This window comes from Erithacus rubecula, assembly GCF_903797595.1.
Source record: "Erithacus rubecula genome assembly, chromosome: 2".
In the NCBI taxonomy this organism is placed as follows: domain Eukaryota; kingdom Metazoa; phylum Chordata; class Aves; order Passeriformes; family Muscicapidae; genus Erithacus; species Erithacus rubecula.
In genome coordinates, this window is record NC_136685.1 from 46845810 (window position 1) to 46956954 (window position 111145).

Below are 111145 nucleotides of genomic sequence, written 5' to 3' on the forward strand. Positions count from 1 at the left end.
TCTGGTTGGAAGCCAGTCACTGGTGGTGCCCCCAAGAGTCAATTCTGGGCCCAGTATTGTTTAAATTGTCCATCACTTACTTGGATGAAGGGGAGATGCCTCCTCTGCAAGTTCTCTGAAGACACAAAACTGGAATAGATGAATGAATGCTGTGCAGCCCTTCAGCAGGACCTCAACAGGCTGGAGAGATGGGCAGAGAGGAACTGTCTGAAACTCAGCAAAGACAGATGCAGGGTCCTGCACTTGGGGAAAAATGACCCCATGATCTAGTAGAGGCTAGGAAGCAGCCTGAGGAGAAGGACCTGGTGGACCTGTCCATGAGCCAACAGTGTGTCCTTGTGGCCAAGAAGGCCAATGGCATCCTGGGCTGTATTATGAAAAACATTCCTAGCAGGTCAAAGGAGGAACCTGCTCCTCTACTCAGCCCTGGTGACACCACATCTGGATTGCTCTGTCCAGGTCTAGACTCCTTAGTATGAGAGAGACATACAGCTCCTGGGGCTGGTCCAGCAGAGACCTACAAAAGAGACTAGAACATCTCTCTTATGAGGAAAGGGTGGGAGAGTTGGGCCTACTGAACCTCAAGAAGAAATGACTAAGAGGGGACATCATCAATGTCTATCAGTGTCTGAAGGGGTTGCCAAGAGGATGGAGCCAGGCTCTACTGGGTGGTGCCAAGCAACAGAACAAGGGGCAATGGGAAGAAACTGATGCACAGAAAGTTCCACATTGATGTAAGAAAGAACTTCTTTACTGTGTAGGTAACTGTGAATAGAAACAAATTGCCCAAAGATGTTATGGAGTCTTTCTCATTTGACATATTCAAGAATCACCTGGACACAATCCTGTTCCATGTGCAATAGGATAACTCTGCTTTAGCAGGTAGGTTGGACTAGATGATTACTATGGTCCTTTCCAACCATACACATCTGTACACACTTTTTGAAACTCTATATTCTATTCTATTAAAATATTTTATATGACTTGACGGAAACATATGAAGCAAAATATTTAAATCTTAAGATTCAGTATCTCACCAATGAGGGTGTAATTATAATCACAAACCAGATCCAGCTCTGTCAGTCCTCTAACCACTGCTCCACTTGGTCACAGTCCCTTTGCCAACTGGACAGGTCACTTCTGCCTTGCCCGGAATTTTCTTGATCTTCTGTCTTGAGTGACAGCTGTTGGCACCCTGTAAGCATGGGAATTTGCTGGCATATTGTGGGACAGACAGAGAAGATGATGGAGAAGAGCAGAAAGGCCAGGTGAGACTGTTAACTGAGAGTGAAGACCACTGTAAAGAGAAAGAAAAGGCAGGAGGTTTTTCCACCAGACCTGAAGTTCTAACATTTTATTTTCTGTCCAAATAGTAACCAAACCATGAACCCTTTTCTGCTTGTACCACATTGATAAACCTGACTGCAGTGGCAAGGTGTTAAAGTACCTACACATGTGCTCACACTCAACAATAATTAAACTCAGGTGCCAACAGTCACAGCCACTCCTTCCTAGTGCCACGTAGAAGGAAGGAATATCCCAGATAATCAAAATGTCTAAATTACTTCCTTGGGGTTGTGGCTAGTGCTTAAGTCTCCAGATCCTTCCAACTGGCTGTGCCTGGGTTTAGCTAGCATGAGAACCACACTGGGTGCAGCTGATGTGGAGTCAGCTGCACATCACTGTGTCCTGAGCCCAAGACTGGGCTGGGAACACTGTGCTGAAGTGTCTGACATAGATCTGTGTTGGGATCCTCCCATCCAAAGGGTGGCACATATTGTCAGACCTGAGATGACATCTGGAGTATCTCTGCCCCTGCAGCATCACTTATACCCATAAAGAATAAGCAGATCATGAGTAACAGATGCCCTCCCTGTGGCTTCAAAGCTTTTATTGGACTGGAATAATTTAAAATGCTAGAATATCAATAGCAACAAAAACTTGCAAAAGCACATTTTGTTACTGCTCCATTGTTTAGTAAGTGTATTTTTTATTAATTTCAACTATCCTGCTTTGTGCTACAACTGAAGACCTCTTGGAAATTTCTGCTTGAGCAATGAGGAGAGGAGAGGAGAGGAGAGGAGAGGAGAGGAGAGGAGAGGAGAGGAGAGGAGAGGAGAGGAGAGGAGAGGAGAGGAGAGGAGAGGAGAGGAGAGGAGAGGAGAGGAGAGGAGAGGAGAGGAGAGGAGAGGAGAGGAGAGGAGAGGAGAGGAGAGGAGAGGAGAGGAGAGGAGAGGAGAGGAGAGGAGAGGAGAGGAGAGGAGAGGAGAGGAGAGGAGAGGAGAGGAGAGGAGAGGAGAGGAGAGGAGAGGAGAGGAGGAGAGGAGACAGAAGGGATCAGTTTGCAGGACATCACCATCAGACTCCTTGGTTCAGCGTTGTTATTGAGCAACACAGGATGATGAAGGAGGGCTACAGTGCCTAAAAATGCATGTTCATTTCTAAAGCTCTCTACAATTACCAGAACATCAACCACTGCCATAGTCTGCTCATCCACCCTAATATTCCCCGGCTGATTTCTTGGGTATACCTCAACATTTAGAAAATACTTCAGAAGGGATTTCAAGGACATCCAATGGTCTTCATGACTGGATTCAAGGAGGGTCTCTCAGGCTCTAGGAAAGTACAGTAAAGTCCAGAGAATTGTATGAGATCTTGACAGACCAACTGCCATGACCTGTGTCTTTGGACAAGCAAATAAAGGTAGGCATGATAACCAGCAGAAACAATTATAATGGCTGTAAGAGTACTACATTCAAGAAAGTCATCCAAATGTGCACAAATGTTCTGACTGACTTATTTTTGACAAATAGAAAATGCCTCCTTTTTAACCACCTAGTATATTGCTGTTTCAATTGGAAATAAACTTTCCCAACAAAAGTATAGCTCTGTGTAAACCAGATGTCCTGATTTGTTATTCTCAGAAATTTTCCATCATACAACTACATCATGACAGGGTGAGGAGCCAGGGCTATGGATTTGTACCATGAAAAAAATAAAGGCATAATCTTCTCTTTAGCAATCATTATAGGAAGTCTTTGGTCAGAAGTAGCCAGAAAATCCTGCTAAGTCTTCTCCATGAAGTAGATCAGCTGCTATCTGAATTATAGTAGCCCAAACTGATGAATTACACATGGCGCTGACATTAAATCTTGGTGTGTCTAGCTCTTTTCTGGCTTTTAAATATGTCTACCCTCTGTTGGAGAGTCAACATGTGTTGTCACAGGTCAGTTGCCTAATTTTAACCACTAGTGGGGCTTGCTTATCCTGGGCCAGAAATAGGAAGCCGAGTGATGGTCATATGTCTGACAAGGAGCCAGGCAGTGGGCCAAAACACATTTGAGCTGGATGGAATTTCTTGCCACTGTGAAAATGCAGTGCTAAATCTTCCTCCCCCACTCTCCTCTTTACACACAAGTGGATCCCTCTAGTACAGTGAACTGTCACCCGAAACTAACAAGGAGGATGTGTCTCCCAGCAATCTGAGCTTAGGTCAAAAGTTCACCACTTGCCAGCCCCCTATGCCAACTTGGACCAAGATTTCTGGAATGGTTAGAAAAATATTTTAATGTAATTCACCTTGCTATGCTATTTCATTAATAACCTCTAAAAATGCGAAGAGTGCGGCCTTAAAATTCCTTGACATCCTCAGCATATGACTAATAATAATGAAACTTTCATGCTGTCGACACAGCCACACTGTGAACGCTCAGTTTTCCCTGGAGTTTCATGGAGCCTTTAGCAAATGCAGTACATTTGCCATGTCCATTTTTTACAGCACAGTAACTGCTGTTCATCCAGGCTCTCCTGAGCTGGCTCTTTGTCCACCCCACCACACTGCACTCTCCTTTCTCCCTGCACTCTGCTGTTTTTCTCACCAGAATATCTTTTACAGGCATAATTTGGATGTGCGTGAAATACTCTTTTACATGTTACGTCTTTCTTGTTTTCTCTATATTAGTTCTGAGTCCAGCCTCTCACTCTCTTCCAAAGTATGTCATCCATGCAAAGCATGGAGCTGTTACCAGCCCGAGACTGTGTGCTGAGTGAAAAGAGTTCAGTCCTCAGACTGGGACAGACCGTGTCTGACATGCCATTATATAACATGAAACCAATGTATACAAGACTGTCTTTAAGAGTGCATTTTACAGAGATCCCCATCTCTATATCTTGCTTCAAACATTTCTTTCTAAAATAGCCTTTGGGGAGCCAGTGGATGAGCCTCTGCTCACTGGGGGTAAATCCAGGGCTACAGGATTGCTTTTCAAGTCATGTCTGCATCCAGGACTTAAAAAAACCCCAAAAAACGGGGTGGTATCAAGAAATAAAGTAAATCTAGATTAAATTTTTTCTCTTTGCTCCTGATTTTGCCCCAATGGCAAAAGCAGAGCAAAGAGTCAAAACGTTTCTATTCTTAACACCTTCAAACTAGTAATGAGAGAGAAATTCCCTCATCATAATATTTTTAAAAGCCTGTAGTGAGACACAGTTATGGCCCATACAGTATACTCCCTATCAGTCCTTGATAGGTCTGTCTCCACTGCATATCCAAATCTAACAGGATCGTGTTTCATGGCTTCCAGTTGACGCATGAGTATTTGGAGTTGCCATGCTAAATGACTGGGATAGATCCTTTACCCTACTGAAGCCTCCTTTGGACTCGGGAGGTTTGCAGAAATATTTTCTTTGGATCCAATGGTTTTCTCACTATGAGAAGCAGTTGAGATCAAATCAAGAGTGCTACCATAAACCATGAGAGGTTGTAATCCAGGCATATTCTCTCAGCAAGCTTAGCCAGAGGAACAGTTCCCTGAGGCTGTCCCATGCCGTGACCAATTGCCCAGCCACTCTATTTTGCGTCCAGAACCACACTCACACCACACCAGAGGCAAACAGGTGGGTTCAGAAAAGTGTAGAAAGGAGAAGAGACTAAAACCTAATTATATAGCTAGATGGCCTTCCACTGCATTAATTATAAATTATCCCTTTCCCAATGAATCTAATTTCTTTCCTAACCCATCTCTGTGCCTATCTCAAAAAACAATTTGTTTTTAGATTAAAGTTGTGCCATATGCACTGAGTTTATTTCCAAAAAAACTTCACACACTAACAGATGTAATCTTCTAGCACAGGTGAGACTGATCAGTGAAAGAGTTTTCCAGAGGTGAAATGAGAGTGGAATTTTTTTCCACAATATTTCCATATTTGCTCAGTATTTTCCTATTTGTTCAAAAATTTGGTCCAGGAAAAAAACTGAAGCATTCCAGCCTGCTCTAGAGGTAAGCAAAAACTAAAGAAAAATACACAAAATTTCATTATGACAAATTAACGACATTTTAAAGTTCAGAATATTCATGAACAGATGCAAATATTTCTAGTCCCAGTTGCCTTGGATTTTGTAATAACAAGAACTTAGATTTTGGGAGTGAATTTTTCATGGCATAGATATCTGATTTGATTCGTAGAAAGCAGACAGAGACTAGGTTTCCTCCAAAGTATGTGCCACTGTTACACTTCCACCACACATTTCCACATGAATATGAGCAGCAATTTTATTCCACACAGGTTTTGGCCAAAGTCTCCAATCATCCAGTTGTATGTGGTGCAGGAGCAGCTGCAGTCTGAGGGGATTGGAAATGTTCCCTTGCAGGGGCTTTCTGACAACACCTACTTTCCATGACCTCTAGGAGAGAAAGATCTGCTTCTGACATCTCTGATTTCAGAGAAGAGTCATCTGACAGCCTGGCCACACTCTTCAAATTGAGGCAGTTCTTCAACTAAATGTTTCATTTTACAATTTTTTAAGAAAAGCATCCCTTTCCTAGTTTTTAGTGAATAATTCCATAGTTTCTGAAAATCTTCATCTTCAGGCTCCCATTATGGTTGTCAAAGAAAGAAAAATAATATTTGTGCATATATGTACCTATCTATCTGTCATGTTTATATACACATGTATGTACATATATATTTGCATACATGAACATGCATGCACTTTTTAACCACTTTATTGCCTCCTTCACAATGAACTGTCCATTTGACACAGCATGTCAGAATATGTTTATCTGGGATTACATCCCATGTGACTGATACACCAGTGGTGGGCCATTCTGAGCAGCCACAAGCCCCATTTACCCAGAAAAACCAAATGTACATGTACTGTATGCAAGCTGATCAGTGGAAAGTAATCAATACATGTAAACTAACCAAAACAGTCTTTTGAAAGAGCTGTGCATATAACAAGAGTTTCTTTATGCTCATTCTTACTGCACTTGCTATTGGCCCACAGTGCCAACCCTCAATCAACATGCTTCTGGAAACTTCTGCTCTTCTGAAAAGCAGGCTATTCCTGCACTGATTCTCTTCTCCCTTCCCTGCCTATAGCAAAGCATTTCCTTGTTTCCAGCACTGGTGCTCACTGGGGGTCAGTGAGTCTGTGAAGCTGGAAACCTCAGTGCACACGGAGCAGGCTGTTAGAAGCATTTTTCACACATCAACAAGACCTGCCCTGTGTAGTTTTACATAGCATGGTGTGAAAAAAGGTTGTAACAGCCAGCTGGCCATCCACACCAGGAATGCTGCTTATGCAGGGCTGAGATGAGGGTGCAGCTTCCTAGGAAAATGTCCAAATCCAAACTGGGCCTGCAGAAGTGAAGGACACCTGCTGAAGGCACACACAGAGTGAAGTTTCACCACAGAAGCTGAAGGAACTACACTGAGATTGCCAGCTGGCTCCAGCAAAAAGGGTGGGAAGGAGTACTCTGGCAGAAGAGAGGCATAAGCTGAAAGTTCCCCCTGTGACAGAAGGATCATCACCAGAAAACAACAGCATCAGGGAAATCTCTGTCAACATTGTCAAATGCAACAGAACTAAATGGTGATCAGTTACAGCACTTAGAGTAATTAACATGTGAAAGGGATTTTTAAAGGTGTTCCAAAATTTCCAAATACAGGTAGATTTCCAGTTCTTCTTGAAAATGAATTTTTTAAAAAATTAGAGAAAAGTATTAACTCAGTAAGGCTGTGGGAAATTAGTGTTTTAGGATTTGATCAAGTGTTTCTACAAAAGACAACAGCAACCTGTAAACATTATGAGTCTCTCAAGGAGCCTGGAGGTGAATTTTGTCATGAAACTGCTGCATATTATCTTTCAGGCTACCCAATGCCCCCAAAAGACAAAGCGCTCTTTCCAGACCTTGGTTTAGAAATTCCCCCCATCATACCCCTTAGATCTGAAGGTTTGGCTTATAGATATTAGTTGCTCAGCCTTCTCTTTACATGATAACCCTCTCAAATAGTTTCTGCTTCGGTATTTGATGATTTTGAGAAATTTGTATAATAGGCTAGTAGGTAGATAGACACAAATTGGATAACTAATCTTGGTAGGAATAGTCTAGCAGACATGTAAACTACACGTTTCAAAACATTTGGAGCTCTCCAGTGTGAAAAACACTGTATCTATTTTAGGCATATTTTCCCACATGCTTTAAATATTTTTTATTCTTTCTTAAAAGCAAAAGAATTGATTCTTCGTTGATTAATAAACTTGTAACCAAATTGCATTTTAGGATAAATTGTGAATATAGAAGAACACAGTTGAAGAAACAAAAGTGTTGGTAAAGAGATAATTGCCTTTTTTCTAAGTCAGTGAGAATAGTAATTTTTTCTACTTAGTGTTTCATGTATAGTTTAGCATGTGCTCTCTGTGATGCAGAGGAAAATATAGTTCTTGCTAAAGTACATATAACTAATTGGATAAAAACATGCAGTGTCAGGATGCCCTGAACACCCTTTGGAAAATTCATTTTACCCTTGTGCCAGCTTTCTCTCATCTATGCAAAAGCTGTGAGGAAGCATTACTGATTTAGGAGATTAGCACATACAATTCATGGAGTAGGAGTCATCTTGCTTTTCTCAAATAAGAGGAGCATACAGAAGGGTGTCACAAGGCAGTTGCTTTTAGGATCCTGGTGGAAGGATCCCTGAGCACGGCAAACTGGAGAACACAGGACTAATGGACCCTATTTATTGGGGCCAACTGACTCTTGACATAGTGCCAGGGCAATGCACAAAAGTAACATGAGAGAGAACTTGCAACCCACTTCTGAAGTTCCAGTGAAGAGCAGGACGGACATCCCAATCTAGCTGCAAGAAGAGAAGCAGTGTAACCATAATTCTGCACATGCAGAATGCAGGGCAAGAGAGAACAAAGGAGCAAATATATATGACATCTTTTCTGACACTGGCTTCAAACACTGTAACTGTACTTGCAGGTTGTTGGAGTGTGGCACCTGGTGTATTTTGATGAATGATAAAATTTGTCCTCCACCATGAGAACACACTTACCTGGGAAAGAGCACAATACCTAATAATGGGGGTGTGGTTTCCCCCGGAGCAGGTCCCAGTCTATTCCCAGGCTGGAAGTAAAGAAACAAATCAAGACAAGAGACACACAGACTGGTAAAATTGTCCCTGTGATCAGCAATAGACAGTATAGACAAAAATTGGTGCCTTAATGGTGGGCAAGCCAGTTATTTAATGTAGCAGCTATATTATTTCAACAGACAGGGACACAGAAATACCTTTGAGTTACCTTCCTGTTGCCCTCTGCATTTGGCCAGCTCTTCAGTTTTCATGCTCTCCTTTACAATAAACCATACTCCCATCTCACCAGAGAACTGTCTGTATCAATTTCTGAAAAATGTCATAATTCAAAAATTATGCCAGATTCTGAGGCTAAATGAGTCCTGTCTATCAATTTCTTGTGAAGCAGCAACTCCAAGTGTGTGCCAAACCATGTGCTTGGCTCTTACCAGCTATATAGATAAACTCAACAAAAACTGAAAGGTAATTTTTAATGTTTTCCGCAGTTATTTCTGAAATTAATATTGTGTACTGTTACCTTGCTATAAAAACTGGATCTGCTTTTCAAAAACTTGATTTATTAGAGTAGTATCTCCATCAATTTAACTCAGTTGACAAGAAGTTCTTTAATGCACATAAGCCTTCTCTAGCAGAGGTGTGAGAATGGCTTACTTTCTCTAAGCTCCTGGCTCTTACCTCCTGTGCCAGCTCACTGACTGATTCCTAAGTATGTGTAAAACTCTTGCTGTTCAGGCTAATGCCCACCTTCTGCATGAGAAGAGATTTTTCTTTAAAATATGTGGCCATACTGAATGAAGATCCCAACACATGAGCCATGATATGAGCATTATGATTTGCCTTTGAGGATGTGCTTTTTGCATGGGATTTCATTTCATTAATCCTTATTCTAATGATTTTGTGTACAAGCAAGGGCATAGGCACAAACTGCATATCCTCAATAGAGTCTGGAGCATTGTTATTTATTACAAATAAGTTACCTGCATAGTAATATCTTATCTTTCCATATTAAAAAAGGTAAATTTACACAAATACCAATACAAAACTCAGAATTCCCATCTGAGCTACAATATGACTATGCATATACTGTTTTTCAGTGGACTGGACTGCAGTATATAGATACTATGAAATTCAAATTACTTATTCTTTTGCCCCTTCTTCTTTACCCAATGAATACCTGTAGCATCTGTATGTTTGTTCATTCTTTTCTTATTGTCTTCCTCTCTACTTCTTGTTTGCTTTTCCAGCCTCATTTCTGAAGATGGAGTTGGATTTTGCAGCTGTGAGGACTAAGTTCCCTATAAATACAACCATTAAAAAAAGTTAAATGCAGGCTGTGTTCAGTTTCATGAAGTCAGGATATTTTCCAGGCCCTGAAATCACCCCTATTTACACTTGATCCAGGAGCTACATTATTTGGGTAATTCCAGGCAATGAGAACACAATTCCCTGTAGCATGGCTCCACCTCCAGTATTTTGCTATGAATTTTCTTTTTATTTTATTTTTTAAATTTTGTTGCTTAAAATATTCTCTGTTGCCATTTTCCAGTGGCATTCTCTCCAAGTTTAGCCAAATGCACACTGAATAAAACAGAAGTGAAGCAGTGAGCCCTTTCTGTATGATATATAATATTGCCCACTCTGAGCAATTAAAGTTTCTGCTTGAGGAAGACTTAACCATGGGAGTAAATGAGAGCCTTTATTTTCCTCACCCCAGCTTCATATTGGTGGCAGTAAAGTCTGTACAGACATTAAAAGACTCAAACCTTACCTATTTGTGCTCTGCTGAAAACCTGATTTTCTTGTTGTTTCCTTGCATCGAGCTACTTACTCTCTCAAGCTGCAGTCTTCCTCTGCCACCTACCTTCCTCTGTCTGAAATATTATCTAAAAGAGTGGAAAGAAAGATGCTTCTAAAATGAAAGCATTTACAAGAATTAAAACCTTTGTGTAAAACCAATGTCTTTTTCAAAACAAAGTGTGCAAAGGTATGATTGTGAGATCAAAATCACTGAGACTGGACACTGTAGAGGATCTATATATCACAATTACATCAGGAGTTTAGTGCCTGCATTAAAAGGGCTGGTGCTTAAGAAACCCCGTAAGAGTGCAGACACAGCCTTTTTCTGCTTCCACATGAAAGCAATTTTTAAAAAAAACAAAAGCATAAAACATAAATCCACCCTTTTTTGTGCATGGAGGTTGTGCATGTTAAGGAAAATTTTCACTGAAATTACCTTTCTGCTCTTAACACAGAAAAAATATGTATGGTAGGTATTGCATACAAATACAAAAAATATATACCTTGGTGAATGAATCTCAGAACAAGCCAGGTTCATCTTCTGGTGGCTCAGTGCTGAGAGGGGGGAAGAGGTGCACGCTGATTCAGCTCAGATCTGAATGTGCCAAAACACCTGCACCAGAAAAGCTGCTGCCTCTGCCTCTGAGGGCAAGACTGAGTCTGTTCCTATGCTGACTTGGAAAAAAACTTCCACGAACTTTCCTATTGCAAAATCAAGCCCTGAAATCAATGCATTCAGTGTGTTCTCACGCGTGCGAATGTATTCCCTCATGACAGCTCTGGATTTCCCTTCCTGCCCTGCATAATGATCTCTTCATCTGCCACCATCAGTAGAGGAGAGACAGGTGATGCCTCCAGGACGGGTGAGTGACACGCGCCAGATGCTGCACCCTGAGCTGGGCTGCGGCTCCCCTGGAAATACATCATGGAGTAAAAATCACCACGTACATTCCAGCTGCTGCACAGCGTGTCACTGGAGCAGCCGTGCTGTCACATGTGCCCATGCACACCAAATAGTATCTGTGTGTGTGGTTAATTAGCAGCTAACAGTTACTTCTTTGAGGAGTAGGGGAAGAAAAGGAAAAGGGGAAAAAAAATCATACCTTCAAAGGAGGATCAAAATTAACCATACAAGCTTTCTGAGATTGAAACACAGGTTTTTTCAGGACAGCAAAGGAGACAATGAAGTCAGTGCTATGTGTCCCCTGATTTTTACTCTGTGTTTTACTATATTTATAATACTTATTTTTATCTTTAATGACAGTTAATTCAGTATCCACAAAAACTACCAAGCCAGAAGCTCTTGAGCCTACAGTCTTCTGCATTAATACAGACCCAGAGGCTGGACCTCAAAAACATCCCTGAGAACACCATGGAAACAGTTGCCAAGCCCTAAAAAAACAAAAAGCTTTTAGGGATGTAGTGTAAAAAGACTGACAAGATAAGAAAGAGGAGCAACATTATCTATCTTAATTAATTTCAGCCAAATTTGACCCATGTAAACTCACAAACAGTGCATTCAGCTATAAGTTAAGTATGTGCTGAGTCCTGCAGGCAGACTGAGGCATTAGAGAGTAAAGCAGAGAGCAGAAATAGGAAGACTAGTGAAACTGAATTTATCATCTCTTGGAGGAGGTACTGCACAATATAAGTGATACACACAGCAGATAGACAAAAAATATAAGAAACATTCAGCACACGATCTTCAGTATTTAGAAATACAACTACTGCCATGCAGGAGTATAGTATATGAACACTGTATAGGAATATTTGTACTAGTTCGTTTGTGGACTGTGCAAGATGATCATCAGTAACTTGAAAGCTGATATGAAATCACACCAATAAATTTAGCAGGTGACATAGTAACGAGAAGACTGGTGAGTAAAGTGAGAATTGGGACATTTGGCAATACCCGAGTCAATTGCTGAGTCTCTTGGCATTCTCAAGAACAAACACCACATGAATGGAGCTGTTTGAAGAGTTGCACATCTACAAACAAGGAAGACAAAGTGATGGAAAATGTCTTAGAAAGGATGACTGCACGAGGCATCATGAACAACTGTCATGGGCTCACATGGGATCATCACAGTTTGCAGACTAGTTAGTTGCAATCTTAGTCATATATGAAAGTTTAGAAGAAATTCCATTATGCTCCCAAGACCATCAGCTCCTCACCACCAAGCAGTCCATGTCTTCTATGTACTTGTAGTATCAAAACTGGAAATACAGTGGTCATCACAGTGGGAGAGAACGCATCACTATAATGTCTTCAAAACTGCGTTATGGCAAAAAAACCCAACAGTTATAAGCCATCAGTTGCAAAGAAGGTATTTTGCTTTGTATATCTTCAGCAAGAGAAATGTTAGAAAAATAACAAATTCTTGCCTCAATATTTTTAAAACAATGTTGAAAAATTGCATAAGTTGCAAATAAATGGTACAAAAACTATTAGGAAAATTGCAGTAGAAAGTAAAGGAGCTCCATCTATTTTGACAGGAAAAAAAAATATTATATGGACTAAAATCAATTTCATAAGAGAAAATGTTGCATACAAAAGGACTGTTTAGATAAGTGAACTAAGGCATTACATGAACCAACAGCTGGAGGCTGAAGCCAAGCCAACCCAAGCTGGAAGAGAAAAGCACGGAAGGCTGCTAAGCAGAGTGACAAATGGCTGCAGAGAGGGCTAGATTCTCCACCCACCTCATGCTATCTTGTATTTGGGAAAGCATGCCTTACTGGAAACAGGGAAAGTCTCCCTGAGATTCTAAAGAAGTATATTATGAACAGCAAGAATGATATATGGGGTATGATTGAAAAACCAGAAATGCCCCTCCTGAATGATAAATACTTAATCCTTTAATTGAATGTGATACTCAGTGCTCAAACCTTCACACACCAGGGGCTGGCAGGCTAGCACTGGATGTAGGATTTCCAAGGAAGGTAAGCAACAAATGTGGCCAGTGCTACCATGCTTTTGTCCCAGTCTTTCTGAATGTTTATGTTTTGTTTCATGATCTGTTGTCTGATCTGGTGAGCCATTCGCAGTAGTACCCAATTCTTGTTTTTGTAAAAAGTTTCAGCTTAGCTAGAGGATAACACTGACTTGCTTTATAGGAATGTTTTCTGAGGCAAATTGTAACTTTCTGCATCTTGCTGTTTATCAGAATCTATCATTCTTTATTCTTAACATTTTCCATATTCTTTTCATATTACTGCTGTGAAATATTTGCCAGTGTATGGCTTAGGATTAGGCCCATGCCAGTGCTATGATAGTACATAGTCAGTTCTTAACCCATGTCCCTTCTACAACTGTGCTTTCCTTTACTGCTCTCCTAATTTTCTCTCTGAGGTAACTCAGTTTTTTCTTTCCAAGTTTTTGTAATTCCTTATGTGGCTCAACCCACCCAGAATTCTTTAGTTAAGACCAAAGAAGGCTGTTTTTATATAGTTGTAAATACACAGTGAGAATCATTAATGAATATATTTTCTGAGCCTTGGTTTCCAGGATAATTTCCTATACCAGGACTAATTTCACAGATGCACCAAACAGGCAAAATACTGCCAGCATTTTTGCATGAATGTTTGTACTTCTCTGCATTAAGACACTGAAGTTCACTTGTGCCTTACACTGCACAGTGTTACAGTTGAATTATTGTAAATAAAAGAGACCTAATTCATACCAAGCCACATCAGACCTGATTCCCCTAGCATGTACTTGAGTGTGAGGTAAAACCCTGAACTCAGCCCTCAAGGAGAGATTCTCCAGGATACACAGGCTAGACCAGGTGCCACATCACAGCACCCAGTCACACCTGCTGCTGTTACACTTTGGGTTTTTCCACACAAGTGAATTGAGCCTTGGCCAGTGTCAGGTCCTGCCTTTGCAATGGCACAGAGTCCTGGTGAAGGGCTGGTCCAAAGAGCAGGATGGCATGCTGTGTCTTTGGAACAGGTGTTCATTTGGTTTACCCTCTGAGAAATGGGCTTTTCTTGCTACCTTGCCCAGCACACCATGACCTTTGAAACAGGCACAGGTCTGTGTGTGCTGAGAAAGCTCCTTACCTCTCACAAGCAGGGACACAGAGAAGTGAGATCCCATTGTCCCAAGTGAGATCCCTCAGTCGCTCACCGTGAGGAGGGAAGGGCTGTTCTTTAGCTGACTGCTTTAATTTGGACACCAGCCACAGAGTGAGTCCTCCCCCCTACTGTGATTATTTGCTTACTGTTCATGAGAAATAGAATTATAGAGTATAAGTTATGTTTCTTATTGTAAAGCCTAATACCCAGAGATCACTCCCTCATTTTTTTGACTACCAATGCAAAATTGGTTCTGGTAGGGGAAGGAGGAAACACTGAGGCAGAACCCACAGCCACAGTGTTTCAGGCTGCACTGCAATATGAAAAATGAATTTCCCAAACTAAAATAGGGAGAATGAATTTTGTTTAAATATGAGTTTTAAACCTTGCACCTGGTGCAGAAACATTGAAACATGCTCACCAGGCATTGAAATATGATTTTGGTGAATGACAGGCATTCAAAACAATTCTAGAACTTGCAATATAAGAATTGCATTATGAAGAAAACAAAATAGAGTCAATGTTTAGTTTTAAATATGAGGTTTTGCTGCTAATATTTCCAGGTCTTCAAAATTCAAAGTGTTCATTGTTTGCAGATTTTGTCCAATACTTTTGTAACCAATCAGCATTTGAAAAATTAGTAATATTATCTCTCTTGTATTTTGGAGATTTTTTCTGCTTTATTACAGGTGCTTAAAATAAAACAAAATGGGTCTTTTCTCACAGTAGTTGTGACCTGTACCATGAAACTGAACATTTTAAAGTGTTGATATTGAAATGAGAACTTACATCTCTGTTAAAAAATAATCTGCCTCCTATGCAACTCCTTTAAAATGAGCAGTGAAGATACATTTAACTATTTACAACTTTGCTTGTCGTACTCAGCAGAAAGCCAGGGAGTAAATCCAGTTTACTTTCACGATAATTTGTTGTTTTGCGTGACTTTCCTCTCGGCGTTGTTTTAGTTTCTATTAAATGCAAAACCAGCGTCGTTCCCGGGATTCGTAATGATTCAAAAGTTTCTGGGGAGATTCTTCCACGGGAGTAACTGGTTTTTCCTCCTTCGCTTTATCAGACCTCTCAATTCCTGTGGCTTCGGTGGTGGCATTTTCCGGCGGACGCCGGACTTGATGGGATTTGGATGGGGTCACCCAGATCGCCTCCTTTCCCGAAGCTCCACTTCGCCCGGGCCAGGAGCGGGGCCCGACGAGGTGTGGGGCGGCAGGGGCTTGCTCCCCGGGAGCAGCACCCAGCCCAGAAGGAACGTGGAATGTAATGAAATCAATGCAGTTAAATAAAAAGCAGCGGGAGATGGGTTGACTCGCTGGGTAAGCCCCCATCTTCCGTCGACCCCCGGTTCCCCCCGCAGCCCGCCAGCCTCCTGCGTGGCCGGAGCTCCCCCTGCGCCTCCCGCCCCGCTGCTCCCGGGCGGTCCCGGCTGCGGAAAGGGGGTCTGCTCCCTGATCCCTCCGCCTCTGCCAACCCAGGCCCGCGGCTGAAATTCCCCCGGCGGCCGGGGAGCCCCTCCAGTCCCGGCGCATTTGCGGGAGGGAGCCACGCAATAGGAAGGGCGGAAGGCAGGGAGGGGGTGCCAGCGCGGCCTCATCCCCACTCACTCCTCCCACCAGTGCGTGGTGCCTCTTAACCCCCGGCAACCTCCCTCCCCCAAAGCATTACTCCACTTTGCAGAACACGAGTTGATGAGAAAAAAAATACTTCTCGGCGGCGGCCAGCCATGAGCTGTTTGGATGTTATGTACCAAGTCTATGGTCCTCCTCAGCCCTACCTCGCAGCAGCCTACAGCCCCTACCACCAGGTACGAGTAGGGGACAGTGGTGAGGAGGCAGAAGGTGGGAGGGGTATCGTCTGGAGGATGGCCGTCTGGGGCCTCACCAAAGGGAAAAAGGGAAAAGGAGAAGGGGAGGGGAAAGGGGGGGCGGGAGGGGGGGAGATCTGGGAGCCTGCGATGGTGAGCGGAGCAGAACCGCATCCCACCTTGGCGCGGGGCTCGGCAGGGTACGTACCCCGGCGGCAAACGACGGGCTACGGGATGCCTTGGGAGTGAGGGAGCGATCTTAACCCTCAGAAGGATTTTTAGGAGGATTGTTTGCTTGGCAGTTTGTTTTAAAATGTTTGCTTGTTTGTTTTCTCTACCGGGACGGGCTACTTGGGAGCGCGGCGGGTCGGGGTAGCGATGTGTGTGGGGACCGTCGGGAGCTGCGGGACCGGGCTTCCCGGGACATCTCTCACCCCTGCGCGCCGGCATCTCGCTGCCAGGGGAGCCGCGGGGTGAAGGGATTTTGCAGCCGCCTCGGAGGGGTGCTCCGGAGTTACGCTCTGGAAGTGGGGCAGGCGAGGGGGACGGGAAGTTGCGGGGTTTCCCCGGTTTGGCGATAGCGGAGGAAACCGCGGCCGCGAAGCGGAGCAAGCGGCTACAGGATGCTCCCCTCTCCCGGGGCTCTCGGCGGCGGCGGGACCCTGGGACATCCCCCAGTTCCCCGGCTGCGGGACCCACGGGCTCTTCGTGAGCGGAGCCGCGTCCCGTCGCCTCACTGCGTGTAGCTCCGCCCGGGCGGTCGGGTATCAGCTAATCCCGAGGTTTCAAGACAAGGATCGCTCCGGCCGCGGGGATGTTGGGCACGCTCGGCCCGCGGTGCTCGGGGATCTGCTGGCGCCGGAACGCGCACGGTCCCGCGTGGGTCAGGCTCAGCTCCCCGGGCTGCACCTGCTGCACACCGCTTTTCCTTTTAACCCCTTTGCGTTCCCAGTTTTTCCCTAGCCCTTACCTCTTCCAGAAATTAATTCCTTCCTCCCCAACATAACGAGAAGGGGATGGATATAGAGAACAGCGTCCCGGGCCCGAGGCGGTGCAGCCCCTCCGTGCAGTGCTGGGCCAGCGGCGTGGCGGTCCCTGTGCCGCCCCCAGCGCCCGGCAGCGGGGCCCAGGACCCGTCACAAATAGCAGATGATGTCTCCCCCACCTTGCCTTGCCTCTCACCACCCCCTCAACCCCCGGCTTATGACATTATTAAGGGGGATGATCATTACCTCAATGGCCGAACAGGGAGCCAAGCGGAAAGGCCGTCGTCGCGACGAATGACATTATCAAATATATCGGGTGTCTTGGCCCAAGACTCTGCCCGGTCCCCTCGGTTCTTGCCCCGCCGGCCGCCTTAAGGCTCTGTCCGCAGCGGCCAAGCCCGGTCTCCGCGTCCCAGCGCTTACTGCTATGAAACTCCCAGCAGCTGCAGACACGCTAACGCGCATAAGGACGGGAAACATCCGGCAAACTTCACAACGCCCGCTGTTTTCCTACTCGACGGAGTCCTGTAAAAGGAGATTAATCGTGTAGTAAACACCTGGAGCTTCTTGGTGTCCAGGGAAATGCTGAGTTTTGCCCCAAGTGTGTTTGAGACTTTCAGCCTTTCCCCCCGCCTCTTTCCTTTTACCTCGCCGCGGTGGGTTACAGGACACTCTTTGCACCAGACAGATTTTCGGAGCCGGGGACCGAGAGACTCTCGCCTTCTCTCAGCAGCCGGCGCTGCTCCTTGGGTGCTCGGCCGCCGCCCGCCCGTGTCCCCGCATTGCAACCCCTTGGCGGCCGCCTTATGCTCCGGAGCCAGCTGCAAAGAGCCTTTTTTTGCGGGGTTTGGTGCGGGGGACCCGGCGGTGTGACCCTCGTCCCGCCGCGTCTTCCCCACCCGGCGGCTGTCTTGCTCCATCCCCTTGGGAACCTGTGGGTTTTGGTCCCCCAGCCCTATTTGCAGTCCCTTCGCTGACCCCGGACTACAGAGGGCGATATAGGGGTGTGGGGGTTGTGGTGTATGCTGAGGGAACGGTGGGCAGCCGAGGACCAGACTTTGGCATCCTCTCGGAAAGACAGAGGGAGAGCGCTCGGCACTGCGCGCCGGATGGCACAAGGGCGGGACAGCGCACCTTGGTGTGCTGCGTGACCGGCTCCGTTTTCTCTCCTTCCCTGCAGAAACTAGCCTTTTACTCCAAAATGCAGGAAGCCCCGGAGAGCGGCAGCAGCGCCAGCGCCGGCAGCTCCTTCACCAGCCACCCCGCGGCCAGCATCAAGGAGGAGGACTGCAGCCCCGAGAAGGAGCGACCCCCCGAGGCCGAGTACATCAGCTCCCGCTGCGTCCTCTTCACCTACTTTCAGGGGGACATCAGCGCCGTGGTGGATGAGCACTTCAGCCGGGCGCTCAGTCAGCCCAGCAGCTTCTCCCTCGGCAGCGCGAAGGCGGCGCGGAACGCGGGCTCCTGGCGGGGTGAGCGCCCGGTGGGGATGCGGGGGATGAGGGGGGATGCGAGGGATGCTGGGGGTGCCCTCTGGGCCGGCACCTCATCCTCGCCTCGGCCCTGCATCCCGGCTTCTTCCTCCCACCCACCAGCGGCTGGTGTCCGGCAGGCATCCCTTGGGATCCCAGCTAGGAGCTGCCAGCTTCTTGGCCCTTTTAGAGTAAAATAGGAAAGAGTAAAGCCCTTCAGATTATGCAGGGAGGGCATGGCCCAGGGGGAAAGCAGCCTGAGAGGCAGTGGGGGAAACAAATTGTCTTTTCACTGCAGATTCTTTACCTGGAGGGGGCTACCGCCATGGAATGACTCCCAAATTGTGACTGTGACCAGTGTATTTCCCGTTGACCCCAGCCTTCATTTTAGAGTGGTCATAGTGATGGGAGCAAAGCAAAAAGTAAATGTGGGACCTATCTAAACAGCTTCCCACCTCTAAAGAAAATGATTTTGTGTGTGCCTGTATCAAAACTCTGATTGCTGCTAGAGTGCTGACAAGGACTCTTAAATTTCCGAAAACAAGGGCTTCCAGACCTGCCCATGGCCATGTGCTATCAAGGCGAAGGCCATGGCTTATGCACAGCTCTCCATATCCATGCCTGATTCACACTGGACTGGCCCACGAGCGTAGTCAGGGCAGAGGGGAAAAAGTTTCTCCACACTCCATCTGCCAGAGAGTTAGGGCTGGCACTTCCTTGTGGGCAGTCTTAGTAACTCTCCCTCACAGGGCCACCTGCTCGGCCAGGGCTGGTTTCCCAGACCCTGCACAGATTGCTGTCTGTAGTGTCTAAGAATATTTCACGGGTGAGAGATATTCAGTCCTGGAATTGATGGCAGTAGAGGAGGTGTTTTTGCTCATCATTAACTGCTCTCCCTTCTCCCAAGCAATGCCAAGGCTCAGAGCTGACATACTTCTCTGGCAAAGAAGTATTAGGAATATGGTTTTATTTCTTCCAGGAACAGTGTGCATTCCCAATTAAACATGCATAACATCTTTAGTGCTATTAATAATCACCAGTCCATCTTGCATGTTGCTAACTGAGTTAAGAAAATGTAGGGTCCCTGTCCTTTGCCCTGCCAATTTCCACAGTTCTGCTAAGGGCTTCCCAAACATGTTGACAATATACCTAAGAAACAGACTACTAATAGATGGAGAATTGCCCCCTGATATTTGAGTGATTCAAACTTGCCTTTAGTCACATCTCTCACTGTTCCTGCCCACTTTCCAGAAAGCGTTGGGCATATATGCTTAGAAAAGGAGATTATTACAAAAACAAAAATGGAAAACCAAATCCTGAAAATTAGAGTGATGTATAGTAGCTCTCACACATTTTCCACTACTGAAGAAAAATTATGATTTTTGTGCCTTAGGTAATGACCATCTACATAGTAGGAGAAAGCTGGAGGGTATAGTTGCAGTTTCATGGATAAGCCATAGGCAAAGTGGTGCTTAGCTGGAGCAGAATCCGTATTGTTTGGAGCAAATTCTTATGTTTGCCAGTTTTTCATGGAATTAAAGGAATGAATCTACCACAGGTTTGGGTGGACCACGGAGGGACGGAGCCCTAGGGAAAGGAGATCCAGGCTTGACAGGTGTGCTCATTGCTGGCTTTCTTTCCCACTTCCTTCACCCAGATGGTTCCTTCCCGATGAGCCAGCGCATCTTCCCGCCCTCCTTCTGGAACAGCACGTACCAGCCCTCCTCGGTGCCGGCCAGCCTGAGCAGCCCCCTGGCAGCCGCCGGCCACAGCGAGCTGCCCTTTGCCGCCGCCGACCCCTACGCGCCCGCCGCTCTGCACGGCCACCTGCACCAGGGCGGCCCCGAGCCCTGGCACCACGCGCACCACCACCACCACCACCACCACCACCCCTACATCGGGACACAGAGCACGGCCTACCCCCGCCCCGCCGCCATGCACGAGGTCTACGGGCCCCACTTCGACCCCCGCTACGGCTCGCTGCTGGTGCCCACGGCCTCCGTCCGCCCGCACCGCCTCACCCCCGCCTCCGTGCCCACGCCCGTCAGCCCCCCCTGCGAGCTGGGCAAGAGCGAAGCGGGCCCTGCTGCAGCCTGGACCACGCCGGGCCCCTTCCCCAGCACGACGGGAGACATGGCGCAGAGCATTGGCCTCAACGTGGACACAGGTAACGAGCTGCCTCGGTCCCTCCAGGACCCCTGCTGCACCCCTGCTCCCTGGTTCCACGCTGTCCAGAGCAGGAGGGGAGGACTCATGGCGGGTGGATGAGGTTCTGCTGTGGGGGAATGAAGTGAGGGTGGAAGTCTCATGTGTGACACCTGAGCTCTACCCTGGGTGCTCTTCCTGGAGCTCTCAGGCCAGGCAAGCGAGGAAGGGAGAGGAAGGATGGGACAGGCCAACAAATCACATCTCCACAATACTACTTCAATTTCTGATGCCCTCAAACATGCTCTGAGGCTACAGGTTTCTTTGAGGTATTTTGTCCTGGCCCTGGCTTGCTCCTGCATTGAGCAGCAAGATCTGGGAGCAGAATGGAGCAGCCCCAAAAGTTATTGTTTGGCCCTATTCATGTCCTGTCCTGAGGGATCATTTCTAGACACCATGCAGGTTCATGAACTAGCTCCTGTCCTTATTTACCTTTTCCTTCCAGTTTTTGAGATGAAGGCACAATTGCATTTGCTGGACAAAAAAGCTCTTTCCCTGGCAAAAAGGCTTTCCCTGGCAGTGCCTGTTGGGGTGTCTGGAACCAAGACTTTGGCTTGGTGCTGACAAAAATGGGTACACAGGGTGGCAGATGCTGTCAGTGGTTATGAAGGGAAGTCTACTCCATGCTGGTTTCACTACTGCAGCCACTAATGTCTCTTTATGGTGTCCACACTTAAAGCAGGAGGGACACGTGACTTTCTCCAGTCTGGCTTGGGCTGCTCTCCTTGTTTCACAGCCTTCTGGGGCTCTGGAGATCCCATGCTTTAGACTGATCTCAACTGGCAAAAAATGCAATTTGTTTTCCTCTGTTCTTAAATGCCTGTACCTGTTTTTCTTCTTCCTTTTTTTTTTTTTTTTCTTCTCTCCATTCTCAGGTTTGCAACCTCAGGATAAAAGCAAGGATCTGTACTGGTTTTAGAGCTGTCCTTCACTCTTCTTCCCCTGGCTCTTCCCTGTAGCTCTCTACCCATTAGACATGGTGGCATTCAGAGCTGAAATCGGGTCAGTTTGTAACAGCTTCTGATCTTGGTTTGCAGCTCGCCGTTACTCCTTCTGTGGTGGATCCCTTCTGAGCTGATGTGCTGACTCAAAGACTCTCCCCTCTTGCCCTTTTCCAAGCCCACCGTGGCCCTGCTGCTCGGGGAAAGACAACGGGATTTAAAAGGACCTGGCATTGCAAGGCTGATACTTTAGACTTATTTCAGAAAGGAAAATCATTTTGTTGCAAGAGGAGAGCCAAAGACATTGAACTTCTATTTAAGCAGACCCCACACCCAGACCTGCAGCCAAACTACTCTGAAAGAGTCCAACGACATCATCGATGGTGATGCCAAACCACTGGCTTTCATGCAGGCAACAAAGGAAGTTGTGGGGGGATTTATAGTGGTGTGAATATTTTTTTATGGCAGTGAAAGTTATTTCTTGAATGCAACCAGGGAAAAGCTACTCAGCAATTTTGAACTGGATTTTTATTTTGCTTTATAGAAAAGTTAATGGAGAAGAGTTATGGACATTTTCAGACTATCAAGGAACTGGTTTTCAGCCTTGTGGTTGTGAGTGGCAAATGTCTGACTGGGGCCACCTGCCCTGGACTTATAGATATGCAGCTGTTCCCCTCACAACTGCTTAAATCCCAGAAAGACGAAAACCAAGGTGGCATTTCTCAGAGTTTGGCACATTTGTATTGGCTGTGTAACAGTTGTTTGGTTGGGGGTGGGTTGTTTGTTTGGTTTTGGTTGGTTTTTAGGTTTGAGGGGGGTTTTCCTTTTTTTTTTTTTTTTTTCTTTTTACAATAAAATTTTTTCTTGAAAGTTAAACCCTCTTAAAGCAGGGGAAGAAAGGAATCTGATGAAGAATGGCTCACCTCCAACCCAACAGCCTTTAAAGGGAGCACCAGAACAAAAAGCATGTGATGGACATTAGTTCTGAGTTGCCTCTAACACTTCCCTTTGTCTACTTGTTGCTGTCGTTTTGCCACTTTAGTAGTTGTTTTTTTGGGAGTTTTTTGAAAGGGGGAATTAGATATTTAACAGTAGTAAAGCTGTATTAAAGGTATCTCCTTCTTTCACCCTGTGTACTTTAATGAAGAATTAAAGCTAAATAAGAGAAATTAGGCAAACTGGAAAGTTCAGGATGAAGCCAAAAACATATCTCTCACGTGGATGAAGTGAGTTATTTTATTATTTTGCATGAAAGATAAATAGAAATCCTAACAGCTGAAAATATTTTCTTGGTGAGTAAAATACATAGAGATAAATACAAAAGATAAGAAAATATGGACCATCGCAGTGATACATTTTAGAATATGGTATGTCTGTAAAATTAATTAAGTAGGGGAGCTGCTCCATATTTCTTCTGCTGGAAGAGGGGACTGCAGAATATATAATTGCTATTGCAGTGGTAAGTTAAAATGTTACTACCAGGTGATGAATAATTAATGAAACAGGGCAGAAGTGGCACTTACCCTATACTTAAAAGCTGATGTTTTTATAGACAAAACATCTGATACAAATACTACTGTGTTTTGGGTTTTTTTCTGTTTTTGGGTTGTTGTTTTTTTTTTTTTTCTTAATGTATTTTCTTTGAAGCTGACAAATTTTAAAGCATATAGTAGGAAATTCCTAACATTAATCCCCAACACTGGGAGAAGCAGTGCTGCTATGAGCTATGCTATGAGAGTTTTAACTTCCAGACTCTCACATAATTTGTCATAATGCTCACCATGTGTCAGAAATGGAATTATGAATAACCCAAACTTGCTTCTCCTAGGTTTGGTGATAACTCAATTTCTGGGAAAGAATAAGAATTCTAACAGAAAGAGTTTGACAAACAGTGTGAGTACATACTGTGAGAAGCTGACCAGGAGCACCCCCTCCAGAGCAAAGGAAATGGCAGAGGGGACTTGCCGTGATTCCTTCAGCCAGACAAACCAATGGGCATTTTTCTCTCACCTTCCAAATAGCCAGAGCCCAGACAAGCTGCAAAGGGCAAGGGAGTGACTCCAGGATTTACATTATTTGTTAAACCAAAAACATTCTGAGGTGTTTTAGGCACCAGCTTTTTGCAGGAGAAAAGTAACTAAAAACAATGTTTAACATCAGAAGCTTAAGGTTAGCAGGGTCATTTTGTGAGCATTTTCCTGAGGGTTTTTTCAGGCTGTTTTTATATTTAAAAAAAAAAAAAAATCTGAATCTATGATTGGTCATGCCTCACCACAATGAATTATTTTTTCTTTCTTTTTTTCCTCCCCTCTTCTCTGCAATTCTTAACAAGGGGGGGCTGAGTGACGCAGCCCGAATACATTTGGAAATATTCATGTAAGCATTAATGAGGCATTTACTACAGTGGCATTTACAATTCATTTTGACTGTGAGTGTATTCAAGCACAAGGATTTATGCAATGAATCCATGAATATTGGTTTGGGCATTTGCTCTGTGAGTACATTTTTTACTGTTTTATCATGAAAGGATCTAAAACACAAAACCCAAGACAGTGGCTCAAGGTGTTAAAAGTACAAAAACCTTTTTTTTACAATGCTCCTACTCTGGATGGACTGCACTCTGAAAGCACACATGCCCTGTTTTGGCTAATCCTTGAAGTTTTGCTCACTCTGTCTTATTCTGACTCCTGAAGGATCACTCACAGCTCCAACCTTTAAGGCTTGGGCATTAGTCTTTGCAGGACTGGGGCCACAGCTCCTAATGCTGCAACAGTGCACATGACCTCTGTGCCATTTCTCAAGTCTGTTTTATTCCTCTTTACATCATAGGTTATTACTCTGTTAGTCATGAATGCTTGCAGAAAATTTGGAATTACAGAAGAAACCCTTCTTAGATGTTACGTAAATATTACCTGTCACATGCTTGTCATGCACTGAAAGGGATGTGAGTCCCCATCTCTGCAGCCTGAAGAGCAGATCCTCCTGCTGTCCCTTTCTGAATGTCATGCACCACACTGTACTCTCTAGCTGCTCACCTGACAAACAGACTAACCAAACTGGGACAGACAGACTGACACAAACAGCTTTAAACCCATTTGAGCAGAGTCCAGAGAAGGAGGCAGAGGGACAGCATCTGCTGCAGAGCACAGCAGTGCTGAACATAGCAAGGGTATCTGCTGCTGACCAACAGCAAGAGTATCCTCTCCACAAGGAGTTTCCAAAATGAGCTCTGGATGTATTCACCACAGGTATTTATTTCCCTTTCTCAAAATGGGTGAAAATTAAGCATGAAGGAGTACTGTTTTAATGATCTCTGAGGTTAAAAGCAATCTGTCAAGGGAAGAATGGAGGTGGGAATGGATAGGGCATGGTATTTGTGGATGCAGTCTCCACTTTATTTTAATTTTTTAATTTATTTTCTTTTTTTTTTTAATTTTCAGTATGGCTGCAGTCACAAGAATAAAATATAAAACTCTTAAATGTATTTATGTGCCCCTACACTTGCAGTCATGTTGGAGAGCTTTAGGGCAATGTTGCTTACTTCTTATCTCTTTTTCCAGTGTGTTTGCCATAGAAGCCCCCAGCCGAGGAGGAAGGGAGGGGACAGAGGGTGAAAGAGAGGTTGAATTGTCCCTTTTGAGTCCCCTAGACTGTGTGCTGCCGCCTCTGGGGAAATGTATCTGCCCTGTCTCCTCCTTGGGTCAGGAGCTGCCGACCCTTCTCGCCTTCCCTTTGAAGTCATATTTAGGTTCATAGGACAAGCTCTAGCTAGGGCTTAAATGCTGGGCCCTTCTTGGAAGGGAGGAGAATGCTGCTGGTGGCTTTGGATGCAGCAGCGTTCTCTAACTGACAGTTGCTGTGCATATTTTTCTGGGCAAGTGTTGTAATTAACGTGCCCTTTTGATTACAGAAGGATGAGCCAGCTCCTGGGGAGGATTGTAGTGTCCTGGCTGTCTTCCCGGGCCTGCCACCCAGAGGAGCAGTTGCAGCAGGGAAAGGAGAGAGTCCTATGGTTATTTTCAGGAGTGAGACATTGATTTTGTATGCTAGGCAATTTTGCACAGGGAAATGCAAGTGGGAGATCTTAAGCAAAAAAGAAAAAAAAAAGGAAAAGGAGAAAAAGAAAAAGAACAGAAACAATGGTTTTCCTTCAGTCAGTTCCCAAGCTTTGGGACTACAGTCTAGGGAACCATACTGTTACTTTAGTTTTCAGCATGGTAACACTATTATCTAATCTGAATGTAGTGACAAGCAACTCAGCCTGGGTTCTCCATGTCCATTTCTAACTGTAAAGGAAGAGTTTTGCAGTGCACCTTCTACTACCTTAGCCAGGTGTAACTGGGGAATAATGTGCATCAAAGCTGTAAGTGCAAATTGTACAGAGAGGCCTTGGGGTGCCATGTCCTCATCCTCCTGCCCCTGCCCTCTCTGCACCCGATCCCACAAGAGGTAGGGAAGGTGCTGGATGAGCCCATTCAGGAGTGCAGGGCTGCAGAGAGCACAAATGTAGACGTGCAGAAGAGCAGGTGTGCAGGGTGCAAGACAGTAGGAGAGTAAGAGTGCAGGATGCAGAGATGCTGGGTGCAGGGTGAAGGAGTGTAGGAGTGAGCAAGGGTGCAGGGGTGCAGGAGTATTGGGCTGTAGGATGCACGTCTGCACTCTCCTGGGCCCCAGTTTCATGCATGGGCACTTCCACTTGCCATTCTCAGCTGCAGCCCCCAAAAGCACAGGCTGGACAAGGACAGGAACATTTTTTTCTGTGTGCCAGTTGCTTATTCATTCATGATAAAGGCAGGATAAACACCTGGCAGGAGTGCTGTCCCATTAGGAGATAATACCACATTGGGTATTAGTGAGGGTACTCCACCTCCCTGTGGCATGGCACATTTCCTTCTGGCCTCTGTGGCCTGGCTACATCTGCCCCTCCTCCCTCATCATACCCACCCCAACTTCTCCTTTTCTTGACTTCTGTCCTCATCTTAGATCCTGCATCTCATTCCCTCTCTTTTCTCCTGCCTCACCCAGGCTCTTCCCTCCTGTACTTAGTGCTCTGGCCCCACACCACAGCAGCAAGAAGCAAAGAAGCAGTGTTAGGAGGGACACAAACTCTCTTGCTGATGTTGTTTGCATGGAGCCAGTATTTACATGATAAACAGAGTTGGGCAAACATGGGCCTTTTCAGGAAAAGCCAATGCATTGGCCTCAATCCTGCATCGAACCTCTGTGGCAGGAGCCAAGCCCTGACCCTGATTCTGATTCAGTGGAACAACTCCTTTTTTCCAGAAGCTGGGTCCTAAAGAACTGTGACTGTCCCAGTCGCACACAGACACAAATGATTATTCTCTCTTGACAGACCTACACAGCTCCCTCCTTGTATTTAACTGCAGTCCAAGTGAGCTGGATCAGGAAAGAGACACTTGATAGCTGCTGTTTCCGTGGTTGAAATATTTGTGAAGTTAGCGCATAATCTGAAAGCAGAAGCTAATAAATTATAGGGTGCTAATTGGGGCCGGAGTGGAGCCGTCAATCATATTATCCTAAACACACAGAGACCCTCATAACCTAAAAAGGCAAGAAAGCCTCCAGGAACAGCTCCCAGTTGTCACTAGCCATGACCTCCACTTCAGTGAGTGCACAGAGAGTCAAGGCAGAGAGTTTATTCTGCTAAGAAAATGCAAATCCTGTATTTAAGACAGACAGCACTTTTATTTGACTTTGCTTACACTCTGGGAGTGTATTTCCAACAGCATGTTATTGTTTTCCTTTGCCACTTACCTTGACATTTCTGCCATTTTTTTAAAAAAGTATAGATCAGGTAAGAATTTGCAATTTTTATATTTGCATAGTCCTTAGAGTAACAGTCATAAGACTTTCTTCACAGTCCAACTTCCTTGCACACAGACTTATTTTTTAAAAGGCATCCTATAACTCATATATCTTTTATTGCTTCTCATGCCCCCAGAAACATATATTCCACTTAGGACTTTGTGATCTGAGCCAAAGTACAACTGTGCAAACATGGTAGCTATAGGGCATTTGCAGCTATAGTCACTTTGTCAACACTTTTTCTTATATTGCTTCCATCAAGATTAAATATTTTACTCATAATGTAAAAGTTAATAAAAGAATTCTAAAGAGATTTTTAGTAACACTTTTCCCCAGAAATTTATTTCTATTTAGAAATAGGTAGGCATTCCAGAAAGCATTCCCTGAAGAAAGATCTGAATGGATCAGATCACCTTGAGGGCCATCACACAGCACATGCAGGACAATCAGGGGATCAGGCTCAGGCAGCATGGGCTTACAAAAGGCAGGTCTTGTTTGACTAAGCTGATCTCCTTCTATGGCAAGATGTCCCACTCAGTGGATGAGGAAAAGGCTCTGGATTGTCTGTCTGGACCTTTAGTAAAGCTTTTGACACCACTTCCCACAGCATTCTCCTGAAGAGTCTGGCTGCTCATAGCTTTTCTTCAAGCTGTGCCAGAGGAGGTTCAGGTTGGATATTAGGAAGAATTTCTTTATGGAAAGTGTTGTCAAGCACTGGTATGAATTGCTGAGGTGGCAGAATCACTGGAAGTTTTAAAGAAATTACCAGACATGGTACTTAGTGCTATGGTTTAGTTGACAAAGGGGTGATTGGTCAAAAGTTGGACTCCATGATCTTGGAGCCATTTCCAACTTTGATTCTGCAAATCTGTGAAGGACATCAGAGCTGGTGAAGGGTCTTGAGCACAAACCTTATGTGGAACAGCTCAGGAAACAGGTTGTTTAGCCTGGAGAAAAGGAGGCTCAAGAGTAACCTTATCACTTTCTGACTACCTGAAAGGAGGTTGTAAGAAGGTGGGGGTCGTTTCTTCTCCTAAGTAACCAGTAACAGAATGAGAGGAAACAGCCTCAAGTTGCACTAGGGAAGTTTAAGTTGGGTTTTATGGGACATTTCTCCCCAAAAAAGGCTGTCAAGCATTGGAACAGGCTGCAAGGGAAGTGGTAGAGTCGTCATCCCTGAAGTATTTAAAAGATGTGTAGATGTGGTGCTTAGGGACATGGTGTACTGGTGCACTTCGAAGTGCTGGGTTGATGGTTGAACTCAATGATCTTAGAAGACTTTTCCAACCTAAATGATTCTATTCTATTCCAGAAAGAAAATCCAGCTATGTCAACAGAAATACAAAACAGGAATTAATGTCCGAACAGGGAATAGTTATTTTACAACTCTGTTCTTACAGTAAAAGATAGAAGGCAGCAATAAACATCCTCCAAGTGGAAGATGTCACACAAAGAAGTTAACACATCATAAAAAATTATTTATACAGCAGTATCATTTATGTCAGTAGCAATAACCACAATATTTTGGCATCTTCACTTGGCTTTTGATACCCTGGGTTTCTGGCTAATTTTTAGAGTTAAAACATATTATCAATTAGAGTTGCTAAGTGTCATTATAAATAGAGCCGAGTTTGAAAAATCCAGCTGGTATGCAAGCGTCTGCAACTAGAAGTGTTTGTGCAACAAAAATTTTCAAGAATTAATTAAATGAAAGTAAGTTAAAATTTTTTGACCATTAACAGAACTGCCAGGGCTATTTTGCAGTCATTCTTTTCTGCAACATCCTTTTTCAGGTCTAACTGAATTAATATCAGCTTTGTGTAAAAAGAGGTAAATTTGAATCTAGAACAAAGCTTGCCTTCACAGTTACCATTAAAATGCACGGTCCTAAATCCAAATTACTGAGTATTAATTTCACCTGATTGTGCTCAGTAAAGCCACACCTGAGGACTCAAATCATCACAGACAGCATGCCACAGATATCAAAGAGAATTTAAAAATAAAGAGGAAATAACTCAGAGACATTAGTTCCTTCAAATAGATGGTAAAACTTTCTTTGCTAAAAACCATATTGTAAAGCAAGGGTGCAGTGACTCTGCTGTCAGGATCTTTGTGCCCTTCTATACAAGTGCTGAGAGAAGCAAATTTTGAGGGAAATTGAGGGTGTTACTAGGGCCTGTTTTCTAGGGTACCAGGAAAGCTGTCTCAGTGCTGGATCCTGGCTTGAGGTTCTCAGGTAAGTTGGGCTGACGTAAACTTAGTGCTTTCCTTTCTTGTCCTCACCACTTATGAGTTTCTGCAGGTAACAAAGACTAAAAGAAAAAAATTGTGTTAGCAGTGTAGCTATACAATCTTTTGCTTTTCTGGTGGTCATTTTTCTAAGTTTCCCAAATCTTGTGATGAGGTCATTAAATGAATAACAGTAAAGCCTCCCAGAGAAGATGAGACCTGAATGTTAAATATCAAAAAGGCAAAGAAATTGTCTTGACACCCCAAGTTTTTCTGTCCAATGCAATAAAACCAAAACAAATTTGCCTTTTATATGTCAAGAAATTATCTTTTCAAGCTGTATAAATTCTCCCTTCAGAGCTTTTGACAGCCACATTCCCATAGCTTATGTCACTGGGCACTTGCTCTCTAGCACATGGGGATTAGAGAATGATCCTGCTAGAGCTTGGCATATCTCTCAGCTACATGCACATTTTCATACTTTTACCTTTGATCTAATAAGAACTCAATATTCTTGTCATAAAACATTGTTTTTTCTTTCACAGTACCCTGATCTTAGGTCCCAAATAGAAAGCATGAGGTACACAGGTTTTGGATAGCTCTGATCATCAGCATGTGCCAGCTCAAAAGCTCTTGCAAGCAACCCTGAAAAACAGAAATGCTCTGATGGCTGGATGCTACCACTTGGTGTAGACCTGAAGATGGAAGACTTAGATATGATGCCGCTGAAAATGCTGCTTTAGTAAATCAGTAACATCTGCCATGGCCCTTCACATTTATAAAACTATTTACAAGCATTAATTAATCACCACAGCATTTGTGTTGGGTTGTAGGAAATTCTAATCATAGGCAGAAGTAGAATATTTTTTATCCATTCATATGAATGTCAAATATGTAGTTGAAGGACTAGACAAACCATTTACAGACCCACGATATATCCATACCTATCCAAACACAGCTCAGAGCTCAGCCATAGCTATTTGGGAGCCCAGCACTCATGGATTGTGTGTGCAGAGTGCTCACCATTGTTGCTCAGCATTTCTGCTGGCATCAAGGAACCCTGGAGAGCCTGAGACAGGAACTTGCTATGGCCCAGAGACCCACCTGGGGCATCTCATGATCAGTGCCTGGGAGCACGTCTCTTCTGCCCAGCAGTTTAGAGACTGTACTGGGTTGGAATTTATTCACAGCAGCTCATTTTGGATTAGATTAGATTAGATTAGATTAGATTAGATTAGATTAGATTAGATTAGCAACCAAAACAGTACTGTAATATTTTAGATATTGCAGAAATGTGCCTGCACAGAATCAAAGCCTTCTCTGCTTCTTACTCTGTGGCCCCTCCTCAGTGAATAGACTGAGGGTGCACATGACATTTGGAAGGGACACAACCGGGCAGATGACTTAAATTAACCAGAGATATTCCATGCCATGTAATGTCATGCTCAGCAATAAAATGGAGAAGAGGAGACTTAAAGAGATGAGTCCTTTTTTTTTTTTTTTTCCAGAAACTGGCTGGGCATGGGTCTACCAGTCTTAGGACAAATTTAAGCTAAACCCTTGGAGATAGTTTTTATACTGCTGGACATCAGCTTATCTTAACGTATCTAACCTCATTTACAGCAGCTGAAAATTGGGTCCACATGCCTTATATTACGCTTATCTCACATATAATTTTTCTGATAAACATCTATTTCCTTTAAATAACATTATCACTGTTAAATACATCTATACTTATTTAAAATTGGTAGCCATGGAAGTCAAGACATTTGAATTCAAGGGTTCCTTGACTCTTTCCCTTGATCTGTAACAGGAGGAAGTAAAAACAGAGGAAAACACAGGCCAGGTAGTACCCATTTTCCTGCCCAAGAGAGAATGTGCTTAAGAGTCCTTTCATTCTCATCACCTCTTATATGTGTCTTCCCTACTCTGTTGAAAAGTAGCATGAAAACTGCCATCAGGCCTGTCTGCTGGAAGGCAAGAGGAGGCTCCTGATAGTGAGTAAGTGTTGCTGAGAAAAATGTGAATCATCATGAAGAGTTTGAACAAAGAGAGGAAGCAACACTTCAATAAGACAGAGAAGGTGAAATCATGAAGATGTGTAAGGAGAAGGGTGATACAGAAATATGAGATTAAGAAACTCTCTTTAAGTCGAATCATGGGTGGATATAAGTGAGGCTAAGTTTGCCTGCATCAAATTCAGCTTTACCATAACTCAGTGGACTAGCTGCATTAGCATACTTACTTCTCAAAGGCAGGAAAATGAGGTAGGGACAATGGAGCTATGGTCAGTATAAGTAGGGCTCAGAGCTCACACTGTACCACTGAGTGTGACTCAGGTAACTGCAATTACTGGGAAGGGTAGGTATTGTGTCTTCCACTGAATTCAACGAGTTATAGATCAGGATCCTCAAATTTGGATCAATAAGTTAATTTTTTATCCTGTCCTATACATTTTTCATACTATCAGGTGCAAAAAGGCATAGATCACTGGTCAAAATCCTAAGGTATCATTTATTGGCAATGTATTAAACTGAACACTTTTCTCATCATGCTGCGCTAAATTTTTCATTGAAACTAGGCTTGTCTTGCAACATTTAGGAAATGTGAACACAACAAGAATTACCTTCCCCTTTTTCCTTCTGTGCTGCTTTGTGTATTTGTGACTGCTTCAAGACCTGAAGGGCATTACTCCTGACTGCTCTCTGTCATTAATGCTCACTAACCCAGTTTACATGTGTTGGTTAGGCTCTTCCATGATTCTTTTCTACTGCAGACTTACACAAAACTGAATTGGCTTGGGATATTACATCACAGGTGATCACCAGGCCTGTGAGTTTTTACAAAATTTTGGGAGGATTGAAGGTTTCTCCTGCTAAAGAAGAAGCTATCATATGGAACACTGTTGTTCACTGTTTGTCCATTGCTCACGGTCTGGTGAGCACAGTGAAGTGCTGCAATTGTATTTATTAGCAAATCTATCTTTTACACTGACTTGCAGATGAAGAAAAAAATATATATAATGCTTAAAAGGGCTTTTTCAGGGACTTCGAAGAATCCTAATTCAAAATATCTCAATTTCTATTTCATTTTAGTAAAATGTTCAGATTCCAAACTTTTTTCGTCTGTGTTGAATATCCACTTAAGAAATTTCTGAAGCTTGATTGCAGTGGAGTTGCTTCTTACAAATGTATACATTGTGACATAAGATAGAACCTTTACTACTCTCCAGTGTGCCCCATTATCAAATATTTGCATAAAATTGTAGCATGTTTCTAGCTTCCTGGAAGATGTCAGTGAATAGCTCTGTATAATTTGCAAACTACTGCTCATGATGAAAGGTTAGAAAAAATTTATTGCTGTCTTTTATTCAATAATTGTTTGTATAAATTTTTATTATATACTTTGAGTTGATCTCCAAACACACAAAGGAAGAGTACCTCCCTTCACCCAGTCTGATAATAAATAAACAAGGGTGATGAACATTCAAAAAGGAAAGGGGAATAAATGTAAGAAAACAGGACTGTCCAGACTCACAGATCAATTGCTGTGCAACTTAACATGCAAGACAATTGCAAACATTTGTTTAAATTAAGTAGTGAAACAGACCACCTGCAGAAGTGGACAACCTGGTCCCCCCTCTTCAATTGCTTTCTGATTTGAAGTTTGGTATTTATGTTGTCTTTTTCAGTTTGCAAAATCCTGTTTGTGCGCAGTGAAGCCAGACTTCAATTGTTTGGTTTCATTAATGAACGAGCTGGTCTGTTTTTTGAAGCAGCATACCAGTACTCCCTTTTTGGAAGGGCTGCCTTGTGCTGAGGCATATGTGATTGCATAAAATTAATCAATAACTCAGTAAAATCCCTTACTGTCTGACACCTGCTTTTTTGCTTTAAACTATCTCCTGTGAAGCACCCAAACCATAATATATAGAAAATCAAATCCCTGTCTTATCCTGATACACACCATTCAGTACCTTATGATGTTTTCTGGTAGTTTTATTAAGGAGTTGTTTTGGTTGTTTTTTTTTTTTTTTTTATTTTCAGACACCTCTGTAAGTATGATGGCATGCAGAATATTTTCCTTGGTTTATGTCTTCTTTGTAGAGTTTTTTCTCTTTGTCCACTCTCTTAAACAGTGGTAACCAGACTTAACTAATTTCAGCAGAATTGATGCTTTCTTCATCTGGGTTGTCTTCTTTGACTAGAACCAAATAATTTAAACCCTCTTGATTCCTTGTTTCCATTAATGTGGCTGAAAGAATGCTGTCTGAATCTGCACATGGGATATCATTATCTGCATTAAAAGAAAAAAAAAAGAGAAAAGAAAACAGAAGGGAAAAATAATTTTTAAAAATAATAAAAAAGAAGAAAATACAACAGCCAGTAATATACATCTAGTATATGTAGTATTAGAAAGCAAACAAAATCAGACAGCTGTTGGAGAAAGTTGGTCTAGTGACCTCATAAGAATGATGATTCAAATTTATTTTCTGGTATTGTCTCTATGGATCAGAACTTTAGGTAAATCACTTGGGGAACATTGCTTATCAGTGTTCATACCTCCAGAGGCAGCAATACTATCATGAATACATGACTTGCTTCTTTTTCTTGTAAAGAAGTATAAAGCTAAAGTGGTTTTAATCTGAACCTTTGTAGTAATCCTGCTAATATTGCAAAAGAGTCCTGTAACATCGGCAGTTTTCAATCTGTAAAATCATTATATACTGTTTCTCTAGAGGACTGGTCTAGATTTCCATCTCTCTAGTGTTCTGCACTTCTATAGGCTTAAACTTGGCAATCCACTGTGTTTTTCACATTTTTAAAAATTTACCATTTTTCCCTAATATGATGCAGTTCATATATACATAGTTGCTTGAAATTTATTTCAGGGGATAAAATTTTTTATGAATATAAAAATTGTTAACTAAACACTCAAGTTACAACCACTAATATTTTTTCATTTATTTTCTCAACATGTACCTTCTTTTATTACACTTCCTCCTTACTTTATTTCATAACTGAAAAATTAATCATGTGACATTCAGGGTTATCTGTTCAAAGGAATCACAAGCATTGTGCTATTCCACCAGGCAACACACAATTTATTATGTCACTATAATCACATATCTCCCCAAGCTATAAAGTCGGAAATTTATTCCACATGCTAGAGTCTATTAGCATAGGAAATATTATCAGGAAAAGTCCGAAAGAGAATTTTGATTTTAGAAACCTGTTAGCAAGATGAGGTATGGGACACAGAGCAAATTGTGGTCACATACCACAGTTACTGACAGCAATGAGAAATCATTTGATACTCATTTTGTCAGTTCAGGGCTATTATGGCCACATTTAGTAATTCAGCTTCAACCAAGCCTTTATCAACCAATTCAGCTCTTCTTTGTTGTTGCTATTGGGGTTTTGGGTTTGTGTTTTTTATTGTTTAATGTAATGGTAACCTTCAGGGACAAGTTGCTTTGGAAAATGCACATGGGCAAATGCCAAGGGGATGTTTGCAGCAAACTCTTAAGAGGGAAACCTTAAAATAAGGACCCGAGTAAAACTGGGTATTTACAGACCAGACATATGCCGGCTGACCTGCCTAAGTATAGAACACTAGAGGAGCATTCAGATTTGTTTCCTGTATAAGTATCTGGAACTGATGAGGTGATGTTTACACAAATGTGAGTATGAGGTCACTGAGATATTTTTACCAGATATATAGATACATTACTAATTCTTTCCCCAACAGGTCTGAAGAACTACAGAATATATAAAATTTTATAATCCTTTTTTAGCTTATGCGCCACTGTGTTTCTCATTACAGAAAAAAAGAGCTGAAAAATCAAACACATTGCCTTGGTTTTACTTTTTTGAGCTATGGGAATGCAATAAGGAAGAAAGACTATTTTTTCAGAATTTTCTTATCATACCAAATGATGAAGGAAGAATATAATATTGATGACCTTTCTCCTATGACATGACATGTGTAAGATACATTGCCACTTTCACTGTGACATTTTTGACTGTAAGTGCCCTTTCCTTCACTGTTGAGTCATCTCTTAGTGCAGTGTTCAGTGCTGATGAAAGCTTAGCACCATTCTGCTGTACAAGGCAAAGCTGCACAAAGATCTCAAGTTATAAAGTACAATACTTGAATGTTATGTAAGTCAGCAAACAAGCAAATTATTTTTGCTCTTTTAGTTGGAGCAGAAGAATGGATGGAGACAGAAAATACTAAAAATGAGTGATTAAAGGAAAAATTCATTATATGCCGCCAGAAATGTGAGGACTAGAAGCACCGCCAGCACCCTGGGAAGCAATAAGTCAATTCAGAGAATTCCGAAAAATCTTTGGAAGGCCCTCCCAAAAAATGTTAAGAAATTGAAGGAAAATAGAGAGAAACTGGAGTAGTGCGGCAGGTCGGTATATTTATGAGATATCATTATTTTCTTTTCAGTTTTAACATCGCTAAAATTAGTTGATTGATGTACAGTCATGCTGGGTTATACGTGAGTAAATGCAGGATAAACCATGTGATGTGATCCCCTCAGATTTCACAAGCAAAGCTGGGCTGAGTCAACAAAACAGCCCAAGAGGAGACGTCCAAGGAGCACCTTCATGCAATCTGAAGTCATGCCGGAGAGTCGGCTCCACAGGCTTAAATTCTCAGGGGTTGTCTGCACTGTGAGCTGCTGCATAGTGTAAAGTTACCCATGTTTGCTCTAAACAACCCACCTCAGGGCACGAGGGCAGGCTTGCTCTGTCAGTCCAGAGCTTTGTACAGGCTGAGGAATACCCCATACCCCACTGAGAAGCAGGATCCCACTGAGCTCTGTGCTGTCCCTAAAACAGCAAGGTCAAAGCTCAGCATTGTACTTGCACAGACACATCTCAGGTCCTAAATGCATGTGGCTTTGACTTTGCTGGACACTTTTCCTAGTAGAGCTGTGCTTAAAGTTTAAAGCTTGTGCTTAGAACTTGTGCATAAAGCACATCTGAGCCAAACTGCAGGTAAATTAATTACAGCACCTCTCTCTGGGGATAGGCAGAAGATTACTCTAGAGAGCCCCACAGTAATTGACACAAGAAACAATGATCCCCTGACTCACACTAATGAGGAATAGAGTTTGCTTGCTTAGCCTCCTCTGAGAAGACCAGCCCTGATCTGATAAAATCGGTGCTTTTCCCCTTCCTGATCCCAGCATCTCAGTCGGCTGCTTCCTGTCGCAGGGCAGCCGCAGCGCTGGGCCGGGCTGTGGATCCTGCCTCAGGATCACAGAGTGCCTTTCCTTGCCTGCTTGGTAAACTCTGGGGGCTCACAACATGTTCTGAAGTCCTGCCTGGAAGGGTGCAAATTTTTGTGATGTCTTGATAAATTCAAGAAGGTGACAACATTTAAGTAGAGAAAGAATGTCAGTAGAAAAGCTGGTTGGTTGAGACTGAATAAACTGATGTAGAGATGCTGATCTTATATTACAGCTATTTCAGGGCCAGACCCTCAGCTAGCACAAATTAATAAAGTTCCACAGAAACCAGTGGGGTGCCACCAATTTACACCAGCTGAGTAGCCAGCCTGAGACGTTACTAATTCCGGGTGACATAATCCTGTATGATGCTTAGCACCTTCAGTATGGTAAGGTATTTAGAAGTCCAGCCACATTTGCTGTTTCTCAGTAATACCCTCCTCTTCTTCTCCTACATGCTCTGCCCTTTGTCACTGCTACACAATGTATGTGGCAGTAAACGAGACTGGCTGACTTACTGGCATGGATGAAACATATACCCTACAGCAAACACATTCAAGAGAAACACCTGGTGGCATATCTTTGTTAAGGGTGAAAAAGGTGGCTATTGAACCTTGACTTCTTTACCTCAGCCACATTGGGCAGCTCAAGGAGACAGCTCCCATGTAGAGTATTTTTCAGATACCTGATGGCCACCTGGAGCTGGAGGGGCTGTGCTTCAGTTTCTGCACATAGCCAGTAAGAATATAAATAGAACAAATATATATCCGTTTTAATACTCCACTCTGTATTATGTATCAGTGGAGATATATCTGTGTTTCCTGCCTAATGAAACATATGATCTTGCATGGTTTGAGGGTGACTCATTGAGCTTTGCTATTCTGCCAGGCACTAAAGGTGCTAAAAGTGAGAATTTTGTTCACCCCACATTTTCCCTGCACTAATCTTCTTGAAGCAGTGCCTTTCTTTTCATTTTAATATCTTTTAAGAGAACTGTGCATTGAAATCTCTGTGTGCAAGAGTTACTGTCCTAGCAATTACAGATATAAACCTGCTTCTTACCTAGTTTATTATAATTTACAATATAAAGGCACGAAAAAAAAAAAAAACAAACAGTTCCACATTTTATGCAACGCAGTAAGGCTACACAAATAGGAAAGCACTCCCTTTCTCCAGGTTAAAAAACAGGATTCATTTTACCAAGTTTTAACCACCCAGGTCTTATGTGTCCAATTTAAGCTCCTTGCCTAGGCTTTCTTTACAGTCAACAGAGAAAGGAGGAATGAATCACTTTGTGGAGATGCTTAATCCACTTCCTTGCCCTTACACATTAACATCCCCAGAATATGTCTACAAGTCTCAGATGACTGTCAAATAGCCTAGACACCCAGTGTAAATGCAGTTTTTATGTTTTAGTTGCCTGTATCTATCCATCCACATCTATCTACACAAATGTCAGCTCTTACAGTCTCATCTGATTTTTTTCCTTCAGTCTATTGCGCAGTATTGGCGTAACTTCACTTACAGCATCTTATGGCTCATGTGCACTCTCTGGAACCAAACACCATTTATCTGGAATACAAATAAGAAATTATTGCACCACCAAGTTCCCCTTTACTTGCAGTGTTGTCTCTTTTGGAAGCAGCCTTTTCTCTGACCTCTGCAGGCTTTGGGTCAGCCACTCACTAAGCTAAGTGGGGAGGCGGATTACTGAATTTCAGAAAAATACAAAGGAGACTAGATACAATGTTCTAAAATTGCCTCTTATCAACACATCTGCTTTAGAGAAGCTTCCGTTTGTCCAAGTGATTACTTTACATTGAGAGGTGTGTGGAGTAGTTTGCAAAAGGCAGTTTGATTTAGGAAAATAAACTGATGACTCTTACATGGGGAACAGAAAACAGGTACTCAGCCAGTACAGATTGCAAACATGCAATTAATGATGAAGTCACTGATTCTAGCTTTAATATAAAGTTCTCTCAGTGCAAAATTTTGCACAGAGATTAAAAAAAAAATACAAATGACAGTTATAGCAAGTACCTGAACAACTGAAGAAATAAATACACTGGCTTTGGAAAGAAAAATGTAAAAAAAATTATACTAAATTTGAGCCCTTGTGTCTTCCGTTTAGGAATTTAAAAATCGTGTTTGAGGCCAAATATATTTCCTTCCAGTCTTTAGTCTTTTATCCTGGATTTTCTCCAACTGCCTGACATCTCCTCTTGCTGGAGGAGCCTCTTTTTCTGAGCAATTAGACATCTTTTCCATATAGGTCCAAAAGGCATTATGAGGAGCAGCCCTGATAAGAATAGTCCTTCTAGGTCATAAAGGCAAGAAGTCTGTCCAGCTGCTGAATGCCCAGTTGTCTGATGTCAGGAGAGGCGTTTGCCAAATCAAACAGGTGTTTCCATCTGCAAAGGGGCACTCACGGGACCCGAAAAGCTATCGTGCTGTCTTGTATCTGCAAATGTAAAAACTGATGTCTGAAAATAGATGGTCCAGTTATTTTTACAGCAATGCAGGCTGTCCTTCAAGCCTGTTGTGCTTCTTGGAACTGGGGGAAGAACTGGGGGAAGATTTCAGCAATGAATGGGAACTCTAGCAACAGGGCCTGTGCTCAGTAAATTCCCACTGAATTCACGACCCACTGGTGTCTGTCCTCCAGCTGGACAGTGCTGCCCTCACTCAAATAAATATTGTTACTGCTACTTTAAGCCCACAATCAATACCTTGGGAAAGCCTGTCAGGGTAAGAGGGATAAAGTCTCAACCCTGGTCCTGAGTTTGCTCCCCTCCCTTCCAATGCAGCAGTGCCAGGAGGTGCTGGTATTGCTCAGGTGTGTTTATTGACACCTGATGCCTGCTTTAGAAGGGTAACTCTTGCAATAACACAGCATATGCCACTTTTGCCATCCCCATGCCATCCTGTTAGCATGCTGTCCACTAGCAGACTGTATTGGTTTACCCACACTTGCCATTTCTGCGTCATGCTCACTGGCATTAAGCTTATTGATAAAATCTAATGTTTTTCAGCTCTCCCACCTACAAAAGTCACCAACAGCATGTATGGACTTGCAAGAAGTTGGCCACCCATGGGTAGGTAGGGCTCAACAGAAACTGGAAGTTGTATGATTCCCTGTAAGGTTAAGTATCTTAGCTATTTTGAGGCATGCAATTTCTCTTTGCTTGACATTTCTCTCTTTCTTTTGGATCTAGGTCACCTGGTGAGAGCAAGCATTTCTTGGCTAGAGGCTCATGACTGGAGTTTCATTACACACAAAGGCCAAGGACCGTGTAGCATTTTTCAAAAATGTTGTTGAGGACAATCCATCATGGAACAAATTTTTGGATTATTTGTTTTGGCTGTCATCTTTCTACTACTACTATGGACACAAACTTCACTTAGTCCAGCTAGAAATGAATACAAATTTTAAAAAACACTAACTTATTATACAATGTGTTACAAATTACAGTCCAAGACATATTTCATGCTCCAAATTGTTTTCAACAGTGTCATGGGGAGCACACACTTTAGTCTGGAAACTCAAGTAGAACCTGAACAACCTTTTCATGCTTAAATCAATCTCACTTCTGGAGCCCACATCTTACTGAATTCCACTGCATGAGATTTACATGGCAGGCAGAAAAATTGTCAAACTAATTCAAGGCTGGAGAGCTACAGAAAATTGACATGCATGTCCTTGATCAGAAAACCCAGTAACAATAAGACAACATGAGGACTCTAGAGCTTCAGTTGAGTAAACAGCATAACATTTTAATGGGCTTTTTAGGACTGTGCTTAGGGAAAGAGGGAGGTAACCTACAGGTGAATTATAAATATACAGGAAAATAAGTACAGCATTATAGAGACATATAAAGAGTTGGTCAAGTGTTTATTTTAAAATAGATTTAAATGGAAGGATGATGTGTAGATTAATAAAATCCAAGCAACCCTGTTTCCTGAAGGGAATTTCCTATACAAAAATCACCAAATGAACCTGAGGAGAAGTTAAGAAGGACTTTTGAGAACTGAAGCATGAAAACACTGAAAGGAAGGATGAAAACAGTTGCTTTGTGTTCTCCTCCCAATGCAGATCCAGCAATGGGTCTGTGGCAACAGCAGCTGGGCAGGACCTATAGAAAGGGAGGATGAGGGGAAGCCAGAAGAGATAACATCACAGCTGGTGGAGAAAGGTCCAAGGCTCAGGAAGAGAATGTGCCAAGTAGAATTTCTGATGGCCAAAGCTCTCCCTACACTGAATTGCCCTCCTTACCACAGTGAGCCAAATTTTACCAACTAAGTTATTACAAACAATGTTATTATCAACAATTTAAAACAATGGAGTTTAATAGAGTCTGGTTTTAGAAGTGACTGCTTTCAACACATTCTCTGACTAAAACGTACATTATGAAGTACTGCTATTATTAAGACCACCCTTAAAATCCATTATACTACCATATTTTCTCCACTAAACTGTTTTTTTTTTCAAATTTTTATCCTTCAAAGTGACACTTTTCATGGAAGCCTCAATCCATGTTTTCCTTTGCAACCTGGGAATTTCTAAGAATGCAAATTTTGTTCCTAGCAAATAAAAAAAACAATAGCTTTCTCTCTGTGATCTGTACTGTCTGGCAGAGCCTGATATTTTGGCAAAATAATATTTCTTACATTAAGAACATGCATTTGATATCCCAGTGAAAGTAATTATTTGCTTAGATTGAGCAAATTAACAGCTGAAGAAAGACCAGGTTTATCGGACACATGCTAAGCAGAGCCTTGCACTGAAACCAAAAGCCTTTTGTGTTATATCTGTGCCAGGCCTATTCCACCACAAACACATTAACCAATATTCCAGCCCCTTTTCCCAGCTCCAAGCAGCAGAAAGACAGGTTTCTCTAGGAATTTCAACCCTGCTAAAGATTTTGACAGATATTGATGCAATTCCGCAAGAACTTCTTAACTCTGTTAGTTTTCATGTCTCTGTTGACTGTGGAGTTAGGGAACACAAAGAGATGTCTAAGATAGGAAACCAAACTAACTCAGGAGTGGCAATTGAATCAGTACAGCCCTGTGTGCAGTGGATGTTGTGCTCCTTAAAATGAAATATCTAATCTGAGATACTGTAGCTGAGATGTATTTTGGACATGTTATCCTAAGTGTTTGGGGGGACTCTGCTTGAGCAGGGATGTTGGGACTGGGTGACTTCAAGTGGTCCCTTCCAGGCTCACCCACCCTGTGACTCAATGTGAACCAAATCAAATATGGCAAGTCACCTGGATGCCATTCATCATCAGTGAGGAGTAAGGCAAAAGGTGACCCCTTTCCTGCTATGACACATGCCCAAAAACCAGGAGCTGTCACTTTCTGCTTCTGACTACAGAGCTACCTAGAAGAGTATCCTAGATGAGATTCCTAGCCTGTAGACAGCTGCATGTAGGTGAGATAAAGTCCATCCAAAATGTGATGCCTATTAGCTTGGGCACAGTGCCTAATTAATTGGCTGTAGTCCTTTCCTGAGCTAATGCCAGGCATACATTTGTGCCAGACTAAGTATCTCTTTCCTGAATGTCCTTATTGAGAGCTAAGATACCCTTAAAGAAACAAAAGAATTACACCATATGAAAATGTATTATCTCTGCTGGTCCCTTCATGTCTTTATAAAGTTTGTGGTCTTATAATGCAATCATACCATGAACAGACTGGATTTGACATATAGAGAAACCACAAGGGAAATAAACAAGCATTTATAAAGCTTCACCAAATTATAAAGATAAGCAAATTATCAAATTAAGTGAAAATTGGACAATGCCAGTGAATTGAATATAGGTAGCATCCCAAAGAAAAATGTCTATGTAGCTGTGTAACTGAGTACTGTATCATTCCTGGGATGGATCAGGAAGTTTTTAGGAAAACACAAAGTACTGAAATATCAAAACTGTTTGTGAATCAGCGTGAGTTCCTGGTTCAGTAATAATTTGTGACAGGAAAAGAAACAAACAACCAAAAATCACTGCCAAAACGATGCCTTTAGATATTTTAGAAACAGTCAGGTTTTGTTTCTCTAGAATGGAAAGTAGTTGTTTTACTAGTCAATATTTTTCATTATAAAACAATAGCATGCAAACACATTAAATGAAAAAAATAATCTGTGAAACAAAGTGAAATATTTCAACTGATAAAAACTTTATTTTTGTAGAATTCAGATCACATTGTTTACTAATATTGTTCACTTTTTCTCAATGTTTAGTTAGTCAGGAATTATTGCAGCATGTGAATAGATTGCTGTTCTGGCTCAGCCAGGATATTCATTTCTATATATATATAGATGGTTTACATCTCAGTTGCACAGACAACTTCAAATTTAGCATTACTTTTTTCTTAATTCTTGCCTTCACAACCTTAATAATGTTCTTATATAATTGAGCTTTGTTGTGTCCCGCATCTTAAGCATGTCTTTCCCAACATCACTTAAGTTTATTTATTCGCAGTGTGCAGAGCATAGGCAAAACCTGAATCGATCAGGGTTTGGGCTTGGATAAAAGATACCTGACCAGGGTGCCTAAATTATGCTTCACTTTCAGGTGACTGCTGAGTCAGTACTCCTGGAGGAAGAGCCTAATGGCCACGTTTGGCCCATGGAGATGGTGTAGCTTCCTTTGAAATTGGGACAGATTTCCACATGGAAGCCTTCTAAGGCTCTCCTGGCTCAGCAAGGAACTGAGGCATCTATTTTAGTGGAATGGGGTTGTGAATTACCACGAATTTACATGCAAATTGTATGTCCCTGTGAGTCAGGCTCAGTTACAACCTCATTTGGACCTTTCTGCTTGGTAATCTTCCATGTTCTTTATCTAATTCCTTGTACCTCTCAGGCACATCATGAATCACACTAGTTCAGTATGATAGAGGTAAGCTGTGTCCATTTAACAGCCAGAGAATTTGAGGCAGTGACAAAAGCAGTGAAAAGCCCTTTCTTACAGGGCAGAGGCCACAAGAATAGCGGGTGCTGGCCCAGACTCACCTTCAAAAGCTTCATTGATGACTCCAGTTGATGCCTCCTTGTCTTGGAGGCAGTGGATGAAGGACAGTGGAGAGTGTCTTATGTCTTGCAGTTTGTCATGAATATTAGAGAAAGTAGGTCTGTTGTGAGGTTCTTGGGACCAGCATCTTGTCATTAAACCCCACCTGGGAAAAAATTTAAATGCAAACAAAAATGGAAATATAATCATCCATCTTAACACTTACCAGTAACATCTGAGAAGAAAGTTTGGCCTGAAAAATTTCTGTGTGGTACAAAGATAATCATCAGCTGCTGAGGCAATGAAAAACAAATTAAAGGTCTAATTTAAGTCGGGAATAGCTACTGTGAAACATTTTAATTTTTCTAAGATGGATATTTTTGAGATTGGAAGCAGATATAAGATTTTTTTAAAAAAGGACACACTTGCCATGAACTGTCACTGAAGATGTCAAGAATGCCTTCAAAGAAAGAAGATAAGGAGAAAATTCTCTCACATAAAAAAAAAAAAAAAAAAAAAAAAAATTAAAAAAAGGAAGTGTAAAATCAGAAATGGACTGAAATTTTCAACTTATTTAATCCTCTTTCAACTCAAACTATCTCACATTCAGGAGAAGTTCAAGGCAAACCCTCCAGCACAGGGAGAGTTAATATCTACTTCTACCTCCAGACCAAAACAAATAGGAATAAATTTTCCAAAGGCAAAAATGGCATGAATTTCCTCTGGATGCAGGGATTCCAGCCCACATTGTACAACACTATCGATACCATTTAGTGGAAGAATTACCTCCTGTTTGTCTAAATGAGAGGATTGGTTTTTATTCCTTGCTCAAGGTTGTGCTTCACAAAACCAAATCCTACAAAAGCCAGGGAGAGACAGGCTGAAAACCAAAACACAGCCAACACCTGGACGTGCTAAGTGTTGGGAGTGGAAAAAGGTCTTAGAGTCTCAAAACCAGAGAGCAGGCAGTGAAAGGCTGGTTCAGGAAGCTGCACCTGGAATGTGGAGCATTTACCTCTAAGCCTTAAGTTCAAACCCTCCCCTGACAAACATGTACCCAGACCTGCTCTTACGTGATACCAGGCGTTAATCTGCTATGTGAAATGAATTGGCTTGCTCAGATCCTCACTTATCCATCCTAAAAACATGACTGCTGTCCTTCACCACAACTGGGCATCTTAAAAAGCCCTTAGTGACAACTGGGAGGAATCGCCTGACTTCTGATTTTTCAATTATATTTTTCATTAAAATATTAGTGTCAAGTGAGAATGTGAGTAGAAAAATAGTTTCAAAACCACTTTTCATCAACCTATATTCTTGTGGTTTTCAAGTCGAACAGAGTAATTCTGTTCTTTTTTCAAAACTATTCCGTGAAATTTGAAAATCTATTTTAAGAATCTAAAAAGTGGTAGTGGCTTCCTAACACTCTGAATCACTTCATCTGCTTACTTGCAGGTGTACTGGTTATTGATGACACTGGAACTATAGGTGAAAAAGGACTAAATAGGACTCAAAATAATGTTAAATAACTGGTTTTCCTTCTGCTGCCAGCAAAGTGTCTCTTGTGCTGAATTCCACCCTTGGATGCTGGAGACCAAACAATCTTCTTTTTCGTCATGCTTGGTAGGATATCCAGACAAAAAACATGAGATCAGGAGCTGTGCTTCATCAAGTTTGCATTTGGGCTCTCATGGGCAGAGCCTTGTTAAGAAACAGCCAGCCACAAGAAAGAAACAGGAAATGATACATAAGTCATAGACTCATGGAAAGTTTTTGGGCTGGAAGGGGCCTTCAAGGTCCATCTAGTCCAACCCCCAGCCATGTGCAGGGACATCTTCCACTATATCAGGTTACTCAAAGCCTGGCCAACCTGGCCTTGAACTATTCCAGGGATGCAGTATCCATAACTTCTCTGGGCAATCTTTTTCAGTGTTTCACCACCCTTATTATAAAATAATTCTTTCTTATATGCAATCTAAATTTAACCCATTTGTGTTTATGAAACAAGAACATTACGAGTGTAGATTATGAATATTTTTGTTTTATTTCCTATGATCAATCTCTGTCTTTCTAAATAACTACTTTTTATTGCACAATCTGCTTTATAAAGTCATTCAGTTTTGCTATGGAATAAGGATATTAACTACTGCCAAAACTGTAATTCATTACTATAATTTTCTCATTTTAATGATATTTCATATTTTTATTTCCTAAATCAAATTATTTGGTGATTGGCTTAAAATGTCAGTACTGGTATTTTTCATGAAGTGTTTCATTCAGCTAGGCTTTAGATTTCTAATGACAAAACTTTCATGCTCTCTCAGAATATATCTGCAAATTTTACATGTACAGCTATTCATGGCATGACATTTAGCTTTTGAAGCATGCTGTGATACCCAAAGTTTTAACTCATATGGCAGAGACTTTCATTAGCTCAGAAATGCATGAGTATGAGACCAGTCAAGAGGGTGAAAGACATCTTAACATGCCAGGATACGTGTAAGTGACATATTGAACATACTCCTATATTATTGGGGAGCCAAACATGAGCCAGCAAACCGGTCATCACTTCAGCACGAGAAAGAGACCCAGAGGATTCCCCTACTTCATGGGGAAAGCCTGTCAGGAAAAATGAAAAATGACAGTTCCAAATACAGCATTAGCTAAAGGTTTATGTTAGGTTTAAGAACTAACCTTTACACTAGATGTACACCTACACACCTACACTTCACACCTGTGTTTATCTGAGGGTGACAACCAAATGCCCAACAGAGCTGCGTATGTGGGGCATGCTAGAATTTGAGGGCCTGGAAAAGAACTAATATTCAGTATCTGATATTGGAGGCAAAATGTAAATAATCCTGAAATGCATTATTGTGCGCAAAAACTACAGGCATTATCAATTTTTTTCTCACATGAAATGGGAAATATGATTGATGTGGGATTTTCCTAGAAAATGAGAAAATTTGTCATGATAAAGGGCCCCTGATTTCATCTGATGCATTCTGTGCAAGGCCTTCTTGTCTCCCACTCTTTTAGTCCTCCAGGGGATCATTCCCAGAAACAAACAGCAAAAAACCTTTTAGTTACCAAACTAAAATTTCTTATCCAAGTCAGTTGTTTAAGTTTGTACGGGACTGAGCATTTGGTGACACTGCAGCTTCAAGTCAGCATATGTCCTGGTGCTTGTACAAATTCTCTAGACTGTAATCCATGGGCTTTGAGGATCTATTTGAATTAGCTCAGCTCAGTCTAAACCTTGGCATTCTCTTGCATGCAAGCCTCAGACCCAGGTGGCTGTGCCACATGTGGATCTCTGACTGCAAATGCAGTTACATTCATAGATCTAATTCATGTTTCAATATATGTGTCCCATTTATACATCCTCAAGCCCCTTTTTCAATTCTTTACCAAGCTTTATCCAGCCGCAGTTCTCTGGGGGAAAGCAGGTGATTTACTCCTGAAGTAACAACTTGTGGAGGCAAGGGGAAGAATTTTTCCCCCTTGCAAATACAAACCAAACAAACAACTCACTTCCTTCATGCTTTTACAGCCTAAGGTTTCTGTGCCAGCCCTACTCGCACTTGCAGTGTAAGCCTGTCACAGATTCCTAAACACTTCTCAGCTGAAGTACTCTGGCCTTTGAACTCTCTTCCTATCAGTGATGGTTTGTTTTGTCAAATGACAATGAGCAAGCCAAAGTGCCGAGGAGACAATTACTGACTGCTGATGTCCTGATACAGGTTCAAAACCACGAGGAGGGAAGCAGGAATGTCAAGAATCTCGGCATGCCATTAATGACCTAGCAAAGCAGCAAAAAGCTGTTTACCATGCTGACAGAAGCTGCATGCAGGTGCTGAGTGTTCACCAATTGAGATAAAAGATGGTACAAGAGTCTAAGCTCCAAGTCAAAGGGCTCTTTGGCTTTCAAAAACTACTGTTAGGCACTGATCCTACAAGTTACAACAGGCAGACCAGTATTTAAGACCTACCTGCTATGTCAAATTCAAGATCTGGGACCTTACAAATTATTTCAAGCAAACTTTTCCCGATTTTTCTGAAGATCTAGTCACTCGTTTTAAGGTAATTTATGAGCCTTTGCTTAAGCTTGAATGTCAGACTAGTACATGGATATAGTTGCCTCCTGTCCTTTTTTATTCACAGGACAGCTGTCAGAAATTTTTTGAGGATACCTTTCTCAGCAGAAAATATTGCAATTAAAATTTCTTTGGGTTTTTATTTGTTCTGTGACTTCCAGTTCTCCCACTGTTATTAAAATAAAATTCTAATATCTTCAGTTCTTCAGTTCCTCCAAATGCTAAAGCTTGGTTTGGGCTTTTTTGTGTGTTTTTGATTGCTAATATGGTAGGTACTTCAGCTATATCTACATAGTGATAAATAATCACCTTCTCTTAAACTCATAACATGGTAAGTGGTGTAAGATCTATCATGGAGATAGTGGTTTGCCAATCACAGGATTATTCTCAAGTCTTTTCCTCAGCCCTGGGAGTACGAATTGTTCACTTTCAGTAGCCTCTCCTATTTGTAGGACCAGCTGTCATGTTCATTGCTGAGTAGATGATAAAGAAATTGAGACTAGAAATGAGACAGTACTGAGTGATTGTTAAACTCATGTTCTTCTTCCTCTTTTATAAACCTCTGGTCAGTATGGGTTTGAGCTGCTTTATACATTTATTTTATACTGCTAATTGCAAGAATTTTGCAATTAAGCATGAGTTTTGTGCTCAAGACAAACAGAAATTGAAGGATTTACTTATCCAGTCCAGCTAAAGACTAACCAGAAATGCAGACTATGCTTTTCCTGTACTGCTTCTGCTTTTTTTTATTGGCTTTTTTTGAGTTCTCTCTATGAAGAGCAGAGTTTGTCTTTTATATATGTTCTAATATTTGCCTATTCCTGCACCTACCATTAAGAAAGGGAGTTTAATCCACAGTCACAGACACATGATGTACAGAGATGGGTAAAATCTTTCTCAGAGCCATCTTAACTTCTAAGCAATACCCTCAGGTACTCTCAGCCCTCTCAGCCTATTCTCACTGTACTACCAAATCCATGCCTTAAATTCTTACTCAAAGGCTGGACTAGTGGATTAATTAATTAGTAGTAGTTTTATTAGGAAAAAAAGTGGAGGATGTTTGGCTCCTCATGGGCATGACTAAACTTCAAAATGATGACCAACTGGCAAAAAGCCTTTTACCTTTTATAAATATTATCAACAACATTTAAACAAAATTAACTTACAGGTCATCAGGACAATTGTTTGGAGATTCCAGCCTTCCTCCTGATCTCACATGGTGTAAAACTTCTGTATTGGAGAAACCTGGATATGGCTGTTGACCCAAAGTCAATGTTTCCCACACTAGTACTCCAAAAGCCCTGGGGAAAAAACAAAAACAAAAAAAAAATAAAAACAAAAACAAACCAAGGGAAAAATTAATAACCCTAGTCATCATGAAATCTCCCTATTAACAGTTAGATTGTGTCTAACTGAAGAATAAGACTCAGAAAAGTTAGGAGTAAGAAGACTTAATTTGATTTTGTCCCTAAGCCATCCTCTGGAATAGCTAAAATAAATGTGTAGACCTGAGATGCTTACCCAGACTGACTGAGATACAGCTCAGAAGACTCTGAGTGCCCAGATCTTCCCGGGCAACACTCAGGTTGAGCATGTCCTCATATAAACAAGTGTTTTGAAATCTCTAGAGGTGTGGTTTAAAATGGACAAAGATAAGTACTTCTGAGCACCACTTGTGGAGCAATCAGCACCTCATTAGGTTTGGCACAGAATACTAAACTGCTTCCTTAGATAATTATAAAAGGCACCGGGGACTTGGATAAAGCCTGTGTATTCACCTTTAGCCACCAAAATTTAAACTTGCATGAATATCAGGTTTCATGGATCTGGTTTAGTCTGAGGTTTTATTCTATGTCTTCTGACAATAGGTCTCTGCTTCTTCACTATAAACTCAAAGCCACTCAAATACACACTTTTAGCAAACTTCTACAAAAAAAAATAGTACTGCAACCTTCTCCTGACAATGCTGCAAAGTCTAGTCTTCAAAATAAAGAAGTCACTAGAAGAGGGAGAAACTGTAAGGGCAAAGTATTTGGCTGTGGGAAGAAAATGTCAATAAACCTAATGGAAAACAAAATGTAACAGCATGAAGGCAGTCAATTCACTGCCCAATCAAGCAAAAACCACGTTGTGGGCCTGGTACAACCATAAAATTGTTTGAGTGATATTATTTCCTTCCAGCCAAAATCCAAAGACCTCAAAGCATAAAGAAATCCATAAAATATACTGTTGTGGTATCAAATATTTCATTAGATCCTTAAAATTTCACAAATTTAAAGAGGAAAAACTGCCCCAGCCTAAAAATTATTAGAGATGACAATATACAATTCTGTAATTCCTCCTCTAAACCAGTATTTTCCTGCTGTAGAATTTAGTGTTATTATCCCCACAGCTGTGTGGCTGCTCTAACTCACCAGACATCAGAGCGACTTGTAAAAACACCATCAATAAGGCTTTCAGGAGCCATCCATCTGACAGGGAGTAGACCTTCTCCTCTTTTTCTGTAATAATCGTTTTTGTAGACATCTCTGGCAAGCCCAAAGTCACCGATCTTCACTATCCGGGACGAGCGCCCATACTCCTTCTCAGACACAAGGCAGTTGCGAGCAGCCAAGTCCCTGATTTGTAAGGCAGAGAAAAGAGGATGGAGTTAGCATTGCAGAAAAACTCAGGTCTTGAAGTGACCTGGCTCAACATTCTCTGGCAGTGCCAGCCTCAAGGTTGGATCAGATAATTTAGAGTCTCACCCCAGTTGAGTTTGGCATATCTTCAAGACTGGAGACACAGCCCTTTGGACAACCTGTTTCAGTGATTGATCTAGGATGTTGTGAACAATATTATCTGATTTCCTTTGCTGTAAATTGTGTCTGTCTCATCATTTCCCTGTATCTCTCTGAGAAAATTTGGCTCTGTGCCCTGTAAAGCTACCCATTAGGCAGACTGTGTTGGGCTGATGTGGCCAGAAATGTGTATTCTATCACCATCTATTGAAGCTGGGTGGGGTAGTGACTTCCTTATCTCTGTGGCACATACCATCTGCTAATGGGTCATTGAGACAGGGTAAAGCAATCATCTTTATCTTTTCCACAACCCATCCTCCCTCCAGGAAGATATCAACTGCTGCTGGGCCATTCAGTCCCACTGTGTGACTGATAAAATTACATCATCCCACTGGGAGGTGCTCCAGCTGGGGGAGGAGCCAAGCCTTTCCTACCTACATAAAAAACTGAGATTTTGGACAGCAAGATATCTTCTTTCCACTGGATTCCAGAGGAAAACCATACCGTTCCACATCATCCCTGGACCTTCAGAGGAAAATTGCACCCTTCTACAGGAGCAATGCTTAAACTGAACCACACCTGACACTGCAGGGGGACTGCAGCCAGCATTTATTGGGACTGCTACCAACACCCTGACTGACAGGGTGTCAGGCTGTATTCTGACTCTGTCAGGTTTGAAATTGTTCTTTTGTAATACTGTATTTCTATTTTAATTTTCCCACTAAAGAATTGTTATTCCTAATTCCCCTATCTTTGCCTGAGAGCCCCTTAATTTCAAAATTATAATAACAGTTTGGAGGAAGGGGGTTTACAGTCTCCATTTCAAAGAGAAGCTTCTGCCTTTATTGGCAGGCACCTGTCCTTCAAACCAGGACACTTGCCTAGGGTGCAGGAAGTCCTTGGTTGAGATCTTAGATTAGCCCACCATTTTGGGAGAGAACTGTGAATAATATATAGCAGAAAAGCATAGACTTAGATTTTCATTCCAGGAAAAAAAATCTGTCATGCTACATTGTGACATCTTTCTAGACATTTTTTCCTGGGTAAGATAATGAGTCTCCCAATACTGTGGGTAAACCCTGGGAAGACTAAGGAAGTTAGTTCTGTACCTGTGTATAAAATGCATTTTCTCTAAATAGACACAGCCTTTGCAAACATCCAAACATATATCCAGGAGGTCTGTGACTCTCAGTAAAGGGCTCTGGAGCTACAAGAAACAAAGACAGAAGTTAGCTATTTCTTCCAGCTTTACTAACTCAGAATGACAAACTCCCCATGCAAGATTTCTTCATTGAAATGTATTTCTCCATTTGAAATATACAGGATTTTTCCAAAAGAGTCAAAGCCCAGGTGCAAAATCTCTGTATGTCAATCGTGTGAATGCTAATTCAAAGGAGGGTAAATTGCCAAATCACTGCACTGTGAGGAAGGTGAACATGTCCTGTTTGATTTGCAGCTCAAAATATCCTAGGGCTTTCAGAGTTGTGGAAGAACTCCCACTATCAGATCAGGTTTGTTTGCTGCTGTATTGATCAATGTGATATATTTTGCTAGTAAAACACGTATATATGCACTTCAGTAGAATTCAACAAAGACTATGGATTTGATCTGACTATGTAAATGAGCTATACAACTGCTATAATGTTACAAAATTTCATTTTGACCTCCAGATATATGATCCATATTTATAATCCGCACACTAACTGGAGAAAAATGTACTTGAAGTTGTTTATTCTTTATTATTTTCTTTCTTTCTAAGGAATTTGAAGACACAGGCACAGGGACAGTATATTCTTAAATGCTTGGACTATGCCTCTCACACTGTTATTCAAAGAGAAAAAAAACTCTCTATGATTCCTAATAGACCACATATATGACCATCATTATTTATTACCACTTTCAAAAGGACTGTTTATGATTTTTGCAGGGAGAAATCCAGCAGATTGAAATCTCATGAGTGAAATTAAAATTTTGGTCAGTGATCTAATGACATTCAATCTTCTTCACAGCATCACTGATTGCAAGGTCAGCATTGAACAGTGAAAACCCAGGGTGTTAAGGAAAGCCAGGTCAGATCTTGTAAGTACAGAAACAGCTGAACGTCAGCTTTAGACTGGACTTTTAGAAAGGGAAAAAACTGAGAAACTGGGGGCAGTTGCAGGTTAAAAATATAATTCTCATGGTTTTTACCCTTTTCCTTCTGGCTCCTCGTAAATAGCTCAGTAGATCTCCTCCCTCCATCAGCTCCAGTATAAGATACTGAGGTTCATTTAATAGACACACACCAAGTAACTTCAGAATGTGGGGATGATCAAATTTGCTAAACAGAAGGAAACAACTGTAAGATTACGTATGAGAAATCCAGTAGGTTGATAGCTAACAGAGTGTTTATAGTTGCAAACAATGAATGAGAAGTTTGGCCTTTACAATCCTGCTTCTATGAACAATATGATTCAGTAGCTCTCAGTGCCTGGATTTGCTCAGTCATGGGTAGAGTTCAGGGACATCCTTCCAAAGCTTACACTGTGTTTGACAGGCACTCTAATACATACACACATATTAAAAAGCACACCTCATCGTATTTCCAGGAAGCAAAGTGGCCAAATGACAACTTCTTCTTGGAATAAGATGACTCGTCACTTGTATATTAAAGACATCTACATTGTTTTAATAGAGTATTTTTACTACTATATTCCAGAGAAATAAAAGTAAAAGCACAAGGTGCAATATATTATTTTCACAGTTCAGACAGGACAGTTTTTTACATTTGCAAGGGGAACAAAATACATATGAGGAATACTTCTATGTACACTAGCAGCTGTTTGTGTGTGTCTAAAACGGGGGTTACCACAGAGCAATCAGTACTGTCAATACTGCAGGTATTCTTCAAAGAATGAAGAATATTTATTGCCTCTGTCAATGCCTGTGTTTTTCCAATCACTTCACTTGTGTTAGAATATGGTTTTCCACTCTTATGCTGTGTGAAGGCACTTGCACAAGCAGTCAGAGAAATTTGACTCTACTGGGAGAATTGATGGTGTCCAAGATGCTGTCAAATGCAGCAGTGTAAACAAACAAGAAAGGGACATTTTCCCTCTAATCTCTTTCAATTGACCTAATCTCAGGTGTGGGCAAAGACTCTTGTAAAAAGTGTGATTTAGAATTTGACAGTTCCCCCCTAGCACATACCTCTCAATCAGACCAACTTTGGCACTTGCAGGAACAAAAAGAGGGGAAAGAACACCTGGCACTTTCCTTTGCACCCAATGCAGACCTTTCTCCACTGAACTGTCATTCCTTACTTCCCGAGGGATGGGACAGACACAAGAATTTCCTACATGTATTTCCACACTAATGACTCACCAATAACCAGCACTTTGAAATAGAGGCAACTCAATTTTCCCTTTGCTGCATAGCAAAAAAAAGGAACAAATATGTCTGGCTTAACTCAGTCAGCCTGCATAACATTGCAAGCCAAATTTTAATGGGCATCCAAAAAGGCAAGCAAAATAAAAGTTGCTCTTACATATCTTACAACTTGCATCTTATGCACCTTACCTGTTTGCAAGCACTCAGATGCACTTATTTCTCCTTTCTACTCTTGGTATCATTTATGAGACCTTACAGATGAACATCAAGTAAAATCATTAAACCCTCCATGATGGAATTCAATAGTTACTTTTTAATATTAAAAATGAAATATTCACATAATATAAAAAATATATATAATATAAAATATACATTATTATTATTGTTGTTTTTGTCATGTTGCTGCTGTTGCTGGTGTTTTTAATTACTCTAGGGATTATATAATATAAATAATATAACTAATATAATATATAACTTAAACTTATCCATTCTCTTAATTTCTGATTCATCTGTATTGGTGTACTTATGGGGCTATGTCAATGTTTACATTGAAATGGAAAAAATTTTCAATTATACACTCTTCCAGGATTTCTGGGTTTGGATTATTATCTGCCACAAGAACTGGCAGAGCCTCAGAAGCTTTAACTATGGGTTCATATTACTATGGGCTCATCATTTCCATACTACACAGATAAAAGATCTTAACTGTGTTTATGAGTGCTATGTGTAGACTGAAGATGGATTATAAGGAGTTTACACACAACTCTTACTCTTTTTCAATTATTTGTACTTTAATAACATGGCTGAATTTTGGTTTTAACAAGCCTTTTACCTCATTCAGTTACAGTGTGTCATAAAAGACAAAAAATGCAAAATAAATCTTTTAAGTGTGTAACAACAAAATAATTTTGAATGTTGTGAAAATCAATTTCCAGTTTAATAACGCCACATTTTCTATGCAGAAATAAATCCTTCATTTTTAAAAAATTGCTTCTACTTCTGCATGCCTGAAATAAAAGTCAAAGAAGTGCAAAAGTGCATCTGAAAACTAAATTTCACTCTCATTCTTATACTACCAGTCGAAACCTTCAGTTGAATTTGTTTCAGGGACACTCTAGAAAACAAGATTTCCAGCTGAAACACAAAACTTGTTATGTGAAATTCTTGCACTGGTGACAGATGCATAATATAACACCATCTCTATAGGAGGGGTATGTGGCAGCCCCTAGTGGCACGTTTTTAAAAAATATTTTAAATTAAAACTTTAGGTATCAGTTTGTTCTGATTTGTTTCTTTCAGTAAAATGCAATTAGCCAAATTCTGACCAATTGTCTTTGGTTTAGGGGAGCAAAACCACTGAAATGCACCAGTACAACCCCAAATAAATCCATGATATGAGCATATTGAACTCACAGTCCTAAATTTTGCCTATCAGATTATACCTTTAGTTCCATTATATTAATAAGCAGTGATTTACTTGTTTGGCAGGAACACGAGAACACCCCCAAAATGCCACAATAATCTGTCTAGGGGAAAGTGCTGCTTTCATTCCTGTGGAAAGCCACCACACTCAGATGGTGTCAGCTTTGAAGAGTGCCCAGGGACAAAGCAGTCCCTACCTCATCAAGTGTGCCTCCTTCAAGAATTCGCTCTTCTCCTGGTCTGTCGCACCCTTCTTCAAAGTCTGCTCAACAGAAAGCAGAAGTGCAGCAACATTTGGTCATCATCACTGTTATCACATGGCACTTAAGCAAAACAATCAGACATAGATGTGGCCTTAAATACACACTGTTTTCCAGAAACCATTACAAGGCTGAACTTAAAGAGATTTGCAAGAAACACTGCAAGGAAATACCCAGATCATCCCAAAACCCATTTCTCAGGTAAAATCTCTGAGACAGATCTCTCTGTCCATCCCATCCTGTTGCCAGAGAAAAACACCGCTCTGATTACCTTGACTGCTACTTTGGATTCTCCACTTCCATCTGCCAGGATATCTACTGCAGTCCCTTCATACACCTCTCCAAATGCTCCACTTCCTAACAATTTGTGCAAGTTGAGTTTGTCCCGAGGGAAAGCTGGCAGGGATTCAATCTCTGCTTGAGAAGGAAGAGTGCTACAAAACAGCAACAGTAGTCACTTATTCATACCTAAGGATGTCTGAAATTCTATCAAAATTCAAATGAAGCTGGTACAATTTATGTCATCAAGTATATTTAAGGGGAGCTCAGGTGAGGCCTGGATGTATTGAAAGTTACTGGAAAACACCAGGTCTTCTTCCTTTCCTGTACACTTGTGTTTCTTGCCAGAGTGACATGAAGGATGGGCTGGGGGCAATCCAGGCTGGGCTGTGTGCCAGAGGGGAAATGTGGCAGGGCATGCTTTGGAGCAGACCTGCCCTGCAGCAAACATGCTGCTCTTAACTCTCTACCTTGAGTTTCAGGGATGAGTGCCCTGATGAAAACTGGTCCAGAGAAGACCTCTTAGATGTTGTTACCCTGAAAATACATTTCTCTGAGGACATACCGTACAGCATAACAGGCATTGGCTAGTCCCACTGTCTCAGCCATTCCCCTGAGTTGAGCTAGTTCTTTATCTTCCTTGATAAACACTATCTGTCCAGGCAAGGTTGGTTTTCTAGATTTCAATCTTTGCTTCCATACTGGAATAGAAAAGGAGACCATTAGATGTTTCACTCTGAGAGCATCCCAGTGAGCACATTGAAAGTATACAGGTTTTATGCTATGTGTTTCAACATCACCCCACAACAGCTCATGTTAGCAAGTCATTTCCATCTGGCCATTTCTTTCCCACAGAACACAGACAACTGCTCATTGAGCTGGCAACTGAGTCAGGTATCCATTTCTGTGTGTGACAAAACCTCAGGGAATGGATGAGGATTGAGAGGACAGGACCATGATGTGGATATTTGCATCTCAGGGTAATCATTACATCCTTTCTTCAGGGATCAAGCTTAAGAGAAAGACAATGGGACCCTTCGGGTGAATAAACTTGAGAATTTTAAGGTGCAAATTTTTATAAGGATACATACAAGCATTAGAGTTCCTTAAGCATTCCTGTGCTCTCCCTGCCAGAATTCAACAGAAATAAATGCCTGGGGATGGAGTAAATTTCTATCCTGTACTTGACCAAAAATATAATTAGCTATCTCTAGGGCCTCAAAGAATGGGAATATACAAATTCCTGCCAGCTCCTATCCCAGGGAGGGAGCATTTCCCTAAATCTGGAGGGCAATAATTTCCCATACATCAACTGCTTTTCACTAAGGCCTGAAAAACCAAGGGTAAACAAAAAATTCAATCACATACCAAAACCTAATAGCATGACCACAGCCAAACACAGCACAACTCCAATCACAGAAGCAATGGCGATGATGGTGCCTATGGAGATCACACTATCTGTTAAAGAGAAAGGGAAATTTGCTTAATTACTGTGTATGCATGCAATGTCAATCCCAGGGAGTGGAGCACACCTGAGATAACCCTTCAGCTGCCTGCTATGTGAAAGTCATCCACTGCACAAAGCTCTCTTGTAGGCTGTATGTGGAGGTGCATTTGGTCAGACTAATCCTTCTCCCCCAGACACAGGGCCATTCCTGTGACATAATGTATATGCAGAAAAAGAAAATGCTGAACTGTTTGACTACTCAAGGTGGGATTTCCAAAAGCACACACGAAGTGTAAGTCTAACATTCTGGCTGAAGGCAAGAAGCGATTCTGATATCTTGTCTTTTTTCAAGAATCACATCATAAAGCAGAGTGGCAGAGCCACAGAGACAAAGTGGTATAAATGAGCAGAAGTCCTTTTCAGGCCCATTGTTCTGAGCAAAAGAGCCTGGATAAGCACTAGGAGTGGACACCACCATATAAACATCACTACTTATTACCTATTAGAGACATTACTTTATCTTTGCAGGAATATTGTTATTGAAATAGTCAGTCTCTGTTCCTAAATTGTTATGACTATTTAGAATAACAGAAAAAATATTAACAGAATACAGAAGTACAAGACATACCTTCACTCAAAATTATATCCATGCTAATGTCACTGAATTCACCAAGTCCCAGCATATTTGCAGCTGCTGCTCTGAACTGAAAAGTTCCTTCTAAGTTCTTGGCCTTCCACGTGCAAATACTGTCACAGGAACCATTGTAAACCACCTCCCATGTAGACTTCATATCACTGCTGTTGCCAGACTGTTTCCTGCAACATGCACAGCACAGCACAGGAATGCCATTGATGCCATCAGGGCAGTTTGCTTCACCCCCACCCCTTTATTGGCTTCAGTTTCATGGTTTTCACAGCATTTCTCTGCCTGCATAAAACTCAGTCAGGTCTTGGGCTTTCAGCTACACAGAAGAAAATGGTGCCATGCCATTTCAGCAGTGCTAGGAACCAAACATCTTTATCTTGGCATTGGAAATTAAATACTAAAACAATTTAGACACAAAAAGCTGTTCCATATATGCCTGATTCACATGTATCAGTATATGCTGCAAAGCCATGATTTCAAAATGTTCTTATTTGGCTTTCTGGAAGAAAAAAATATTTTTTTCTACTGTGTTAGAGCTTTTTGCTCTTCCAGACCCAGAGTAATTCAGTGTGTCCTGTGCATCAGGTTTCACAAGCTAAATAGGAAGCAAGTCATTGGCAGTGAAGATACCATTCTTTAGCTAGCCACTTTCCCGTAGTATCTGCTGACTGCTGGTTGTATTTCTTCCCTCCCCTGAGATTGATTGCTCACAATAAATTCAGAGCTGATTATTCACCAACCGAAAGAAGAGCATGTACTTAAACTTGAAAGGCCATATCTGAAATATCATTTCATGTCACACAACACCATAATACATCATGTGAAATGACCTTCATGAGCAAGTCACTCATTCTCCCAACACACTTTAATGAAGAAAAAGGGCCAAACACTTCTAAACCAGAAAGACATGGGAAAACTATATATTCATGCCCTTGGTGTGTACATGTTGCCACTAGAGTTGTATGAAAAATGTTTACTTAAAAGGGCTAGGCAAACATTTTCTAGAATGCCATGCAACTGACCTAATATTTTTCTACTTGATGTGAAATTCAGTCAAAAACATCAGCATGTGTATGCTCAAACTGCAAGAGAAAAGTTTATTTCATTAGAAGACCACCTCAGTGATGCTTTACAGTTCCAGAGTTACATAAGGAGCTGGAGACTGGAGAATAGAGCAGCAAATGCACAGCCCTGGCAGAGACCAAGGGACTGACCTTTCCTTACCTATCTGTAGCAAGTCAGCTACAGATTGGCTCCTGGCATATCAAAATTACTGTTTTCTCAGAGCACGCAGATCAGTGCTCCTGCATGCTCACAGAACTGTAGGAAGCTTACAGCACCAGCAAAATATGTCTGGGTGAGAAATTATAGAGATAAAGCATTTCCAGCTCCAGAGTGCTGTCTGTCCTTAGCTTTCAAAAGCATATTGAAAGAAATAATGGCTGAGTTTAGAAAACTGCTTCCCTCCATCAGTAATGACTTCAAACAATCACTGGAATATTTCAGAAGATGGACTCCCCTAATTTTAAAATAATGTATGAATTAAACATTGCACTGACTGCTTTAAAGAAATCTCTCCAGAGTCATGGTCAAAAAATTATAAGTTCAAAGCCACTGCCCACAGCAATATACTCTAACCCTCCCAATGAACCCTTCCAATGCCAGTGCAGCAGTAAGAGTGAGCTGGCACTCTACTGTGACATCAATAGCCCAGGCAATTGGTATTTGATGACAGAGCATTTTAAAAATTACACAGTCATCCCCCGTAGGTGGGAATACTTTATTTCTGGCAATATTACAACACCTTCTTTGAGTCCTTTGAACACTAATAGATTTATACATACATTTTAGCCAAAAATACATACTACACGTAAGTTGAGACTTGTGATTTGAAATTATCTCTAAATCTTCAATTCACTGGCACGGATCCAAATATGTAATTGTATTTCAAGATTGCTCTGGAAATGTTGTTAGTGTTTATTTTACTTCTGTGATTTCCATAATTTCTGGAAATTATGGGTACTTGAATTATTTAAGAAAGAAATCCCAATAGGAAGGGCCTTTTGCATCATATATATTTCATTCTTCCCATTGGAGCCCACCTGAAAAGCCCTGCACACCCAGATTTGTTCTGGGTTGCTGCCTATGGGAAGAGTGCTTCATGCATTGCTTACCTGCTTTCTAAGATGTAGTAGATCAGTTTGCTTCCATTGTCATCAGCCTTTTCCCACTGTAGAGAGTTTTTGGAGTCTTCTGCTCTTTTAGGAACTCCTGGCTTACCGGGAACTCCAGCTTAAGCCAAACAGGGGAAGAAGCAAAACACTTAAAATGTGTTTGTAGATGACAAAGGGCCAACAGGCACAGAGAAAAATCTCATGTGCACATGGGTGTTCAAACATACAAAAGGAAGGAGGATCTATATTAATAATCCTCATAGAGAATGAATCCTTGGCCTTCTCTTTGTGATGGATAAACTCCAAAAGTTTTACTCCCAGCCTTTCACCAGTAATGAGTTCACTTGCATTACAGGCATTTATTTCAGTTCCCCTGACTCTTTCCTCTGCTCCACTTGGAAATGAACCTCATTTCTTTCCCCCTATTACTTCTGAAGGTATGGTATTATGTCATTCATTCTTCAAACACACAGAACTATTGGGTCTTAGTATAAGAAAATTGTCTGTTAAATTTTTGAAAATATTACATTTAATATTCACATCCTGCAAAGAATATTAAAATCTTGTTGTCCTGCACTATGTGCTTACCTGAAGTTTTAAAGCTTGTTGAAGAGGAAGTGCTTTTCACTCCTGTAACATAAACTACTGTTACTCTTACAAAGTAGTTGGTCCAAGGAAGAGTTCCAGTGAGGTTGCACGTGTAAACAAGGTTTCCTGTGCATGTAGTGTTTGCAGGAGAAAACCAGTCACTTTTTGTTGGCCACTAGAGAAATAGAATATCATTATGGTCAACTTTCTTGCTCTGCTGCAAGTGTGTCACAGTTCTATTCCTGGGTAGATTAACTACTTTGCCACCTCTTAATATCATAGTGGAAATCTGACGCAGGTGCTCTTTCGACCATGGGACTTTGTCCTCTCAGAGACCAAGGACACAAACCCTAATTTTCTTCTTTGTTTTCAGGAGACCTACAAGTCTTGGCAGTAACAAAGAACAACAGATTAAGTGCCTGCTTTACACAGCCAAAAGGAGCCTTCCCCTTATATTTCTGGATCATCGTGACGTGCCCATGAGTTCAGCTTGCCATGATGCAATTGGAAGAAGGTGGGTTAATGGAATTGTGATGTGACATTTATTTTAGGGCAGTGAAATGTTTGGTGTAGGTCTATTGAATCTGATTCTTTATATAAAGAGTCTGCACGATCCAGTTTAGGACATGACTTTTTCTGTGCCCAGTGGTTCAGGTGTTGAAGTCTGAAGTTTCCATGCATGCTGCTCTCACTGCAGCGCTTACTTCTTACTCCTTGGATCTGATTTTCTCTCTGGCATTTTCTCCTAACCTCTATCACAGGAAAATAAAATCCAGATACTAGGTGGTAGCTAATATTTATAGCTGAAAACTCTTTTATTCTTTTCCTTGTGCAGGGCAGACGTAGGATTTGCAACTGCAAACCCATTTGGGGCAGGGCAGTGAGGAAACAGGGATAGGACTGCTGAAACAGGAGACTCAGAAGGAATTCTGGTGAGGTCATCCAGGATGTCCTTTGGCACTATGGAGCACTAAATGCTACAGCTGCACTCCTCCTTGTTCCTGGCAAATGCTGACTCCATCCTGCCCCTGCTGAGCAGCTAAGACTGACATCACCATGCTCAAATTATCCACTGAGACTTGCCATGTACATCCTGCCACCCACCCTGTCCTGCTTACTAGGATAAAATAGGTTAAAGTTTCTCTGATCTGAAAAACCCACCCCAAAACTTGGAGGTATTTTTACCTTACGCAGCTCAAACCAGAAGCTGGTTTCATTGATGTGCAGGGGAGCGCTCCACTCTAGCTGGAAACTGGTATTTCTGGGGACTATGTTGATAGGTGCAGCTGGAGTCTCAAACGTTTTTGCAATGACAGGGACACTTTCAGAAAACCAGTTCTCATCAGGATGAAAAACAAGAACCTAGGAAGGCAATGGATGAACTGGACAATGGCAGAGCAGCTGGAAAGGCAGCTTTGCTTTAGCAACACCAAGGGTTTGGAAGACTAACATTTCAAACAAGACAGCATTCAGGCAACAGAGATACAGGTGTAGAAAGATTGAGTTCCTCACAGCTGCAAGGTTATATACCTTCAGGCTGAAAGTTCATGTCCAGGAGTATGTTTCCTCAGAGACTCTTCTCAGTTTCTCATCTCAGAATGAGATCTATGAGATCTTTCTAGATCTTTCTTAAATACCACACGTTCTTGCACATGCAGATGTTACATCACATATTAGGCAGTGTTTTAGAACCACAGAATCACAAAGTCAAGAAGTGCCTTAACACATTGCTTTTCACTAAGCCACAGGCAAATATGACCTATGTTAGGTATGCATACTTGCATATACATATATACAGGTATTTAGGTATGTGTGTGTATATACATTCCCCATTATATTATCCAAATCATTAGCAAAATCCCCAAATCAAATTAGGACCTAGAGATCCCCTCCTGACACCATCTGAATATTCTCCCAACTGTGTAAATCACTCTATTTTTGATACCCAGTGCACATTCTGCAGACAACATGTTTACTTGGTTACTTTTGAAAATGTCGCTCTGATCAAAGACCTGCTGTCCAGATACATAATTTACTGGTTTTTTTAAGCCTTCATCTGTAGAGGGAGAAGCAGTACATTTGTCTCTTATGAATCCACATTGCACGCTTTTATTTGTCCACTTTGCAGAAGAGCAACCTAAAGATTGCAGGCTGAACAAACTGGTAAAACGACTTGCAATTTTACCTTGAATGAGTTATTTGTTCCAGGTTGGAGGCCACTGACAGACCAGGCAAGCATCCCATTTGAAAATTCCCTTTTTCTCAAAGGTGTCGCTGGGACAGGAGGCAATAAATTGACAGAGATTTGATAGCGGATGGATTCCAGAGGTCCATTTGGCTTCAGAGGTTCACTCCAAGATATGTTGATGGTGGTGTCAGACACAACTAGTGCTTCAATAGTGTCAACTGCCTCTGGTACTGAAACAGAAAGAAAAATTAATGTCCCTTTTAAAGAAGTCAAGAAATGTCACCAAGGGAAAAAAAAAAGGATATAAGCATATTAACATGATTAATTCACAGGACTGAATTTCTACATATATAAAACTCATATTCGGTACAGTCAGTCAGCTGCAGACATGTTCAAAGTATTTTGAGAGAGTTTTTGCTATCTTCTTGACTATCCTAATACACAAGCAAACAAAAATCCCTAAAAAACTGAACAACAACAGGAAGACAGCTGCTGTCCTATACCTCTACATTTACAGCCATATCACTGAATTCCTGTTCCCTCTTAGTTTCCTAATCAGTGTCAGATGTGAGTTTAATATGGTCCCTACTTGAATATGCACAGAAAAAAAATACCTGTGCACTATTCCAATTGGAAAGTCTTTTCTTGAACAGAAACTTATGAGGGAAAAAAATTCCAAAACTAAGCATTATTTCCCATCATTTACAATTTTTCTCAGAAATACAGGGTCTGACTGAGCTGTGTAAGGAAGAAACTGGGTTGCTGGTCAAATGTCTGTACCAGCTGGTTACTTACTAATTGTTCTGGAAAAATCAACCCTTCCTTTGAAGCTTTAAGATCACAGACTTTGTAATGGTATATGGCATGTCCCTACTCTGCATAAAAAAAGTCTCTTTCCTATTGAGCTGTCCAATAGAAAAAGGCAAAAAGTTGACAAGTCATTACACTATTTATGTTCCCAACATATCAAAACTCCATATGTTTTAATTCATATCCTAGTAGCAAGACTACAGATTATTTGATGAAATATACAGAAATTAGACTGGGAAAGAAGACAAATGTCTCATTTGTCTAGCTCCACATAAAATATATGTGGAGTAAGAGTGACACTCTGTGGCAAGAGCAATGCATTAATTGTCTTGCTCTTTTTTCATTCCCTCTATCTTGCTATTTGATGGAAAGCACAAATTATTCCAAGCTTCTTTCACTTCATTAGAGAATTGAGAAAAAGGCAGAGAGAATTCACACAGCTTCAGAGGTGTTAAATAGTGTACACACTTCAAGAGGCTCTAGCAGCATCTGATTACAATTTAAACTGGCAGTTACATTCATGAAATTGAGAGCATAAGTGTCAGGACACATATACCTTCTATTTACAGCTGGCTGGAAGTTTTTCAACAAATTGTGTAAAGCTCTGAATGCTGATACAAATACCTATTCAAAATACTTGGGGTTTGTAGGCTGGGGTGGGGTGAGGGCTTTTTGTTGGTTTGGTTTGCTTTTTGTTTTAGACTTGATTTTCATCCAGATTTTTCATTTTGTCCCAACGAGAGAAGCCTGATTTGAGTTTCATGTTTCATTTTAACATGAGACTAAAAAATTCTGTTCGAGTGGAGCAATCCAGTCTCCCATTTCATATGCCACCTTTATGTTTCATTGCTGCAGGATGGCACAGCTTACCACAGAAAAAGTAATTGTGTCAATTCTTGCCACATCCCAACAGTATTTAATGTTATTCAATAAATGTGTCACACAATTTTTTAGTTACAGGTGTGGAATCTCATGCAAAGAATTGAGATCTACTGGTAGAAGGCTAGAATTGTTGGGTGTTGTGAGGAGTTTTGTTTGTTTTTCTGACAGCCCAAACAGTGCTTACATTTTTTCTGATATCTAATCTGAATCTCCCATCTCAGACAAGACCACTGCCTCCAGTCCTCTCACTGCAGGCATGGTAGAAGAGACTGGCTCACAATATTGAGATCCACATAGGATGGAAGCTATTTGCTTGATGGTGCAGATGCTAAAGGATCTGACTGTTAAGAGAAAAAAACCCAGCCGAGTTGAACTAGGGAACTTTCAAAGTAGAGCATGTCTGGATTCCTCAAGAAGGGTGGCAGTATGCCTACACCTCATTTCACTTTGTTTGAAAGATGAAAAGAAGTTCACCTTAAACAAAAGAGTTTTTAAGGGGAAAGATGTGACTGCTCCCAGGACAAAAAACAGGGAATGATAAGAGCAGCCACTGGTGGCTCACTGGTGATGCTCTCCTCTGGACAATGGTGGCAAAAAGAGAGACTGATTATTCTATGAATGAATATTTAAAGAAATCACAGAGTATATCCTTAAGGAAAGAAAAGAGAAAATCATGACTCCTGGTGTGTACTTGTTGCCAGGTATTCTAGATAAAATGTTTTCTTGGGCACAGCTGATCACTAGGGGAAAGAGACATGGAGGAAAGTAAGAAAAACACAGTGGTGGCTGTCTGTACTTCAATTCCAGTTATTCCATCAACTTCTGAAGCAGCCAAAATCCAAGGAGAGGTAAAAGGAGGTAAGAGAAAACCTTAGGAGTCCTGCTGTGGCTCCCTCACTGCATGTCACAGCAATATCCACAGGCCCAGCTGTGCAGCCTGCAGGGCTGTGTGCCAGCCACAGCCAGGGCTGAGGGAGCCTGTGCCCAAGGGCCAAGGGCTGCTGTGCCTCTCAGTTTCACAACCCTTCCCTCCCTCAACAAAAGAACTGCTTCAACTCTGCAGGATGAGACCCAGGCAATAAAACTAATGAAGATGGGGACCACAGGATTCCCACATCCCAGGGATTTCAACACCAAGGTACAACCCTAGGTACAACCTCCCCAGTCCTTCAGCAAAACACAGATATGCTGTCAGGTAGACTTGGCTACAATTCTGAGTCTCTGACTTAGGGATTGAGAGAGGTGCCTGATGACTTTGCAGGTGAAGATCAAGCTGTCACTGGCTGGTGACACCAGGCACAACAGAGCAAAGCTGGCACAACAGAAGAGCAAGCACTGTGTATACTATGGGGTATAATTACCTCTCATAATGGCTTTCCATGTTTTCAGGAAGGGAGTCCAACAACAGCATTGAAAAAGTTATCTGAAGAGGAGCACAAAGTCTGGTCCTCATAAAGATAAGTGTGCATGTACAAAATTACACATGCAAAACTACAAAAAGTGCTGAGCAAGGTAGTTCTGTTGGGTTGGGTTGGTTGCAACAGGTGCAAAAGCATAGCATGCACGTTTAGCATGATCTTTCTCTTTCTGGAAGATGTCAAGAGCTTTAAGAAAACTGGCACAGCAGCTGCCCTACACCTGCAAACAGGTAGAGTGAAGCAGGGACAAAACTAATCTGCATTACCCTTAGAAACAGCAATTATGAGAATGACATCAAGCCAAAGAAAAAAAATCTTAATGCTGAATGAATGCATAACACAGATATTTAAACCTGTGTAATCACACATACATTCAAATACAACTTATTTAAAGATGTGGTCCAAGGCAGAAACTGCAACTGTTTAGTCACTTTTAACCGTAATTTATCTTTTCTTAGGAAGCCAGTAAGCCAAAGCATTAAAGAATATATACAAATATATTGAATTAAACTTAAAAATTCATCAAGGTTTTACTTGCCAAAACCTTGCAAAGTTCTACACAGATTATATTTTAAGCAGACTATCTGTCTGCTTTCTGATTTACAACCCAAACTTGCATACACCTTTCTCTAACTGAGATGAGAACTTTGCTGAAAATCAGAATAAAGTATGAAACAAACCTCCATATAGAGTTGTGCCAACTGTGCCTTCTCCCACAGGCAGCACTCCCTCATCTGAATAGTAGTTTTTTGCTGCAACTTGTATGGCATAACTCGAAAATGGCTGTAGGTTCTCTAAGACAGCAATAGGACCCTGATATTCCTGTAAGTCAGAATCAGAAAATAAACATGCATTCTTAGAAAAGTGAGTCATATGTTAACCCAATCATCTGTCAATGAAATGTGTGTTTAAAAAGTAATACAGTGGTGGTTTTGCTTAGTAATATGCTTTAGTGTTAAAAAAAAAAATTAGTTAGAATCACAGTTTCAGTAATAGTTCCCTACAGAAAAGAAAGCAGATAGCAAAAAAACAAACAAGCCAAAAAGTAGGGAGGTACTTGCTCAAAGGAAAACTAAGGAATCTACCATTCACCAAATACCATAGGGAAAGGACAGTTACTGATGGGATATAGAAATGGAAAAAATCACTGACAGAATGCTACAGAATGGTTCGAAAAAACACTAGAAGGGATATCACATTCCCTGTTTGTAGATGGTATCACATGCATTTCTGTGTGAAGCAGCCATACCAGTGTTGTTTGCTGTGGAGCAGACACACATTGTCTTGAGCTCCTGCAGATGTTGGTGGTTTGTCTGGAAAATACCAGGTACGTTGGCGTAGGCTGGGATATGCCAGGGCATGGCTGCTGTGGTGTGACAGATGGCAAGCTCAGTGTAAAACTGGTGTTAGTCTTAGCAAGGATAGTAGGTTTCTCTGTGTCTGGCATGAGTGTCAGGCATCTTTTATCTAGGAAAGACATCAAAAGATTAAAAATTAGAATTATGACTGGACCAATCCAAACTTGCATGGGATTCCACCACCAGTGATATGAGAAAGAATAACTACAAAGTATTCTTTCGGCTTTCACAAAGAGAAGCAGAAGAAAATTACACCTGAACACACTTTGATTACTTTCATGGACACAAAAATAGTGCTCCTCAAAGAAACTCTCATTTATCTTTTATAAGATACAACTTTAATAAAGAATTTAGGTTCTTCTTGAAGTAGAAGATGGAAATGCAAATTGTAGTTGCTGTGTTGTCAGGGCAATACATATTGATGAGCCCGAACTTGCCTGTTACAGGTAAAACAGATATGCTGAATAGACATTGCCTTTCTCTAGCAATTAAATGTTATCTGCGCTTTTTTCCAAACAGCTTTTGATGTGTAACATAACAACAGATAATGAAAGACAAATTTGGGAGGTAGAAAAGGAGTCTGGAGGGAGAAAACAATAGAAAATTACACTGACAGTTACTGAAAAGTAACAAAAGAAAATTCCTTACCAGTTGATGTACTTTCAAAAACAAATTATAAATCTATTAAACGGGTTCCTGCTAAGAAGGAAGAAATTTAGGCATGTGCACAGGGAAGAAGGTACAAGAACCAGTGCTTGCCCTTAGGCCACAATAAATGACCTCATAGTCAAGTTTTTTCTCCCAAAGTGAGCAACCCTGCCATTCCTGCCAAAGTCAGGTTCATGCATATTCCTCCAAATATATTTTCAGTAGTCATTGTAAGTTAGAAAATCTCTGTGGGGATCTCTGAGTAAAAATAATCCATTTGGACTGAAATTTGGTTCTTCCCTTTCTGCACCAGCTAAGCCTGGGGCTCTTGCAGGAAACCCTGTCCCTGTGGAAAAGGATTGGCACATTCTGTACCAGGGCCAAACCAGGCTCCTGCATCAATGCCAAGACCACACAAATCTCATGAGAACAAACACGCCCAAAGTGTTGGCAAGAATAGCCTGAGCATTGGTCAGAGCAGCTGCAGGCAGGCATGACTGTACCAGCTACCCAAAAGAATGTGAATTTTTTTATTCCAAATAAGTTCATTTTGTTAAAATATTCATTTGTATATTTGCCAGCTTTTTTATGCAAAATTGGAGTTCAAGAATTATTTTGAATGTATTCATCATGGTAGTCACTGTTCTAAACCTCTGCATGTACAATGATAATCTCTGTAGGTACCATGAATCCTAATTTTCTATTAAAACTAACATTTTATTTCTTTCATTACCATTCTACAATGGTTTGTTAAAAATATTAGGAGTTCTAAGTGAAGCCTGGGTCTACTGCAATGTAACCAATAATTGTCTCTTGAGTATTTCATTATAAATCACTTTATGAAGCAGAGTTCTTTTCTCTTTTTCTTTGGAAGGACAGACTTGTTTTAGTTTTACATACCTGTGAATAAACTCAGAAATCTGTGTCATAACAGGGATCATTATCTAACTCTTGCTACAACACTGTGGAATATATTTGTTCTTTTTCTGTGCTGCAATGTGCACCACCTTTTCTGACACAACTTCGCAAATAGGCAAAGTTTGGCATTAACAAACAGAGGCAATATTCATCATCAGGAGCTTCCATTGTATCCAACACAAGACCAGTCCTTATATTCATCCTTTTCTAAATGTGCGAATTGTTGAAGCAATGTTCAAATGCTCAAATCCATGAAGCATACTTTACATAAATACACATATAGCACAATCTGAAACTTAAATACATGCTCTCAAAGAAATTGGTTATGTTCACAAAACAACCCAGATCCCCCCTACCTGGATATGATTGTGCTGCTGAACTGTAAGCTAAGATTTTCAGCGTATGATTTGCTCTCTTGTGAAGAAAGTGTCTTCTGCTTTCTTTATTTGCTAGCCAAATTTCTGTGTATTCCTTTGTTTCAGTGGTCCAGTATATAAATTTCTTATCTACAGTCAAGCTGCCAATTTTATTACCTGTAGGAAAACACTGTATAAATAAGTTTTATAGACAACCCTGAGCAGATGAGTTTACAGGAGCAGGAAGATGCTTGAATTCACAGTGAGGCCATATAGGTATCTTGGACATACTGTATCCTCAAAGACTGCCCCTTGAGATTTCTGATATTTTCCAGTGGGTGTCATGAAGCTGAGACATTGTTATTACAGTTTGCAGGTGTAGATCTGAAGGTGTTTAATTACCCATAATTATGGGAACTGCTATTCAATTAACAAAAACAACAAATAAAATACGAAAGCAAGAGCTGTCTAAAGATATTTTGCTTATTTTTTTCCAAGATGAAAACCACCATGATATGCCATCTCTCAGGAACAACAGAACAGCTTTACCAGCATGCCTCCTGAAAACTGAACAACCAAGTGTTATTATCACAAGAAGTAAACCATGGAGAATTTGCCATACAAGACCCTATCTGTGGAAAGTACCTTCTCCAATGATGAAGTCTGCAAAGCCATTTTCAGGCATAAGTTATTTTATCTCTTCATTGAGATAAACTGCAATAGGTGTAGCTAATATGAAACCCTGGCAAATATGTTAATATTCTAAGTGAAATATAATGACAAGTAGCACTTGAGGCCATAACATGTCTTTTACATCTTACTAGAATACACACTTGCATTAGTAAGCATCTTCACACTGCTCTTTCTCCTAGTTTGTATGGGCAGGGTACACAACTGGAAACACATAACACAAACATTCTGTAGATATTGACTGTAGATCAATCAGTTTTATAAACAAAGTGCTTCATGAATGCTTTTTTCTGAAATGAATGTTGCTTGAAGTGAGAGACAGCAAGAATCACAAGCTACCTAGAAAAATAAAAGACACTCAGACCTTGAATATTTGGAATTTTGATAATCCTCCAGCAGTGGCAACCATCCACATCTGAGGCCCATATTTCATCTCTTCCTCTGATAAAAAGCAGCTGGGGATTTTTGGAGTCAGACAAATCTACACTCATAGGTCTTCCTATCTCTGCTTCTGTGACATTACAGGTGCAGTTCCTCCTCTGTTTTTCTACCAGTCCTTGTCCCAGGATGTGGTGCACGGTGCTGTTCAGAATATCATAATAAAACATGTGGCTGCCATTGTCAAGCTCTTCCATCCAGTACAAGCGGCTGCCAAAGAAAACGCATTGCTTTCAGGAGAAAAACCTCAACCTAAATGCAATCCTAGTCTGACACAGTAACTGGCTATTCTGGATAAAATGGTTACTGTAAAAAAATTGTTGCCTGGGGCTGACTTTCACTTGCATTATCCATATAGAAGAACTTACCAGTATTTAAGCATAATTTGAAATCTTTACTCAAACACAGAAATCTTTTTGAAATTAGGTACATCCAAGCTCAGGTAGCAGCTCTTAAGTAGTACTATATCCAAAAATTTCTGAGATTTGCATAATTCCAAGACTCATCTACAATAAAAAGTCCTTTTTGGTCTTTAACAGTTCAAGTTTTAATGAAAATCATGTCTAAAATTTGCTTTAAAAACATTATTAGTGGTATTAGTGCATTACCTTAAGAAAGGATATGACAACAGAGATGATACAGTAGAATTACTTTTGCCCAGCTGTATGTTCAAGGCTGTTAGAGATTTTTTCTTGAGCTCAAGATCAATAACAAATATTTGAGTTACATCCTGTGATGTTTTCAGGGCAACAAAGAGATGTCTTGCAATCCAGTCAACTGTGATGGCTGTGACATTGTGAAGATATGCATCTTTGAAAAACTTAAGAAAAAAAATAAAAAAGGACAGAATTTTCCAACCTGATGTTAAAATATTGTGAAAACCACCTCATTTTGGAAAGAAAAATGTCTGCTTGGGAAGTAGAAGTCAAAATACAAAGATGTGTCATAGATTGGCAATATTTTTAGACAAGTCAAAATTATTGCTTCACAAATATCAATTGTTGTTTCCATATACTTGAAATTAGAATGAAGTAAATTCAATTAAATTAAATGTGATACAAAATACAAATTTCTTGTATTTACTAGTATTAGTTTTAAATTAAACATCTGATAAAATATCAACAAAGAAGATGTCAGTATTACAGTACAACTTTAACAATTGCATACTCTGGTCATTTTTACTGCTTCAAAAACAGTTGGCCATAAAATAATGGCAATAATGGTCATGTAATGATCATTTTCCTAGATTCTCTCAAGTAAGGGAGTAAACAAAGGAATACCTGAAACATTGAAGCATTCTGTACATTCAGAACAAAAAGAGAATCACCAGTGATATAGTATGCTTTGTCATCATTAGCAGTATAACAGATGTCCTTTACATTAGTCTTTGCTGAAAGTTCCCATATGGTCTGACCACTGTCTATGTTGGCAAGAAACAACTTGCTGGCAGAAATAGTTATTAGGGTTGGGATAGGGAAAAGATCTGGAAGGAAAAGGGCACAGCAGAATTAACAAAAAAACCCCATCCTAGATAATCACAGTTGTTAAAAAGAAAGCAAGTACGAGATATGAATAATTGATGAGTGTGAACTTATTGTACTTGTTTGCATGCCTCAGTAAATAAATAAAGTAATGAGATGCCCTCTTGTCATCACATTCAAACTACTAAGACATTTTCAGTGGCATTGAGAATGCTTGCCTAACAAATTTAAGCATAGTAAAATAGATTTGCTCATTTAGTTACCTTTAACAGCCAAACTAGAAATAGCCTATGATCTCTAGTGGATCTCTAACTCTCCTAGTTAACTTTGACCACCTAATTAGAAATATATGATCATCTCTAGCAGTATACAGATTGCAGGTGAAAACCTACTGTACCATGCTAGCCTGGAACTGCACAAAAGAGTTAATTTAGCATAGTTTTGAGGAAAAGCTTGAAATGCCCAAAATTTTGTCCAATGATAAGGTATGTGTCAATCTTTCATATCAGAGGATGTAACCATTTCGTCCATTGTGTCTGCTGTATGTCACATAAAATGTTGGGGGCTGTTTATCAGATTACCAAACTCTTGTACTGTTATTTTCACCAGCTACTGCACTCAAACCATGAGATGGTAACTAAATCATCCATACCTGATGAATTCCTCTCTGCCATATCAGACAGAGGTCCTGGACCTACAGAGGTGAAGGCCTGCACCTGTGGGACAGGAGATTGATAGTCCTGTTAAGTAACAGCACAAATGACTGCATTTGAGAGCCTGTAGAGTCAATTGAGACAAAACCCCTGTCTGCTCATCTAGGAGTATAAGTGTGTGCTCTGTTTGACACGAGGCAGTGCTGGTCAGTTCAAAGGCTACATTCAAGCTGGATCCATGGCTATGAAGAGAATTTTAAGCATTGGCTCAGAGATTCACAATCCATGCTGCATCCAACAGAGCTGAAAGAACTCCAGGCAGTCTTTTTGTTACCTTCCCCAGCCTGGAACAATTCCTACTATTTGTTGACCTTGCAACCAACATGGCCTTCTCCCCTATCAGTATCTGTGTATTACATGCTCTCATGCTTTTAAATTGTCTTTCAAGCACACATTCTGTCTGTTCCAAAACTTTTATCCCAATGAAAATATGACTTCTTGATCAGTTTTGAGACTGGAAGTCTCTTTCCATGGAAGCCACATGAGTGTTTGCATTTCTCAAACTGTGGCTCTGTTCAAAGGACCTGTCACTCTCCACCAGATCAGTTGAATCTGTGTTCAACTCACAGTTTTTAGAAGTAGCTTGGGGAAACCTCTAGAAAAGCTTATTTTGGGTTTCACCATTTAGTGAACAACATGATACACAGAGAGGTTAAGCCAGGTATCCATGGGTGAGTTAGCAAATCAGCAGTTCTACAAGCAGAAGCAACAAGATCTTGCCCCAAGCCAAAAAACCATCTCCCAGGCAAACACATCAGACTGCACAGATAACATCTAGCATGAGACAAGCTTAGTAATTTTTCATACCTGAAACCTCACTGTGAGGCTGGGAAGCACGTCCTTGAGAGAAAACTGCATCTGGATGGGTTTAACATTGCTTTCAGTCCACTCCATGGAAGTGCCAGCAGAGCTGCTCTGATTCAATAGCTGATAGTAAACCTTGAACTGTGTTAATATTCCATTGTCCCTTTCAGGTCTGTCCCACCTGAACTCCACAAGGACCCTCCCATCACTTCCTTGTAGGTTATTTTGTAACACATATATTCTAGGGTTCTTAGGGGCTGAAGGAACTGTATAAAAAATAAAGATAAAATACACAGAACAAAATACTCCTGTTAAAACACTCACCCAACCTCATAACTAACTCTACAGATTATCTAAAGCTTAATGGTAATTGCTTTCTGTTTTTCATTAATGTAAGGCTATCTGATTTTAACTTGCCTAACCAAAAGAAAGAACTGTATAAACAGGAAAAAGAATGCACTCCTGGACTGAGATTGGGGCATATCCATTTAGCCAAGTCCTGAATGTAACTATGGGGCTGTAAAAATTTTCACAACACAGAGCGTATTCTATCCCCTTTCCTATTCACTTCAAAATCTACTGCACCTCATAAGCTTTCTCAGTGCTTCAGTCACACAATGCTACATTTTAGCTAACTCAATTTTGACATGCATAAGAGCAAAAATAAACACCGAAGCAAGAGCAAAATGTGTGTAACATTTATTAAAAATCTGCTAAGTGGTTAAGATATTGCATGCAGCCTTTTGTGTTCATTTTAATGAATTCAATTTCTCTTTCTTGCTAGTAGTTACAGGCACACAATGGATATATTGTCCTGCATTTTCTGTTCTGAATTCAATTACTTCAACTGTTTGCATTAATGGATGCAATAGATGATCACCAAAGATACTCAGAAACATGTCCTTGCAACTCTGCCTGCATCTGAGTAGCTCTGAAAGCTGCTCACCCTTTGCCAGGGTTTCACTTGCTGACATTGAGCTGCTCCCAGTACCCATTACACATGAAGAACAGGATGTAAAATGTTAGTACCTCCTTCAGGGGCTCGAAGGGATACAGATGTCGTCGGTGCCTTGCCCCAGTATGTGTATGGAGTGACAGTGAAATCAAAGAGTGCAAATGGTTCCAGCCAATCCACTCGGTAGGATGGCACTGTCAGATTATGGGGGTGAAGGCATCCTTCACCCTCCAGAGACTGCAAATGAAATTAAACAGAACAAAATAAAGCAAGTCTTTCTTCCTACTCCAAAGGCCTCCAGTTTTCCAAAATTCCCTCACCAAACTGGTCACCTAATTCAAAACACAGCTTCTCTTCCCGTGAGTGGGCACTGTGTCACCAGCTCCTGTGGCACTGTAGTGATGTGCAGCAATGTGCCAGCAATCAGTCCTTTAAATTTAAAGCAAAGCTTGCCAAATGCACTGAAGAGGGACAAAAGCTAGATTTCACATTCAGGCAAAGGCTGTCCCATTGCCATCTCAGAGGACACTTCTGTCTCTGAGTTACTGTGAGAGGCTTTCTCACTAATTTTTGATCACTGTAATCTCCTTGCTTGGCTCTTCACATCCCAGCCACTAGCCCAGAGTCACTGCTGGCTGCAGTGAGAAGCGGGACAACTTGCACTCTGATTGCAATTTAGTTTGGTTCTTGACTAATTTGTAAATGCCAGAGAAGCAACAAATTCCATTTCTATTTTAAAATAGATGTATCAGCAAGTAGACACAGTAATACATATAGATAACAAGGAGGGATTGCATCAATATCCTCACTTGTAGAGCTTTTGATCCCACGCAGTAGAAGACAGTTCCCCACTCCACCTTTGTGGAGGGACTCCAAGTGATGTGGAAACTTGAGGAATTTCCTTTAATTCTAAAAGAAGACTCTGGCACTGAATCTGGAATCACTTTTGGTGTAGAAGAAAAATTTCCTGTCCATTAACAGAAGAAATAACAATAATAATATAAAGAATGTGAGGAATAGGTAGACTATTAAATGTGACTTAAAACATTAAAGTAAATCCTATAAGCCATCATTAAATAGAAACAATAAATAACAACACATAGTCTTTTTATCCATAAATATACCATCAGCTTTTATAATTGCATATTATCCTGACATATTTATCAGGTAGTATATATATATATATATGAATATATATATATCAGGTGTAACCTGATATTTTTATTAATAAGCCAAATGACTAAAGAATTTCAGGAATGAAGAACTGCAGGCTGACAGTGAATACCTTTATTGAGGAGTTTAGATAAAGAAAATAATGTACCTGGCAAAGGTTTAAGTGATGCCTGAACAAGGGTAAAGGCTGTAAACTGTGCTGGTTGTGAGAAGGGAATGCTGATGCTCTGATTGACTTCCTGGACTGTGAGGATCTGAAGCCTATTAACCCAGAACAGACGACCACTGTAGTATTCCAGTGCACCCTGAGATATTTCTGAAGTACTCCATGCTGCAAATTCTGTGATGATGGCATTACCACAACTATGGAAATGGAAACATGTATGAAATTAGCAAATTGGTAGCACACATGTAGAGGGAACAGATCTATGCAATGTTTGACATGTTGTTAAGTTTCTTAGAATTCAAGTTCTGAGTATTAAAATTCAAATTCTAAAATGTAGGAGGCAGGAAATCAAATAAAATTTTTTCTTTAGGATCTTTAAAGTAGAACACTTTTCAGAATATAAAACTTTGCATAGATCTGGCATTCATTCCCTTTATTTCATTGGAAAACAATTATAAAACGGTTTAAGATTCTGCTGCATAGATGTAGAAAAATGAGTATTGTGAAAAATCATCCCACCTTCTCTCTGCAATTCCACTGAAACAGTGAAGTCTACTTCAAAGCATGAGATTCTCTATATTCATTGTATCAGGAACCCAGAGTTATTCGACCTTGCTAGTTTCCTTCCATTATTTATTTATATCTATTAACATTTTTCTTCACTGGGATCACTGGTGATTTAATCTGCCTTGTATATTCATCTTGGTAAGAGATTAAATATGTTGTAGGAGGCATGATTTTGCCATCTCAGAAATGTATTTGAGCTTAGCCACCACATGCCATCCAAAACAAATTTGGAAAGGCTTTGACACACCATCAGGTCCATTAGGATGGATCACTTCTAATCTCTGTATTCAGGCATGCCAGGGACAATGATTTATGGCTGCCAATTGGTTCATAATGGAGCTGCATGTTCCAGCTAAAACTAATCAACATATTTTGATCCTTTAAGTGTTTACTATTAATCATAGTAAGTCTAAAATCAGTCATAAAATTCATCTGATTCCCCACAAAGCCAGCCTGCAACATTATGGGTGCATGTAAATACAAATGCTGCTCAATTAAGTTTAAGCAGTTTAATCTGATGCTTGGAAAAAAATTTAAATAATTGCATTCTCCACATGGAAGGGAGAAAAAACATAATATGCATTATTAACTCCGCACTTAAAGAACAAACCACTATTTTTCTCCAGGTTTTAGTATATAATCAATCTAACCCATAAACATTGTTTGCTGTGTTTTGTCTTATTAAACTTTGCCTTTCTGGAGTAATGCAGCCATTTCATGTTCAGGATGATCAAGAGGAAAGCCTGCTGAGTACTGTTGGCTCAGCTGAGAAAGTGATGTCGCTTCAATCCTGGAATTCATGAAAGATGAGCAAGTTACAGACCTCCAGGCACTTGGAAACTGCCAAGAGTTGTAAATGCCAAGATAAAATAGACAATAAGCAGCAATTATTTCCTAAAATTAAGTCTAAAAATTGATTGACCTCAGTTCAGTTGAGGTTCCATACCGTGTTTCTCTCACTTTAAAACTGTTACCAACCATCACAACACATAGTTTTCCATCAGCTAGCTGTGATCATTAGCTCTTCTTTTTGTCTATTGTTAAATTAGTAAATAGTGTTCCCAGCACTGGACAACAATTTTTTCTTGAAGAGTATGACAAAAACTAGAAAATACAGACTTTCTTAGCTGTGCTATTCATTTACTTACCCTTCTTTGCAGAGTGAAGCTCTGTATAGGTTTAGGCATAGATTATCTTGCACAAGCCAGTAAAGAAAACCATGGGAGAGATCCAAAGTTAAGCCAACCACCTAAGAAAAAACAGTCCAAAAAGAAATTTGGACACATCTTCACTTCTGAGGTAAGAGCCCTTAGGCATAACAGTTGTCTAGACAACATCGTGAGTAGCTCTTTATTGGCAGAAATAGCATTACTACCATGAATGTTTATTCTAACACAAAAAGAGATAGCACTAGAAAATAATCAGGTCCTTGGTGGATGCCCGCTTGTAGCAGCTGATGATTTTCTAGATAACATTTTTTTAACACCTGTCACAGTGTTCATCCCTGGAGTATCTGAGTACCTCAGATACAATGGCAATATCACAAGAGCTTAGTGGAATTACCTATCAACACCTCCAGAATACCTCTGGTATTTTAATATTCTTTGTCTGAAATAGGTGAGTGATATCCAGTCTAAAAGTCAGAATGACCTTTTGAAACAAGTATTCCAGGTCTTTTGCCTTTGTTTTCCAGCTTTGATTTTATACATAAACAGTTAAAATATTGCATTGCTTATGGAAAACAGATGCAAAATTTTAATTCATTTATTTGATTAAGCAGGAAATTTGATTTTTATTTAATTTTTTTTATTTAAAAATTTTTAAAAATTTATATTATTTTTTTATTAAATAAAGGGGTAAGGAAATTAAGCAATTTTCCTGTTCATTACTTCAAAGTTTCGTCTTCCTTTCAGGGAGGTGAAAGATTTGTTGTTTCTTTGTAATAGGACCTATTATTCAAAATAGTTTTCTTGTTTCTGCAGTAAACAACAGATTCTATACCATATGCAACAGTAATAAAAATCAGACATTTAATAATCTGTTCTGTGAATAACAAAGAATTTCCTTCCATAAGTTAGTCTGCTAAATGTTATCAAGTTTAATCAATTTTGTATCATTAGCACAGCTTACAAGTTGTTTGGGGTGTCTCTGAACATGTTTTCCAGCAGCTCTCAAACTTCTCATGCAAACACTAGTCAGAACTATTCTTTTATAAGCTTAAATTTCCATTATGTATGTAAGTGGAACAGCCTTTTTTCCCCCTAACTCTTCATTAATAAACTGCAGAAGATGATGACAGGAAAGCAAATGCTATATCACTTAGTTGTCTGTTGCTCCTTATGTAATCACATTCTTGACATATTTCTGTTGACATTGTATGTCAGAAAATCAAGGTTTGAATGATTGCTCCTGTAGGTTGTCCTGTTAAAAATATCTCACAGCGTGTATCTGCCCAAGTGTATATTTAGTCAGTCGTGCTATATTTTATCCCATTTACCTATTCTCCCTCCTATGCTCAACACCAAAAGACATCTTCCTGAATTTATGTTGCTTTTTTGAACATTTGGGTCCCTCTTCCTTGCCCCATTTTTTTTTTTTCTGCAGCTATAACGTTTTCCTATAGATGTGTCCATCTTTTTTATCCTGATCCCTGTATCACCATTATTAAAAGGCAAATAAATATTTGTATTATTCATTTTCAGGAGTTAGGCAGTAGTTTAACACCTCCCTTCCATTACACTTCAAAAACAGGTAAACATTTCCCAGTTCATGAGAGGCATTGGTCTCTGGGCACAACATGTATTTTGATGGTGCAATGTAACAGAACATCATGAGATGCAGGAAAAATTTAGCTATTTGAAATACCCTTTGACTACAAATATTGAAATCACACATAAAGTTCCACATAATGCACTTTGCTGCTCCCCTATAAATTACTTTTGTTCTAGTCATATTGTACAGTGTAAACAACCTACTAAGTGCTTTGGAAATTCTATGCCAGATCCTAAGATGGAATAAATCAGAGTGGCTCTGCTAAAATCAATCAAGCTCTGCCAATACACACCAGCTGAGCTAAACAACTGATCAGAAAATAAAATAATTGCCATAAAAGGATCTAGTTCCTGCCAAAGAAATTAGGCTTTCAAAGCTCTGCCTTTGTATTTGTTTAGGAAACCTGCCATTTTCACAGCAGTCTCTTCTATTCCAACTCCTAGTATTCAGATTTCAAATTAAAAGGATGTGAAGTTACAAACTGCTGAAGATCCAGCAGAACAGCAATTCTTTATTAGAAAAACAGATGGTGAGTACCAGTAAGAACCATTTATGTGAAGAACATGGTTCAACTGTTGGATAACAGCAATTAACTGTTACATCTGTGCTTTAATACTGAGGTAAGGCATGCTCTTTTCAGGTAAAGGAAGATAAATATTAATACCTCTGCAAACCTATATTTGCCTCTTGATATTGAGATAATAACAACCAACTCAATTCCACCATTAAAGCATGCTGTGCTGTCCTATTTTTTTTATGGTTTTATTCTGAGTTTTATTTGATAAAGAAACACCTGTCAGCTATAACTGGTCACTTCTCAATCCAGACATTTTTACTTGGCTTTTTGCCTGTGTGCATCACAGCAGGAGGCTGAGTTCAAGAAGTCAGTGCATAGATTAGGGCAGCAGAGAAGCAGGAGAGGAGATGTTTGTTTGTAGGAGGTGTGAATAAGTGAATGGTTGAAGGCTGGTATCACTGACATAGAGAAAGGTGCAGAAAAAAAATAAAAATGACAGGACCAGACAAGAAGTCTTACTGCTGCCAGGGTTCTTAAAAGGAAGAACAAGAAATTTGAGGTTAGCATGAGGCGATCCAGAGAAGCAAGCAGTGAATCAAAAGAGAAGGGCAAGGAAGTTGAGCTTTGGCACTTAGAATAAACTGGAACTTGTCCGTCCTTTGCCACAGATCATGCAGAAGAATGTGCAAATCCAAGTGTGCCACTGAGCTTAGATAACAAATATCTTTCCATGTAGACAGTTCACACCAGCCAGCTTCCACAGAGAGGTAGGGAGGCTGGTGCTGGATTGGTCCTTTGCAGCACAGACTTCTCTCTCACATACAAAAGTTTAACAGTTCTTCTGTGTGCAGGATTACAAGGATAGTGGCACACCAGAACCTGCCTTCCTTCTTCCCAAGCCCTCAAGATAGTAAAAGACCTGTGAGATTAGCTAGCCTTTTGGAATGTTATTCCTTTTCATGGACTAAACTAGGCCTGGCTTTTTTTTTTTTTTTTATAGATGTGGAGGTTGTCTGTGCAGGCCTCAGAGCACATCAAAATGTCTCTGGGTAGGAAAAGGGAGCTAATGAGCTTCCACATGCTACAGAATCTTTGGCGCTCTATTGCTGGAAATAGCATCTTTATTTTCCCTTTCCTTTCTGCTTCTGCATGGGACCCATTCTCCACGCTAACAGCTAAAACAACAATCCCCGTCCCGTTTTCCCCTGGTGCTGGCAATGTCTTTCCTCACTCTTGCAAGAAGCCCCCTTCTCTCTGAGGAGCTGCTCTGCCCTGCACCAGGCTCTCCACAGCCTTCTGGAGCTCCTGGTGAGCCTGGGGCAAAGCAAGAGAGGCCAAGCCTGTGTCTGACTTGGGCATGGGATAAAGAGAGGATGGGGAAGGGAAGGGAAGGGGAAGGAGAGCCTTGGCAATCCTCAGGGTGTTGAACTTGCTGTTCCTGCCACCACATGGGGGACAGAATCAGGGCAAGATGCAGAATGTCAGAACCAGAGGACACAGTTTCAAGCTGAGCCAAGGGAAGATACAGGTTGGACATTAGGAAGAAGTTTTTCACAGAAATAATAATAAAGCATTGGAATGCTTTTCCTGGGGAAGTGGTGGGTTCACTATCCCTGGATGTGTTTGAGAAAAAAGGACTGGATGTAGCACTTTGTGCCATGGTCTAGTTGAGGTGTCAGGGTGTGGGTTGTATTCCATGATCTTGGAGGTCTCTTCCAACCCACTGATTCTGTGATTCTGTGTCAGGGGCAGATGTGGCACCCTCACCAGCACTGTGGAGGCAGCAGCAGCAGCAATCTGGGCCAGGCTGCAGCAGGGGCAGATGCCATTCCCCCTCTCTCATCACCACAGGTGAAGCCTGTTTTTCTAACAGCACCTCTGCAACCTGAAATGCAACCCTGGTATCCTAAACCTCAAAACTGGCGGTGTCAGTCCTGCAAGCTGGGGTGCATCACAAAAGAGGCAGGATGCTATGCAGCTCTGGTTCCACATTTTGATGTGAAAGCCAGAAGTGGTCATTAGACTTAAATAATTTGGAAAAAAAGAAGAACCTTTCACATGTGGGAAGGAGCAGCATTACAATCACAATTTTGACAGCCATGAACACTGTCTGTATTCAAGAGATCTAAATACAAAAGCACACACCACCCCTCCACCCCATCTCTCACCAAAAAGAAAGAAAAGTAAAAAATCAGTCACCTGTTTACCAGAAAACTGTAGCTGCTCTTGTAACACGAGATATTCCTCTCCATTCAGTCTTGTGCTCTCCACTGAGTACATAGTGGCCCAGTACAAATAGCCATTTACTGAATCCACAACTAGATCCTTCACTGGGAACACAACATGAGCTACAACATCTATATGGCCTCCCCACAGTGATTTCCTGTAGATCTAGGGTCAAAAGAATTGACTTTAGTATCACATCTAAATCATCAACTATGATCAGCTGACTCTACATTAGTGACTTTCCCCAGCTGTTTATCAAAGACTGTGCAAGCCTTCAGCTTTCAAAGACTAAACCTTTTGCATTCAAAGTAAAAGGATGAAGAATAATGCAAAATTATTAGTTCATTTTTGCCATCAAGTAACAAAAGAAAGAAGCTGAAATAGCTTTTTCCCTTCACTTTCCCAGTTTTGGCAGCCTTCTGTCTGACAGAATTTCTCACCCACTTCATATTCACTATTCACAAGTGTAAATGAGGGTGCAAGGCAGTGTGAAATCTGGCCTCCTAGCTCCAGTTTTTAAAACAGCTTCTGACATTGCACTTAGAAGAAATGAAAGGCATAATTTGACAGCACTGCATAAATTAGCACTACAATTTTGAAGTCAGATACCTTTTAAATAATTCACATGTCAGTGTTCCTGATATGAGAGTGTACAAAGTGCAATTGTAATTATTTCTTAACTGCAGTGATCTGCAAAATGTCACAGAGCAGAGGTCAATCTTGAAAATCTTTGTGTAAACAAATAATGCCAAATTTGATTAAAATAAAGTCCATCTACTTCTTGGCTGAGATCAACAGGGCAGCCTCCATTTTCACTATCTTCATTTATTTTTACAATGTTGAATCCAACAAAACTGTTGATAGCACGTTTGATTTGCCTGCTTTGCACCTGGTGAATTCAGTATCCTGTATTAGTGAATGTTAGTGCATATTTTACCCCAAACTTCTGTATAACTGTGGAAAATCACTTGAGGAAAGAAAAGCCTCCTTGTTCTACACTATAATGGCAAAGGTCCAAATGTATCTCAGGTTGCAAGAAGAAGGGATTATTTTCCCAAATTGTGCCCTACAGTCTTTATTGTTGACTTAAGGGATTTTTTTTTTTCTTTTAAGAAATGCAGCTATACCTACCATATTTGCTTTGCCAGCCCAATACAGGCACTGTCCCAACCAATCAAAGGCCAACATCCTGGCATTTCTGACGTCAGACACATAAGTGCTCTCAGTGGTACCCTTTCTTTTGTTCAGTGTCCAGATCTGAACTTCTCCCATGGAATTAATCCAGTAAAGAGTGTTATTATACCAATCAAGGTCTTGAAGAAAAAAAAAGATGTTAAGCACTACACAAACATGTCAATTAAAAAAAAAGTAAGTCATCGTTTTAAAGAATAAAAAGCAGTCAGGTACTTCAGCTTTAAAAAAATTAATACAAATGCACAGTTAGGCTCAGCTAATGTGAAGGTAGATGCTTCTTTATAGGATATAATGTACATGTATTGTACATATACAGCCCTGATTGCTATAAATGTATGACATATATTGGGATGCTGGAGACGGAGCTATTTAGTTCAGAGGGTTGATTTTAGCTCTGCTGTAACCATGGTGCTGTGGTGATGTCAGCAGGGTTTCACTAAGGATTAATTTGACTCATAAAATAGAAGAAGGGGGATGAACCCAAAGGGTTGGCTCGGTGAAGCTGTTGTACTGCACTGAAGGACATTCAAGTCTAGAGAGCTCTTGTCTTTCAGTGCTGTTGGTGAAATTTATGGAGAGCTAACTATGCCAAAAAACCTGTAGCAGCAGCATACAATTAGTTTAGTAGGTACCTGAAACATTCCTTATATGAGGATAGAGGAGTTCTTCTGGCCTGTAGCTATCCAATCTCTGCTTCCAGAGACCTTCAGGCCCCACAGCCAACATATAGGGTTCTTCTTCAGCTGCAAAGGAAGAAAACTGCACTTGTGCACACCAACAAGCAATTTATGTATAGTATTTGTATTTCAATAGCAGCAGTGCCTGTTTCTGGGAAGTTACAAAAGCACCTTTAAAACTGCCCCTGTCCTAAGGAATAAAGGACAAAGAAGAAATGCATGAAAATATCATAATTTGAGGAACTCAGAGGTTCAGGGCAGGTTCAGATCCAGAACAATAAGGCATTTTGGAATCCTATTAGATGCTGAAAAAAACACTGTGGGTTTGGACCTGTTCTTACTGAAGTCAGGTAAAAGTCACCCCTAAGCCAGGCCATCACCTTAAACTGGAAGCTATTTTCCCCTCAGACATAGGTTAATTTGGGTGAAATGGGTTTCATAAAACATTCCAAAGACATGGAAATCTCAGACATTTTACACATAGCCATTTCCCCTGATTATCTATTCTCAAACCAAGGATTATCAGCATTTGGTGAGCTGCACTTTTCTATAAATTGTCATTAACCCTCAGGGCACTGCACAAACCACTTGATTGCAGAAAGTTCTTTACAGAGCAGTGGAAAGGGATAAAACCTCTTTTACCATGTCAAATAATGTTTTTGATGGAGTACTTGCTTTAGAAAAACTTAGATAAGTGCCAATATTAATTAATAAATAATATTTATATAATTATTCTAGTTTGAGAATCTTACTACTTTAACTTAAAGCAAATTTACTTATCCTGTATTCTTTAATATTTCTAAGAAAAACCTTTTTGTGCCCCTTATTTTGCAGTCTTTGCCCAAAATGTGTGCTTCACTAGGTGGAAAGATTTATACACACTTTGTTCTTCATTTTTCCTGTGTGACAAAGCAATTCTCACCTTCTTCTAAAGTTGTACCTCTAAATGACTCTGACCATGGCCCTGCACCAGCAGGAGACACAGCTCTGACTGACACCTCATATACTGTGAAGCTGGCCAGCCCCTTCACTGTAAGCCTCGTGCTACTGATATTTGAGACAACCCATTCCTCCTCAGATGGCAGCTGAGGTGACACCTTCACATCATAGGTCCAGTTCTGCCAAGCAGATAAACCTGTGCAAAGCAAATAATTGTGTTACTACAGAGTACATGGTTGTAACTGGTGATACACATCCTTTGAGAAAGATGTATATTGGAGACTCCTTTCAAAAATGCCAGTATCAGTGGAATTAGGAAAGAGACATTAAAAATTTGCACCCTTCTCCTCTGGCCCCATGCTTCAATCCCCCATGAAGGACAAAATTAGAACAAAAATTTTCCCTGGCCAGGTAAAAGACACATGCACAGAGGGTAGAAACCTTAGCACAGTCACTGATCAAAAGTCATTACATCTCTGCCATGCATTTTCTCTGTGATATCAGTACCCCACATTACTGCTACTCCATAACACACTTAAGATCAAGCTTTCCCTAAAATCCTTCAGGGGACATATGAGTTGCCAAAACAAACTTCTGTTAATTTAAACAGATAATTTAGCTATTTTACTGGCAAATTATGGACTAAATTTTTCAAACTGACGTAATTCCATAACTTCCATCAGGATCTGCTACTGAAGTCACTAAGGCCTAAATCAAGAAAAGGGAAGCCCGGAAGTTGCTTCTCTGGAAAGAAAAGAAGTAGACCTTCAAGGAGAATCAGCTGAACTTACTGGTTCCAATGGTGTGTTCAGGTGGTCTCCAGGTGATCACGGCTCGGTCCTCTCCAAAGAGAGCCATGACAAGATGAGGAGCAGTTGGTAAAGGAAAAGGCTGAGTTGATGGCCCATAGAAAACCAAGTTGCCAATGCCAAAGTACTCTGGATAATCCAAATTGCAGTCCACAATGTACTCATTGAAGCTAGAACTTCCCACTGGAGAGACCTCCTCGTGGAAAACAGCCGAACCATCTGTGACTGTGAACGTGTTGTCCTCGTAAACGAAGCTCTCCATGTCATCTAGTGGCACACGTGATCGCAGCGTGTGAAACTCTGAACCATCAAGAAAACCTGACACAAAGGCCTGCTCTGTTTTGTTGAAGAAAATGAGTCTCTTAGATTGGAAGTTGATTGTGAAGGTTCTCAGAGCACTGGATCTCACCACTGGTGAAGCTGCGGAGGCAGTGCCAGGAAAGAGTGGAAGGTTTGCTCTGTATATGCCATCCTCCAGGAGACAGAAAATATAACTGGCCATAGAGCAAAATAAACCCAAATAACTACAGTGCAAGAAGTCTGTAGATGAGACACAAATATTTTAGCAGCTAAGACATGTGCCTGTCTTTATGCACAATAGAAAAATGCTTTTGGCTCTATTAGTATATATATGCTGAGGAAGTAGACACATCAGTTTTTACCTTCTGGGAATTTGCATAGTAGATTATTGGAGAATATTCTTCTATAATACCTTACATGTTAAGCATGAAAACACTTAAAATCCATAAAGCTTCATACTCATAAAAGCATGAAATTTCTGAAACCTCATATTTCTGTATTGGAAAATCTTTATCTCTTCTGCTAACGTCCTAAGGAAGAAAATGCAGGAAACAATAATGTATGGCACCTCTCTTGTTCCAATTGTTTTGTAGTCTGTTACTTGTTGCTAATTGCACTTCTGTTTTGTTAACCTAAGTGCTTGAAGCAGAAACCTAGATGACAAATGAAGTGGAGAAAATTAGAGAGGAGCTTCATAGCACCTTTGGCACCAAGTGCTCCAAGGAGTTCACTTACCCATTATAGGGATCAGCTATAACCTTCCTAGGGGATGTCACGTAAAGAGGAGTGATGTCTTCAGCTACCGTGCAGTTCTCTAAATGACAGGCATGTATCTGGGAAATGAGAAGAAAAACAGGTGATGCATCCATAGGGTGTTTGCTAATGAGCAGACAAGCTGACCCGAGATTCCTCCAGGGGACTGAGAGAGTGAAATGCCTCTCTCCCAGTCCTAGGTCCTCCTGGGCTCCTGGGCGTTCAGTCAGCCAAGTGAAATCCTTGTGCACAAAGCCATGACAGCTTACCCTGAAGCTGTCAGTCATACCTCTAAGCTGGAGGGAAAAATTGTGTATCCAACTGCCTATACTCAATTTGGAGGTAAAGTACACTTTGAAAAAGGTCTGGCATGGAAGGGAAATGTTTCTCTGATCCTGGAAGCAATACCTTGGAATTCAGAAATCTCTGCCATGGCTCTGTTCATTGACAGTTCATTTATATCTTTTAATCACTATTGCTTTTCCTTCTCCCCATTTCCCATGCAGTAAGCAAAAAATCAGACAGGACAAGAGGATTAAAAAAAATAAATCTCCTGCTAACCATTATGGGCAAGTTTCTAGTCCTTTGTACATCAGAGGATTACATGGGTATATGCAAAATCTGACCATCAGTGCCAGACTAATGCAATTAGTAGACTGATGTTTTATGAGTATGAAATCCAGTGCAGGGTTGCCATCTCCATTTTTACTGAAGCAGCTGTAATCTGAGCTCTTACCATTGTATGAAACATTTAACATATTTTGTAAATTATGGCAGACAGTAAAATCACCGTCTAGTTATCTGACCATCTTCCTGAGGCAGAGTAGGGAATGAACAGAGTAGATGGGAAACAAATACTATACTGGGTATGAGGAGGGTGTGAAGTCAGTCTCAAAAACAAAACCAAAAGAGTTATGCCTTATGGAGAAAAATAAGGCAAGGAGCCAGAGTTCCATGTAGGGTGTTTACTTTAAATATGACCTGATAGTCAAGCCTTTCTTCTTTTTAAATCACTAAATATATGAATATTAATTTTATATTAAAATTTGTTTTTGTAATGATATTTCGTGCACACATATCTATACGTAAATCATATTTTCTCATGTAAAATTAATCACGTAATGGTTCAAATTAAGCAAGTAATTAATTAAGCACTAGAGCATTACCTTTCCATTCATGACAAAGTATATCCTCTGGTAAAGCCAGTCTACTGAAATGGACACAATACTCCCCCAGCCAGCATAAAAGAGCAATAGGTTGGATACATCAGACATATTTGCAACTCCTTTCACCCAGATAGAATTCCCTTCAGAAAAATAGACGACTTGCTGATAAATATTCACAGAAATTCCTAAAAATAGAAATATATGTGCACACAGATAATGAAAGAAAGGTTTCAGTTTTTCAGTTAATTTTCTATTTGCCTTAAAAATATGAATTTTTCAGTCTGCAACCCATCATCATCATCATCATCACAGAAAGTCAATTTTCATTCTCCTCACTTCCAGTCTTCTTTCAGATAATAAGAAAACATTCTATTTGCTATGTAAGTGACATTATTATAGAGAATTGCCCTTCAGAAAGGTAATCAAAGAGAGAACATGTAATATGCAAACTGACACTGATTGCCCCTCTACAGGTCAAACAGATGCAACTGGCATCTCCTCACAAAGCACTGTTCATTCCAGAATTCAAGCTTGAGATTATCTGTGCCACCTCTGCACTATCAGAGACTATTTAGTCAGGGACAACGTTCTTTCTCTGAAGCCTTTGTGGCTCTGTGAAATTTGGTGGATAAACTCAGGTTTCCACACTGTCACCAAGGACTAGTGTAGATAAGAAACACTGGAGTGGTGAGTAATTTGAGATAACATCTGGTTATCTGGTGACTTCAGCTACTGAGTGACTCATTAGTATGCTGACATAGTAGCACTGTCTTTTAACACTTGGCATTATTTTATTCAGGAGTTTGAACCATTTCATTTCCCCATATTCATGTTGAGAAAAAGTAGATATTAATCACAGGAAAACATATTCATCTTACCTCAATTTAGATACCTACAATGTAAAAAATTAAACAGCTGCCTAGATATGGTGAGGAAACAGTTGCATTGGGGAGAACAATTTATCTCTTCCTAATGCCTGCCACTTCAAATACATCAAATCATGTCCTGAAAGTTCCTATTTCTCCTGATTGACTATAAAGCAACTATGTGAGGTGCATTCTGCCTTGGTGTAAAGAGGTCTTAGTTGTACTTGACAGCAAAGGAGAGGGCCCAATCTGATTTTACCTGTGATGTTGTGGTGTATATTACCACCTGATAGGCACTGAGCAGCTTCAAGGAAACGTCCTGTGTATCTCTTCCTTAAAGATTCTTTTCTGGATAGGAAGAGCCATGCTGCTTTTTCCTTAACTAGCAAACAGAGAAATTCAGAATTTAGGTGACTGCAGCATGTTGCTAACTTGGATACATCATTAATAGACATGCATGTGTACCCAAATGTACCTATGTCTGTACTGTACATTCTTACATTAGCAGTGACAGACCAAAACCTAAACTCTTAGAGTGTTGAAAGCATATGGAGTTATTCATCATTACCATTGATTCTGGCTCCTCACACAGGGTGAGAATACAAAGTGAATTTCCACACCATCATTTCCTGTAACAATACTCAGCTCCCAAGTGAAGGAAAGCAAGCTGGACCAAATGAAGCCCTACTGACTTGAGAAAATGAAGGCACTAAGACATCCATGTGATTACAAGATTCAGCAGAAATAGGATATTTAACCCCTCTGGACTTCTTTGAAAACCCCAGTCAAACTAGAATATCCCACACAACTGGAGAAAAGCAATGCAAGAATGTTTATTTCATGTGTTTTGTTGTGATGAGTAGCGATTTACTCAAAAAACAAGTACCCATCACAGATAAAGATGATAATGGGATAGTATCATCTTCTTCAATGGTGATAAACTTACTAAATTTTTTTTCTAATAAAGTCATGGAATTTTTAAGTCAACAAGGATAGTTTTGGTCACATAAACTGATTTGACGCTTATAAAGGCCCAAGTAATTTACATCAAAACCTCTTCAGTAAATCTGTACCTTCTGTCTGGGCTATGCATAGCTCTGGGAAAGATAGCTTGCCTCACTTCTGGATCTCAGAACCTTAGAAATCTAGCACATGCCCTGCTAAATTGATTGTTACCTTCCTTTTTAATGATGGAGTTTTATTTTTAATATGATTTTGGCTAATTTCCATCAGCAAACAATTCTTCCCTTTTTTTTCTCCTCTCCAGTTTAAGCAGCTGTCTGCAATCAGATATAATTTCCTCATATGGATATCACAAAACTGTGATCAATGCTGTCTTAATTTATTCCCAGATAATCTGCATAGATTGAGCAGCATGTATTTCTCACATGATGCACTGTGAATAATTTCAGTAATGATGAGTTCAGAGCAGAGTACAAGGGGCCAATATTACCTCTTTATCTCTTTTCAAGTAACATTTCTTGCAATCTACAGCAACAATCAGGTTCTTGTCCTGACTCTTGCCAGGGCTCATACCTACACAGCTCAGTGGTTGATGCATTAACACCATTTCTGGACATGATACATGGGGAAGGGCTGTTCCTGTTCACATTAGCACAGAGAGAAAGCATGTGCCTGTGCAATTCAAGGGGAAACATTTATGAAATTTTATTCATTTATTTATAGAAATTTAATTTGTTTATTGAAATTTTATGTCATGACTAGTAAGGGTGGGTGGGGTGGTTCCTCACCTCCATAAGGTGGGGCTTTGGGGGTCCCTTTGGGTTGGTTTGTTTGTTTGTTTGTTTTCTACCTTAAATTAGTTGCTTGGCAATTGGATCGACATAGTGAACACAGTCCTGACTCTTCAAAAATAACATATGCATTTATGACTCAGGGTCAGCCAACCCTAGAGCAAACCTCTGTGGAGGTGTCAAATAAAGAAATAGTGTGTCTGAGCCAATACACACACACACACACACAAAAGTAATATTTTAAAAAGCACTAGAGAAGAAACTTCAGTTTCTCTAACCAATAGCAGCAAACTGGCAATTCAGAGACAGTCTTGAAGTGCTTTCATAAAACTGAAGCATTTCCAGGTGTTTGACAACTGAATCTTTCCATGAGAAGGAAAGTCTTGCATTTTCTTTCCTAAAATAACATTTTTATAATATCATTTTCACTCTTATTTGTGTTCTATCTCAACGTGTATATTTCTTTACTAATTAATTAATAATTCTGCAATACTTTGAGCAATAGTTATAGTGTATCACCTTCAAACATAATTAGTTGATATAGTAAAATAAATACCTGCATGAAAGAGCCAAAAAAAATTGGTATGATTTCACATATTTAGCTTGAGATAACTGAGAATTTTTGACACAATAGTTTCACACTAAGTATATTGAGAATTTTTGACAAAAGAGTTTCACATTAAGTATTTCATATTATAAGAAATACATTCATTTGGCGGCTGTTAAAATCTCATTTAGAAAATGGAATCATGCTTTTTTCAGTTGCCACCTGAGACCACCATGGTGCTTTTTATTTGCAATACAACCCAAATCCATTTGGGTCTACCAGCTCCACAGGCTGTTCCCATGCTGTGCTGCCTTTGTCATGTACACAGGGGAAGAACAGGACCCTCTCTGAGGTGCTGTTGGCTCCTCAGTGTATAACTTGACATGTTCATAGTCTAAATATTTGTATGACAAGCCAGGGAGCGTGGGTTTGTCCCCAGGATCAGACAGTGACAAGGACTCTGCTACTCTTGTACCTTTGGATGGTGGGGTTGTGATGTTGGCTTCAGCACGGGGTCCAGCACCAACCTCATTAATAGCCACAATACTGAACCTGTGGTACACCAAAGAGACAGGTTTTTGGTTGGCAGGTTTCCTTCAAAAGATTACCTGAGAAACATTTTATCAAGGAGGGAAGCTGTTGCAAAAGTGCTTGACTTTCAGAAAATTTCCTTTTAAATATAATGCTCTGGGAAAATTTAGAATAAAAACTAAACCAGCCAAAGTATGAATTGTCCAAAGGCAGAACAACAACAGAATCTTCTAAATTTCAAATCAAAATAAATTTTCAGACTCAGAAGAACGACTCAACTTCATTTCAAAGGAAGATCTGTATTTGCTAGTACAAGCAGAATGCAGACCTTCGTGTTTAATAAAAATGAAGGAATTTTTCCAGAAGTTTAAAGGACTAAATAAGACCGGTCTTTCTCCTGCTATACTAAAAACATGCCACACAAGCATAAAAAAAATAAAAACAGCAACTAAGAAAATGCAGCCTCCTAGCCCTATATCAAGCTGCTTTTCCTTCCTCGCCATCTGACTTCTGCAAAAGTAACTAAGTTACTTGGGATAGCTCTGTTAACTCAAGGAAGGTGCCCTTGCCTTTGGCAGGAATTTAAGTAAATAGCATAACTCTGCAGAAGGGGTATTAAGGCATAATCAGTGCTATTTGGGCAGTAAGTGTAACCTCATACCTGACCAGGTTGACTATGTTTTCTTTTTGTACCTGTAAGTGGTGTTTGGGAAGGTGGAGTAGAACTGAAAGCTGTGTCCTCTTGAAGCTCTCAACAATTCATGATTCTCACTAGTCAGGACCAAGTTATATCCAACAATCAATCCATTAGGAAAAAGTGGTGGAGACCAACTAACTTCAACAGTGTTTGGGCTTGAACTCTGAATGTCTTTAATGACAGGAGCTGTTGCAGGAACTGCAAGACAGAAGTATCTGACTCTAGTACTTAAGACATTAATTGTTTTTCATTTTTAAATACATTTTTAGGTTTCTCACCTGTTAATTCACACCAATAAATATTATTAGGGACTGTTAATATTTCAGCAACATTTTAGGATTTTTTTTAAATATCCAGGAAAACAGGACTGTGTTTCAAATGAATACATTCATAATTATGTACAAAAGTATCCCATCTGCCCTCATTATTTTGACCATGTGCTTTTCTGTGCTTGCTTCTAGAACCAAAAGGAGGGAGAAGCCCTAAATCTTCTAGGTCAAACAAAAAGAACCTCTAGTTGTTTTTTTTTTTGGTCTTCTGCAGCAAGGCACAACACACACATGGTTCTGAAGATTAGGCACCAATGTTTTCTGCCAAAGAAACAACAATAAAACCCAAATGTTTCTGCTAAGGTCCTGAAAGGTGGAATTAATAGAGCAATTCATTACCTCCAAAAGCCTGTGTCCGGTAGCTGGGACTAGGTGGAGAATGGAGTTGCAGCTGAGATGTAATGATCCAAACCACTTGAAACACGTATTCTGTGAAGGCCTGAAGGTCTTTGACAGTATATGAAGTTTCAGATGCTACCTAGATTAATGCACAAGCACAATTGGGCTTTGTCTTCCTCCAGCTGCAGATACTATGTAGGATGTTATGAGGGTGAAAGAGATCTCAGACAACAACATACATATTTCATGAAAAAAAAAAAGCAGCATCCTAAGTTTAATTAAGAGGACATTCTCAAAGTTATTTTCAGCATAGACTCTGATTTACAATCCTTCAGAACATTTTCTCTTCTCTTACCTCGGAACACAGCACCAAATCTCAACAATGAGCAGGTGGATCAAAGGATTGATAAAATACAATAGTAAATTTTAAGAAAAAAGTTTAAGAAAAACGCACTAAAATAGTAGTATATTACAAGCAATGTATTTTAAACATATACCACAGGTTTCAGACACAAAGGACCCTAGTTACACTGAAATATTTATTGTCTGAAGTAATTGCTCCCTATTATTTCATCAATGATTCATTCAGAATAACTTCCTGCTTAACAAATTATCTTTACCTTTGATTTGTGGCACCAACTTGTCATGCCCTGTAAATTGGTCCAATAGAGATGATGGCAAGATAACAAGTGTACAGCTGACGCAAAAGAACAAATTATGAGAATAACTCTACTGAGTCAGAGCAAAGATCCTTGTAGCCAAGTATTGTGCTTTGACAAGGACCAAAAAAATTTCTCTAGGGAAAGGTGTTGAAGAAAAGAAAGAAAAGGAAGCCTACAGCCATACTTCTCCTGAATATTTTCATTCGCATTTCACAAGCATGGCTCAACACGAAACAATGGGAATATTTGCATTTAGTAGAACTCGATTTTTTCTTCTGCTAATTTTTCCAGTCACTTTTCAAACCTGATTTAGTAATTTTAGCAATTTTAATATTCAGGATTTTAAATTTAGCAATTTAACATCCACACATGCCAGGAAGCAGCTGAACATTTCAAATACCCATTTCAGTGAGGAAATAATTTTACTAATTTTGAACCTGCTATCCGCTAGTTTCCATCAAGGTCCCTAGTTCCAATGTTGGAGGAAATGGGGAATAATCCACTGCTTCTCAGCTTCCCCATGCCACTCATGACTTTGAACATGTACCTAACATATTATCCAATATATTTCTAAAAAAAAAAACATAAACAAAAACAAACCAAAAACAAACCAAAAAAGCAAACAAACAAACAAAAAAAGAACCAAAAACCTAGGGTCAGAGAAGAGCCAACTTCCTTGCAAAGTAAAAGGAGGTGTCCTCCCTTACCTCTGTGTACCTCCAGTCACCAGGGAGCTTGTTGAACTTCCACTGGATAACATATTTCACCCCAGAGATGTTAGCTGCTTTCCACCCTAATGTGATGCTCTGGTTTCCAATGAGAGATGCAAATGGTGCACTAGGTTTGTTCAGATAGTCTGTGGGGAAAATATGATATAACAGGAAGAAAATTTCTTTCATAGCAATTCCTGGATCTCAAAGGTGAAAACCTTTCACCTCTCACAAATAAAAGCTGTGAAGCCCATAAAAACACATAAAAGAATATTTTTAAAATGTTGCTGAGTAACTTGCTTGGCATTTTAAAGGCAGTTTGATACATCAGACAGAAATGGACCCAGTGCAATGTGAGTTGTGACTACAGCCCCATACTTGTGTAAGTGCATTTTTAGTTACAGCTACTTAGTAAATTTTTTCTGAATAGAAACATAGAGCAGGCATGAGAGCCTTCTGATAAGATTTTCAAGGGAACTATTTCAATAGCACTGTATTGGCCCAAGGTATCATCTTAAATCATGTCTATGAAAGGGAGAGAAAAATGTTTTACTCCAAGAAAAACTTCAGTGTGTTTGTTAAAAGAGTGGTAGCTTTGTGATTAATGAGAATACTCAAGACATTCCTATTTTTTAAATAAATCCAGATCATAGAACGAGACTATGAATTTATCAGACTGTCAATTGGACACAGGACTCTATTCAGACTTACTTAGTGCTTCAGCTCCATATGCATCCTCTGCACAGCTACAGCCAAACTTACAGGAAACTGTCTGTGTAGGGCACAGAACTCACTGGTTAGCTTTGTGCAAAGGCAAACTTCCTTCCAGAATCATGCATACACATCTTAAATACATACAAATGTTGAGGGCATTTTGCATATACACAAGCCCTGTGGAAATAATTGTATTAAATCTAAAAAGTAGCACTACCATGAACTCACTCCAAAGATTTTCTTGAGAGCCTTTTCATCAATTCACTGGGCCCTGAATTAAAGGTTTCCTCCTTACACACTGTCCCTTTGTGGAAAGCATGAACTACTTTATATAGTTCATTACAGTTGGAAATAGACTTCAGTGATGACCATGGAGTCAGGAAGACAAGGTTTTTTACTAGTTGGATATATACTCCACATTTTGCATTTTGCACGTTGCTTCATGTATTCCCTATGAATGAGGCACATTCTTACATTGTATTTCCAGTGAAATCTCAAAATAGCTGAAATTGGCAATTTTTAAGAGTGGCCATGCCTAATTCACACTTCCTTTTCAGCAGGAAAACTAGTCCTTCTGTTACAGTTGTGCCTACAAGCTGCAAACATAACAGATACCCCAGGGCAGTGAGCCTCACACTGACATCCTAAGAACAGAAAATTCCCGAGTCTTCAGTTCAGGTAGGGAAGAAAATATAGTGTCATCCTGCTTTTTTTAAGTTGAGAACTAAAGAAGATGTAGAAACATGTTCTAGGTGGGTCTCAGTAGCTTTAAAATTAAATGCAAGATCCAGTTTCCCAGAAATCCGAAACTTTTGAGAAGTGGTGACTCGGGCGTTTCTGGGCAAGATGTTTATTTGGGCTCATTTTATTCTGCAAGTTCATCCAGCCTTTAAAATCTTGATGTTTGCTCCATGCAGCAGCAACCTTTCAAGTGATAATTAACTTTTAGATCACTCAGAAGCAATTCATTATGGCAAGTGAGGAAAGTTTTTTAATTGTTATTCCTATGATCTGAGGAAACTCCCTTCCAGTACCCTATGGAACCTGATAAGACATGTTATTTCAGACAACACAATTACAGCCCAGACACATTTGAATACTTGTTCAGCTGTATATTCTTATAAACATAATGTCACATCTAGACATTCAGTGCTAAGTGCAAGCACTTGTAATTTTTTTCCAGTATTTTCATATTCAGAGAAATAAAATGCTTCCAGGTAAATTGTCACCACCGTTAGCAGGTGAAAATTCAGATATTGGCAGATATAAGTTATCTGGTGTACACTGGAGCCTTAATTTATAGCTACTATTTCTTTGTTTTAAGGGGTAGTTTTCCCAGATTACATGCTGATTCATAGTGCCTTCTGCCTCATTTAACACAGGTATTTCTGAACATTTGTTTTTCATTGTGTTGTTCTTTCTTCTGATTTTTATCGAACCTGAACCATAAATCCAATATTTGCTCGAGCTAAGAGGTTTGTTAAAGCTCTTAACTTTAAATTTTGAGGGAAATTTGACAGCTGCTCTACTTGAAAACAATAAATTGTCATGTTTTCTCCATCCATCAACAACGTTCTTATATAAGTCATAGTCTGATGTCTTTTCTTGTGACTATTCCCATGAAATTCAGTGGCAATTCCCTGTTCCTAGGTGGAAGGAGAAGTACTACCAGATTTCAGTCCCAAGGTGTATTCAGACAACAGAACTAATGCCAAAGAAACAGAGTTAATGCCAAAGGAAAAGTGCCACTCTTAGCCCCACTCCTTGGCTCTGCAGGCTGAAATGACCTGATCCTCTGGATGCGGTGACACAGTTTGTGCCTGACATATGGGTAGCCAAGTCAGTCAGCTGACCCAGAGGAAAGATAATCCCAAAAAAAGCCTTTGCAGAGTCAGCACATTTAAGTGGCACATTGCATGACCAGACAGGCAAAACAAAACCCCAACACAAAAGCAACAAAACCCCCTCAACTAATTTTATGTTTCTACAAAAATGATTTGGTTACTTCTTGGACTGTTCCTACACACCAAAACCACCATTTAGTGCATTAGTAAACCTTTGCCAGCATCACAATTTGACAGACTAAAAAGCATTACCCAAAAAAAGAAAAAAAAAAATTCCTTTCAATCAAATTTCCAGTTTACCAGTGGGTTTGTATTCTACCCAAGACTGTCTCCAACTCTTCCATTCTTCAGCTTTAGGGAGTACAAAACAATAAGACCTGGGTTGGTAAATTTATGTATCTACATTGTATTTCTTAGCACTGTGTGGACATAGCAATGACTGAAATTGTGATTTTTTGTATTGCTCTGATGGCATTTAACTTACCTCACATGCTCTAATGTATGTCTCGTTCTGCCAAGAAACAAATTAATAAAATGTTAGGTTAGCATAAATATAATCAGAGTATTTCAAACAGATAACACCAATTCATTAGAATTTCTTATATTGAAAGTACATTAAAAAAAATTATCACTGGCAAATAATGAAAGAAGGAAAACCCACACTTGAAAAAACATAAAGTCAGCATTAATATGATGCTAAGGTTGAATGAAATTCAGGTGTTCAAGAGATGTGGAAAAATGAGAATTTTACAAGTTATCGTGGCTGGTTTAGTAAAAACAAGAAATCAGTCTACTGGGAGCAATGTACTTCATTTCCATCTGCATGCAACTCTGAAACAGCCCCAGTAGAGTAAAATCCTGAAAAGCACTAGTGCACTCTCACTGTCTGAAAATCTGTGTTGTGCTTAATGAACCATAAAATACATATATTCTGACAAACTCAATGAACAGTTTTGACATCAGAGGCAACTTGCATAAAAAGAATTATTAATTTCCTAAGACAGAATTCATAAGGAACTGAGAAAAAAAATATAGATACTACATCTTTTCATAGAAGTATGTCTCTGATTGGATTTTGAATGTCTGCCATTGGATAAAGTACTTGAAAGGCTGGAGAAAAATGCTATAGAGCCAAAGGTCAGGTAATACTCACACATCTTAGTGGACAATCAGTTTGTGCAGTTTCATTCCAAAACTGACATCCCTGTGTACACTGCAAAGACAGAGCATGGCTTTAAAAATTACTTTGAAAGCAGAGTTCTAAAGGCAAGGGATACTCCAGCACTAGTGGTATATTGAAGGTGCATATGGATATTGTAAGTACTCAGATCCTACTGTAAGAGAGTTATGTTGTATAGTGCCCCTCTCAATGTAAAAACAAATACAAAGCAAAATAAATTCATTCTTGTTCTGGGAGCGAGCTAACTCAGCCAGCTGTGATGTGGCCAGCACTCTCACCCTCACAGCTTTATTTTACCTCTTGCTCTCTGTGCAGAAGCAGTGCACATGCAGTGTGCAGCACAGCAAAGCACAGAGGAAAGCTGCTCAGCACAAGCCTCCCACATGTGCTCACCAACAGGCATTGGCTTTAAAACCATGAGATTTCAGAGAAGTAATAAATATTATGTCATTCAGTTTTCCTGTTTATGCTGTCCCATCTAATTCTTAGTGGTTGTGAAAGTTTGGGGTTTTTTTATGGGAAGTTGGAACAACTTTAGAAGCCGAAGACTGATAGAGAGTGTTGCGAAGCCTCATGAAAAATATAGTGAAGACTTGATAACACTGAGCAAAGATACTCAGTTACTTAAGCAGGTGAGTCAACCTTGCTATGTATTGTCATGACAACAGAGACTTTTATGGTCCCAGCATCATAAATGGCCCAGCCTCACTAGATATCAGGTGCTTACATATTCATTAAAATGTGTTTCTTATCTAATACATGAACACCAGTTTCCTAGAAATAATTTCCATGTATCTGCCTCCTACTGGAAGTCCTGTTATGGTCCTGAAGGTTTATCAAGAGGGGTCTCTGGTGGCCATATTCACTGAATGCTTCAATATTAAAGGTGACCTTTCCTTGAGTGTTTTCTTTGGGCATGCGCTGTTGATCTTGTTGCATAATTTGCAAAAACCCCATTGTAGTTCTTTTTATATGTTTCTCCACTGGTTCCAGCCATGCTTATCATCCTGCATGCATACCTTTACATACTTTAATTTTAGCTTTTTTTTTTTTTTTTTTTTTTTTTTTTTTTTTTTTTTTTTTTTTTTTTTTAATCTCTGCCAGTTAGTCTCTAAGCTCAATTCAGAAACTTCAGGGGAGCTATGAAAAATTTCATTCTCTGTTATTTGTCACCATCAGCTTGAATTGCATTTGCAATCTGAACTAGGAAATCAGCTGAAGTTCACCAAGAATGTTCCTATGGAAAGCTCATACTAAGCCCCCATGACAGACACAACTATTTGAAGTCCAAGAGAACTCTAAATGTTCAACAATTATAAGTTTACTTACACTGAATCACTGAGAAAACAAAATAAACTACTTAACTGTACAGAGGTAACTGAATAAGACAGTCTTAATGATTTGCATGTTGGAGGCAACACTAGTTTTGACATATTATCCATTGTCTCAAAAAATGAGAGGTTATGAACTTTATAGATCGTCAAATATGAACATTTATATTCACATTAAATGTGAATATAACTGACAGCAGAGATCATCACTCTTTGTACATATTCTTTAAATAAAAAATACAGCTATGTCTAATAATTTGAACCAAATTTACCCACTCAACTTATGACTTACTCTAGACAGGCAGCTGTGCACATTTTCATGAAGTCTTTGAAAATATGATCCTTGTACCCATTGTATTCAAATAGAAGGAACATAAAATGTCAGTAACCAGCAAAGTAAACCATTACTCACTGCTCCAGTGATGTCACTAACATTGCAAAGGTTGGTAATTCCAAGTTCTCCTTCCTATAAGAAAATACATAATTTTTTAAAAGAATGAAAATATTTCCCCCAAATTCTTTGATTAAAACACATTAAATCATTGACTTCTTGTAAACCAAATTTTCTTTGACTGATTTTTTCTCATCTGGAGAAATTTATTATTGGCCTCCCAGGAGCTTCTCACTTGAGACCAATTTCAGAGATATCATCAAACAAAGACATTGGCAGAATCATTTGGTGTTAAATTATCTGAGGCAGAAATTTGGCTCTTAGCTCCCCATTCTGATTCACTGAGTCAATAACAAATGCCTCATAATTATGTTGGGCTTAAATGACAAAGCCAAGTGTCTTTGACCTCTTGGGAGTGGAAAGACCTTCCTTCAAGCTAAATGCCTTTTGTCTGGCCACCTTCTGAAGGAGTTTTACAGCCATATGGTGAAAGTCATCACCCTTCCTTTCCTGCCAAAAGTGCTCTCCAGTGAATGTGCTTGTTTTTTCACATCATTCAAAGTGTGCAAAACCTATCACTGCCACTGAAGTGCAAATTATTTGAGGATGCATACAGCAACCTTAGAGAAGCTGAATAGCTCTTAAATTTTTGACCTGAAACCTGATAAGAGCAGCTTTAATAAAACAATTCACAGGAAGAAATTTCCAGCACACTGTCTACACCGTGACAATAGTGAGAATCAAAGTTGTTACCAAAAAAAAAAAAAAAAAAAAAAAAAAAAAAAAAAAAAAATCAAACAAAACAAATAGACCAAAGTAGAAAAATAAGATTTACAGCTCTCAGACTTGAAGATTACATTTTTCACACCTGTATCAATACATTCACTGAACGTAAATGTGATTTTTCCTGTCATTCAAAGCTGAAAGGAAGAGAAACTTATTTCTTATTCTGGATTAATTTAAGCTCAAATCAAAGGATCCCCATTAAAGTTATCATTGCATGATAGGCTTCCACCAGGGAAGGCAATTAACTCTTTCACTGGTGCAAGAGCTCCAAATAGTTTTAAAGGAACTGTCAGGCAAGTGTATGAAATAACATAGAGCAGGAGATAGTTCTCTGCAGCAGGTTTCCACAATTAGCACCTACACACAAAATGTCCTTTTTACAAAGCAAAGATACACAGTGCTTTAAACCACATCAACATTTCTGGCAAAGAGAAGCAAGGAAGCAACTCTGAAGGCAGAATGATTGTCTAGATTTTATCTTTGTCTTGCATTCATAGAAGGAAAAATAATAAATTCTGCACACCCTTCAAAGGAATATTAAGAAAGTATAAAACGAAGGATTTGACCACTAATTTTAATACTTACAGAAACACCCACAATTTAAACCAGCTAATTTAAAAATTAGCAGCAGCTAAGTACAAAATAGCTCTGTGTGTCACAGATTGCCAGAAAAATTCTTGTGACTTTACAGTTTTCCTTGATAATGTAAGGAAAAGCCCTGGACTAGACTGAAATAAATAACTAAAGTGAATAAATTGAAATAATAAAAGTTTATTTTCCCCACCCTCCAGGGTCTTTAGCATTTACAGTAATTGCATGCAGTCAGAGAAGTGGGATTTGTTTCTTACCAGATTCCACAAATTCAAATGTTAACCGTTAATTCTCAAACTCTGCCAGTTTTAGTAAAACACATTCTTTAGAGTAATTTTGGAAATACTGATAGGCAATATGAAGTTCTTACAGTGCAAACAACAATCTGTATTTCAAAAGATTAGGCACAGGTTTTGAAAACTTACCAGGTTACTTGTGCATAAGTTATGACAGTTCCTTGAGAAAGAACAGTAAGCCACAGAAATCCATAGACAACAAAAAGCAAGGAGCCTTTTTAGCGGGAAAACCCACAGGTGAGCGTTCTTCATAACTTAAATAATTTCATCTGTCAATCTGACTCTTCCTTGACTTGGCCATACAAACTCCTTCTAGTCTAAGTGACGGAGATGCAACTGTGACATTTCTGCATGTCAGATCATTGAAATATTTTTTGAATCCTTGTTTACACTCTGCTCCCTCAACAACTTCTCAGCTTCCTGGAGCACTTGAATTGAACTTACGCAACCTTATTTCATAGTTTCTTATTAAGCCACTGAGACAAAAGAGCTGGCCAATGAAAGTCAGTGTATCTACTTACACAAACATCATTAACGGAAAAAGGAAACTAAGAGCAATGCTTTTAATCAGGTGCTCAGAGGCACACAGAAACAGGGAAATCATAGGAAAAAATAGCCTAATGTTAATTTTGACGAGATTAAGCTGTTTCTAAATATTTGTACAGGGCTGCAACTAAGAAAATTTGTTAGTGGTGATGATGAATAATTTTGTTACAACACCACTGGTCATATCAGACATGGCAAAAATCTTAATTATTCTTTTTTTAAATGACAGTTTCCAAACATGCTACTTCCACACCAAAATACCACACAGAACAGACCTGTGTCTGCCTTCAGATGCAATCTAGACACAAACTAATCAGAGCAAATTTGACAGGGGCTCTGCAGAAGAGGAGGCACAATTGTACAAGCAAGTTTGCATCCATATAATGGAAGGAAAATGAAACTGATATGAAATCATTTGTTTGATTTAAAGAGCGGTGAAGAGTCTTACATGAAGTTGAAGACTCACGTTAAAGAGGTCTGTGGAAAGTCAAGCTTAAGACACATCCAGGTCCTGGTCTGTGGCACATCTGAGCTGTACCAGCAGAGATATCCACAGAGTAATTCTACCATGGAGAATCCATCCACCTTACACACACACATATGTATATGTATATGTATATGTATATGTATATGTATATGTATATGTATATGTATATGTATATGTATGCTATATCATTTTGTGCTTGTGTATTACTCATTATAAATCAAATGTGCTACTTTACAAATAATATAGCATTTTGGTGATCAGTTGAGGCTGGCACATTCTCTTACTGCTGATTAGAAAGGTTACCTGATTTTTCACTATACCTTTTCAAGCCCCATTCATTTGTCAAGGAAACATGGCAGTCATGAAATAAAGCAGGCTGAGAACCTGGATAACACTAACCCAGCAACAGCAGAGGTGAATTGTTTGGCATTAAGCTGAAGCTGCTTTTTTCTGGTTCAGGCTCTAGTACAATCACCGTGTTGTTCTGTCCATGGAGTGAAAGGAGTAAATGCACTAGGGCAGGAGGAAAGGGAAAGCCAGGCTGGAGACAGGCAATGAATATAGGGAAGCACGTGGCTCAAAGTGTTCCAAGGAAAGAAAGGCTTTTAGGATCTTTCTTTTTCTTCCAGTTGCTCTGGGAAGCACTGAGGGAGTTTCCTTGTGCATTATCTCAGTCTCCTCACCCCTACTCAAAAGAACCTCCAAGTGAGAATAAAGCTCATCTAAGGTGGGATTTGCTTTCAGTTTAGGGCTTTCAGCTGAAAGCAAATCTCACCTTTTCAGCTTTCAGGTGTGGGGGAATTAACTGCCCAATTTGCTTGTCATTTCTCCACTCCAGACGGATGCTGCCCCCACTCCAGCCCATGAGCAAAGCTGCTCAAGAGCTCTTTAGAACCAGCCAAAATAAGCCAGTTTAGTCTGACTGCTTAAATGGTGGGTCTCTGCTAATCCAGCTCATCTTGGCTGAAGAAGTTTCATCAGAGCTCACATGACCAGCAACACTGAAGAGGAAGCTGGTGACAGGCAGATGGAGGCTGCAATTTCTTCCTGAGGCAAAGAACTTTGGCTTTGGATAGTCAGTACATTAAGGGTCTTCAGGATTTGGTCTCTAGGACTTTTGGATCTATACCAGTAAATTCAGTGTACCTACATCAATACCCTAGCAACTGGCATGGGATAACCTATAACCAAATTTTAAAAATTGCTCATAATCCAAGAGAGGATAGGCACAACTGGAATGCCTGTGGACAATAGTTCTTAGATTTGCTATATCCCAGACTGTTCCTGGATATTATTTGTGCTAGTGCTGATGTGGAACAAAATCAGAATTCAGTGACTGATCCATGTGATCACTCAGGATTAAGAATGCTGGCTGGCATAGATTTAAATCACTAACTTAGATGTAGTGCAGGTAAAAAAATACGTCTCAGTTCAAACCTTTTTTTAAAAAGTCTGTCAATGGCATTTAAATAGTCAACATACATTTTTTATTTGTTTTGGGATTTTTTTTAAGGAAATGTTTGGTTGTTAGGATGATTAGGTTGCTTTTTCAAAATGTGTAGGGAGAAGCACTGGGAGACAAGAAATGTAGAATTATAGAATCATTATAGTTGGAAAAGACTTTCAAGATCACTAAGTCCAGCCTCTGACTACCATGCCAACTAAACCATAGCGCTAAATGCCATCTCCAGGGGTTTCTTGAATGCTTCCAGGGACAGTGACTCCACCAGGCTGAGAACCAGGTTAATTCCTGGTGAGGAATACAATCAAGGCGCATTTTAAAAGTCTGAAGAAAAAGTCCACAGCACCATAACAATAACAAAACAGTGTCTGGCTTTTTGGACAAGGAAATTTGATTACTATCAAATGCACATAACAAACCCTTTGTAACAGGAAAGCTTGGCTGTTACTGATGAGGATAATTCTTGTGAGTGAACCTTTGCACAGTCATATAGGGGTAGTGCACACACACCTTGCACAAATGGGCTGTGACCATTAAGTTAGTTAATAAAATAGTAATATTAAAGACACTATTCAAACGAACTACTCAAATGGTGCAGAATTTTTTCTTAAACTTTCAGCACTGTTTTCCACCAGGTGTCACTGTAACATCCCATAAACCGCGACTTTCTAAGAAAAAAAAGCATTGACATATCTTTCTTGTTTACCTTCCTTTGAACATATTGGGAGAACAAATAGTAACAGTCACTCTAGTCTTTGGATTTTTAACCTGAATTTCAGGAGTTCTACAAGAAAAGAATACTTATGGGCTTTAGAAGCCAAACTTTAAAAGGACTGCTTGCAATATCTGCGAAGGACAAAGGATTAAGTGTAATTTTTAAGTACATCCCTTCAATAACACTGTCCCCTGACATGGAACTAGGGATCCAAATTTTGTGAGATATCATTAATAAACCTTGTCCTTGACACTATAGATCTCCTTAAAGATATCATTTCCTTTATCCCAAAGAGCAGCACAAGGCAGATGTGCTTGTGAACCAGTACATCTGCAATTGAGAAGACTGAGAACGAAGAGAAAAATAGAGAAAAGAAAACTTGATCACAATTCCCTACCTGGACAGAAGTGCATGTCAGAGCTCTTTACAAACTATGGATTCATCTTTCAAGTTCTTTTGAGTTTCTTCTAAGAGAAGTAGAACTATGTACAGACAAATGATCAACCCTGATAGCAATGAATAAGGGCAATCATACCTTGAGGAGAAACGTGTACACTATTACCAGCTTCTTTGTACCTGAAATTGTCATGATCCATAAAGACAAACCTTTCCTGTACGTGAACATGCACACGACTGTGCATATGTATACATGAATGGTATGGTATAAGCAGACTAAGGATCAAAGACACAGAGATTTAGTGCTTTGCTGAAGTCACAGCAAAAGATAAAATTATTGGCTCAAGGTGGGCTGGCAGCTTCCTGTACCATTCACCCAGTGTACAGTCAGGCTGTTGAACATACAGCCAGAAAGATCAGCTGGGAAACACCTTTTGGGCTGTCAAAAGGTTACAGCCCAACACATTAACATAAACTGATGGCAACTTCATCTAATTTTAATAGTACAGGGCAAAACCTCTCCAGTGGTCAGCTCCCAGCTGATCCAGACCTGGAGCTGTGCCATCATTCCTGCCCTTGTGACAGCACTCTCCATCACAAAGGTAGGCCAAAATACTCAGTGTAATACCCACTCTAGCAATCTAATTTTAATGTCTCCCACATTCGAGACAGGCACCTAACATCTCATCAAATGAAACAATTGTGTATGTGTTCCCACTGAAACACATCTGTGCACAGTGTCACAAAACGGTAGCACACAGCAGGAATTGGCAGGACAACAAAAACTGAACATGGGATGGCTGAGGAGGCAGGCAGGGGGACACCCAAAGCCCACAGATGTTTGTGTCTAATCTGGGCTGCTCCACACAACACTAAAAATTCCTCGAAGATAGATCACCATTCATGCGTCCTATCTTGATGGGAAGAAAGTTGGGAGAGGTGAGAAAGGAGAGACTCTCATTCCCACAACCAGCCCACAGGGCAGAGCAATGAAAAGGAAAATCTCAGCTTTTACTTATCAGTTTCTACCTTCTTTGTCTTGGGGAGGTCATCTTGAAAAGATATGCTGATGTGAAGCACTCACTAAATGATGATGGATTTTCACTCTTTTCCAAAGATCATAGATTATTCTCATTTTCCCTCCAGCAATGGGCCCCCATTAGATTTTGAATTTCTTAGTAAAGTAAGCGAGCAAGGACCCTTAGGGCAAAAAGCCTCTCTCCACTGCCCTGGCCTCCTTCCTTCCCCTTTTATTTGTTAGTGCAACTGCTAGGACAGCTGTTTGTCTGGCAATAGCAGCCAGTCAGGGAGTGCTGTGCACAAACAGAGGGAAGGCCATGCAAGAGAAACCCCCTGGAGTCTGGCTCAAGATTTATATCTATCTCTGCAGATTAGAGAAGTGGGGTTGGGGAGGGGGGGGAGAAACAGGCTGTTAAACTGGATCAAATTGGAAAGACAGTCATGCATGAGATCCTTAGCTAAACCAGTCAGGAGACAGGGATTTGCTTCTATTGATCCGCAGTAATGATGACTAGAGAAATGTCTCATTAAACGATGCACAATGATGGATTTCAGACTGGGCAAATTTGAGCTGTGGAGATTAACAGGAAGAGATGTAAAAGCTAGGCCAGGACAAAAAATATAAGGAATGCTAAAGGGTAATAAGGATCTATCCATTGCTAAAAATTTCAAATCTAAAAGAAAAATAATATATTATGGCTTATTAAACTATGTTTGTGTGATCATCATACACAACATTAGGAGAGACAGTGAGAACAGAATGACAATAAAAATCTTGCTATTAAGTAGGTAAAGCTTGCACTTCTTTTTGTATTGCTTTAAAGAAGATGAGTTGGCAAGGTATTTGCAAAGCTATTCAGTGATTTGCTCAACTGTGTTATCTATTAGATATCTCCTGATTACTACTAATCAAGTGTGCTGTCTGAAATTTGAAGAAAACTAAACTTCAACATACACAAGCAGCAGGCAGTAGATAGTGTAAAATGGCCCAATGCAGGATGTCTGAAAAAGATTGCATGGAAAAGATGTGCAAAGGGTTTTAGAAAGAAACAGAAGGAAAGAAGATTGTATACCACAGAGGGATGACTTATCACTCTGAGCATGTTGATCAGTGTGTAAGAAGATATAAAATCAAGATTAAAAGACAAAAGGTGCAGAAGCAGGAGTGCAGAATACACAATCTTTGTAAAGATCTTCAGAACAGTTAAATGTTCAGTTTGCATAAACATCTCCCATAAAACTCTCTACTTCTAATACCTTCTGGTTTCCATGGCATTCCCAAATACCTGAACACTTCATCTCCCAGTAGTTCCATAAAAAGAAATTGCTTATCCAACAATCCAGGAGAGAGCCCATCTGCCTTGAGCTCCTTACAAACTGAGAAGCAACAGTGCCCACTATGGAGACAGGAATTGACTGGGGCTGGATTTGACCATTCCAATCACCAGCCTGAGAAAGTGTGTTGCTGGAGTGTTGTTTAGATGTACTGCTCACTAACCTTTTGTTAGGTATCTAGAGTCCCAGTCCTTCTCCCCCCATAAATTCTCACCCTCCTCTTCTTGACTGAGCAGTAGACCTAGTCCACAGGAACAAGCAGATCCCTTTCTCCACATAAGCAAGAGCAAATCTCCTCATAGTAAGGAGAAAAAAAAAAAATGTTCTCTATAACACAGGCTTGTTGCAAACTGTTGGAGATACATCTGATCCCTTCTTTTCTGAGGGGGATGGAAACATTCTTTGGGAAGGCCATAATTAGCTGGGATCTACCATCAGGAGAAATCCTGGGGATGGTGATCCAGCACATCATTTCCACCTGTAATGGCAGCTAAAAAGGAAAATGCTGCAGGCAAGACAGCACTGTCTCAACTCACCAACATGCACCAACACCACAGGCAGCCCAGTCACCTTCAGGCTCTGGAACACCAACAGCTGCCATGAGTTAAGACAACTCTGCTCCTTGCCCTTCAGGGTGCAGGGGCAAGCTGAGAACAGCTCCACAGTCCCCAAATTTAGATTAACCTGATGAGTGTCAGTCCCTGCTGAGCTCCCCAACTGTGCACCCACTCCCCGGTTATGGGGAACATGGAGCTTGGTCCCATTCCCTAAACAGCCCCCTAGAGATGCACTCCTTGCTGCAGGGAGCCCCAGATGTTCACCTGGGACCAGCAGTGTTTAGGCACCATGGCAGGAGGTTCCAGGGCAGCACCTCTCCCATCCCCAGCCAAGAACAGGCAGCCAGGGCCATCATCAGGACCTTCCTGGGGACAGAGAAGCCAAGGCTGGGACAGGGCCCAGGGCTGGAGAGTGGCCCTGATGTTGGACCACGGGGACAGGGGCTGATGGCTCCAGGGATGGCATGGGGCCCTTCCCTGGGTGGATGGGGGAGCCCAGAGCAGCTGGACAGAGCCAGCCCATCCCAGGTGTGCCCCCAGGGCCTGGCTGGCAGGTGTCACCCTGGGCAAAGGACCCCCTGCCCTTCTGCACCAGCGGCTGAGAGCCAGAGGGATCATCCTAGAATCTCAAAAGGCCACTGAACCGAGTCTGCCAACTCCATTGAGTGCAGCAGCAGTCTCTTGAATTTAGATGTATTGATTTTAAATTAATTGTAATGCTTTTAAACAGCCTAAGTATTATCTGCCCACAACCATATGTGCTGACCCCCAAGCTGGCACAGACCTGCTGTCAGAATCACAGCAAGATGGTGGCTTGGGTTTTTTATTTTCTTTTGCTAAGGAAATTTTCTTCCAGCTGAGGGAATTTTCCTTCCTCAGGAAGTTTTCTTTACTGAGAAATCAGGCAGATGCCAGAGCAAGGAGGGGACAGGCACACAGAGCTACACCCACACTGCCAGTGATGATTTCCTCCCAATGTCAGAGGATTTATCACCTGTGAAGGACATCAGTCCTGACATTCCCTGTCATGGTCCCAGACCTGTTTTCCTGCCCTGCCCTAGTAGTGTGGCCCCTCCCTCCCCCTTGCACCACTTTTGGGGCTGTTTTGATCCTGCACAGAGCTAATTCAGTCCCCAGCAGGGCAGAAAGCCATTCACCTTGTTGTCAAGAGAATGTTCTGCTACCTCAGCAAATTGAATTAGCTCAACACAACATCAGGTGAGCTCCAGGAAGAGGGGGAGCAAGGCAAAGAAAGGAACCCTTTGACCCAGCTGGTTTGAGGCTTCACTCCAACAGCTGCTATTGTTAACTAAATTTAGGTCCGATACATCATTGTCCCTTAATAGAGAAAAGCCTGGGGAGCAGGGTCTGCTGCTCATGCCATGTGTGAATGTGGTCTGCCACAACAGAGCAGTGACCTCTCTCTGCATTATGATAACACAAATAGTAAGAGGTGACCTTTAATTGTGAGTGCATCTGGACTCCTAAAAGATTTGCAGAACAATGACATGCTTAAGCTGTAATGACAAACACTACCTCAATGTAAAGCAGGCTAAGACAGGAGAAACATTAAACAAGGGAAGCCTTGTACAGGTTCATATGTTTCTGCTCCCAAGATTAAAGATCCAGATTGGTTTATGAAATGTACATTATTTTTCCAGTATTACTTACACACACAAACACAATGATATGCCTTTTCTAAGGCTGAAAGGACTCAAAGAGAAAGAGATGCACTAAAAAGATGCAATCTCTATACCAAAATGGATATAAGAGGATGAATTATTTTAAAACAATAACTAAACCAATTATTTCTGAGAAGATTCTTCTGGCTTGGTAGGGTCTTTTTTTTGTTTGATTTTTTAAAAATTTGTTTTCCAGCCATGTTTTGGATTTCTACTAAATTACAAACCAGAGAAAAACTATTCTCTGAAAAAAAGTTAATGTGCCGTTTTGTGGTAATCCACAGATTAAGTAAAGACATATCCTTCAACCTTTCTGGGCATTTGTTTTCTCAGTCCAGTGTATTAGCAGATACCCATCCTGGCAGTAATTTAACTAAGGTGCAGATATATGTTGTCTTCCATTGCTCTGCAAGCTGCAGAAGCTGGGCAGAGTGAAGAGCTATGGATACAGCAGCACCATGAAATATTACTGCAGCAGCATCTAGAAAGCATGGACCCAAAGGAGCACTTGGCCCTGCTGTCAACAGAGGCTCCCCCAGTAATTTCAAGGTGCTTTTGATTAGGCCCAAGAACTAATATAAAGAAAGAGACTCAGGACTACTAAGCAGTAATGTTTCATTTAGTGCAGATTCCAAGTGCACAGAGTGCCCAGGTAGATGTACTTCAATGTCTGTATGCCAGTAAAAATAGTACACTGCATTTTCACACAAGCTTTTCAGATAAATATAATACATAAGACAAATTGTCTGTAAGTATGTCTTTTTAAGACTAGTATAACAAAACAGCTATAAATATTTCCTATATGTAGCAACAAGTTAGCCTTCACTTGGTAGGATGGCTGTCTGCAAATGTCATCATTATTTTCTGACTAGGGTATCTCTGCCATGCTGTTTTTGTTTCCTTTGCTTCAGTGTTTGCTATTGTATTGCATTAGTGTAATTTTACAGATCAAAGCAACAACAACAACAAAAAATTCCTCGGACAATAACATAGAACAAGGAACATCAAGAAAAAATACTGGGCATGAGATGGAAGGAAGTAAGTGAAGGTTCATGGTTCACCAAATCCAGGCTACAACCAGCAGAAGCCAATGTGCAATCACCTACATGTGCTCCAGAGTGATTTGTAACTGAGAGGAGGCTGAAGAGCAGCCAGGCTTCCTGCTCCTGCTCATTTAGAGGATAGGATTTGCCTCTCTAGATCACTAGTAATAGGAGTATATTAGTGGGAGTGAAGGAGAAGAATCAGATAATGCTGTGAAAATGAATCAAAATCCATTTGATCACTCTCTTCTCTAAGCAAAAGCTACAAAGTCAGCTAGAAAACAGTTCCACATGCTAACATGAATCCAAATGACTGATTATTATAGCATGGTCATATTCATTGAAACAGTAAGTC

General features: G+C 40.4%; 2 protein-coding genes and 2 long non-coding RNA genes across 9 annotated transcripts; 2 read left to right on the forward strand and 2 right to left on the reverse strand.

Moving 5' to 3' along the window:
* Positions 1–8398: 8398 nt before the first annotated feature.
* On the reverse strand, positions 8399–15834 carry LOC306798780. The gene is made up of 3 exons (XR_013773462.1): positions 10683–15834; positions 10151–10265; positions 8399–9677 (listed from the first exon to the last, which is right to left on the reverse strand). It is a non-coding gene; the product is annotated as an uncharacterized lncRNA (long non-coding RNA).
* Positions 15835–15856: 22 nt separating this feature from the next.
* On the forward strand, positions 15857–23276 carry VGLL2 (vestigial like family member 2). 5 transcript variants are annotated; one of them, XM_079299030.1, is made up of 4 exons: positions 15857–16075; positions 18242–18533; positions 20191–20700; positions 21614–23276. In XM_079299030.1, the coding sequence occupies exons 1-4, from the start codon at positions 15995–15997 to the stop codon at positions 21655–21657; spliced, it is 927 nt and encodes a 308-aa protein (XP_079155156.1). In that variant the 5' UTR covers positions 15857–15994; the 3' UTR covers positions 21658–23276. The 5 variants fall into 5 exon arrangements, with proteins under 5 accessions (XP_079155156.1, XP_079155157.1, XP_079155158.1 ...); XM_079299031.1 differs by having other exon boundaries at positions 21776–23275; XM_079299032.1 differs by lacking the exon at positions 15857–16075 and adding an exon at positions 16178–16275.
* Positions 23277–23495: 219 nt separating this feature from the next.
* LOC306798069 lies at positions 23496–41287 on the forward strand. The gene is made up of 3 exons (XR_013773277.1): positions 23496–24927; positions 40013–40075; positions 40196–41287. It is a non-coding gene; the product is annotated as an uncharacterized lncRNA (long non-coding RNA).
* On the reverse strand, positions 33100–101799 carry ROS1 (ROS proto-oncogene 1, receptor tyrosine kinase; the record flags this gene model as incomplete). Of its 2 annotated transcripts, XM_079297875.1 has the most annotated exons (44): positions 33100–34030; positions 44002–44165; positions 49263–49397; positions 50511–50714; positions 51986–52083; positions 53067–53196; positions 55865–55929; positions 56199–56361; positions 56772–56907; positions 57575–57664; positions 58282–58469; positions 60474–60591; positions 61062–61236; positions 62247–62423; positions 63247–63479; positions 67040–67181; positions 67609–67826; positions 69640–69816; positions 70694–70977; positions 71376–71587; positions 72048–72250; positions 72901–72964; positions 73769–74031; positions 74795–74957; positions 75530–75687; positions 76042–76256; positions 77775–77875; positions 82115–82306; positions 83273–83454; positions 83968–84078; positions 84935–85147; positions 85743–86254; positions 86796–86893; positions 87980–88164; positions 89105–89227; positions 91622–91698; positions 92371–92572; positions 93043–93181; positions 94412–94560; positions 95126–95186; positions 97457–97483; positions 98126–98185; positions 99896–99949; positions 101677–101799. In XM_079297875.1, the coding sequence occupies 44 exons, from the start codon at positions 101797–101799 to the stop codon at positions 33885–33887; spliced, it is 6930 nt and encodes a 2309-aa protein (XP_079154001.1). In that variant the 3' UTR covers positions 33100–33884. The 2 variants fall into 2 exon arrangements, with proteins under 2 accessions (XP_079154001.1, XP_079154000.1); XM_079297874.1 differs by lacking the exons at positions 91622–91698; positions 93043–93181; positions 94412–94560; ... (3 more) ...; positions 99896–99949; positions 101677–101799 and having other exon boundaries at positions 92371–92495.
* Positions 101800–111145: the final 9346 nt, after the last annotated feature.

Bases quoted from the DNA above. Each gene is read 5' to 3' on its own strand.
- VGLL2 (XM_079299030.1), top strand. From the start codon at position 15,995: ATGAGCTGTTTGGATGTTATGTACCAAGTCTATGGTCCTCCTCAGCCC. The intron at 16,076-18,241 runs GTACGAGTAGGG...CCTTCCCTGCAG, and splicing joins CCTACAGCCCCTACCACCAG to AAACTAGCCTTTTACTCCAA. The intron at 18,534-20,190 runs GTGAGCGCCCGG...TCCTTCACCCAG, and splicing joins GAACGCGGGCTCCTGGCGGG to ATGGTTCCTTCCCGATGAGC.